The sequence below is a fragment of the Microtus pennsylvanicus genome, chromosome 7 (genome assembly GCF_037038515.1).
Source record: "Microtus pennsylvanicus isolate mMicPen1 chromosome 7, mMicPen1.hap1, whole genome shotgun sequence".
Lineage (NCBI taxonomy): Eukaryota > Metazoa > Chordata > Mammalia > Rodentia > Cricetidae > Microtus > Microtus pennsylvanicus.
Window position 1 is genome coordinate 97,536,524 of NC_134585.1, and position 144,179 is coordinate 97,680,702.

A 144,179-nucleotide genomic window follows, 5' to 3' on the forward strand; every position below is an offset into this window, starting at 1 on the left:
ATGTGAGCAACAACCTCTCCACTGTTCTGCTCCTTGAAACCTCCTGATTGTTCCCACTCTTTTGTGGAGCACACAACACACCTTAGCTCTCATGATTTGCTGGACAATGAGTGCAGGACCTTAACGGATGCCATCCACCCTACGAAAGAAATAGTGCTTTTCCTCAATGGTCTTAACCACATTCCCGAGACCACTAAGAACAAAATGAGAGAAAGTGCTCTCCCTGAGGAGTGTGGTGATGGGGGCATGCTAGTAATTAGGCCCCTGTTACATTTTTTTCTAGTTACCTATGACTGTTTAATACTAGACAATGCTTAGGATGTACACATACTAAAAAGTAATAATAGTCACCTTAAATTAAATTTAAATACTGACATATAACTAATAGGTAAGCTACTAAATAGCGTAGCTCTGAACTGAAAATCTCTCTGCTGTCCCTTCCTAGCCGAATGATTATGGTTAAGTGCATGAAACTTTGGTCTCAGGTCTCTTGCCTTTAAGACAAAGTAGAGTACCTAAGAATCCTCCAACCCTTAAAATCATTTCAAGCTGTCCGGTAGTTTTTGCTACAAGTTTAGTAAATTTTGTAGGAAGTTTGATATTTTGTAAGGCTGTCCAGATAGTATGAACGTTTCTATATTCTTTTTTAAAGTAACATTTATAGTAATTTTTTCTGACTTCTGAGTAGAGAGCACACTATATGTTGAATATACACCCCCACCCCCAGATTACTATGTTGATCTTAACTCCCAACATGATAGTAGTCAAAACTTTGGCCAGTGGTACGTTAGGAAGCCATGGTTACGAAGCCTTCGTAAATCACATTCTTACCTTTAGAGACTTGTGAGAGGCTTTCCTGGGTGTGCGTGCACATACACACACACACACAGACAGACAGAGACAGAGACAGAGAGACAGAGCTGGGAAAGACTGAGGGAGAGAGTCCATTTACTTCAGAAAGACAATCCATGACAAGCCAAGTTACAACCTGGTGAAACAATGAGTTTTTATGGGGGTTACTATCAGGAGTATGCGTGAGGACATACATGAGCATGTTATCATGATAGAGGAAGGTCATTGGTTAATTAAATAAAGAAACTGCTTGCCCTGATAGTTTAGAACATAGGTGGGTGGAGTAAACAGAACAGAATGCTGGGAGGAAGAGGAAGTGAGCTCAGAGACGCCATGCTCCCCTCTCCCGGCACACGCGATAGCTCTGCTCTCTGAGACACACGCGATGAAGCTCCAACCCAGGATGGACGTAGGCTAGAATCTCCCTGGTAAGCCACCTCGTGGGCTACACAGATTATTAGAAATGGGCTAGTCCAGGTGCGAGAGTTAGCCGAGAAGAGGCTAGATATAGTGGCCAAGCAGTATTTAAAAGAATACAATTTGTGTGTTGTTATTTCGGGTAAAGTTAGCCGGTGGCGGGAGCTGGGTGGCGGAATGCAGCCCTGCAGCTCCTACTACAGAGTTATCAGTTGTATAACTGAAAAGCCTACCTCAACAAGGGTTAGGACTCAGGAAAGCTACAACCCTGGAGCACCCTACACAGCTTTCAGACAGCTCCACAGGTCCAAGGATTTCCTCTCTGCTGGTTGGCTGGCCAGAATCCTCCCAATCAGTTGTTTACTCCCATTGACGCTCAGGAAGAGCTTAGAGAATCTTCCCAGTCTCTCCTTCCCCAAACATGTGATGTTTTGCTTCCTGCCTTCATTTCTGGAGTCTCCCTCACCATCCCAGCTGGAACTTTCCCTTACAGAACAAGCAGTTCTTCCAGAGAAATGTCAAGGTTCCTTTACCCTGCACCCGAGAGAAGACATGATTAGAGGGCACCATCCCGGAATCTGGAAGCAGGTTCTCACACACTGAATATAGCAATGCCTTGGTCTTCCAAGTAGACTGCTGCAGTTTCTCAGAACCTGAACCTGTAGTGTTTTGATACATAAACCTCGACTAGTTAACGTGGAACACAGGAGAGAGGTGATGATGTATGAAAGCAGAAAAACATGTAGGGAAGAGAAACTCATTTATAACTAGGATGGCCATATAATTTGGACAAACAGACAAAATCATGACGCTTTAGACAGGGAGGACACTAAGGATTATTCCAGCGGGATGGCATCTGGGAGTTAGAACTGTCCCAAACAAACTAGGGTGTGTAGTCACTCTGTGAATAACTCACCAAGGCATTTGAAAGTAAACCACCACCAGCACGCGAGAAGGTCAACATGACTTGGTTTGTAGACGGGTGCCATCCGATGTCACAGCCCAAGGATAGGTTTTGTAGCAAGCAAGGAAATAGACGAGATTGCTTTCAGCCAGTTCTTCAAAAATGCCTTTCCCCTGAGCCAGACCTTTGAAAGACACTGAATAACAATGCACTCAAGATTAGGTACTACGCAAACGCATCTCTTGAAAATTGCAGGTTGAAAACAGACCTGTGCATTTCGTCAGTCAAAGGAAAGGTCAGAACAGCGTCTCGTATTATTAAAATTAGCAGTGGCATATGGGAATGTTTACTATCACTTTAATTCTAGAAAAATGGAAAAAGTTCTTATTTCTGTGAATAATAATTTGCTTACACGTGAGAAGGTGATTGAACTGCGACTTATTACTGATGATGCTTTACAGTTTCATAGCGCTTGGAAAATAAGATAGATTTTTAAAAGATGGCACTATTATTTTAAGGTCTAGAGATAGGCTCAGGGGGAGAGTACCTGCTGAGCATGTGCAAGGCCCTTTCATTGAATCCTACATCACAAAATAACCAAATAAATAAAATACTATCATTTTGCTGCCAATTCAAACAGCTACATGCCCTTCTTCTACTTGCATTGTGTTTCAGCGGTGTTTCTAAGTGGATGTTGTGGAGTTGGTTCTGCTTTTCCTCCAGGAGCAGGATATGCCTGTCTCCATCCCTCCAGTGCTGGGGTCGCAGGCGTACACAGCAATGTACAGCTTTCACGTGGGTGCTAAATATTCAAAGTCCAGTCCTTGATGCTTGCAGAACCTGAGCTCTTATCCGCTGAGTTGTCACCCGATTATAATTTTTAATAGATTACTTTTAACACGTCTACATTCCAATATGCCCACCTAGCAACTTTTACAATTCAGGTAAATTTAAAATTCTAAACTCTGGAAGCGCCATGTTATTTAAAAAGCAAACCCAACTGTATATTGGATCTTATGTAATAAAATGGTAAAAGAAAATTACCTTCTTTTCACAGAGGTAGGTTTCCAATCCAGGGCTGCATGCATTCTAGGCAAAAGCTCTCCCACTAGAGGACATCATCAGGCCTGTAATAATGCTTTGTGTTTTCTGTTCCTGATCTCAGACTTGTTAATGCTTCATGATCTTTATGCTGCTTTTTTCTTTAAAAGTTTTGAGCCTATTATAATATCTAAAGTATCTGCTAAGCTCCATCATCTCAGGCTTGGGTTAAAGCTCAGCTGGGGCAGCGCTTGCCTGGCGTGCACAGAATTGTGGGTTCAGCAGCACACACCTGGTTGTGGTGGTGTAAGTCTGTAATTTCAGCACAAAGAGCTTGGAGGCAGGAGGATCAGAAGTTTAAGGTCATCCCTGGCTTCATAGTGAGTTTGAGGCCAGTTTGGACTATGAGATCCTGGTTCAAAAATAAACAAAAACCATCACCTCGATAATTTATGCATAATTTAGCTCTCTGATAGGAGACTCATTTTTTTCTGCTTGTTTGGATGGCTTTCAGTTTTATATTGTATTCTGGACACGGCAGTTTTTACATTGCATATGTTTGTATTCTTTCTCCCTCTCTCTTTCTCTTTCTTCCTCCTGTCCTCTTTTGTCAGTGCTGAGGGGTTAATCAAGAACCTCATCCATGTTAAGCACTTGCTCTACCACAGAGCCACACCCCCAGCTCTCGTGTTTTTGGTGGATGTTGACATTTGTTTGGCAGACATTTAAGGTCTTTTTGGATGAGACTGAAACTTTCAAGATTCTTTTTATAGCTTGGGTAGGGATGATCGTGAAGAATCTTAACACCAATTCAGGCTCATAGCTCATCTGTGGCCTTTCATGGATCTCTCCTGAATACCCAGGGGGACGGACTCCAGTTTGCAGGGATTCTAAGCTCTCTGCACCTTATGTGGCACTGGGGTGTCTCAGCTGACACCTCCTCAGTCACTCTTACTGCTCTCATTTCCTCTCTTTATTGAAAATACATTATTTTCTCATACCATGGATCTTGACTACAGTTTCCCCTCCCTCTATTTCCTTCCCATCTCCCATTCCAACTGGATCCACTCCCTTTCTGTCTCTCATTAGAAAAGAACAGGCTTCTAAGAGACAACAACACAATAACAAAATAAAACACAGTAAGATAAAACAAAACCACCACGTAGAAGTTGGACAAGGCAAACCAACAGAAGGAAAAGAGCCCAAGGGAAGACACAAGAATCAAAGACCCCCTTGTTCACACACTCAAGAGTCCCATACAAATACTAAGCTGAAAGTTATCATACATGTACAGAGGGCCTGGGGCAGACCTGTGTAGTTGCTTCCATCTCTGTTCTTTTGAGTCTCTTGAGTTCTTACGAGCTTTGCTCAGTTGATTCAGAGGGCCTTGTTCTCTTGGTATGCTTCATCCCCTCTGGCTTTTACACTCTTTCTGCCTTCTCTTCCGAGGGGTTCCCTGAGCTCTTAGGGGAGGGATTTGATGTGTGTTCCAACGTCTCTCTATATATAATGCCTGGTTGTGGGTCTCTGTACTTGTTCCCATCTACTGGTCTTGTAAAGGTGCAGCTCACTGAGCACCAGCAGAATTGGAAATCACTCTTTCTGATAGCTGGACCTTTCCTATGCTCCTTTAGCGTCCCATCCTCAGCACTTCATTCCTGAGGTGCCTTAGCTTTGCCCAGATCTGAATACCGCGATATTGTCTCTGCTTTGCCTGACTGTCACCTCGCGACAGCCCCATAACCGCTTTATGGTTCGAGCTGGAGGGTTCCCAGGGCTTGCCTCAATGTTTCCCTTTTCTCTCTTCTGCACTATTTGTCCAATATATGAAAACACTGTTCTTTGCATTTTACAAAGTTCCCCCACTGCTTCCGATTTTAAATCTTAAGGTGTGCTAAAGAATCAGCCATTATTCTCTAATGGAAAGAAAATCCTATTTTTTTAAAGAAGAAAAAATTCTTTGTGATATTCTTATATAAGAAGGGAACCATGTCTATCAGAGCTCCTCAGGGAAGTGCAGCATTATTCGAGAGCATTATTTCTTGGAGTTAATGCTAAAGGCTCCCAACACCATGTGTCACTGAAATGATACGTAAGAGATAGGTGGGCTTGAACATGAAAGGAGACCTAGCACTCAGAGTCACCAGCTCAGTGCCTTTTCTTTGTGGTCAATTTGTTTTATTCAGCAATGAATTTTCTATTTTCCATTCCAGCCACTGAAGCTGGGTTAGGGGGTTAGCTGAGAACCCAGATATTCTCATATGAAAATGTGTTCAGTTTGGGAGTCATAAACTGAAGACAGTGATCTTGGGTGGGGAGAAAGGGAAAGAGTACTGCTCCCTGCGGCCATCATCACTCTGGCTCACGAACCTTGTCCCCATTCCAATTAGGCCAAATGCCCAGACTGTGGTGAACCTTATTGCTACCAGAGATTCACGCAAGATCTTGGCCATTATTTCTTACCCAGCTGGTGCAATGTAATTAATATTTTAAAACTTTTAGTACTGTAAATACTTACATGCTATGTTATGTACTTACATTAAATGTTTTGAAATATTTCATAAAACATACTTATAGTGAGATAAACTTTGTAAATATAAAATTCATAATTTCCATTTTAACTTTTTTGAGTTGGCTGTTCCTATAAATACTTTGTTACCAAATAAACAACAAGCAAAGCAGACATAGGTTGGGGCAGGGGAGGTAACAATCTTCTTTCCAATGGATCATCAAATTTAAAGATAAGGTATACAGAGGAAATGATGAATTGTTTTGTGTAACTTGGTTAAATATATTCCAGCACTATAGTACAAGTAAAGGGATTGGTTTATCAAGGTGAATGCAATAAAGTTTCTACCCTTGAGATACTACAAAGTGTGTGTCAGTGAAGGACCTGAAACACAGACTTAGGGAGGTAATTAGAACATTGTCGATGAGAATGGATGGTGGAGAGCCAAGGGATACTACCATAGCCCAAAGGGAAAGGCTTTTGTGTAGAAGTGAAGCAGGCAGATATTAGTTAGGTGAAAGGTAGTGTAACATGATGTGGCATCGTTGATCATGGGAAAGCTACAAGATGTTAGATAAGGACACTGAAGCAAGAGATGGTGTGGATGATGCTAGTATCAGTGCCATAAAGTGGAAGGCTGGAGTACCTGGGAATGAGACTTACCTTTATGAAGGTTTCATCTTGTGCTAACAAGATTAGACTTCATCTCTAGTCAAAGAGAACCATCAAAGGATTCTAAAACACGTCGTCCTATAAAGAGTTCTAGATTTTACATAGAGTGGAATATGGAGCTAATTTAGATAATGATGACTTTAATGATCCAAAAGTTACTATAGCAAATAAAGAGGTGATCATGTCTGCCCCCCAACAAGGGGCAGTGTATAATGAGGGGTATTGATGGAAAGGAGAACACAGCACAGATGGGTACATCATCAAGGAACTGAAAGCTCTTCACCCTCAAGATGAGAGCTAAAGGCTTGTGTGCATTGATCAGCATGAGGTCTGCTAGCTGAGAAAGGTTCACCTCACAGTTATATATTCGATCTGAGTGGTCTGCGTGGGAGCAGATACATTACTAAGATGTAAGCAGGTTTAGCGGGGGGGGGCGGGCTCAGAGCAGATCAAAGGGTTAGTAGGAGAAACGATTACGACAAGTGTTATTATCTAGTTGAAGGTTTGGAAATATAATGTTCTGGTGGAGCAGCCCTAGGCTGGGATACTTTCCACTAGTGACATACACGTGTCTAAGCGTAGGAGGGAAGACTACCAGTAGAAGCCTGGTTGGGGTTTGTGCTGATCGAGGTGGGAGCACGGAGTTTCAGAGTTTCTGTGGGCAGCAGTCAAAGCTTCTTGAGGTTATCAAAATCAACATTTTTGTCATATCAAAAAATAAAAAGGAAAACTCTATTTTTTAAAAAAAAACTTGTCTGTAATATTACCATAATGTAAGGGAATGTTACCTATGAGAGGTCCTCACAAAAGAAGCAAGGTACAGTATTATTTGAAAGAATTATTTCTTGGAGTGGATTCTAAAAGCTCCCCAAACCATGTCTCACTAAAATGATTTGCAAGAGAAAGGTGAGAAATTCCATTTTGTTCAATTGGGAGAGGAGAGGGCGTACAAATCAGGAAGACAGAGGGGGAAAAAAGACTGCAGAAGTCAAACACTGCTCCAGAGACCTCTTCATTGTCATCTTTAAGAGTATGAGGCCAGGGTGTCGGGAAGAGACTTCAGTGGATAATAGTGCTTGCAGTGTAAGCAAGACCTGAGTTCAGATCCTTTGCATTCATATAACAACACAGTGTGTGGCTTGGCACCTCCAGCACTGAAGGAAAGATGCATAGATAATAGGACCACCAGGCGCGCACAGTCCAGCGAGCTGATTCATGAGCGGCACAGCTCCTCTGAGCCACCGTAACCCCCTGTGCACAGCGAGGACTTGCTGCATCACAAGAAGCTCAAGAGCGAGGCTTCACTAGGGCCCCTCAAGTGTATTCTCCCGCTGAAGACTACAAGACTGGGTCCCCACAGCTCAGACTTGGAAAACATTGAGCGTCGCCGCAACCACAACATGATGGAGAGCCAACGCCACGACAGTATGCGCTCCAGCTTCCTGATCCTCAGGGACCTTGTGCCTGAGCTGGTGCACAATGAGAAAATGGTCGTCCTGAAAAAGGCCACCGAGTACATTCACACGCTGCAGATGGATAAGTACAAGCTCCTGATAGAAAGGGAGAGACAGCAGTTGCTGAGGAAAATCAAACACTCTGAGATGTACTAAATGTTTCTTAAATGGACAGTCACCGCTACTTTGCACATGTTGACTTGAAAAAAAAAACTATTGTGTTGACAATTAAGAATGCTGGTATGCCTTCATATTAGTCCCTTGTCAAGTTTGGAGTTGGATAGGGGCAAGTCATGGAGTTCTAGTGGTGACTTCTTTCTTTCCAACCGCAGTGATGACCATGAAGGTTCAGGAGAGTTGGGAACCTTGGAAGGCGATTGAAGTCATGTTTACTCCAAGTTTCCAGAGTCACTTCTCCTTTTTACAGGAGTAATTACATTCTAATAGATGCCACCGAAAGGGAATCCTCTTTTGATCTCCCTGGGGGAATATTTCTGTAAATTCCATAGACTCGCCCACCAAAAGGTCCGTGTTACACTGGAAGTTCACACCTTAGTATCATAATAATACCTCGATGTTAGAGGAGCATGTTTCGTATACAGATATATTGTCAATCTCTGTTACATACTGTACTAATTCTTACACTGTCTGTGGTGTACTTTAGTCTGATGCTGATACGTAACTAAATTTGATATTTATGTTTACGTATGGAAATGAAGAGTGAAGGTTTTTAGTAGATACGACTTTATCACTTTTTTTTAAGGAAATTATATATGTACATGCATATTCCCTTTTCTCCAAGCCTATGTCTTTCTGTTAGTGTTCACGTGTGATGCGTACAAACGAGTAAATGCGAAGTTGTGTGCTCAATTTCTACAAAACATGTGCCCTTTGAAGTACCTCATGTTATTATGAAATAAATAGCAATGAAATGATTTTTGAAAGAAAAAAAAAAGACCATCAGGACTCGATGGCCAGCCAGCCTTGCTGAAATATCAGCAAGCTCCAGGATCAATGTCCTGTCTACAAAGGACAAAAGGAAGAGTGACAGATCATGACACCCCACATCCTTCTCCTCTGGTCTCTTTGGGTGTGCATGCAAGCACAGGCACCTGCACACACACACACACACACACACACACACACACACACACACACACACAAGACAGCCTCACAAATACCTAGAGAATATTGCTTCATTTGTGTAAATAGACAAGGGACTGAACTTCACTTGCACATCAGGACCAAGTGTAAAGATGCAGGAGACAGACACACGAACTGTAGCCAGGGCTGATCAGATGGAAAAGAGCCCCCAGGCCCAGGCAGTGATGCTTCACATACAGTGTACTTCAAAATTAGGATGATGCCCTGCCCCCTGCAGCTTTGTGTTGACACAATTCAAAGATTCCGCTCTGTGTCTCCTGACCTCCTTACATAGGCCTTATACCCCCCAAGGATGCTTACTTGATAGACACCATTTCGAGTCATCTTTCTCAAGGGCATCCGCTACCTTTTCTAAGAGCAGCTGAAGAGAAAGTGACTGGATCCCTGACCTTTTATTGCTTCTAAATAAACAACTTGAAGCACAGCTCAGTACTGTCATTTTCATATAACACGGCCATGACATTTTCAAACGGCAGAGCACTGTGAGTACATATGAGCACTTTCTGAGAGAGCTGTACGAGCAGAACTATTCATGCGTTCTGAGCCACTACAGACCGTTGGCACTGGACTAGGCGAGAAAGCCACACTCATAACGACCCTCTGTTCACAGATCCAGACATTAGCCCTTACAGACATAGGCTGGCTGTCAGGTCTCTGTTGGTGGGCCCAGGACATTGTCTGGAGAAGGCTCATCAAGTCTGTCGCTATTATAGCTAGGCTGGACTAACCTGGAATTAAGCTAAATGTGTGCTCAGGATGTCAACAAAGCAGGGCCACCATATTTTTCTCTTTTAAAGAAACAGTTCCAAACTGTGACTGAAGGAAAAATGTGTTGGGCATGGTTTAGAGTTTTGAGGATCTAGGAACCTATCAGAGGTTACAGAGGAACTCAGCTGTGCTTTTGTGAGCAATTATAACTTCAAGACTTATCACTTGTATCTGTGAATGGGTGTGATCAGCACACTTGGTGGCATTGGGTGATGAAAGAGTGGATTAACTGAACAGGTTAAGGTAACTGCAATGTGATTCAAATTTCTGCTACTCTGATAAGTACCCAAACTAAACAAATTAGGTGGAAGAAATGCTTGCGTTGATGCAGGATTGCTTGGTTCGGTAGCTTTGAGGCAATGGAAAGGCAAAACATGTAAGAGATATGTGGTGATACAAACATGTTTAGCTCGTGATGGCTAGAGAGGAGAGAAGGAAGAAAGGACCCCATTCTTCCTAGCCCATGAAGGGCACGCCCGATGACTTAATGACCTTGTCTGAGACCCTACTTTAATCACCTCCCAAGAGCTGCACCCTGAAGACCAAACTTCCAACCTTTCAGAGATACTCTGGATCCAAACTCCACCCATCATTGAGAAGAAAAAAGAAAAATGCCCGAGTGCATTTGACAAAGATAAAAGGCAGAAAATAGTTCATAATTTCAGCTTCATCAGTTAAGTCTTAAGTAACTTAAACTCTTATAGCTAACAAACAACATATTAATGAATACAAATTCTTAAGGGGATGATTTAATGGATAGATAATAATAATTCATAAATTAATCATAATTAGTATATCAATTGTATTTAAATTCCCTACTTGTGAAGTACTTGAAGTTGTTGAAAGTACTTAGAAACAGTTTCTGTTCTGCGCTGTTCTGAACACACTGTTTAGAAATACATTGTAATAACTGTAAGCAATGTGGCAAAAATTAAATTTTATTTAAGTTCAGTTCTGCCTCAGAAATCCTAAATTATTATAAAATCTAAATGTTGTGGAATTTTAAAGTAATTTGATTTTAACTTTTTTTTTTAAATGGGCATCATGATTTGAGTGTGAAATGTGTTTTAGCTCCTCTCTTCTAGTTGTGATAAAATATCCTGACCTAAGCAACTTAACAGAAAAGGGTTTATTTTGGCTCACAGTTCCTAGGCCTATGCCAAGCATGGATGGGAAGGCATGGATAAACAGGTAAAGAAAGCTTGGCAGGCGGCAGGAGCAGGAAGCTGGCTACTCACTCTACACCCACACTCAAAGAAGAGTCAGAAGGTGGAACTCAGCTTTAAAGCTTCAAAGCCTGGGGGCAGCAGCCCGCTTCTTCCGGTGAGACTCCACTTCCTGAGGGCAGCACCACTTACCATTCTAACTCCATGTGGTCTACCGAAGTGAAGTCAAGAAAACAGCCGCAACACAACCAGACTCATAGCCAGCAATCTTAAGTGATTAAAAGTCTCTGTAAAGACGATCTGAAGGCTGGATGGATTCACTACTGAATTCTAGCAAACTTTTAAGGAAAAATCAAATTTTGAAGGAGTAATGCCAATACTTCCTCCAACTGTTCTAACAAATAGAAAGGGATGAAACACTTACAAACTCATTCTGTAAAGCCAGCAATAGTCAGATAACAAAGCTGACGTAGACACAACAACAAAAAGCAAACAACGTACCAGTTCCCCCAGTGAACACAAATGAGAATGTTCTCAACAAAATTCTTGCAACTGAAGTTAAGAACACAGATGATCATGCAACATGACCTTGCGGGTATAACCCCAAGGATGCAAGTTTGCTTCAGCATACACAAATCATTAAATATTATACAACATATAAATAGGCTGAAGGACAGAAATCATATAGTCACTTCAATAGACTCAGACAGGCATTTGACCGAACTCAGAATCCCATCATGACAAATAGCCTAAAGAAGTTCGGGTTAGAAAGAACAAACCTCAACAGAATAAAGGCTACACACAACAAGCCATATAATAGGCAACACTATACTAAATGCAGGAAAACTAAGAGCATTTTTTTTCAAATTGAGAACAATATTTGGATGTCTCCTCTCTTCACTTTTAGTTGGCATAATGCCCAACGTCTTAGCTGAAATAATAAGAAAAGATAAACGAATTAAAGGAATACAAATAGGGACAGGAAAATATCCCTATGTAGATGACATAATTCTTTCTATACCTGAAAGGTCCTAATCACTCCATTATAAAACTCTAAATTCTTATAATGTCTACAAAACCAAAGTATAAGACAATAACTCTGCTACATATCAATATTGAACTTGTTACGAAATCAGAAAAAAGCACTGCATTAACAGTAGCTTTTAAAAAATACCTTGAAATAAGCCTAACTAACGTGCAAAGTGAAAGAATTCTATCATGACAATTTGAAGACAATGAAGAAATAAATTGATGAAGATACTAGAAAACAAAAAGGTCTCCCAAGCTCAGGGGTTGGAAAGATTAATATCATGGAAATGGCTATGTTATTGAAAGATGTGTACAGATTAAATGCAACCCCTCATACACACATTCCAATTAATTCCTCACAGAATTAGGAAAAAAGTGATAAAATTTGTGTGCAAACACACAGGACTCCAAATATCCAAAACAGGGCTAAGCAAAAAGAAGATTGCTAGAGCTATCATAATACTCCAGAGTTATAGTGACAAATACAGCATACTTTTGGAACAAACACAGATGAGTAGACCAATGGAATAGAATAGAGGAAATAAACCCACACAGCTACAGCCATCTATTTTGTGACCAAGGTGTCAAGAACACACATTAGAAACAAGTCAGCCTGTTTGATAAAGTAGAGCTGGGGAAATTGGATATACACACAGATGCACGTTTCTCAATGTGCACGAAAATCGATTCAAAGTGATTCAAAGACATTAATATAAGAACAGCAATGTTGAAATTGCTGGAGAAAAAAAAATTGCTAGGTAAAAAAATCTTTAAGATATAGGCATAGGCAAAAACTTCCTTTCAAGGGTAGAAATAACCTCAAATAGCAGTAAGTGGTATTACATTAAATCAGGTACTTAGCACAGGAAGCAAAAAAAAAAAAATCACCAGAGTGAAGAGTTTCATATCTTGTTGTTATGAGGACACAGCCTGACAGAAGCTTCTTAGTGGAGAAAGGGTTTATTTCGGCTCGCTGGTATGTGTTACTGTCCGCCAGAGTGGGAACTCACCATGGGCACAGCATGAAGGAGCTGATCACATTACACACATGATCAGAAAGAAAGAAGAAAGAATGCATATATGCGTAGTGATATTTCGTTTGTCATCTAACAAATAAAGCTTGTCTGAAGATCAGAGTGCGGAGCTAAGCCACTAGTTAGCCATAGAGTCCGGGCAGTGGTAACACACACCTTTAATCCCAGCACTCAGGAGACAGGGGCAGACAGGTCTCTGTGAGTTCAAGGCCAGGAGATTGATCCTGTCGGTGATAGCTGGTAGCTTTAGTTCTAGGATTAAAGTACTTGGGAACCACAACCTTTAATCCCAGCACTAGGGAGGTGGAGACAGGAGTGATGTGGCTGGGCGACGAGAGGAATATAAGGCAGGAGGAAAGAGGAGCTCAAAGCACTCAGTCTGAGGTTTCAGTCTGAGGAAGATTCGTGGAGACAGGGTATTGACCCCTTTGGGTCTGAGGATTCAGCAGAGGTAAAAAGTCTCTCTAGTGGCTGGATCCTTCATTTCCCTGATCTTTCACCCTGATGTCTGACTCTGGATTTTTTTTATTATTATTATTAAGACCAATTAGAATTCGCCATACATGCATGCTTGTACTGGGTTCACTTTTTTCTTTTTTGTTCAGAACAAGTCCCTACTTCAGTTCCAGGGAAGTAAATGTCCTCTTCTGGTCTCCATGGGCTCCTGCACGTATGTACAAATACTCTTACATGGACACGCATAAGAAAAAGTAAATAGATATTAAATCTTTCTTTAGAGACAGCTAGAAAGGGGACGATGGGCAGAAGAAAAACTCCTACGTGGGCGAGAGTGGGGATAAAATCCATGTGACTGGATGAGCTCAGAAGAGGGGCTGTGTGAGGGGGGAGAGGGATTAGCAGAAAGCAGTTAGGGAGGTCACAGAGAAGGGAGTGGGGAGGTGAACTAATGACGAGAAGGAAGCATACGTGAAAATGCCACGATGAAACCCATTACTTTGGACACTAATTGAGAAGTCCAGTTGTTTTGCTGACTGCGCCTCACTATGAAGCGCTGACAGTCTTGGAACTTGGAATGTCAATCAGGCTCACAGAGCCCCACCCAAGCGCTGAAGGTTAAAGACTCGAAATACCACAGGTGACTTAAAAAGTCTCTGATCCCTAACACCTGTTTTATCATAGCCACACCACTACTACCAGCACCTAAACCCGAAAAGACGAAAGGGCCGGGGAACAGGGAGGCCCAACAACAATGAACGAATGCCACCCCTCCGAGTGAGTAGGATGTAACAACTGCCTTAGGAAAAATGGGAGTGCATGGCACATTGGTGATATCCCAAAACATGTAATTGTAGGACTTTGCAATGGGCACACGGTGATGATGGGCAAGCCAGTGATACATTTTGAGAGATGTTATGCAACTTATTTTACAATTTATAGTCTCTCATTCCAATTAGTGCAGAGAAAGGACCATAGTTTTACTATTTGTATGTAAATGATGGAAGATTTTGTGGATTCAGTCAATTAAATACAAATGAGGAGAGGTGAAAATCAAAATAAAATGTTTATGGCTTAAGACTCTTACACTGTACCTAACAGAAGTAATTGGTTAGCTTTAAAAAAAAAAAATAGAAGGAGGTGAACAGGGAGCGAGAAAAATGCTGGGTGCAGAGAGGCAGGGAAGGAAGAAGAAAACAAAAACTCAAGGTACCAGTATTAGATGGGCCTTGGCAAGTCCCAGAATTAAGGTGTGACAATCCAGAGCCTAAGTATCTTCTGTCCCTCAAGTCCCTTCTACCGTGTTCTCATCTCTCTACACTGGCTTCATTCTTTTGCTTTTGAAGAAGTATCTGCCTCTCAGCATAAATTAGAAAATGGCTGTTCACTACTCCTGTGTTAGGATGCCTACAGCCAGATCACCGGAGTCTTTCTCTCTGAATTTGTAGGCTGTAATCTGTGACTAGACAAGCTGCCTGTTCATGATTGAATCAGCTATGGCCAAGAGGATTCTGCTCACAGAGTGCAAGCGCTGGAAGCCCCTCTGTGCGAAGAGGGTTTAGGATCTAGGAAGGATACGGCATAGAGAAGGTTTTGTTTATGGAGAGCCCACAGAGTCCACACTGAAACGCATTATGACACATAATAGAGTAGAAATCACCAGGTCCGGCCAAGGCTTTGCCCAGCGCAGGGGTGCCTTCTGCCCTCAATGACAGACACACTCAGCTCCTGCTTGTGCACCACGACAGCAGAGTTGACTAAAGCGGGAGGCAGTTCATTCCAGTGTGAGGCAGCTTCATTGTTAGAAGTTAGTTTTTATGCTGAGCTGAAATTTGCCTTTCTATAACTTTAATCCACTCTGCTCTGTCGAACAAAAGTTATGATATGCCTAATTCCCCCTTTTATATATGGCAGCCCTTTGTTTGTCTGAAGATAAGTGTGTTCTTCTCTGGTTTTCCCCAGGGTAAACATCTCTAACTCCTTCCAACCTTCTCCAGAGGTCATGGATGGTTCATTCTTCATTATTTTAATACAGAGTTGACTTTCAAATGTCTAAAAACATATTCTGACGCAAACACTTGAGGTGTAGAAGAATTACCTTGACTCCCACCAGATTCAGTGTTCAGAGGATACGTGAGCTAGCAGTGGCATTATTCCTTCGTGCCTCTCTCAAGGTGTAGGAAACAGCTACCGTTCACCAGGTGTCTTACATTCCTGGGGAGGGAGGCAGAAACCAAGCAATGGATATTTTTTAAAAAATTACTATATAGCATGCTCTAATATTAACATGCGCTTTGAGAAAGTCAATACTACAAGGGCAGTATATTTACAGATGGCTATTAGGTAGCTAATCAGATATTACAGGTTAAAAGGTCCATCGTCATTAGCAGCTGATAAAACCTGAAATTGAAATTGCAGGACTTTGATTACTAGTCAAAGAAGAGATTCTGAATAACATCTTACGTTTCTCAGAAACATGGCAAGTTCTAAATTGCCCCCAAAGAATATAAAATTGCTATCTAGCTCGATGCTTTCTGGTAATGAACAACAACAAAAAACCCATACCATTTGTCCCTCCCCTTAAGAGTTAATTCACAAGGTCCTGTCAATCACCTGGGCAGAAAAACAGTTTCAGGAAAGCTCTATGTGCGGGAGACTTGAGGAAAACGTTTAAAGCCTACCCTAAAAATGTAGGTTGATGCAATGGTCTCTTGGGCCTTTGCCCACTCTGATGCCCCACTTTACTAAAAATAACCTCTATATTTTACTCTATGCTCTGTGTCTCATCTGAATTCTTTTGATAGAAACATAAGGAGGACAAGGGAGTTGAACAAAGGCCAGCATGGGATCCTGATAACATGATTTGGGTAACCCTCTCAGATGGCAGGGGTTGGGGGGTGAATAAAGACTGAGAAATGAAGGCATTATCTGTCAGGGAGACAAGAAATACTGAAGAAGAACAGAGCAGCTTATACTAAAACCGTAAAAGGAGATGGGCTCTTGCATGCCAACCACATCAGGGACCGTAGAGGAGGCTGATGCTCTGGTCAGGAATGAACAAACAAGAGAGGAATGAGGTCAGAGAGAGGACAGCGGAGCGGTGCATACTGGCTTCTAAACCTCTGTTAGGATATTGGTTTCTACCCACAGGAGGGAAGGTTTCACCTCAGAGGAGTCTAAGCAGAGAACTGAGATGGCCATGCGTCCTAAAATGATCTCCTCAGTTCTTAGGAAGAACAGGTGGCTAAGGCATAGCACTGTTTTCTTTCTTTCTGCAGGCTTTATATTTAGGTAAGTTTCCGGTGTGCTCTGTGTGGTTACTGGTGTCCTCAGAGCCCAAGTTCCCAATGAATGCATTTGTGCCATCATCAAGCATAAATTTCAGGGTTACCGATTTACCTCTGAAGCTTAGTTTGACTTTGGGTCTTACTGGAGCTATCATGGTAGCTGGGAAACATTACCTTGATTAGCTTATCCCAGAGCTAGAAAAGAAGGTCAAATGCATTGAAATTGCTGGCTACTCCTTAAGGGAAGGAGAGAATGAAAGTAAATCTGCCCATCACAATACTTTCCACATTCATCTTTACATAAATAGTATTCGCTTTCTTAATGCTTATTCTAATTCAAGACAAACAGTCAACAAAATCTGAGTAGATGCCAATGGGACTATGGTGCCCTTAGTTGAGTACATTAATTTCATTAACAAGATCTAACACTTTAATTGCTTAAGGTCAGTGTCTCATGTTTTCTTTATGGGAATTGTTATAAAGGCACGAATCTCCTGGTATGTCAAGCACTTAACATAGCAGTTATTTTATTTTTTAATGAAATGTATTTATGTGTGTGTGTGTGTGTGTGTGTGTGTGTGTGTGCATGTGTGTATGTGTGTTTGTACACGTGTGAATGTGCATAGTATAGCACGTGTGTGGTTTCAGAGGACAACTCGAAGGAGTCAATTGTCTCCCTCCATTTTTTCGGGGCTGGGGATGAAAAGTTTACAATCTTCACCACTTATAGAATTTACCCTTTTTACTTTGTGCTTGCTGTTGAAGATGTGATCTCTCACCTTCCTGTTTCAACTGCCTGCTGTCTTGCCTCCCACACCATTATGGATGCCTCTCTGGAACTGGAAGGCAAAATAAACTTTCCCTATAATATCTAAAGTATCTCCTTTTGCTTGTGCTATTTTTATCACAGCAACAGAAAAGTAATGTATTAAGCGTGCTGACAAGCATCCTTTTCTCCTTTGCTGTCTTGCTGCCCTAATATTTTATGTAGTTCTGTTTTTACATGTATTTATTTATTTGGGGGATGTCACAGAACACATGTAGAAGTCAGAGACAACTTGTAGAAATCTATTCTCTTCTTCCATGATGTGTCTGGGGAATTTGTATCATGAACTCTAGTTGGTCTGAATAATAAAAACCCATATTCAGATATAGGGGTTAATGCAGAAGAACAGAGAAGCAGAGAGGCCAGCCACTAGAGAGTTCTTTTACCTCTACCAATGCTCAAACCAAAGGGGTGATCTTGTCTTCAGACTGCATCTCCAGACTCCATCTGACTCCACCAAACCTCAGGCTGTGCTGAGCTCCTGACTCCTCTGGCCTTATATTCCTCTCTCTGCCCAGCCACATCACTCCTGTCCCTACCTCCCTAGTGCTGGGATTAAAGGTGTGGGATCCCAAGTCCTGGGACCACCTTTGTGTGACCTCTGTTTTTCCTTTAGACAGAGTCAATCTTGTATAGCCCAGGGGGGTCTTGAACTAACAAAGATCACCCTGCCTCTGTCTCTTGAGTCTGGGATTAAAGGTGTGTGCCACCACTCCCTAGCCTCTAGTGGTTTAGCTCTGTACTTTGATCTTCAGGCAAGCTTTATTTGTTAAAACACAAACAAAATATCAGTACATGAATTGAAAACAGGTAACTGAAGTATTGTTTTAATCTAAATGAAAGGTTTTGTGTGCGTGCTTATGGTACGGTCCTTTCAATGTTCTGTGTCACTTATTTTACTTTTGTAGTATAAGTCATCTATCACTTGAAAATCCAGTAACAATTATTTATTGGGAATATTCAATAAGAACAAAATTGCATTCCCTTTCTTTTCTTAACTTTTTAAAATTCCTATAGTTAAAAATAGGCATGGGGTGAGAAAAACATAGACTGGAGGAACAGTGCTCCATCAGAGACATCTATTATGAATCAATTAAGGACAACCACATTGGAAATATTTTCAACCCTCATTTCTCATTTCATCCTTTCTATCACTAAAGAGTCAAACTACTTTGCAAGCTAGAAATAGTGAGAGATTTTGAAGAGGCCAACTACTTCTGTTTGCAATGTTCCTTTTTTGGGGTAATATTTGTTACTTAGTCTATGAAAATTTCTTCCATGTAGTCAAGATATTTTGATCCTATCCATCCTACACTACCTCCATCCAACTCCCACGAAGGTGCCATCTTGTGTTACTCCCAGTTTCATATCTTCCCTTGGTGTTGCTGTTATTAACAGCTTTCTGAATTCAATTAGTGATACCCATATGAGAATGAATGTGGGGGTCACGTCCCAAACAAAAGTGACTCTTAGCATCAGTCATCACCTTTCAATCATAGTTCCTCATTTCTAGAGTGGAATCCTGAGGGTCCTTTCCCAAGCCATGATGGAGTTCTGACTGCCTTGACCTAATATTGGTCTTATGTAGGTAATAACAACTGCTGTGAGTTGATATGTATAATAGCCTTGGTCGTAGTCAGAAATTTGGATTTCACAGCTCTCCTCATTTGTCAGCTCTTACATTCTTTCTCTCCTGTATTTTGTGATGCTCCCTGAGCCTTGGATAACCAGAGGTTGCTAGAGATGGTTTAATTATAGCTAAGCACACTCAGTTAAGTATTTTGACACTTTGACCAGTTATTAGCCTCGACAGTAACTGTTATCCATGACAAAAGGAAGGTTCTCTGAGCCAAGTTGAGAGTAACACAAATCTATGGGTATAAACTTAAATATTTAAAAGCTATTTGAGAGCACGACCAGTTAGCAAAACAATAGCAAGTTTCCTGTTAGAGCCCATAATCTTTCCCATAATGTTTGACCATGCTTACAGTCCTGGGAATGACATCCCTCTTGTGAAACAGGCTATAACCCATTAGAAAGTAGTTGGTAGCAACCACATCATTCATGACACTATGACACCCATAGGATCATCTTGTCATGCAGGTCAGCACGGTCTCATGCTGAGTCCAGTGCTGGGTGAAACCACTGATGTCTTTTTTTCCTCCAGAAGCCAGAATCATACAAAATAACATAGGCTACTGCCATTACTCTTGATTGCCTATTGTAGGGAGCCAGCTTGTTCGTCCCAGCCACCCAGCTAGCTTAGACCCGAAATAATGACACAGAAACTGTATTAATGAAATCACTGCTTGGCCCATTAGCTCTAGCTTCTTATTGGCTACTTCTTATATTAATTTAACTCATTTCTATTAATCTGTGTATCACCATGTGGCAGTGGCTTACCAGGAAAAATTCCCAGCATCTGTCTCTGGCGGATCCATAGTGTCTGACTCCGTCCTTTCAATCCTCCTTCATTCAGTTCATTCCTCCTTGCCTACCTAAGTTTTGCCTTATCAACAGGCCAAGGCAGTTTCTTTATTAACCAATGAAAGCAGCACATAGACAGAAGGACCTCTTACTAAGTGATAAAACTCTATTGCTGAAGACATCCTTTACTTTGGATGCAGGACATAAAAAAAAAAAAGCAAGCTCAACTAACCATGAAAACTTTAATGCTGGGTAGCTTACGTAGTGATGAAATATGGTTCCTTTCTTTGTAAAGTTATAAAAGAATTTAATGTGTAAGCCTTACTCTTTCCTGGTATGACCTAAAATCTGTATATTCACAAATCACTACACTTAGCTTCCATTTATGTGGGTGTTTGCACACAGCCACATATATTACGATATGGATTTCAGATTTCATTTGATGGCTTATAGTATTCCAAAGTGAGGTGATGTTGTTTCCTTTGTATCTCATTTCCCCATGTCTCTTTCACTTTTCTCCGTGTTCTTTATTTTCTGTCTCACCCTTAGGTTGAGTCTTTATGTGGTATCATTCTGAAAAATGCTGATCCAATCAAAGGTATTGTATGCTCTTCTAGGAATAATCTTTATCATGTGCACAATATGGGAAGGGCAACCATCTCTGCTGAACTTTCCTTCAGTAAACATGCTGAAAAGCAGTACTGCTGCTGAAAACAAAGAAGGCAGCAGTGCATTAAAACCATACGTTGCTCCCTATGACCTAATCCCTTTTCCTTTTTTTCTTTTTTCTAAAACTATTTATTTATTTATTTATTTATTTATTTATTTATTTATTTTATATGCATTGGTGTTTTGCCTGCGTGTATGTCTGTGTGAGCATGTCAGGTCCCCTGGAACTGGAGTTACAGACAGTCATGAGCTGCCATGTGGGTGCTAGGTATGGGACCCATGGCTACTGGAAGAGCAGTCAGGACCCTTAACCATGGAGCCATCTCTCCAGTCCCTACCCCAACCCTGTAGGCTTCTCTTTTTCAATCTAAAACTTAGTTTCTATCAAAGTAAAACATTCACATAGCTTTTAAAACAAATAGTTCTGCATGATCCATAAGGAGATGAACTGAACCCAAATTGCACTTTAGTGACTCAGGTAGGAGTGACCACTTTCAAGTTTTCCCATATTTCCCTGACCTAGTGACCTCCTATTCCTCAGCTCTGGTGTACTTGCATATCTGTCATTTCTCAGCTGTGGACTGTATACAAACTATCTGCTGATTTCCTGCTTCAGAAGAGGAAATATTTTAACCCCAACACGTTGGAGTTATACATGTGCACACACATGTATACACACGCATGCACACGTGCGCACACCCACACTTCTCTACTATTGTCTGCAAAATTGCTTCACAGTCTTAATTTTGAGTGTACTATGATGCTATTTCATTGCTTTTTAGTTATTCTGAAATTTTATGTTTTTAAAATCTGGTGTGGGGAAGATGGCTCATCCAGTAGAGGCACTTGTCCCTCAACCTGATGACCTGAGTGGATCCCTAGAACCTACATGGCGAATGTAGAGAACCTGCCTCTTAGAAGCTGCTGTGCACTTGCTCCCATGCTTGGACAGATGCAACACAGGATAAATACATCCATATTAAACTTTAAAAAAAAATTCCATGTATTTTTGCTTCTTTTCTTATGTCAAGAACCACAAGTCTCTTTTTAATGGATCTATATATTTAGTGCCTGTGAACTCCATGTCTTTCCTGGAGACGTTCCTGCAGCGTTTACTCTCTGTTCCTTCCACAGGAACATAGGGGCAGTTTATAGCTAGGGCCTGGGGCTTCTCTCGCCCACATCTGATGTCCTCTTGGGTCACATATGGATGTCAGCTTTTCTGGAAGCTGCATTTCCTTCTTTCCTGAGCACTGAAAGACCCATCACAACAAAAGAGTTTGGGTGTGTGGTTGTTAGTTCTGGTTTGTTTTACTTTAAGGCATTGAGAAGGAGTATTTTTTTTAAAAAAATTATTTTATTTTAATCTATGTGAATATGTGTGAGAATGTGCAGGTGAGTGCAGGTGCCCCTGGAGGCCAGAGGTGTCAGCTTCTCAGAAGCAGGAGTTACAGTCATTAGGAGCCATTGGACATGGTGCTGGGACCCAAACTGAGGTGCTGCAAAGGAGTGGTACAGGCTGGGCTTTTAACTGCTGGGCCATCTTTCCAGCCCTGAAGCAATTTCATTCTGTCTTCACATGTCGATGACGGCACAGAAGAGACTCTTCTTCCCCAGGATTCAGTTTTGTGTTTGTCTGTTTTGAGGGATTAAAACAAAGCAATCTAGTACAGTATTCAAAGGACTTGGTTAAGTAACGCCAAGGATATTGGTTCTCATTTCTGTGTAAACTTTAAATATCCTATTCAAGTGCTTTGCGCATTTTTCTGTTTGGTTGCTAGTTTAATTTGTTTACCTTTAGACTGCATTTTTATTTCTTTACTGTGTGTTTGGTATGTATGTATGTATGTATGTGGATGTAAACATGCCATGACCATCTGACAACCTGTAGGAATTGGTTCTCTCCTTCCTCGATATGGCCCTGCCACATATGTGGGCTCTCAGACTTGATGGCACACTCCTTTTTCCTGCTGAGACATCTCCTCTTGGCTTTTTTTTTAAATTTATTTATTTATTATGTATACAATAGTCTGTCTGTATGTCTGCAGCCCAGAAGAGGGCACCAGACCTCATTACAGATGGTTGTGAGCCACCATGTGGTTGCCGGGAATTGAACTCAGGACCTTTGGAAGAGCAGGCAATGCTCTTAACCACTGAGCCATCTCTCCAGCCCCCTCCTCTTGGCTTTTGACAATTACTTAATTACATTAGCAAATTCTAATCTTGCCCAAGGGTCTCAAGTCCCATGTAGGGCAATTTACTAGCGTCTTTCACAATTAAGAAAAAAAAAACAACCAACACTTCCCTTTTAGTTTTTATTTATGGTAGTCACCTAACAGTTAGATGTATTCAGGTATGAAAAGTGACTAAGGAACAATGGAATTAATTGTATTAATTATTGTATTAATATTGTTTACAAAAATGAATATAAAGGCCACCTAAGGCTTCATTGATGACTAGTTAAATAAAGAATCACTTACTTGCAGAATACATAGCTGTGCAGAAAGAACAAGATACTTCTAAACTCCATAATGTATTTTTATCTCTTAGAGCTCAAGGATACATATCTTTAATTTACAAAATAATACCAGACACATAATGATTATCACCTTTGAGTAAGAGAACAAATATTTTTGTCCTACTTTAGGTTCCGATTACTGTGATAACATAACCGACAGAAGCGACTTGAAGAGAGGAAGGGCCGTCTTCCTCTTACAGTTCAGGTGATACCGAGTCACTGTTCTATTGCTGTGAGAGACACCACGGCCGACTTATAAAAGAAAGCATTTAATTGTTGGCTGGTTTACAGTTTCAAGAGGACGAGTCCATAGCCATCCTGATGGGGAGGGTGAAGGCAGGCAGGCAGGTAGGCATAGCACTGGAGCAGTAGCTGATCCACAAACAGGAGGCAGAGAGTAAGACTGGACCCAAAGCCACCTCCAGGGACACCTTCTCCCACAAGTCCACACTTCCTAATCCCTATAGTTCTACCAGTTGAGGGACAGGTATTCAAATATGCGAGCCTGGGGGAGGGGGGTATTCTCATTCAGACCACTGCAGTCCATCGTTGGTGGGAAGTCAAGGCAACAGAAATTTGAAGCCGCTAGTTACATCCACAGTCAAAGCAGAGAGCGAAGGAAATCTCTCATCTTAAAGAGAAACTTTTTGCCTATTTACATCTATTTTACACCCCCATTCCCAGTGTGGAGTAACCTAGTATCTGCCTTCTGTTTCTAATTGTTTTCCATTTTCAGGGCGTTTGCATACATTTTTATAGCTTTTGAATTTCCTTTCCTCTGCTTTGAATTTATATTAGCTATTTAAAAATAAAACATTATCTAATCGGCATTATTATTCTTTCTCTTGTGAAACGTTAAATGATTCTCTTCTGAACTCTAAGCAGACCATAGTGGGGCTAAGAATCAAATTCTCATGTTGTGAATACGGTCCCATTTCCTATTTTTACTGCATCAATATTAGACCTCATTTTGGCTTAGCCTGTGCTGAAATTTAGATTTAATCATTGTTCACATAAGTGAAAATCTCTGTAAAAGGTCAAAACATTTACCATTCAGATGGGAAAGAACAAATCATTATACTGAAAGAAGATATGGGTATGAAAATAATACTGTCCAGACACTTCATCTTTTTATAGCCTTATTCTGTTCGAAGTCCATAAAATGAAGAGAATCTTGTCAGACATTACAAAGGTTGGCCATCCTCTACTGTTGAGATTAATAATCCAGGCCATAGTTAACCCATAAAAAACAAACAGATTGAGATTTGGGTGGGACTTTACAAATTCACCCGTGACATTTCCCTTAGTTTATGCATTTGCACACTAATTTTATTAGTGACACGTTTAACCTTTGTGAAGATTGTCCATACAGATATATCTATATAGACACGGGTTGATGCAAAAATTCTAAAAAGCCAAGTATATGGCCTGTTCCTTCTCCAGAGAATAGACCAGTAAGAACATTAAGAACAGTAATCAGGGTGACAGGAGCATTTACTGCAGCCAGTCAAACCCTTTGGGCTTCACAGCCCCTGAGGACGATGGCATCATCTTTACTATCATGTCCTCGAAAGAATTCTTCATCCCTGGGTTATAATGAACATGTCTAATGTCACATAGCTAATAAATGGGACATCTCAAATGTGAAGCCAGGCTCTCATGGGTATGTTCCTGCGGTATATATAGCACATAGTGAATATAATCTTATCCCACCACCAGGAGCCTATAATTGCAGCTGGCACCAAACTCGGCATCTGTTATTTCTTTCTGTACATCCATCTTCTTTACACAACTTATGATAAGTTAACTTCATGCTGCTAATAAATTAGACACAACCAGAGATTAACAATAACTAATAAAAGCAGAGGAATGTAAGAACACACCAATGAAAGCCAAGGGAATGTGGTTTTTTGAGGGTGTCTTAGAATATCTTGCTGCATTTCCACCTGCAAGGAAGCATTTCCCAACTTCTGGGCATCTGTGGACTGCCAGGATGACTAGCCTTGTGTTTTCAGACCACTGTTGAGTAAAATAAGAAGGTCTTGCACACATAAACCCTGAGGTACTAGGACAGTTAAACTGATGAGAGATTCCTGTCCACTGACTGACTAACTGGAAGATAGCATACACAGCCTTGATACACTGGACGTGGAGATGATTCAGGTCCCTACTGGACAGAGACGAGATTTCATTATGCTTTACTTGAATGGTGTATAATTTACAACTTCTAAATTGTTTCTTCCTAGAATTTGCACCGAATATTTCCAACCATGGTTTACCACTGAACAAATGGCTGAAACCGAAACCTCAGGCAGGTGTCCAGGGAGCCTACTGCTGTGTGTTGATGCATTACTATCATCTCCAACTTACAACATATTTAAAAAACACTCTTATTTCCTTTTCCCTTTCTGTTTTTGTTTGTTTGTTTGTTTTTTGGTTTTTCAAGACAGAGTTCCTCTGTTTAACAGTCCTAGCTGTCCTGGAATTCACTTTGTAGACCAGGCTGGCCTCAAACTCACTGAGATCCGCTTGCCTCTGCCTCCCAAGTGCTGGGATCAAAGGCACACACCACCATGGCCTGTCTACACTTTTATTTCTTTACTACACTTTAAAATCTAGTACTTGATGTATGTTAACTTGTGAACTACCTCAAATATTTTCTACGAAGTACTGATTTAAATAAGCTAGCACATTGATTATGTTGAATGTTTGCTCTCCTATACTTAACTAGGAAGAAAAACAAAGAATGTATTTCAACGAATACTTGACACTTGACAGAGAAATTCAGTCCCTCATGACACAGTCTGTCTTTCCCAAGATAAAGCAAGAACTAATTAATCAATATTGATTGAACCAATGTGAGATATATAGAGAATGAATGCCGTATTCCTCCCCCTCCTTGAGAGTATAGAAATTTAATTGTTGAGCGAAACCACGTGAACAAAGCCACAACACATGAAAAACTATTATTAATGGAAATTATGATGCGTCCTTTATGTATCATAAGTCAATAGTGTAGTCAAAACAAAGGCATTATAGGAAATTAGATTTGTAAAAACATTGTCAGTCCCTGAGGCAAATCAAGAATATTCGACCATGTGGTAACTTTGAAAAGTTATTATAGCAACAGTGTGTGTGTGTGTGTGTGTGTGTGTGTGTGTGTGTGTGTGTTGTTTTTGCTTTTGAAATAGGCTTTCACTAAGTCGCCTCATCCTCTGGAGTAGATGGGGCCTGGTTCTGAAGTATTATTTTAAAAAGTCTATCCACAACCTACCCTTTAGTGAAGTGAAATTCCAGCAGGTAAGGGTAAGCGGTTTTCCTGAAGGAGACGTGGGCAGATCTAGAGGGGTCACTGAGAACAATTGGAGAAACACGGTTGGTTGAGCGTTGAGAGGTTGAGCGTTGAGAGGTAGGTAGTGACGAATGAACGGAAGAGGGTGCTGGCATTAGTGTCATCCAGAGAGCATTTTCCAAAACCCAAACCTTGTTGATGCTATGCCACAGATACATTAAAGAAAAACGGAAAACTGCACTATACTATTAAATTTAAGGTCTTGAGTCCTATGGGAAAAAGAGAGACTTTGTCTAGGCCATTTTAACATTTTCACCCTCCCTTACCGATGCTAACTCAATTGTTTTCACCCCCATTCTCATTTTTTCCATATCCCCAAAAGTGCTGGAATGTACACCTCACTCAGCGGGCGACTATTCTCATTTAGGGAACTGGGAGATACGGTTTTTTTGTATTTATTGATTTTTAACAGATGCACAGTAATTACGAACCGAAATGAGGATCACGTTTTCATCCACTTGGCCGGATTGACTCCAGGTTTGGAAGCAAACGCCAATCTGATGAGCTCTCCTCGTTTAGAAGTATTTTTTTTTTTTTTTACCAAGCAGTGGTTCTTGTTCAGTAGGGTAAGACTTTGGAGGAAGGACAGTCTACACAAGCCATAGAGGATGCAATTGTTAAGTATTTTCCCTGGATCTGAGAGGGTGGAGAGGGTCACCAGGCTGGGGCTGGCTTTGACCTGTGTGGGTGGAAGGAACCCAGCTCGGGGTTGGAAGGGTAAAGTGGAGGCTGCCTGGGAGCAATCCTGCAGCCAGGACCAGCCTGAGGCATAAGGGTGCATGCAGGCTGGAGGCTGTCCTACTCAAACCGCCCACAGAAGGGAACCCAGGACGCCCAGCCAGCCACTGCAGCAGGTACGTCGCAGAGGGCGGGAGCAGGCGCGCGGGCAGGCGGAGGCAGCCAACGGCGGAGGCGCCCACTCCCCCCGGTCCCTGTGCCCCGCCGCTCGTCTCCCGCCGCCGGGCGCCCGAGCGCTCGGCTCTTTCCGCCGCCGCGCGCTGCCCCGTGCGCTCTGGCACCTTCGGCAATTTCCGTCGGGCCCTGGCCGCCATTTTCTCGCCGCTTGTGTGGCTCGCTGGCTGCGTGGCTCGTTTCTTGGGAGCGAAGCTTTGTCCGGTTCGGCAATGGACGGGTAGGTACCGGGGCCCGTGAGGAGATGGGGGAGGGAGACGAGGGTGTCCGGGCCGCGGCTGGGATCCCGGTCGGGTCTGGGAGCGGGGCTCGGGCGGCCCCTCCCAGGCCGCGCCGCCGTTACCCAACCCCCGCCCCATCACACACACCCCTCCCCGGGCTTCCCTCAGCGGCTCGGGCGGCGAGCGCGAACCGCAGCCGGGCCCGGGAGGCCGGGGAGGCCTCGGGGCTTCTGCGGGGACGCGGTGGGGGCCGGGCGGCGGGGGATGGGGCGGGAAGCCCGGCGCGGCCCTGCCCCCTCGGGAGCCATGTCGACGCCGCGGGGGGACCCGAACCCTGGGGTGGCGGCGGTGGCGGCGGCCGCGCGAGCGCTACTTGGGAACGCCGGGGAGGCCTGTGCGGAAGCCCGTAGCCCGAGGCCCGCCATCCCCGGCCTCGCCCGAACCACCGCGGCGGGAGAGCCGAATGGGAGCCGCGGGGAAAGGGAGGGCGCGTGGCGGCGGGAGGGAGGAGGGCACATGTCATACTCCTTTGTTTTCATCCGAGTCTGGGAGCGGGGGCGGGAGGCCATCGAGATGCCTTTACAACAGCAACAAAAAAAATGTGAAGGCTCGGCCCACAGGGCCCAGAAATTAAACCATAAACAAAACAAAACCCCGTGAAGTGTTTGAGGTAGCAGCAATCACATGGGCAAAGGCCACCGAGCCGTGGCGGAGACAAGAACAGATATTCCACACAGGGTTCTTTTTTTCCCCTTCTTCCCTTTAAAGCTACTTTGGTTAGTTTCTGGGGGGGAAAAACTTAAACGAAAACCCAGTCAAATATGGAAGAGTCGTGATGTATCTTTGCGAGCCTGGGCGTGAAGATAGGATGCAGAGTGAGGAGAGAGCTGTGAGAAAAGATGAGGACCAGAGTCGCGCCCCTGCTAACACCACATCTCTGAGGACTCAGTTCAACTCATTGTTAAGAGAAGAGGGCATAGGTTTGGGTAAAAATATGATACTACTCACGGCTCATTGAGGGGAAGGGGGTTTAAAAGAGACTCAGGTAACATGAATAGTTAGTAAAATGATTGTCAGGAACTGAAGAATCTAAAGTCAAATCTGAGTTTTTTAAGTTTGTTACCAGTTCTAGCGTTTTCTGATTTTTTTTTAAAAAAAGAGTTAATGAAAAGTAACAACAGAGAGTAGAAATCGTGTCACAGATTACCTTAATGGGATATTGTTTTCCACGTGAAATGAAGATTCAGACATGGTCTGAATTCCCTCCAAACAATTGGTGGCAAAACTTGAGCAGAAATCGTCTTTTCCAATTCCCAGCTTCTATCTAGATTACCAGAGAACTTGAGTTATGCTGCTTACATCCGTATTCAAGCACTGTAGGAATGGCGCAGTGTTCTGGATTTTTATCTTGCTGCTAAAGGTTCTGAAAAATTAGCCTAAACTGACTGAAACAGCTCATGTTTCAAGGTGTTTCTGAAACTCCAGGTAGATAATAGCTTTAAAACATATCACTGAGCATCTCTGTATTTGTTTTCTAACTTTCTTGCCAGTATCTGGAGGATTTCTGAAAGACCTTGAAAGTTTTAAAGTTAAGCAGTGGCCGTGAGAAGAATAAGAGGTTGACCCTGTTCTTTTTTCCTTTACAGAATTGTCACTGAGGTTGCTGTTGGTGTGAAGGTAGGAGATGGTGTTTGGAAGTGAAGTGGAAACTAGACATGTTGAATATACCATCGTTACAAAGAATTGAGAATTTCAGTTAGCTTTGACAACAAAACCCAGTTAAAATCGTTTCCTTTAATTTGTAAAGTCGGTCTATAGACAACTATGCAGTTGGATAGTGTAAATGACTGTAGGCTTTCTTAATAAGTGTTTTTTTTTTAACTCTTTCAGTAGTGTTAACTTTGTTAGTTTAAAATAGTTTGACTCTGATAAAAGTGAAGTGTGCATGTTAGGGATGAAGCCCATTGGAAATTGGTTGCCCTGACGCCAAAAAAGAAGAGTTGCACAGGTACTTTCAGCTGTCTTGTCTGTAGTAGGTTTGTACTTGCTTCTTGGGTAGGAAAAATGCTCAACCCTTACAGTTGACTCCATCTTGCCCTTCCTGGATGACAGAGATTTTGTCTGGGTGTATTACAGACTTGTTTGCAAGTCTGTCTGCCCTGTTAGGGCATATTCCTTGTCTTTTAGCTTTGGCCCAAGCCTGAAATAAGGACATTTCTCCTCCCCCTCAACCATATTATAAACATAAATATAAAACCCCTCATATATAAGTACCTGTAGGAAAATTGTTAATATTCCTGGTTTACTGAGGTTGATCCTCAATATTTTTCTTGGATCTTAAAAAAATTGAGTTTGTGATGGCTTAATTTTTATAACAGACTAGTAGATGTTACTGTGTTTTCTGTTTATTTCTTGAGTTCACGTTGTATAGAACATTTAGTTTTATTGTCATTTTCCAAGTTGAGATAGTTAAGAGCTTTGCAGTCAGTAATAGCTCAAGAATACAAAATGTGTTGATGTTGTAGTTTTTATCCAAATAGATGGCTTCTGTGAACTTCGTAAAAGAATAAATGATGCAAGGTATTTTGTACAAGTGACTATAAGTTTGTGGTCTGTTATTAGCAGTTAAGTTTACACACAAAACCTCATTAGTAGTCAGGAAAAAAGGGAGTAGATTTAGGCTAGACTGCCTGGATAGGATATGTTAGCTTTACCAGTTTTTAGTATTCGAGTTTAAGGAGAAACTATTAGAAACTTCAATAAATATACTACCCATTTAAAAGGTTGTTTTATATAAAAGATTGCAAAGTTAAAATTTTATGTACTTTTCTATAACATTGGTTAAATAAACATTTCATTATATGATCTAATTGCCTGTATTTAAAGTATACGATGTTTTGCTTATATAGACGTGTGAAGCCACCACTCCAATCGAGGTAGAAACTCGTGTTACTCCTAGAAATGCCATCCTGCCCCTGTGTAGTCCTCTCTACTCTCCCACAGAAGCCAGGGATCTGCTGGCATTACTGAGTCATTTGCATTTTTAGAACTTTAAACAAATGGGATCCAAAGGGGAAGTCTTCTGGCCTATTACACGGAACAGAAAATTTTAAGTTATTTACACGTGTGTATTGATTGTTCCTTCCCCCACTCCTTCCTTAGTAGTATTATACTACCTGGTAATTAAAAATTCTGGTGGGCATTTGTGTTTGGAGGTATTAAAAGGTTGCTGTGAACATTTCTGCACATTTTTGTGTAGACATACGCTTTTATTTCTCTTGGGGCCCATTGTTAAGAATGGCTGAATCATATGTTTGGCGTATGCTTAACTAATTGAGAAACTGCAGTCTTTTCCACAGTGGTTGTACCATCTTGCCATCAACAGGGTATGAAAATTTCAGTTCCTCCAGAGACTTCTCAATGCTTTTTAGTGTTTAGTGGGTGTGAAGTGATAATTTAATTGTGGTTTTAATTTGTACTTCTGTGTGGAATCTCTATGAGCATTTTCAGTGTGCCTTTTGCCAGCTGTTGTTGATTCCTCCTCTTCCTCCTCTTGGTTTTTCTAGATAAGGTTTTACTATGTGTACCAGGGTGGCCTTCCAACTAGACTAGAGATCTGCCTGACTCTGCTTCCTTGTCTCCTGAGTGCTGAGATTAAAAGACTTGCATTACCGTGACTGAAGTCTTGTAGTCAGGGTTCTAGTCTAGAGGAAAGAACTGATAGAATGAATCAGTCTCTGTTTTTCTTTCTCATCCGTGTGTGTGTACACAGACTCACACACATGTAATTTATTAGGATAGTTTATAGGTTGTTTTGGTGTTTCTATTGCTGTGGAGAGACACCATGACCATGGCAACTCTTACAAAAGAAAGTATTTAATTGGGGCTGGCTTACAGGTTAAGATGTTTAGTTCTTTATCATCAGGGTGGAACAGTGTGGCCTGCAGGCAGTCGTGGTGCTAGAGAAGGAACTGAGAGTTCTACATCTGGATTGGCAGGCATCAGAAAGAGAGAGACACACACTGGGCCTTGCTTGAGTGCCTGAAACCTTAAAGCCTGCCCCCAGTGGCACAGTCCTCCCATCAGGGCCAGTCCTTCTCCAACAAATAATGCCACTCATTATCAGCCTGTGGGGACAATTTTCATTCAAACTACCACAGTTGTGGTTCAGCTAATCTAACAGTGGCAGTGTCCCAGTGGAAAATCCAAGAAACCAATGGTTGTTGAGTTCACCAGGCTGGCTTTCCCAGCTGGTCTTGTGTAAATGTGTGAATCCTGAAGAAGCAGGCTCTAATATCAGTGAAGGAATGCCTCCAGGATATATGAACTTGCCATCGGGATTGAGGGCAAGCAGACAAAAAGCAAAAGCTGCTTTCCTCCATGTCCTTCAGATAGGCTGCCACCAGAAAGTGGTCTTTCACCTCCAATGAACTAACCAAGAAAAATCCCTTAGAGTGTGGCCAGCAGCTTGGGTGTTGGTTATTTTCAGGTGTAGTCAAGTTGACAACTAATAGCTATCACACCTGACTTGTATCTGTTTGAAGTTTTTGTTCATATTTTACTTTTGGATTTTGACAGGCTTCACTCTGGACATGTTCTTTATTAATAGCCTGTACAATTTTTTTCATCTTGTTGCAGTCTTTGCACAATGCTTTGAAAAGTAGTAGCTATGGTGAACTCCATTATAGTTCCCCAACTTTTTCATTTATGGATGATGCAGTTGTCCTATCTAAGCCTTTTATAACCTAAAGTAAAATGACTTCCTTGTTTTCTAAGAGTTCTCATTTTAGTTGAATACTTAAATCTTGGCTGCATTTAAGATGAAATTGTTGTTTTTAAGTGCCTTTCCATATTTGTTAGAATAAAAACAAAACAAAACCCTAGAAGAAAGTAGGGGAAAAGATGGTGAAGAAAATATAGACTACAACATGAGAATCAGGAAGAAGGGAGAAAAAGTCAAGAGCCCCACAAATCAGAAGTTAAAACTTTTTAAAAAGATACAAAGCATGGATTGAAAATTTAGATTTATATGTAGATCTGTTTTTCCAGCACATTTGCTAAAAATAATGTTTTCTTTATTAATTAACCTTGTTGCTTTGTCAGAAACAAGTTGTCTTACAAAAAGTTGCCTGTATGCTGGTATACGCCTTTAATCCCAGTACTTGGGAGGCGGAGGCAGGCGGATCTCACTGACTCTAAGGCCATCCTTGTCTGTAAAATGAGTTCCAGGACAGCCAGGACTGTTACCCAGAGAAACCCTGTCTTGAAAAACAAAACAACAGCAACAACAAAATATTTGCCTATATATGGTTTTATTTCTATACTCTTTCCTGTTGACCGGTTTTTATCTATCTAGTTGCCAAAAGCATACTGTTGTAATTACTAGTTACATACATACTGACTCTTAAAATCAAGTTGCCTTGATTTGCCAACTTTGTTCTTTTTCAAAGTTGTTCTTGCCCCTGACTCAAAGAAAGCATGCTAGAATTTTAACTTGAATGTGTTAAGTGATTTGAGGAAAACTGACAATTTAATACTGAATTTTCCTGTTAGTGACAAAATACAGTTTATTTTTTCATTCACAGGGGCCTTTAATTTTTTTGCATTGTTCTTTATTATTTCACTGTAAAGTTTTATACATTATTAATTTTGTGGGGGGGGGAATTAGATTCATCCCTAAGTATTCACAGCTTCTGTTGTTATAAATGATTGGTTCTAAATCTGTGGGCCATGACTCCAGGGGTCACCTAAGATTATTCGAAACAGATATTTATATTAGGATTCATGACAGCAAAATTATGAAGTAGCAATGAAAATAGTTTTAATAATTTAATCCACATTGTAAATCTGATGCGTTTGTTTTAGATTCTAACAGAATTTTTACGTTTACCTTTGTTGTACTTAGACAGTTTTCCCTCTTGGCTGTTTGGGTACCATTTTTTCTTTCCTTGCCTATGATAGCCAGTAAGTATTAAGTTGGTAAGAGTTGTCAGTTTTACCGTGTTCTTCCCAAATTATGAATTGTAAGTTGTACAGAACAAATAGTGGAAGGAAGTGCAAAGTGAAGCTCTGTAGGTCTCGGGTTTGTTTTCTCTATGAAGAAGTTTTAAGCTGCATAATTTAATAGAGTAGAGCTATTTAGGCTACCTATTTCTTCTTGAGTAACTGTTATAGTTTGATCTTCTGTAGACTTGGTGAATATGTTTGGATGGAGTTGTTCATTGAACTCCATTACACTTTATATTGTTTCCTTCTTTTTGAGGTAAGGTCTCACTGTTATTTTGGTTGGCCTAAAATCCTGTGTAGACCAGACCTGTCTTAAGGTTACAGAGCTGCCAGCTAATGAGGCTGGGTTAAAGTTGTGGTCCACTGTGCTCCAGTCCCTTTTGTACTTTGATAGTTTAGTACAGTGGTTCTCAGCCTGGGAGTTAGGGCCCCTTTGGGGAGTTTTCACAGAGGTCACCTAAGACCATTGGAAAACACAGATATTTACATTATGATTGATAAGTAGCAAAATTACTTATGAAGTAGCAATGAAATATTTTTATGGTTGGGGGGGTCACCACAATATGATGAAGTGTATTAAAGTGCATTAATAGGAAGGTTGAGAACCACTGGTTTAGAACCTGTAATCACTTGAATGAACTCTCTGGTTTCTAATACTCGTTATTCATGTTTTATTCTACTTTGTTTTGATTGTCAATTATTAATGTTCTCAAAGTGGTCAACTTCATGAAGTTTTCAGCACGTTTTTTTCTTTTTCATTGATTATTTTTTCCCTTCTGCCTTTGTCTCATATTAATTTACACTTTTCCTTCTTTTTTATTGTAAGAGGTTCTGTGTAGCCCTGGCTGTCTCAGAATTCACTATGTAGACCAGGCTGGCCTAGAACTCACAGTTATGCCCCCCCCCCTTTGTTCATCAAATCCTGGGATTAAAGGCATATGCTTTTTCTACCAGGTGGTTTTATTTGCTTGTTCATTTCTATGACTGAAAAAAGCATCTTGGGGATGTTTACAAGTTTTAATCTCTGCCAGGGCAGGAGCTCAAGACACGAACTGAAGCAGAGGCCATGCAGAAGTACTGCTTACTGTCTGGTTTTCCATTGCTTGCTCTGTCAGCTTTCTGTTACATTCTGTGACCACCTTTTTACATGTGCCACCACCTATAGTGGGCTGGGCCCTTCGATGTCAATCATCAAAGAAAAAGCCTCATTGATTTGCTCATAGGCCAGTCAGATAGAGCAGTTCCTCAGTTAAAGCTCCCCCTCCTTGGTGTCTCTGGTTTGTGTGTCAAATTGACAAAATCTTAGCACACACAAACCTTTTATGGTGTCCTCTTAAGTTTTCATTGTTGATTTTCATTGACTTGTCTTAAGTTTTTCATTTGTTTGTAGCTACTTAATACAGCAACTTTGAATGCAGACTTGTATGGCCAGATTCTTAGAAGTTGTTTTTTTAGTGAGTTAACTAAAAATCAAGATGTAATTATAACTGGAGTGCTAGTGCTGATAAAGTGTTGTTAAAAGTAGCTTAATTTTTTTAAATAAAATTGGATTTTTCTTTAAAAGTATTATAAATTACATATTCCTAACTCAAAAGTTTAGGTTCTACTGTGAGTATTGAACTCCTCATGATTGGCCTCTTTAATGAGTTATTAAATAATGCTAAGCATATATTTTTTGATAATAGTTGAATATAATTGATTTTTAATAAGGTATGTGTTTCAAAAAGTTGTTTGCTTATTTTTTAGATTTTGATTGTTCTTTTAATGTGTATACTTTGTACTAGAAATTTTTTCTTAAAATTTCAATTTATTGCATAATCTCTATTAAATGACAGCTCTGTTGAGTATAGGCTTTTAAAATAGTTTGATTGTTCTTCCATTATTAAGTGTGCATATTAAGTAGTAGATAACTTGGTTAATACTTAATGATTGTGGGAGTGTCTTGAGCTTTAATTTGTTTATAATCCATGAACGATTTAGCATTATAAAGATAAATACTAATTTTATTTCACTACATTCCTATTTGTAGGAGATCCAAAAGATTAGTCTTTAGATGGATCACATCTCCTGGGAAACTGTTGATGGTTTTAAGTAAGTGCCATACTGATAGGATCACAGTATGCTCCCAGGAAATCGTAAGCTGTTCCTTGTAGTAGATGGGTTGAGAGACAGGAAGAGCACAGCAGTACACATTGAAGCAGTGACAAATCCATGTGTCGATGGGCAGAAATTCAGTTTTAGCACTAAGTTTAATAGTTTTAGTGTTTTTTTTTTTTATTTTACTGTAAAAGTACTTACTGATCAATAGATGTTCCTCTCAGCCTAGGAAAACAAAGTGAATCAAAACATAAAGGAATATTCTTGGTGATAAGCATGCACACAAGTTAAATGCACCTTATTTTAATAGAAAAAAATCGTGGTACTTAGTCATCCCCCGACCCCCAAACTCTGTCAGTCTCTGTGTACACTACCACCCAGTTAACTGAAAGTGCAGAGAACAGAATACAGCAATTGAATGCAGGCTCTGTGCAGTCCTGTAAATTCTGTAAGTGCGCATCAGTTCTCTGTAGCAGATGAGATGTAATAATTAAAAAAGGATGGAGAACTGGGTAAAAAGATGTTTTAAGAGGTAATATCAACTTGGTCACTGTGACTTTTGTTACTTTCTGATTCTTCTTCCCACTTAATAAACCCTATGAAGTAGGATAACATTTAAGAAAAGTTACAAATTGTAACACAGATTTAACTTTGACAATACAAGGCAATTACAAACTTTTGGATGTCCCAAAAGGTTTTATAGCTATTGGTTGGTTTTTGAGAGTTCATGTTTTGAAAGGAAAACACTGAAACATTTTCTTAGGAAATATCATAAGTATATGGAAGTTGTCACAGTAACTGGGGGAAAGTTGGTTGTGCTGAGTCTTATACTGTAGTGATGGGTTGAAGATTCCTATAGTTTCTGATGTTATCATTAAAATATATGATCCCTATCATTTCTATCATCAACATTTATCAATAGGGTAAGGTGTTATATACTTGTTACAGAATGCTCCTATCATTTCACATTTAGTAATAATATATAATTTTATTGGTATAGTGAAAATAATATATTTTTCCTCTTCATTTATAAAATGTTGACTGAGGTTTCTGTCTCACCTAGTCCTGCAGCCATTAAGTCCCAAAGAATCACACAGAGGTCTACATTAATTATAAACTTATTGGCCTGTTAGCTTAGGCTTCTTATTAACTCTTTTAACTTATATTAGCCCATAATTCTTGTCTGTGCTAGCCACATGGCTTGGTACCTTTTTCAGTGAGGCAGTCACATCTTGCTTGCTCTGTGTCTGGCTTCCTCTGTGACTAGGTGACAATTACAGTCCAAAACTTCTCTCATCCCAGAATTCTCGTTGCCCTGCCTTTGCTTCCTGCCTGGCTGCTGTCCGTCAGTGTTTATTTAAAATATAAGTGACAGGGTACAGACCATTGTCTCACAGCAGTAAAAATTCCTTTAAGAACTTTGCCCATGAATTTTTAGCCACACACCATTTTAAAACTGGAAGTAGGCTGGATTGAATTCTTGGATAATCTCAGGGATGTATAAAATGCATCATAGTTGTTCTCATTCCCATTTTCTCATTCCCTCTTCCCTTCCCTCTTTTGCTGTAACCCTCCATTTATTTATTTATTTATTTATTTGTTTGTTTGTTTATTTATTTATTTATTTGTGTGTGTGTGTGTGTGTGTGTAACCCACTGGTTTACCTGGGATTTCTTGAATGAGCCTGGATGGGAGGTTATTTACTGGAGTATGGACAATTTTTCAGTGCCTATACCACTGTAGAACTGAGCCCTCTCCCAGCAACCATTAACTGCCAATACTCCCTTGAGGAAGGAGAGATTGGGTCTTATAAGCTTCTCCCCCATTCCAGTTTTCTGATGATTGACCTCCAGTATAGTTCGTGTGAGTTCCTTCTTTTTAATTGTTACTACCATTATGAAATCAGGCATTTTAATGTTAATCTTCTAGTCCATTGTGGCGACTATTTTTAAAATGCTATCGTAAATGGTGTGTTGGTGGCGTGTGCCTTTAATCCCAACACTCGGGAGGCAGAGGCAGGTGGATCTCTGGGAGTTTGAGGCCAGCCTGGTCTGCAAGAGCTAGCCAGGATAGCTAGGGACTGTTAACACAGAGAAACCCTGCCTCGAAAAATCAAAAAAAAAGAAAAAGAAAGAAAGAAAGAAAGAAAAATGCTATTGCATCTTGAGCAGGTGGAGCTTCAAATACCAGTAACTTTGATAATGTGGTTGAACATTTGTTTTAAAATTTGCCATGCTTTTAAAAAGTCTCTGTGTCCAAGATGTGGCAAATGTTCTTTAGAAACTGCAATAATGGGGGGACAAGGGGATATTTGCTCTAAGATTGTTACTTCTTCAGTGAACATTAGCACTTTTTGATAGAAATATATTATGATCTCTTATTTTCTCGTTTGTATTTAAAGTTATAGTTTTTTCTTGTTTGATTTTTTTTAGGTTTATTTATGCGTGTCAGTGTTTTTTAATCACATGTATTTCTGTGTAACGTGTGCACGCATCCTCCAACTGGAATTATGGACAGTTGTGATCTGACCCTTGTGCTGGAAATCAAACCCCAGACCTCTACCAAAAAATGTGTTCTTAAACACTGTGCCATTACTCCAGCCCTCTGATTTAGGGTTGTATCTCTTGTCCCTGAAAGAGAAACCCTGTCTCAAAAAATCCAAAAAAACCAACCCAAAACAAAACAAAAAACAATAGCTTTTTAAAATACTTTTTTTAAAAGCAGTATTATATTGTACTACACATTTAATATAATTTATTTTTGTAGTCATGTTTTGTCTCTATGATACAAAAAAGCATAGTATAATCATTGAATTTTAAAGTTTATTGAAATTACTCTTTGTTCTACCACTAAATTAATGGTAGATTTGTTTTTATTTGTAAAAAATTTTAAATTTTCTCTGAAACAAGCTGTAAAGAAATGACCTCTGCAGCAACCTACATTCAGAGAAGGTTAGCTAGCCTACTGTGTTGTATTCCTTCTTACATATATTTTCATTAATTGATTGTTTTATTCAACTCATCCATTATATTTGAGGTTATACATTCATTTTCCTTCCCACAATATGTAGAAAGTAGCACAGTGTGCATAATGTTTATATCTTGACATTTTACTAAATGATGTACATATCTCATATATCTCCTTAGAGGACATGTCTAATAAAGAAACATTCTCATTGCCTTCTGTAGTCTTTCACTGTTTCTACAATTGCTAGTATAAAAAATTGCTGTATTTCTTTAGCTCCTAAACAAGAATTGTTTGATCAATGTGTAATACAAATACAGTTTTACTAGATATTCCTAAATGTTTTTGTCTGGGGGTTTGTTTACTATCCAGAAATATGAATGCCAGTGTCTCATAGCAAGAAAAGATCTTATAGTCTGTGCCTGTAGCTTCAAGTGGGTGGTTGGGGAGGCAGTAGGATCCCAAGGGCTTGCTTGCTGGTTAACCCAAGTGGAATATAGGTGAACCCCAGGTCCCAGTCTCAGGAAAGAAGAAGTTAGAAGTATTGCTATTCTCGTGGGTGAGAAAGTATTCAAATACAGAATTAATTTGGATTTGTTTTACTGTGAGGAAGATTAAACAGATTTTCATCTTGTGATTCCTACTTCCTATGCCAAAAACTTCCAAGTTTTTAAGTTTGTGTTTGAAGTTTAGATTTCCTTTATGATTCATTTAAAATCTATTTCAAAGTTTTATCTGGTTAAACCAGTTGAACTTGACTGCATTTTTCTTTTTCACTATGCTTTTCATTAAAAATATCTTACTGTGTTTGGCTAAATGGGATGTATTTTAGAATTCATATTACAGTGGATTTCATGGGCATTTATCAGTATTAGGATGATGTCGAAGGAATGAAACAGGTTTTCAGTCTACTGTTTTGAAGTTTTCCTTTGGCCAGAAAGAGTATGGTCTCATGTTTTCCTCCTTTGCATATTCCTGTTTTAAAAATATTGTGTATATATTGTCTTTAGAAAACAAATCTTAGACCTGGATTGATGAAGTTAAGAACACTTGCTTCTCTTCAGAGTACTCAAGTCTACTTCCCAAGACTCTTATCAGGCTATAACTCCAGCTCCAGGGATGTGTCCTGCTAGTATTACTTTAGGATGCCTATAGTTATCCTAAAAGAGGGAACCTTAATTGAGATAAATGCCTCTATAAGATTCAGTTGTAGGACATTTTTTTAGTTACCGATGGGGGAAAGGACTTACTGATGGGGGAGGACTCACTCAGCCCATGGCAGTGGTTCCAAACCTGAGCTTTCTGTCTTGGGCTCTAAGAAAGCAGGCAGAGCAAGCCATGATGAGTAAGCCAGTAAGCAGCACCCCTCCATGGCCATCCATCACCTTCTGCCTGCAGGTTCTTCCTCCCGTTTGAGGAACTAAGACAAGATTCAACATTGTTTTTCTATAACCCATGGGCACCTGTGTACTTATGTGCTATAAATGCATGTAGACACCCATAAAATAGTAAAAATGTATTTATAAATAAGTCTTACTTGGTGGGTATGAGAAATGACCAGAGGCAAATTTTATGTAGTGTCAAGTTGTATCTGTTGCTTATGAAATAATTTTGTGACAGCTTTAAAAATAATTATTTATTTATGGGGGGCACATATATCAGGTTGTGCACGTGGAGTTCAGTGGACAGATTCTGGGAATTTCTTACCTTCCACTTTGTTGAAGCAGTGTCTCTCTTATTTCTATTTTATTTCAGCCTAACTGGCCTGGGAGTTTGAGGATCACTTCAGTCTAGAGCTTCCGTCTTGCTGTAGTAGCATTGGGATTATGGGTTCTGGGGATCTGAACTCTGGTCATCAGGCTTGTGCTATTAGCCATTTTACCTGTGATCCCTGTACCTGGCCTTATATGATATGATGTCTTAATCTATAGTATTGGTTGTAGTTTGTTCTGATTTTTTTCCTCATTTGATTATTTCACAGAAGTGACTTGTTGGGGTTATTAAAATGCATTGTTTTTATTCATTGTTTTCTTCCTGGAACCTTTAATATAATTAATTTGTGAGAATATAATTAGACCCTTATCTGCCACTTAAAAATATGAATGTTACCATATAGGTGTGTATGCCTGTATCAGCTTTTATTTCCCTCTGTATCTTAACATAGATGTGCTGTGAAGATTTTTTTTTACTCTTTCCAATTTGATGTTTGTCATGTAAATGCGAAAGGTTAACATGGTCTTCCATGTTCATTGGCTTACGTTCTGCCTGCAGGTAACCTTGGATTGAAAATACTACCTCCAAATTGTTTATGTGAAGACTTAAATGTAAACAATGCATTATCTTAATGTAAACAGTGCTGTTGACATTGTCTTATGTATTTTTATTTATATTACATATTTTAAGTATTTTAGAGACTTAATGTATATCTGGAGATGTGTACAGGCTATGAGCATTCACCTGTTTGAGCCCCTCTAAGGATCCAAAAGCTAATTCTCCCAGATACTTACGATCTTAGGACCACAAGTGCACAAATGCAATCATTTTATGAAAAAAATGTGCCCATATGTTTTCTATAATTTGTCTTTTTTTCGGGGGTGGGGAGCAGGGTCTTACTCTGTAGTCTAGGCTGGCTTAGAAGTCACTATGTAGACCAGGTTGGCCCCCAACCTGTGGCTGTCCTTCTGCAACAGCCCCTGGTGCTGAGATTCCTAATATGAGCCATTACACCTGACTGTGGCTGTGACTTCTGTTTTCATTCAGTGATGATTTCAGTAATTAGCTAAATTATATGTGCAGTTGCATAATACTGTGGAGAGCTCTTCTGTGAAAATGTTCAAATTATCTCATTTGATAGATATTTGGGAAGTTGAACAGTGCTGGTATATGTATGATCGTTTTTTGAAAAGTGTGCACTGAGACTTGAGTATGTTAACTTTGCCCAGTAGTAGTAGACTATTTCCAGTGTTTCATTCTGATTTATGTCTCAGATTAACACAGAAGAGTTACATATCAAGTTCTTACTGGTACTTTAAGTATGTAGTTTGTTAATTTCTGCTAGTCTGGTGTGTTGTGATTTTTTTGTTTGTTGCTGTGTTCTCCTAATTAATGGAGTGTACATTGTTTTTGGTTTTTATTTTTAATGTGGAGCTTCACATTAACTTTTCACTTTCAGTGTCAAATATATTTTCATACACTTACCTGCTACTAAGAACAAAAAAATCATGACAGAATTAGAACTAGAAATACAATTGTTTTATATTTATCTTCTTTCATAACTCATATTTCATTGACTGCCTTCAGGCCTGTTTAGCCTTTCTTCTCTATAGCATGTTACTTTAACCACATGTACATTTATTTACACATAAGCATGTATTAACTACATTTCACATATGGGAGAGAACATGCAGGTTTTTTTTCCCCTACTGAGATTGTGTGATCCTAATTAATACTGTACATTTCAGGTCCACTTTTTTTCTACAGATTTTTTTTAGTTTTTTTCTTTATAACAGTATTTTATTTTACTTGTAAATATTTGTTTTCATTATCCATTCGTCTGTTGATAGGTAGCTAGCTTAATCCCTATTTGTTATAGTGAACAAAGCAGCAGTAACCAGAGGGTACAGATTCTCTGGGTATATGATGAGAAGTGAAAGAGTTGGGTCATGTGGTAGTTCTTTGTTAACTGTTGGAGAAATCTCCAAACTGTTTTCCACACAATGGCTGTATTAGTTTGCACCCCTACCAAAAGTGAAAGGGAAAAGAGATTTGGTGATGGTGGTCTTTTTTACTGGTGTGAGGTGGTATTCAAAGTAATTATTATTTGTGTTTCTTTGGTTGCTAGCGATATTGAATATTGATGTTTATTTTTAACACTGTTTATTCTTTGTTATTTGTTGATTGGTTGTTTTTTATTTTATTGGTATATAATTTCTGCACTTTGTAAATCTATATATAGACACTTGTTTGATGTATAGTTGGTAAAGATTTTCTCCTATTTTGTGGGCTGCTAGTTCTGTATGCAAAAGCAATAATCAAGTCTTCAAGTTTTTCTCCATTTTGGTATGCCTTTCAGAAGCCCCTGGTTGTGTGCCATTGCTTGGAATGTGTAGTTTCCACAGTTATCTTCTTGTGTTCACTTAATTTACTAAAGAAAAGGACTTAAAGCTTTATTAATGGTAAGGTGAAGAGGTGCTCAAGGTGAGGGAGAAGGGCTATAGAGCTTTTTAGGTTTCCTGTGTCTGGGATTCTCTACATGCTAACCTTGGAAACCAGACTAGTCCTTTTAGTGTTTTCTGGAGGCTTCATTACATAGGCATGTTTGATCAAACCATTGACTGTTGGTGATCAACTTAACCTTTACCTCCTCCTCTTTTCATCCTTGGTCTTCCTCCAGTGACCAGCTGCTATCCTGAACCTGCCTTGAGCCTTGCAGCCATCAGTAATCTCATTAGTATTATTTTTATAAGGACTTTTCAGAGTTTTATGCCTGAAAATGAAAATAAAGACCATATATGTATATGATGTGCATATACATGTATTTGCAATTTTATATGGACTTTAATCATTTTTAATTTCTTTAATAGTTTTTCCTACCGGGGATTTTGTGACTACATAGTTCTAGTCTTTACTAGTGTTTCCTTTCAGATTTAATTCCTTTGTAGGGATTCTTGAAATAAAAATAATTGTTTAAATAAGTTTCTGATGGTGTAAGAAAATGATTTCAACAAGCCAGATTTCTTCCATCTTGCATTTATGATCCCTATGCTTTTTGTTCTTGGCTAATTGGTCTGATACTGTGTAACTGCTAATTTTTCTTTTTTCTTGCTATTATTCCTGTAGGTTTATCTGTATTGTTAATAGTTCTTCACATGTAACTTTTGGTTGTGATAGTTCTGTTTGGTGTGTCATTATTCTGTGTATTTCTATGGGTAGTGTGATGTGCTTTTCCAGCATTTAATGAGAGGTTAATACTCATACCTGTTCAGCTTTTTCTGTCAAGGATAAGTAACATCATTTTCTGAAAGTCTAGTTTTTCTCTGGAACTTGATATTTTTTAATTTTTGTGGGTCATGATTTCTTAGGCTGGCATCCTTAGAATAGAAAGTGCTTGGCTAGAGGTCAGTCTTCTACCTAGCAGGGTCCATGAACTTCCCAACTTCCTCAGCTTCTGCTTGTTACAATTGGCAGCCCTCAGAACTCTCTGCAGGAAGCAGTAGATGGTAGTTAGGTTCAATTATGATAAGCAGAAGACGATTTAATAACAGAAGAAAAACCTATTCATACCTTTTAAATTAATGACAAATGACTTGCATTTTTTAAAAAAAAATCATATTCATTCCTCTGACAGAAACTTTCTTAATTCAATAAAATAATTTTTTGAAACGATCATTTGTACTATAATAGATGTCTTAGTTTTTCTAATCATACTTATTTACCAAGAGACATTCAAACTCATTTTGATATGTAAATTTTTTAGTGGAGTGTAAAACAGGTTGACATTTTAGATGTTTTGTAGTTTTGGAGATTACAGATTACATATTAGGATAGGTTTTGATTCTGAATTTAAATATTACAAGTTTGATTTGTTTTTAGCAGGTACTACAATGAAACAGCCATCACTTATTATCATTGTGTGATTTTTTTTTATAGTATCAAAGTTAAATGACTAGGTTGCATAAGAGTTCATGTAAAATTCTATTAGTTAATGTAGTAAATTTAACATCAATATTGTAGAAAAGTTTCCACCATATAAAAAATTTTAAAAACTCAACTTTACCATACGTTGTGAAGGTTTGTGGTAGGGAGAAGGAAGTGAGCCAGTTAGGGATTTGCGTTAACTTAGAACAGGGATTTCCTACCCATCACTTTGTAGTAAGTTACCATCTCATAGAGTGGAAAGAAAGGATACAGTGATACCACACATCTGAAAGGATGTTGTGTTTTCTTTTGGAAACTAGGGTATTTATTTGTAAGGATGGTGGTGAATGCTTAGACATTACACTCTGACCCTTCTAAAGGGTTGTATGGCTTCTTTGGCTAAGTAAAGCACTAAGACTTGCCCCTTTTATTTCCTCCCGCCTTTTACTTTTAGAATCAAATATGGAATGATTTAGATAAGAGCTGATTTTATTCACTGTAGGAAACCCCCATCCTATAGTTGGAAGCCAACTTTGTGTATATAATAATTTGATTTTGTCTTTTTATATTTTGTAATATAAAATTATTTTATACTTCATCTTGATTATTTTTGTTCAACTTATTCTGATAAATTCTTTAAGTCAATCACTATTATTTAGTTATCTTAAATATTAATGTCCATCTAGTAAATACATACATTTTAAAAATAGACAAAACAGTTGATTTATTTTTAATATTAGTCTAGTAAAGTATATTTTTATAAAAATCCAGATATTTTCAAATACCTAAAACATTGAGTAATTTGAACATACAAAGCATAACCTTTCCCTAAAGAATTTAAAGATGAGTCAATTTCTTTTATTTTGTGCAGTGAACTTTCTCATTCTTTAGATGTTGCTTTTGTCTTCAGTGTTCTCGTTGATGATATTTATACTTATTTTTTTTCTTTTTTTTTGGATTATGGTAACTAATAGCTCCCCATTTTGAATTTTGAATTTCCTAAAGACCTGATTTATCTGATTGTGTAAAATTAGTAGAATGAAAGATTCAAATAATGCTTTTGAGAAAGGCTATCTCCTCTGTCCTATTCTTTCCTTTTTGGCAAGCAGTTGAGGTGTAGCCTTTGAAAAAATTCTGAAACTTTAACTTTTCCTTTCTTGAATTTTGGGTATAAAGAAGGAAATGAACACTTTCTTTTGATACAGGTGGGAAAGGAAAATAAGAAAAAGGATGAAGTTATCCTTTGTTTTAGGGCATCAGTTCGAATCTGTGGGTCACAATCTTGACAGGGGTCACATATCAGATAGCCTGTATATTAGGTATTTATATTATGATCCATAATAGTAGCAATATTAGGTATGAAGTAGCAGTGAAATAATTTTATGGTTGATGATCACCACATCATGAGTAACTGTAAAGGACTGCAGCATCAGGAAGGTTGAGAACCATTGTCTTAGGGATTTGTCATGTTCAGTAGTTGAAAAGTCAGAAATAAAAGATAAGCTTTTGTATTGTTTTTTTAGTGCAGTCTCTTATGGTAATATGGTTTGTTTGTTTGTTTTTTTTATAGAGAGGATCTGACGAGCTACTCTCAGGCAGTGTTCTCAGTAGTCCCAACTCTAATATGAGCGGCATGGTAGTTACAGGTAAGTGTTGCTGTCTTAGCAGCCCTCATTTACTGTTTTCCAGGGCAGAACGTTAAAACTTGGGTCAGAACAGCTTTTGTTTTGAAACTGAAGTTGATAATTTTCTGAGGAAGCAGAGTTTAAATCTGATTCAATTTATTTGTTATTGTGATGCTAGGGACTGAATCAAGCATTTGTAGGTGGACTTTTCTGTCCCGTCAGCCACTCCCCAAATAACCACGGCCAATAGCTTAGACTTGTTTTTAGCTAGCTCTTCTAACTTAAATGAACCCATTTCTATTAACCTGTGTGCTGCCCCAAGACTCCTTTACCTTATATCCTTACTTCCCATCCTGCTCACTTTGCAGCTCATGGTGTCTTCTCAGACTCCTCCTTCTCCTTCCCAACATTTTCTTAGTCTGATTCTTCCACCTAACCTTATTCTGTCTAGCTGTTGACCAGTCAGTTCTTCAGTAACCAATGAGAATAATATATCTTTACAGTGCACAAAGAATGTTTCACAAGTGCTTACACCTGCCAGGGAAATACTCTACCACTGGGTCATACCCAGTCTTGAAACTTTCCCGTTATCATACTGTTGTTAAAGATTTATTTTTGTTAAGTGACACAGATTCTATGTATTTGTTTACAGTTTAACATTAAACACATACACTATAATGATCAAATCTGGTGGTAGACAATATTTTCTTTATTATTTTATACTCAAAACCTTGTTGCCTATACTGTAAATAAAAAACCAAAATTGACCAACACAATTATTTTCTGTGTAGTTTCATCTTCTTTGCGCTAATAATATTTTAATGAATTTCCATTTTGTTGTCTACTTATAAATCTAAGAGGATTTATTTAATCTGCACAGAACTCTTCTTTGATAAATCTGAAATAATATTTTAATATCTTTATCATTATTGTTATTGTAGGCGGAGGCTGTTTGTTTCCAGGCCATCCAGACTCGAAATAATCACACAGAAACTGTTAATTACCATACTGTTTGGCCTTTTAGCTTATGCATATTTTTAGTTGGCTCTTACATTTTAATTAACCCATTTCTATTAATCTGTGCATCATCATGAAGTTGTGGCCTGCTAAAGTTCCCGCAAGCGCAAGAGTCCTTCTCCTTCAGCAGCTACATGACTTCTCTTTCACTCCTCCTACTCTCTCCTCCTCTGTCTGCTTGGAATTTCTGTCTTGCCCTATTCTGCGCTGAAGGCTCAAAGCAGGTTCTTTATTAACCAATGGTATCCACAGCATACAGAGGGGACTCCCACATCATATTATTTGATTAATTTACCTTAAAACTCTACATTTTACACCTATTTTCCTGAAGCCAGTTTTCCTTTTTCTATAAACAAAAAGGATAAAATAAACAATTATCTTTCAGTTAATTGTTTCTGTTTTGATACACTTTGATGTACACATAAACAATCCTATTGTTTCAATTAACTAAAAATGGTAAGATTATATTTGCTAACTGCAGTATGCTGATGTAAAGATGAATTTCTAGTGTATATTAATATTTTTCTGTATAGCAGTTATGAAACTATCGTAGTGCCATATTCTGAGAATGAACACACAAGTTCACATATCTGCAGTTCTGCTTTCAGTTTTTTTATTTATAATAGTAATTGGTACTAGGAATATTTTAAAAATTAAAATCTACAGCTATACAGGAGTAACTGTAGTAGCCGTGACCCCTTTTCCAGTCATCTTCCAAATCAAAGTTGGTTGTTGGAGTTGATGAACAGAAAGTATAAGCTTAACTGAATGGAAACCCCTGCAGTGAGCCTCCTACTCCTTCTACTTCTCTGCAAAAAAGCTTTCCTGAACCAAGAAACTCATTGGAATTATAAACATGTGGGACTTGGGGGCATGGGTCCTGAAGAAAAGGAAATTGTACAAATTTAGGTAGACAGAATTGGTGTAGGGGTCATAATCAGAATTTTGATACTAGCTAGGTTACATTTGTATTATAGGCTTTATTATGTAGATGAGATTATGACAACAGCCCAAAAATAAAAACAAATGGGATTACTTTTGACAAAGTTCTTAATATTTTACATTAAGTAATATAATGTTGACTTTAACATAAAATATTCTGAAATTGAGCTTATATACTAAAATCTTAGTGATACCTCTAAGAAAAGATAAAAATGTAGCTAGTACATAATGGTGAAAAAGCTGGAAGATTGTTTGATTTTGATAATGACTAAACAAGGTATGCATCTCTGATGGGTTGACCACTAAGTATACTCTAAACTCTTACTATATAATTCTGCGGTACGTAGCATACTGTTTTGGGTTAAAGATAAATGGGTTGGTCAGTTGACCACAATAGAGAGAATTCAAAAGTAAGTCCTCAGATTTATGGGCAGTAGGTTTATGGGAGATACAAAGTCATGTGAGGAGAAAAGAGATTTAAAGGAATACTATGTAGCATTTTGCCTTCCTATCCCATTGCAAGTGATTTTTGGATTTATGTCTTCCAATATAGGTGGAAATGAACTCTGTGTTGTAAATGTAAATCTGAAAGTTTTAAAATTTTTAGAAGAAAACAAATTTTGTAGATAGTGACTCAAAAGTCATTGAAAAAAAGAATTAACTATGTCTGCCCTTCAGAGACAAAGGCAAGCCATGTGTAGCCAAATATTTTTTTTACAAAGAGTATAGCTATAAAAAGTAATATTAAAAGCTGGGAGGTGGTGGCACATGCCTCCTAGAACTTGGAAGGGGGAGGGAGGTGGCTCTTAGTGAGTTTGAGGCCTTGCTGGTCTACAAAGGGAGTTCCAGGACTTTTTTGTAGAGAAACCCTGTGTCTAAAAACCAAAACAAAAAACTAATAACAAGATTGTATATAAACTTATAAATGGGCAAACTCATGTTAACAGTAAGATTATAGATTATGAACAACCCAGTTTTAGAAATTGATCAAAATACTTGAACAGATATTAGGCAAAGAAGATAATCACATAAAGTATTGGAAAGAGTTTTGATAATTTTACTGTTGTAATGTAAAATTCTAAAACTACTTTAGAAATTTGGCAGTTTCTCTTTCAAATATATTTAGTTTACTCATAAAGTCCATATATATATTATATGTTGATTATATCTATCCACCATTACCTCCCTCCTGTTTATTGCCCGTTATCCTGTCCTCTTCCAGCTTAGTGAATTCCTTTTGTTATTGTTACCAATAACTCCTTTAGTTAGCTTGACTGTGTGGCCATCTTCTGGGACACTGGTAATTTGCCAGCAGACATGTCTCCAAAAGAGACCTTCATTAGCCATTCATCATCAGCATGAGCAGTTTGTGGCTCCTCCACATGCCATGTTGGAATTTTGCTTGGCTTAATCTTACATAGGTAACCATAGCTGCTATGAATTAATGTGTCCAACAGCCTTGGTCATATCCAGAAATCTGTATTTCACAACTTTCACCCCTTTTCATCTTCTGCCCGTGTTTCTACATATACTGAGCCTTGGATAGGGGAAGGTTAATAAGATGATTTATCCACAAGCAGATGAGGGAGGGGGACTTGATCGGGGGAGGGGGAGGGAAATGGGAGGCGGGGGAGGGAAATGGGAGGCGGTGGCGGGGAGGAGGCAGAAATCCTTAATAAATAACCCCCCCCACACACAATAAATAAATAAATAAATAAATAAATAAATAAATAAATGGCTACAATAGAGAATTAGAACAATGGCTCTGTCACTTTGGTTTGACCCATATTTGTAAAACTATATTGTGTAACTACAGAACAACATGTATTTATATATATATATATATATATATATATATATATATATATATATATATTTAAATTTCAAGTGATTGAAAGAGATCCAGTAAGGGAAGGTTAATAGTCCTCAGTTTGGCTCAAGGAGAATGGATCTCCTGGATGGAGGCGGGTAGTGATGGGAACACAAGGGATCCAGTGGAGGGTTGAATAGAGAAGGAGAGTACTGAAAGAGACGACTAGAAATTTCAGGGTCAGGTAGAAATCTGGTGCAAGGGGAAACTTCCACAAATCTCAAAGGATGACCCTAGCTAAGTCTCCTAGCAATAGTGGATACATATCCTGAACTGGCTATCTCCTGTGATCAGATTGCTGACTGATCTGTTTGTTGTCAGTCATCTCTGAAGACCACCCCAGTTGTCATGAGAGAGTCTTCATCCAGGAGCTGGTGGAGACAGATGCAGAGACCCACAGCCAAACATTAGGCTCAGCTCAGAATCCTGCTGAAGAGAGCCAGAGGGGTCAAGTACATCACAAGAAAATCCACAGAAATAACTAACCTGGCTCATAGAAACACACAGAGTCTGAACCAACAACCAGGGAGCCTGCCTGGGACTGACATAGGCCCTCTACATATAGTGAAAGTTGTGTAGCTTGGTCTACTTGCGGAACTCCTAATGATGGGAGGAGGGGCTATCCTTAATGCCTTGGTTGGCTTTTGAAATATATTCTTCATACTGGGTGCCTTGCCCAGCCTAACAACAAGGGGAGTTGTTTTAGTCTTATTACAACTTGATACTGTCATGCTTTGTTGATACTCATGGGAGGCCTGCCCCTTTCTGAACAGAAACAGAGATTGGGGTGGGAGGCGGGGGTGGGGTGGGAGAAGAGGAGTGAGGGGAAACTGTAGTCAGGATATAAAATAAATTAATTAAATAAAAGAGAAATAGTCCTCAGTCAGTGATGGTCCTTAAAGGCTGGTCCAGAAAAGTGATAGACTTAAAGATGAATGTGCGTGCTTATTTCACTTTTTTAACATTGTTTTTAACCAGAGTACTATCGTAATGCAAAGGTAGTTTGTAATGAATTATAGGAGATCTTAAGAATATTTTGAACAAACAACAATATAAGATAGGCAGTTGTGAGGAAGATAATTAGAAAAGAAGCCAGAGCAACATGATTCTTTCACAGGGTCCAGTATGAGATTGCTCTCTTTACTCATTAAGACGTTGATATTAGGGGCTGGGGAGATGGCTCAGCGGTTAAGAGCACTGCCTGCTCTTCCAAAGGTCCTGAGTTCAATTCCCAGCAACCACTTGGTGGCTCACGACCATCTGTAATGAGATCTGGTGCCCTTTTCTGTCTTCTAGCCTGCAGGCATACATGCAGACAGAATACTGAGAATACTGTACACATAATAAATAAATAAATAATTCTAAAAAAAAGGACGTTGATATTAGATTGAAATAGGAAACAGGATTTGACTTAAGAGTAGAAATAGTTTTTAAAGTTTCATTTGTTTGGATTTTAAGAGTAGAAACTGTCCTTAAAGTGTTTCAGAACTGAGTACTATATGATAAATGGTACGCTTAGAGGCTTCCGTGCTCCTGGAAGCCTCAGCAGGCATTGGCTGCCAACCTTAGTAACCTACAGGTGATTCCTGGGGCCCACCTGGAGCAGAGCAGTGACTGATGCAAGTTGTCCCCTGACTTCATGTGTACACTGTGGCATCATAAAGTATTTAAATTTTATTTTAAAAAGTATGTGTGAATATATTAGCATGTATAAGAATTTTTCATGTCAAGAGTCGTCTTAGAAATACACTTAAGTATTTAGTAAATTACGACCAACTGATTAGATATAGAGATGCCTTACACACAGTTCCATATGAAATATTATCGAATCTATAGGCATCTGTCATTACAGAGAGTTTTTCTTTTTTTGGTGAAACTTTATAATGAATGCAGATTTGTTTATTGAAATGGATACTGCCAGTACTTTAATGATTCAAAAGTATGTACTTTTACTTCATTATGTTGTTGTTTCATTCTGTTTTATTATTTGTTCTTAGTAACTCTTACTGTGCCCAATGTAAATTAAACCTTGCCAAATGCTTGGAACATAGAAAAACCATCTGTAGAGCTTTCCCTAGCTGTTCATAGATATAGAATGGGGCTTTGCAATGTATCTCTTTGGGTTAAGGGAGTTCGCTGTTATCTGTTAGTCTGTAAAACAAATTAAATGGTGATATACTTATGTAGTTGGACAGTTTTTATATGAAATTGAATCTTAGCCAGGCAATAGTGGCTCACGCCTTTAATCCCAGCACTCTGGAGGCAGAGGCTGGGGTAATCTAAGTTCAAGGCCATCCTGGTCCGCAAGAGCTAGTTCCAGGACAAGCTGCAAAGCTTCAGTGAAACCCTGTCTTGAAAAAAAAAAAAGAAATTGAATTTTAATTTTTTTGCTGATTACTTATTCTTTCTACATAGACTGTGCACATGGCTAAAATTTCTCCATTCTTTTAAAAGCCTAATTTTAGTTTTTCAAAAATTCATACTTACTCACCTATGTTCTAAGATTATTTTTGGCTTTTCATAAAAATAAGGAAAATCTGTGTACTTTTGTCTTACTAAAATATAAAGAGTGTTTTTGAATATCTTTCAGCCAACGGTAATGATAATAAGAAGTTTAAAGGAGAAGATAAAATGGATGGGGCGCCCTCTCGTGTACTTCATATTCGAAAATTACCTGGTGAAGTGACTGAAACGGAAGTCATTGCTTTAGGTTTACCTTTTGGTAAGGTGACTAACATCCTTATGCTGAAAGGAAAAAACCAGGTACAGTTCTTCAAACATTGCTAACATACTAAACCTGACACAGAATGAGAATTGTCTGTTACCTCATTAAAAAGAAGTCTTCTTTTTGTTTTGTAAATAGCAGAGACGAGGGACACTAGTAGCACCTCTTGCTTATTGGTAGCATTAGTAGAAATCAGTCTTAAATTTTAGATACTCGTTCAGTAAATGTAACAGTAGCAGTACGGTCCAGATATATTAAACATGAAATTTTGTTTAAAAATACTTAGTGATTCTATTTAGAAGAATTTATGAAACTTAACATTCTCTAAAATATAGCTAATGTTAAAATTATGGCGACCATTTAAAATTTTTCCCTTTATATTTTTTAAATTAGACCTCTAGGGTAGTAATAGTAAAATTCTGGTACTAGAAAATGTTTCATTTTTTTTCTAGTTTTTGTTAGAAAGAAACGGATTTATGGGGTAGAGAATATCATGTAAGTCATAGATGGAACACAGACGTAGTTTGTTCTCAAAGGGTATTGCTTGAATTAGCTCTATAATTGTATATTTAAAATTAAAATATTTCTAAGATGTATTATTTTCAAACTATTTATGTGTGTGGGTATATGCATGTGAGTGGAAGTACCTAAAGAAGCCAAAGAGAATTGTAGTTTAAGGCACTTGTGAGGCACTATATACATGGATGTTGGGATGTAAACTTGAGTCCAAAGCAACAAGCTCTTAAAACCCACCTCTTCCAGTCCTTCAATAAGATACTAAATTCTCTTCATTAAAATGTTGTTGTAAATTGAGGGTTGTTGTCTAGGCAATGTTTAATTAGCAAACTAGATTACACAGATACTTGAGTTTGGGTTAAAATTTGTAATTCTTATTTAAAGATTTAATTCATAGTTTTTTGGTTTTTGTGCTTTTTTTTTTTTAAACTCATTTTCAGGCATTTTTGGAACTGGCAACAGAGGAAGCAGCTATTACTATGGTTAATTACTATTCTGCTGTGACACCTCATCTTCGTAACCAACCAATTTACATCCAGTACTCCAATCACAAAGAACTAAAGACAGATAATACACTAAACCAAGTGAGTGTATATAGGTACCTAAATAATAGAGCTGATAGCATCTGACGAATCTCATAAATAGTATATATGAATAGAAAATAAATTGCTTCTATATGCATTTTCTTGTTATCTTTAGAATATTTTAGTTTATATATGTACATATTGAGTATTTATAAAAATATGTGACTTTCTGATACTCATTTTCATGGTCTAAATTAATATTAGATTAGTTTTACTATTTAAGTACTTTGTCAGAAATTTCTATTTGTTACATTTTAAAGTTTTTAATATGGGAACTAAAACTGAGAGTTGGTTGAGCATGTTTGAGGTCCTGGGTTTATTTAGTTCCTAGTACCAAACAGCAAAACGAACAAACACTGACAGTATCTGTAGTCACAGCTGGAGCTAGAGTTAGATGTAGGAGGGGAAGCCGGAGAGGTTGGAGAGACCGTTGATGAGATTGAACTTGTTACTATAAATTGTACTATTCTGTTGCTTAAACTTAAGTTAGGAAATGCAGTGTCTGCGATTGATTCTTAGTATTCTTTTCATTATCAAAGTTTTTTGCTTTTATTTTTTTACCCTAAAGATATATTTTCTTGGAAAAAACTAATCAAGATTGTATGAATTTGTTTTTTGAAAATATAGTACAAAAGATATTTTAAATTAATGTTAAAATAGATAAGAATATTTTTAGACCCAAACATGTTGAATTGCCATAATGGTCTAAGAACTTTCATTTTCTTTAATTTAGTGCTTTTAATGCTTACTATATGTATTTGCTTCAGTAAGATAGGGATGTATCTGGCTATTTGTTATATCAAAAACTTCATTTCTTGTAGATTTTCCTCACTTTGTGAAAAGTGACTTGAAATTATTTTTAATAACATACAAAAAAATAAGCTGTAAAACTTTCTTAAGGGATAGGGTTAACATGCCATGTGCTTTTATTGTTTTAATTTGTAATAATGATTTCATTCACTTTGAATCGAAGAAGTCAGAAAGTATGCCAAAAGAAGTTATCTGTTCTGTACCTCTTATTCATGTTTTTTTTGCATTTATTTAATACCTATTGGCAAATCGTGAATGTACGTATTTAAGGAGTACAGTGTGATATTTTTATATTTGTCCTTTGTGGGTAATCAGATATTAGCTTCTCTACTACCTGAAATACCTAATTTCTCAATGGTGAGAATGTTTAAAATATTTTGAAATTTACAAGTAGCTGTAATTTTCATGATTTGTCATAGACCACTTAGACCTATCCTGATCAAAGATCATCCTTCAAGGGTCCTTTTTGTCCTTGAAGCCAGTCTTCTTGCTACTTTTATGACCTTGATTATGTGAGGTTCTTGATGTGAGGTCATGTACAGCATGACCTCTATATGCATTTTATTACACTTAGTAAACTGTCTCCTTAAGAAACTTATCCCAGTTTTATTTATTGTTTTAATTTTTGATATTTTGAACACATCATTCTGTGTATTATTATGGATAAATTAAATCCAATGTCTTGAACCTGGTAGTTGAATACTCTCACTGGGCTGTGCCTTCCATCATCAGTTGAGAAGATTGAAAAGAAAGAAATATACAAGAAAGGGAACAATAATAGGGAATCCCCAGATAGATAATTTTAAATAGTAAATGCTACTTAAAGCTCCAAATAGAGGGGACTTTAGCATAATGAAGTTCAAAGTGATTAGGGAATAAATCACTTATCTAGTCTATTTGATTACATAAAGAAGGAATGTTCAAATTAAGTCAAGTTTTTAATTTTCAAAAGCCCTTTAGTGTTTTTGTTTGTTTTGTGTGTTTTTACATTGTGGTTGAGCACAGAGAATACATTTCAGTTCTTTGAAGAGTCTAAGTACAGTTTATTTTTAAAATAGTTTTCCAGAGTTTGAGTGGTATCTTCTTCAGTTTTACCTTTTAGTTTATCTTGTTCTTATTTTCCTTTCTTGCTCTTCATTTTTATTCAAGTTAGAATGCAAAATTAGAATTTTCTGAGACTATATGATTTTCTCCAGACTAAAGTAATGAGGAATTGGATGTCATGGTAGAGCCGTTCTGCCCCACCATCCCTGTCACAGAGCCATTTATTTTGAACTAGCAAACATGCCTTTTAGGACCTTTGATTCTTTTGAGGGATATTTTGTTGTTTTTAGTGTTGAGGTGATGAGTCAGAAGCAAGAATTGTGTTGCTTCTTCATCTTCTAGACTTTCTATTAATCTGTGTTTTTGCTCCCTATCTTGTCATCCTGCCAGTTGTTGCTCTGATACCTTTCTTTTGTTGTTGTTGCCAGTTCAATTCCCAGCTTGCTGTGTGTTCACTGTTTTCTTAGTCTGTTTCCATTCATTTTCTTTGTTCTGGAAATTTGATAAAAATCATTCTCAGCCTGTTGTTAGTATTTGATGCATTGTATTCACTTATAGGCATTTTGATATTTCTTAATAGAAGAGAGGCAAGTAAATATGTGTTACCATAAAGTACTCTAAAAATATCCTTCAGAGTATATCTGGAAATTTTTTCAACAGTTATACTAGAAACCACCTTAATTTATTTTTACTTTTAATTTTTAAATTCATCTATTTTTTTTATATCTGAGCTTTAGCCTCTCCCCATCCCCCCAGTCTTTTTCCACCACCTCCCCTTCTCTCCCCCATTCCCTAGTCCCCTCCTCTTCAGTCTGCATCCAGGAAAGGGCTGTTCTCCCATGAGTATCAATAAAACATGGCTTATCAAGTTGCTAAGCACCTCCCCATTTATTAAGGCTGGATAATAGGATCCCAAAGCCAATAAAAGAGTTGGGGGCAGCCCCTGTTGTAGCTGTTAGGAGTCCTACAAGAAGACCAAGCTACACAACTGTAACATATATGCAGAGTGTAGGTTAGTCCCAGGCTTCCTAGTTGTCCGTTCAGTCTCTATAAGCTCAGGTTGGTTGGTTATGTGACCCTTCGTGTGGTGTTCTTGTCCCTTGTCTCCTCTGGTTCCTACACTCCATTCTCCTCCTCTGGATTCTGAACTCTGCTGCCTGTTTGGCTGTGGTTCTGTGCATCTACCTCCATCAGTTGCTAGATGGTGCCTTTTTGATGACAGTTGGGCTAGGCTCCAGTCTGGTCACAGGAGATGGCCAATTCAGGCTACTGCTATTGCAAGGTGTCTAAGCTGGAGTTCTCCACTTAAGTCTCCTGGGATATTCCTGTGCCAGACTTCTACCTGACTCTGAAATGCCCCCAACAGTCTCCCCCCCCCAGCACTCTCCCTCTCCGCTCATTCCCCTCCATCCTGATCACTCATGTTCATGTTCTCATCCCCACTTACCCTCAGTCCACTCATGAAATCTCTTTTATTTCCCTTCCTAGGGAGATCTGGGTCGTCCTCCTTTCCTAGTCTCTCTGGCTCTGTGAACTGTAGTATAGTTAGCCTTTATTTTACAGCTAATATCCACTTGATGAGTGATTACGTACCATGTTTGTCTCTATCGGTCTGGGTTACCTCTCTCAGGATAATTTTTTCTAGTTCTGTCCATTTGCTCTTTTCCTGGTGTCTTTAAAACCATTCCTAGATTGAGGAAAATCTAGATTATTTTCAGGTTCTGGCTATTACAAATAAAGCTGCTATGAACATACTTGAGCAGTTGTCCTTGTGGTATGAATGAGCATCTTTTGGGTTTATGCCCAAGAGTGATGGAGCCAGGTCTTGAGGTAGGTTGATTCCCAGTTTTCTGAGAAACCACAACACTGACTTCCAAAGTGACTGTACCAGTTTGCACTTCAACCAGCAATGGAGGGGTGTTCCCTTACTCCACATCCTCTCTAGCATGAGCTGTTGCTTGTGTTTTTGATCTTAGCCATTCTGACAGTGTAAGGTGGTTTCTCAGATTCATGTTGATTTGCACTTTTTTGATGGCTAAGGATGTTGTACTTCTCAAGTGTTTCTTGACCATTTGAGATTCTTCAGTTGAGAATTCTGTTTAGATTAATATCCTATTTTATAGTCAGATTATTTGGTTTATTGATACCTAGTTTCTTGAGTTTATTATCTATTTTGGAAATCAGTCTTCTGTCAGATGTGAGATTGGTGAAGATCTTTTCTCATTCTGTAGCCTGTCATTTTTGTCCTATTGACAGTATCTTTTGCCTTACAGAAACTCCAATTTCATGAGGTCCCATTTATTAATTGTCAATCTTAGTGCCTTTGCTCTTGGTGTTCTGTTCAGAAAGCTGTCTCCTGTGCCAATATGTTGGGGATTATTTCCCACTTTTGTATTGGTTTCAGTGTAACTGGATTTATGTTGAGGTCTTTGATCCACTTAGTTTTGTGTGGGATGATGAACATGGTTCGATTTGAATGCTTCAGCATGCTGATATCCAGTTAGATCAGCACCATCTGTTTAAGATGTTTTCTTTTTTTCTATTGTACAATTTTGGCTTCCTTGTGTAAAATCAGGTGTCCATTAGGTGTGTGGATTTATGTCAGGGTCTTTGATTCAGTTCCATTGATTTGCCTGTCTTTTTATGCCAATACCATGTGGTTTTTATTACTATTAATACTATAATAACTATGGATGGCAATACTTCCTGAAGTTCTTCTATTGCACAGGATTATTTTATCTATCCTGGACTTTTATTTTTTTTTTTTTTTTTGAAATTGAGTGTTGTTCTTCCAAGGTCTGTGAGAATTGTGTTGAGATATTATGATTGGATTGAATTTGTTGATTGTTTTTGGTAAGTAGCCATTTTTTCTACGTTAATCCTATGATCCAAGAGCATGGGAGATCTTTCCATCTTCTGATACTTCCTTTAATTTTTTTCTCCAAAGTATTGAAATTCACGTCATAAATTCACTTGCTTGGTTAGAATTAATCTTTTATCCAGCTATTTGACTAAAGGTGTTTTATTGAGTATTTCTGTATTTAATGTTCCCGAGTGAAATTGGTCTGTAATTCTCTTTCTTTGTTAAGTCTTTTTGTGGTTTGGGTATCAGGGTGACTAGGTCCTCATTGAAATAATTTTGCATATTATATACTTGTTTTTAGTCCAGTGTCCAGTTGCTAAGATTGCATTAGAAATAATGTTAATGGTAATTTTAGTGAAAGACCACTTATAGTCCCTTCCTGCAGTATACCTGTTTCATCAAGTGAATAATATGAAGTTAAGGTTTTGTAATTCAGTGAGTTTCTCTTTGAATGGTTTCTGGGTGTAAATATCTGCCCAGGTACATTTTTTGTTTGTTTGTTTGTTTGTTTGTTTTTAAATAAATGTCATTGCCTATCTGTGTCAGCATCGGTACCATAGTACTTAGGTAACTGTTTTGAAACAAATATAGTAGAATATTTGAACTATAAAGAGACAGTAGTATAATATGCAACAAAATGTAAGTGTAAATAATGGCTGAACTACTAAGCTTCTTGTCTTGTCAAATTTCAGCGTGCTCAAGCAGTTCTTCAAGCTGTGACAGCTGTCCAGACAGCAAATACACCTCTTAGTGGCACCACAGTCAGTGAGAGTGCAGTGACTCCAGCCCAGAGTCCAGTACTTAGAATAATTATTGACAATATGTACTACCCTGTAACACTTGATGTCCTTCACCAAGTAAGTGTAATGTAATTTGCATACTTGTTTATAACTTGAAGAAATAATATAGTAGGTAATAATGCCTTGATTTAAATGTTTTCACAGATATTTTCTAAGTTTGGTGCTGTATTGAAGATAATCACATTTACAAAAAATAACCAGTTTCAGGCTTTGCTCCAGTATGGTGATCCAGTAAATGCTCAACAAGCAAAACTAGTAAGTTTGAGCCTCTTGGGATAGTAATGTGTTTTTCATTGACTTCTGGTATTAATTTAATGTAGAGTTTATTTTTAGAAATAACTGTAGCTGTTATGGTAATTTGTAACATAGGCTTGTGTTATAAATTTGTTCATTTGGTACAAAACTTTCTGATCTTGGTAAGATGGTGGGATTGCATTGTATGTGCAAACAGTTTTATGTAGTTTTTGATAGGTGTTTGAGAGTAACTTTTCAAGGTAATTTGGTTCAGATACTTCAATATATAGTGCAGATATTCTGATCAGCTGTAGTTACATTGTTTCTTAAGCGGTTTTAAAAGAATCCTTAAGAGTTTATTTTTAGATTCTTAGTCTGTGTTATAGTCATATCATTTTTTTTATTTTTAGATATGGAAGGTTAGACTGTAGAGAAATAAAATTACCACTTGTAATGATGTCATTGGAAACTCAGATTCTTTCTGAATGCCTAAATCTTTCTGTGTAATTTATTCAATGATGTTTTTACTGTTTAACTTCTTTTGTCATACCATCTCATTTAATTATTAAACCCTTAAAAATTCATATTAACGGAAATGTTTTGAAACTATTAAGTCAGCTCTTTATCTAGTCTCAACCTAATTTTTTTTACTTTTTATTTTATTTTTGTACTAATCATGTTCTTTACTACTTCATTGATTTCTTCAGATCAAAATTATCCATATGAAAGTAGGACCAATTTTTTCTTGTTTTCATTTGCTTTCACTTACAGTGTCGTATTTGGCTAGTAAAAAATGCTTCAGATGGCAAAAGGCCATAGTAACAATGGCATAATTGTAATATAGCACTTTTCACTTTCTTAATATAAAACAGTATTAAGATTTAAAGAGCTTTATTATTTTTAAACTTTTCAGGGATTTCAGTCTTAAACTGCTTGTTCTCAGGTTATATAATCTTATTTCACTATGCTTTTCTTTTCAGATACCGGTTAACTATTAAAATTCTTTCTTGCCCAAAATAATTATTCTTCACATGCCTTGCCTCCCAACTATGGACAGTTTTTATATTTATCGAGTTGCCAAAATTAATGTGGTATGAATTTATACTATTGGAAATGACTAGACACTGTGAGTTTATAGCATTTTCCACAATGTCAGACATATTTGTAAATCGTATACATTTTCTTGATATGTATTATATATTTGTTTGTTTGTGTCTGTGTATCTCTTATCTGCCTAATTCAGAGGAAAATACTGACAGAGGATCAGTAAACCAGAGTGATTAGAATTTATGCTACATTTGTTGCAGAGAAAATAGCTTTTCTGTGTATCTTGTCTGAAATAATCTATAGTTAACGTTGGTAAAGAACCAGAATTGTTATATATATTCTTTTGTACAGATAATCATCCAACCATACACATTTGTGATTATTTATATATACTCACTAACATTCTTTATGATAGAAGTCTAGAAAAGTGATAATTTTAAGAGTAATAACACTTTTGCGGAGACAGGGTGTCTCTGTGTAGCCCTAGATACCGTGGAACTCACTCCGTAGAGCAGACTCACCTTGAACTCACAGATATCCACCTGCCTCTGCCTCCCAAGTGCTGAGATTAAAGATGTGCACCACCACCACACAGCTCAGTAATACACTTTCTTAAGTACACATTCTGGCAGCTTAGCTTATTACAGAAGCAAAGGGGTGTTTACTTTCCACACTTAACTTGCCCTTTTTTTTTGCCATATAAATGATATGGGAAACCCTTTCATGATTATTACATACAATAATATTATCTGGTACTTAAAATGCTTTCTGTTGTTAGTGTGGTAAGAAAGTATTCGTTCTTGGGGCAATCTTTGCACAATCTTTTAGTCGGTAGCACTATTATACACAGTGCCAGATTACACTTTGCTGTGTCTCTCCTCACTTTTAATTTGTCTGATTTTTAAAACATCTGATGGGAATTCTAGTAGTTTCTAGCAAAATCTGATACTTATACCTGACTTCCTAATAAAAGGCATATTTCATCACCTGTTTAAAATCAGTAAAGAACAGACTCATAGACCTCATTCTTTACTGCCTTGGGCTCTGTTAGTAATAATTGTCTCATCTACTTCGATTTTTATCTTCCACTTTCAACTGCTTATCTCCAGGATCTCAAATATGCTCAGCTCTAGTGAATTTACTTCAGATCTTGCTGATTCTACTGCCCTACATGTTTCTCAATCCCCCATCCTTTCTTCGTTTTTATTTATAATCAGACTTCTTAAGCTGTTTGCTGCTCATCTTTTATATCCTCCTCATTTCTCTGTCTACTGTAATTTGGTTTTATTCATGTTTACCAAAACTCCCCTTCAACTGTTAGCCGTGGTCATTAGAGTAGTTCTGTTTAATTAGTAGTTTCCAGTCTTTATCTTGCTTAATCTGTAGATAATATTTGACACTGAGAATCCCACATCTATTGATTGATTGATCTTTCAAGACAGGGTTTCGCTGTAGTTTTAGAGTCTGTCCTGGAACTAGCTCTTGTAAACCAGGCTGACCTCAAACTCACAGAGAGATCTACCAGCTTCTGCCTCCTGAGTGCTGGGATTAAAGGCGTGTGCCACCACTGCCCAGTTTGAGAATCCCACTTTTTTGTTTTGTTTTTTGTTTTTGCCTTGTTTTTTCCCTTCTGGTCTCTCACACTTTTTACCTAGACTTCTCCTTCCTCTGCAGTGGTTCTTTTTCCCTTCCACAGCCTGCTTCTGTTGGGTAGACTTCTATTCATACAGCTTAGTTAGAATAGTGCTTACGCTAACTTGTCTCGCTCAGAACTTTACTAAAAGACCCAGACTAGGATTCTAGGCAATCATTGTACACTTTCAAACATAGAATGTTCACTGCAACTTCTGGTTTCTCGTTTTTCCCTATCTCAGCACAAGATTGTTCTCATTAACAAGCCAGAAAACATGGAGCTATTATTCTTTCTTGCCATCCTATTTCAAGATACTCATTCTGATTCCTGAATTCCTATCTTTCTGATTCCTGAATTCCTATTTGTGTGTTCCTCAACACTGTTTTCATCCTAGTTTGAACAGGTGTTGCTCAAAATGCTTTCTTCTTTTTTTTAATTTTAAACTTATGCCAGTGTGCAAAATCACATATTTGTAGCTGTAGTTTACTTAGTGCTTATGCTGATAGAACTTTGAGTGTTTAAAAACAAGTAATGCTGTATATTTTGTCTTGTTTTAATAATGTATATAACCTTTATTATAACATGCATACCTATATAGAATATATTTTAATCAAACTCACCTATTATTACCTTTTTTGTTCTCCTACCATTCCTATTGATCTCTTTCCTCTTCCATACTAGTTCCCGTTCTATTTCATGTCAACTGCTTGTGTGCATGTCTGTGTGTACACTTACGCACCATGTATGAGTATCATTAGGATCACTTACAGGAGTGTGTGTGTCAAGGATTATGTACAGGAACAGGGGTCTTAGTTGCGTTTCTGTTGTGAACAGACACCGTGACCAGGGCAACTTAGAGAAGACTTTATTGAAGACTTAGAATTCCAGTGGATTAGAATAGAGTCCATGACTATCATCATGGCAGGGAGCATGCAACAAAGAAGGCAGGCATGGTCCTGGGGCAGTAGCTGAAGTTTCCGTTTGATTCATAAACACAAAGCAGAGACAGTTAACTGGGAATGACTTATGCTTTTGAAAGAAACCCTACTCCCAGTGACACACCCCCTAATCCTTTTTTACACTTTCCATCAACTAGGAACCAAGTATTCAAACATGAGCCTATGAGGGTCATTCTCACTCAAATCACCACCAGGAACAACTTAACATTGCCTACACTGCTGAAGAAAATGCCTGTTCCTAGTAATCATAAATGCCTGCAGATTCTCACCGCCTTCTTTTCTCTCTGATAGGATACTGGAAGATGCAGTCTTACACACATCTTGTACAAATAATGGCAGATGCTGAGGGCTCAATAATGCAAGTCCATGTCATGCCCAGAAGACAGTTTTCATAAAACTCCACCCCTTCAACTAGCTCTTATATTCTGTGCCTTCGAGGGAATGATACAGTTTTGTTATTTAGTGCTGAGCACTTGTGTGTGCAGTAACTGCTACTTACTGCCAAAATAAGCTTCTCTAAGCCATAGGTAACAATAATACTTATATGGTCATTAAAAAAATACCTAAAAGGCAGTTAGAGAATATCAAAATTTTTGATACAAAGTCATTTTATGCAGAATGACCTGAGCTGCTGGTCCCTGACCAAAAGTGTGAGTAGCATTGGTCTAAGTCATCAAGACATCATCCTTTTGCAAATCTCTGCTTTAGCGTCTGTGGTATTCTTTTGAAATCCACCAGTTCAAGATCTTGGCATTCCCAATATTTTTCCACAGTTTCTCATGAATGTCTTCCTTATAGATACTAGATGTTGATGCTGCATCTTCTAGAGTCTTTTGCATACTTGTGGGTTATTCTTCAGCTTTTATTAAGAGAGCAACAGTAAAACTGAGATGGTTGTAGCACTAAGATCATGTCCCTCAGTCCTTCTTACAAAGAACTCACAATTTTATGCAAGATGTTTTTGAGAGACATGAGACCATGCTCTAGTGTAGAGTTTTGTTGCAGTTAGTTGATTTGAACTACTTTATTACTGTTAAAAGCCCTATTTTATATTTTTGATGAGTATTTTTTTTTCTCACTTGGCTAACTACTGGACAGGATAGTAAGATTTTCAGAGAACTTGGACTTAACTTACAGCTCCCTAAAACATCAGCTAAATCTTATGCCCAACAGTCTCTCAATATAACAATCACATACAATTAGTGCATATGGGAGTATCTGCAGATTTCACTGTACACTTATTATTCTATACTCTGTTTTAACATTTTAACTATTTTGGTATATAAATATTAATTTTTTGTGGCTAATTTTTCCAGTTATTTTTGCTTAGTGTCTAAACTTTTATTGAAAGTAGGAACATTTGAGAAGTCTGCTTGCTACACATTATCTTGAGCTTTAATTGCCAGAAATCTTTGTTCAAGTCAGATCATTGCATTGCTAATGGTTCCACCACAGGACGGGTTTGTGTATCACTTCCTCTTTAGAGTTACAAGCACAGCTTGAAATGAAGCTTGCATAAATTTTTTTAGGCATTAATTTTCCTTCTCCCTTTCTTCAGAATCCTTTTGAAAAATGTCTGGATTTCTGCTTTGCTCTCCTTTGTTCCACCTGATTATAATTTCAATTTCGTCTCCGTGTTTCTCCAGCTCGTACCAGTCTGTGTGTAACTGTGTATCTTTCATCTGCATGCAGATATTTTCTGAAAGTTAAAATTGAAAATATCAAAGGGGATTGTAACAATTGCTACATTGACTGTGGATAATTTGGAACTCTACCTTTCTATTGCTTTAATTTAAAATAATGCTTTCAGAAATCTGTTGTAGGTTGGGTAATTTCTGTCAGTACTGTTAGCATTAACCTAGGGATGGTGATCCAAGCCATTTCTTCTCAGATGTTATTTTCTCTTTAATAATAATCAAATAATTAGTATGCTCCCAGATAATATTTAAATGTTTACCTAGGAGTAAAAATTGTCTACTCACCCACTGGTAGACATTTGCAACACTGATACTAACAGTGCCATTCAGACTGCATAGAAATTGCAGATTCTGTTTCCTGACTCGCATTCTCCCTACAGTAATGCCTTTACTTATTGTAAAGAGACACCTATTTTTGGTGCGTTATTTGCCTCCATAGGAGGATGTTGGATTATCTTACCTTAAATTGTTGATGAAGTTGATTTATTTGGTGACTACTATTACATGATAGATTATTTTATGTGATGATTTGCTTGAACCAAATGTCATTTGTCATAATGTGTATAAAATGCCTTTAGTTTTCACCATCCCTGTCATCTTCTGATTATGAATTTTTTCCTGCTCTTTAGTAAATAGTCCTAACATTTTTGTAGATCGAGGGGAAAGGATTATTGTTCCAGAGAGTACGAATATTTTAATGTTTTGAATGAATTCCAAACTTTATGTACCTAACCAACTATAGAAGTTTACCTTTTTATTAATAGACATTTTCTCTCTTCTAATTAAAATTAACTCATTATTCCCATTTATAGTTTGTTTCTATAGTATATCTTGGTAGACTAGAAATGATTGATATACAACAGCAGCAAGTCATGATAATAGTAACATAGTAAATAATTCATGATAAACTTTCACATGTGGCATCCTTAATTTATTCTTAACAATAGCCCTGTAAGGAAACTTAGTGGCCCTTACCATTTTTATTTTCTATATTACTATATTGATACTTAGGGTTAAATAGTGGTTTAAGTCTAGGTTTTTAACTCTAGACTTGACGCTCTTTTATTCCAGAATTTCCTGGAATGACATTGATCTTTCTAATTTCATCAGGATATTCTGATTCAGGTCAAACAATTCATCTTAAATGTTTGTTTTTATTTCATTTCATGAGATTTGTTACAAATCTTGGGGCTGCCTTTATTTGGTATGAGGCAACTTCATACGGTGTGGCATCCGGTAGTAGTCATATCAACTCATATTAGTGTTACCCTTAATAAAATGTGTGTAAATATATTGTTCAAATGAATAAATGTTATTAGGGCTGACTGTATGTGTAACTATTATGTGGTTTTTTTTTAAGCTCTTAGCACTGTTAGCATCGATAATGAAATGTATTTTAGAGTTACATAGCATTTCCTATTTAATGAAGGCAGTAAATGGTAAAAACTAACACACTTAGAGTGGAAGTAGCCTGGCTTGATGTATGAAATTGTAATCCCTTTCCTGTTTTTGCTGATTTTCAAATTTAAAATGGCTGATTCATTTTATTCACTTTCACAGGCCCTAGATGGTCAAAATATTTATAATGCTTGCTGTACCCTAAGGATTGATTTTTCCAAACTTGTGAATTTGAATGTAAAATACAACAATGATAAAAGTAGGGATTATACACGACCCGATCTTCCATCTGGAGATGGCCAGCCTGCATTAGACCCAGCTATTGCTGCAGCATTTGCCAAGGAGACATCCCTTTTAGGTATGATTTTTACTGTCTCTACCACCTTTCTTCCATTGTTCGGTGGAAAAGTACCTGTTAAACTCCTGTAAGTATGATTAATTTTACATATTAAACCTTAAAAAATTATGTTCATATTTTATGAGTTTTTGTTTTGTCTGTTCAGAAGAGTATATGAATTCCATTATAAGGAAAGCTTTAGCTTGCTAAGTATAATTAAAAGTATATTCATTTATCCCCTTTTTGTCACCTCATTTTGTCCTTAGAAAAATTGGAATGAAAAAGAATGTTAAGTTTATCCAAATATGTATGCTTCACATTTGATATTTAAGCCTAAGGCCTTTATGCCTACTTCTTAGGGTTAATCTGATTGCTTTAGCAGTGTGCAGAAATAACAAAAGTATTAACACAGTTAAAAATAAGAGTGTGGGTAAATGGAGTATTTAAAAGTATAATGTACCATAAATCTTGAAAATTTATCATTGAAGATTTTTTCATAAAATGTGTATTGCTCTTCCTTTGGACTCTTACCTTGCCCTGCAGTGCATTTGTGCTAATTATGTAAAATGCAGTGTAAAATAAGCAACTGACTGTTGATGGACTGAAGATTGGAGAAAAATTTGTTAGAATAAGCAACCTGATTTATAGTGTCAGAATTAATAGTTTTCATGAATTTAATGTGTTCTGGGAATTTTTATTTTGGTATTTGTAGTATTTTCGTTTTTATTTATGTGTGTTTTCTCTGTATATATGTCTTATACCATGTGTGTGCAATGCCTATATAAAGGGAATCAAATCCTGCGGAACTGGAGTTTACAGGCTGTTATTAGCTGCCATGTGAACTCCAGATTCTAAACCCAGGTCCTCTGCAAGAGCAACAGGTGCTCTTAACCACTGGACAGTCTCCATCCCCAACTAATGCTACTTTTAATTTCAGATTATTATCTAAACAGAATTCAAGATTTATGGTTGAGAAAGAAGAAAGTAGCTCTTAAAATTTTAGTTTAAGTTTATGCCCATCATTTTAAAAACCAGACAGATGTTGAAAATACAGTAAATATGTAACTATCACATCTACTTGCAAATAGGTAAAATGGTTGGTATATGTATGTGATAATGAGTTTAATGTTCGTTGTTATTTGAAGTCTGTTCTAATGAACACAAAAACTGACCCCTTATAGTAGTATTTGCTATCTCTAGTACAACCACTACTACTTCTTATTGTGACTGAAATAGTACATGTTTTAGGTTACTAGGAGTGTTCTTGACAGAACCTTATTTGCTATGGGTCTTGTTGAAGCCTTATGAATTCATAGTTTAATGACAAAGTCAAGATTGAGGCCATAACAAGTGATAGCTTTTGCTTTTAATTCTTGTCAGAACTTGTACAAAAGAAGAATAAAGATTTGTAATTGAGTAGCTTGTGGGTCTTAGGCATTCTCTAAATACTTGATAGGTATATTAGTGAAACTGAAATAGCCAAATAAAGTAGGCAGTGGCATGAAGATATTACAATCATGTACCATTTCTTTAAAAAAAAAGAGGGTAAAATACAAAAAAATCCATTAAAACATTGTTTATATATAACATAGGATTCTAAGTAGCTATGTATGTGCTTAGATCCTGAGTAGAGACCGATTTTGAAGTCATTTGGACTTTGCTGGGGAATGTGTAGCTTGTATATATTTTTGTGGTGATTTCAAGGCTTTGGTGAAAAACATTTTTTACACACACAAATCTTTCATAAATTGAATCTAGGAGATGACTCAGTTGGTAAAGTGCTTTCTCTGTTGGCGTGAGTTCCTACGTTTGAGTCCCAAATAGCCTTATAAGAAGCACAACGATGGCCATTTTTAACTAGGTGTAGGGTAAGGGCAGGAGGAGATGGAGATTCCTGATGCTTATTAGTAGGCATTATTAGTGAGCTCCAGGTTAAATGTAGGGACTTGCACTTGCTTTCCTAAATTCTGTCATCTTTTACTTGTTTTAATTGTTCTACATCTGTAAGTGGGCTTTTTACTTTAACCATCCTCAAACGGTTTTAAAAGTAGATGAGTTTAACTTTCAAAACTCCACTAATTCTGTAAGTTGTGGTATTCATAAGAGATAACATTCGTATGTTTTTGTTCTGTCTCTCTTCTATTAGTACATTTTGGTACGAAATTAAAACCATTTTTAGATTTTGAATTTTACTGTAGTTGCCATTTAACTAAGAACTTTTAAATAAAAATGATAATTTTGGTAGTTTATTATACTGGATATATATCGTCATTACTTTTTTTTTTTTACTGCTGCAATACATTAAATCTTTGAAAGTGGACATTAAAGTATTTAATCAGGTGACTTCAGAATATAACCAAAGTAATAGTGACAAGATTCCTTTCTTAGTCTTTCTGAGCGCTTCCAAAACAATTGCTACAGTACTCCGAACTATTCCATCATTTTTTGGGGGTGTTTGCTTTTTACTTTCATTTTTACATTTAGTTGCTTCAATGAATGTCATTACTTTTTAAAATCTGTATTAGAAGTTTCATTTTAAGCAGTAATTACTTCTAAACTATTGCTTATACCTGGTCTCCCTGCATCTTTTTCTAGGAATCAGACTGTTTTGGAAATTAGTTTATTCAGAGAAGGGAGACACACAGTGCTTTGTAGTTGGAAATGTAACATCTGAATGCATTCTTATTAGCTTGCCACTCCATTTATTTACTCACATACTCTTTTTCTGAGGAGGAGGTGGTAAAAAATTACTGATTATAAATTAAGACATAATCATTTTTGTCAAGGTAAATGTTAGTGTATTAAGAGGTGGACAGCTTTAGAAAATTGCTAGAGTTAATTTTTCATGATCATGTTGCCACTTAAAAATATTAGAGCAACTAATTCATTAAAAGAATAGAACTTTTTGATATGTTTCAAGATGAATAAAATAACATCCATTCTTAGAATAACAGTTATCAGAGGCGGAATAAACAGTTGATTTTTATGAAGAGATTAAACATTTTTATAGAGTTAATTTGTATTTCTTGTGTGCTGACGCTTTCCAAACTTGTTAGCTGTTCAAATCCCCTCTGAAAATCAGTGGGAGTGGGTTCAAGGCATTCATAGAATTTTTAATATCCCAAAATATTGTAATAAAGCAAGAGTTGAAAATTAACTGCTATTGGAATTTTTATACACTAAATTTTGGGATTTTAGTATTTATGAATGATATTCTCATGACATGCTTCATAACCATTGCACAGTATTTTAATATTTTTTTATTTGTCATAATTTACCTTGGCACAATTCTGATATTACTTTATTGTTAAAATTGACTTACTGTGTTTCTTCTTTTGTATGCCTAACCTTAAAATACTCAAGTAAGCTTATTTCAAAACTCTAAAGCTTTTATCTGTTGCTTTTTAATGGGTCATTCACATTTTAATGCTTTACAGTTTGCATTTATATTTCAATCACTGTCTGTCTTAGAATGAATCCTGCATTTTTGTAACCACATTAGTAATGATAGCCATGGGTTTACTTGGGGTTTTGAAGCAAAGCATTGATCCCATGTGTTACTTCTCAACTATCACCACAGTATTCCCAGATTTTCTTTCCAAAACCTAATATATCTCTACCACATCAAGAAACATCTGGTTAGTTTAATAGAAACAGGGGTCTCACTGTGTCTACAGTTTGGCCTTTTAAATCTTAGTAGTACAGACTGCCCTCAGTCTTAAAATGTTTTGTTTGTCAGCCTCCTGCATGCTTACATAACCCAGACAGGCAGTGGATTTTTGTTCTTTTTTAAATTATTTTTTCATTTATTGAAAATCGATTTGTTTTTATTACATAATATATCTTGATTATGGTTTCCCCTCCTTCTACTTATTTCAGTTCCTCTCCCCCAATCTGGATCCATTCCCTTTCCGTCTCTCGTAGAATGTACACAGGTTTAAAGAGTAATAATAAAATAAAGGAGACGACAAAGCAAACAAAGACCCCCCCCTCCAAAAAGGCATAAATAACAGAAGCACAGAAACTCACTTGTTCACACACTCAGAAATCCCATGAAAACACAAAACTGGAAGCCACAACAGAACATGTGGTGTTATAAAAGACAAAAATAAGAGGAAAACAAAAGGCCTTGAAGTGATATTATAAAACAAAGAACCTATAGAGATACTGTGGAGTTCATTTTGGCCATCTACTGCTGAGCACGAGGCCTACCCTTATGAGCAGTTTGTTTCCCCAGTAAGGCTCCCTAGGAGAAAATTTAATTTTCATTTGCAAGAAGGTATCTGTTGAGATTGCTTCTGGGTTAGGGATAGGGACATGTACAGGGCATGTGTCCACTTTGACTTTTAGTTCTAGGACCCCATCTGGTGCAGACACATGGTGACACCGTGCTTGCTGCCTTTTACCATGTGTGCTGATCCTCTTTATTTAGAAGGCCTTGTTTCCTTGGTACCTCCTTTCCCCTCCAGCTCTTAAATTCTTTGTACCTGTCTTCTGCTGAGTTTCCTGACCCCTGAGTGGGGTGGGATTTGATTGGAACACACCTTTTATGATCGAATGTTCCAAGGTCTCTCACTCTGCATATTGTCTCTGTTACATCTGCCAGGCAGCAGTTTTGTAATATGACCAAATGTCTAGCCTGCATTAAATTTTATTTTTTTTTTAAAAAGTATTTATGTTTGATATTTTAGGCAGAGTTTTATGTAGCTCAGGCTGAATTGCTCTGCCAGTCCCTGCATTTAAAAAAAATGTTTTTTTTTTAAAAGGTAGCTTTGTGTAGAGCAGGATCCTAAAAGATCTTGGTGTTGGTTGTTGCTGTCTCCCTAATTCCTTTTCATCATGTGACAGTCCCTTCTCCCCTTTGCCCCAACATCACTTTCTTTGGCTTGATAAGCATTAAACTTTAAGATGTTGCTAGTTTTAGGTTGCTCTGATTATTTCCTTGTGTATCATAATTTGTTCCTCTGTTCTCTGCATTTGGGCTTATCTTGGAAAAAGACCTGTAACATCTTCCATGTTTACTAACTTAGTTATGCTGGAGATTGATTGTAGCTCCATGTGTTAACGTGAATCCTTCATTCTCTTCTTCAGCTAATGGGTTTAGTAAGGAGTCCTGCCTTAGTGTCTTTCATAAGAGTGAGCAAGCAGTTATAAAGACTGCCTCCCTTCACATACTTTTTTTCCTTTAGTTAGTAAAATCTAGATTTTTTTCCTTAATAAACTAGACCTATATTTTATATAATAAAGTGTGTGCAGAACAATTCTGGTTTTCCTTTCACTGACTTTCAAGGCTGAAGGTGGTACTGGAAATTAAACCCAAGACCTCAGTCATTTTTATTTATTTTTTAATATTTATTTATTTATTTGTACAGTATACAATATTCTGTCTGTGTGTGTGTCTGCAGACCAGAAGAGGGCACCAGACCTCATTACAGATGGTTGTGAGCCACCATGTGGTTGCCGGGAATTGAACTCATGACCTTTGGAAGAGCAGGCAATGCTCTTAACCACTGAGCCATCTCTCCAGCCCCCTCAGTTCTTTTTAGAGATATGCTGCATCTCTCAGCTGTATCCCTAGATGTCTATAGAGCAATAAATTCCTCACTCTCTTTGCTAAAGAAAATAGTTGCTGGACATAGCATTTGCTGTAAATAATTGTATTTTTACAATAATTTATGAATGGATGGGTACACGTATTAATTCTTGCCAAGTTTATGTATTGGTTTTTAATAAATAGCAGAGGAATTTATATCACATCTCTTTTACCATGAATTGTGGGAACAAAATACACAGATGTGACTGTGAGCTAGTAAAATGATAAAAGTTTGTAATGTCATTTAATTATAGTTGATTTGACCCTCTATTTTCCTTGTTTGCCCCTCCCTCGTTCCCCTTTCACTTCCCATTCCTACTTTCACGTCTCTTTTTAGAGTCTAAGTCCATATATGACAGAACATTTGGGCTGGGCCTTTTCATTTTCCACAGAATCTTTCATAGAGCATGTTAATCGTTTTGATGAAGTCTTAATTTACTGGCTTTTGTCTCATTGACTTGTGCTAGATTGTGAAGGTGTTCTTCAGTTACATAGTTTAATTTCATTATCCATTTTGAATTATTTTTGTATGAGGAATGAGGCTTGGGACAGTTTGTTGTTTTTTGTGTTGTTTTTAAACTAGAAGATTCTCCTAGACCAACCAAGACTAAATGTTTGTTGAATTACATTTTTACTTTTTCAAATAATAATTAGAAATATGGTTTGGATTTAGTTTTGGTTGTATGTTTGTGCATGTGTGTATGATCAATTCATGCTTCCATGTTTTTGTCAGTACCAGATTGCTTTGGCTATTTTAGCTCCATATTAAGTATTAATATAAAAAGGTTTCCATCATTTTGTCATTTTCATTTTCAGGATTACTTTGGATGTGTTAGTGCCTTACTGTCAGTTTTCTCTTTTTTACAAAGCATTTCCTGAAATTACATTTGCCTACTGGCCTGCTTTTTTGTTATTCTGTGACATACACAGAAAAGCTTAAACAACTTTTATGAGACATTATATGTGTTATATTTATTTTATAACAGTCACAGGAGAAAAACTGCAAATGCAGACAGTAGCAAATGGGCACTGGAGCAGTGAGGAATAGCACTGGTCTCATTGTTTCAAGTATTTGTACTAGTACCTGTGCTTTCCACTTATGTGAGTTAGAAAAACAAAGATTGTTATTTTTAGATATTAATTTTTTTCTAATTTGTTCAGGGTTTCAGAAGTGAAATCACTCCAAAGTGATTGCTATTTCTAAAGTGTCTTACTGAACCATTAGTAGAACTGTTGCTTAGAAATACACAAATGCTGCTTGTTAGTTTTGTGAGTAAGCAAGGCTCCTTCCTATCAATTAATTAAGACAATGGTGGAATTAAGTACCTTTCTAAAAAGAAGTGCCAATGAAAACAGTGGTAGGCACATGAATCTTAGATACAAGGATTATCTCTTTCTCTCTCTCTCTTTCTCTCTCTCTCCTCTCATCTCTCATCTCATTGCTATTTAAAGTTTTGGCCCCACTGTTAAATACCTAGACAGATCCTTTCGGGAATAGTTTTTACCTGCAGAATGACTAGAAAAATACCAGTTTAAAAATAATGATTTAAGATTCCACCTCTATTTAAATTTCTTCATGTTATGTGTTGTGACAGAAACATGAAATAGAACCACTGAGTGTTTCCTTCAGCAATGGGCTCATCTCATGAGCATGTTCCTGTAAGATTATTATGTAGCTAAGAAATTCTACTGTCTACTAATATTATATCGCAGTGCGTTATAAAACAGTTGTGCTGCCCAATGTATAATGTGCAGTGCATATAGTAAATGTACAGTACGCAATACTTGATAATGTTCTTCAGTGACTTGCTGTCTTATATAGTTACCATACCTTTTAAATATTATTTTAGGAACACCAGTTACTTCTAAAACTTATTATAAGTTAATATGCCATGTTATTTCAGCAGCAATCTTAATGCATCTCCTGTTTGTGAGTGTGATATTTGAACAAAGATGATCTTAGACAGTGATGTAGAGTGTTGATTTATTAACCAGTCTTCTATTTTACTGTAGTTGAGTTTTAAGTTGGGGAACAACTGGTGACTCAAGTCTATAATCCCAGTACTCAAAAGAGTTAGTATTTTAAAGACTGAGTAGTAGCCTGAATTCCATGACAGTGCACTCTAAGGTTAGAACAGATTTGTTAAGATGAAACCCACCATAGTCATAAACACATGCAGTCTTTTATCTGGAGGCTGAGGCAAGAGTGTTGGGGTCTTCAAGAACTATCGGGACCACCTAGTGAGACCTTATCTCCCCAGAATAATAAAACAGAAATTTGTAGTTTTAAAAGTAGATAGCTACAGATAATAATGAGTAAATAGAGAAATGTTTCTAAAGATGTGCATGCTCTCTATACAGTTGAAGATGACATGGTATAAAGTCTGTTTGTGGCTTGAGGTGAAGATTATGCAGGAGAGTTTCACAAACTAGAAATCAGAAGATGCAACAGAACATTCCAATTAGATTCTTGATTTTTAAGCATATTTTTTTCTTAATGTTATTGTGAAGGTTTCTGATCTCACAGATTTTGTATTCAAATGGAAAGAGGTTAACAAGACTGGTTGTAATTGAAGGTAAACAAATACACATATTGTGGTTTTGAGTACAGTGAAATGAGTGATCTTCCTTTGGGAGATAAACAAATACACTATAAAGCTTCTGTTGTATTTTATGAGAGGCAAATATTTTGAATGGCATATGTAATAACTGGGAAAATATGAATGAAATGGTGCCACAGAAATTTTTACAGAGGAAGATCTTAGAAATGATGTTATCTGTGAAATAAGAATTTCATATTGGAATTATTAGCCTCTTAGCATCAAAAGAGATAAGTTTACAAGTATTCTGTAACTATCTCATTAAGATAAGATACAGTTAATCAAAATAATTGGTTAAGAACCTTTCTGTGAAGGAAGGATCTGTTAGTAGTCAGAGCGATTGAATAAGGATGATTATTTAGGTTTAAACTGGTTGCTGGGTATATTTGGGAGCTAAAAACAAGAGTACTAAAGACTTTTAATAGAGTAAAATAGTAGCATGAGATGAAGAAATGTGGGAAAATAAGTGCTAAAGTATTATATCTTAATGATGATTACTTACAAGAATGAAATATGAAGATCTTTATCAGACAATAGGATATTTAGTGTAGAATTTTATTTTGAAGCAGGGTCTCACTGTGTTACCCTGGCTGATTTAGAACTTACTATATAGACCAGGCTGGCTTCCAATGTACAAAAATCCATCTACCTCTGTCTTCTAGTGCTGGGATTACCACCATGCCTAGTTTAATGTAGAATTTTGAGTTTTAGTGTAAATTTTGGCAAGGTTTGTGAGTTTAGAAGCCAGAGATTAATACAAAAACTCCACCTTAAAATTTTCCAAATATAGGAGAACAAAATAAATGTTGAAATCAAATTTTGGAAATATACATCATATTGTGTATCAAAATAAGATTGAGGCTGGGAAAATAGTGGTAAAATTTCTTCCTTACCAAGTTCAAGGCCGTGGTTTCAATTTCCAGTACTCAAAATGAAATTGAGGCTGTAATAGTTAGGATTAAAATTAAAAGTAGCTCTTCAATGCAGTATGTGCCATAAGATTATTCACAAAAAATTAAATGTGTATTAGGAAGAAGTAGATGATATTAAAAGACAATAATAAATTAATACCCAGAAGATGTGTGTCAAAGCAAGGAGAAATGGCCTAATAAAGTAAAGCATAACCCAAGGGAGAATATTTGCAGTGTGGCAGAATTCACTTGGGAGTTGAACTCCAGCATTCCTACATTGAAAATCTGACTTAGCTTTACTGTCTGGCTTACACATTTGCAATGGACATAATGGCTATAATCCATAATTAAATACAGTGATGCATATGAAGGGTTTTACTCAGTGTTTAGCATGTAGCAGATGTCTGTTACATGTTGGCAGGTATTTGTTTTCCAGGTTAAAATGGTAGGTACTTGTTTTTTCAGGCTAAAATTAACAGAATTGATTGTATATTGGATCAAGAAATAATGAAGATATTAAGGCTTAGAAAATACACCTTTTAGATAGGACCATTATGAGACCTAGAAGGAATTTTTATCATGTTCGTACTGAAAGTTAGGGTCAAAACAATAGCTAATGATAGTTTAGATACTGTTTCTACAAAGGTTTGTGGTTTAGAGACTTGATCAAAGCCTTTGTGGCAGTATTAAGAGGTGATGACACTTTTAAGTGGAATCTGGTAGGAGATTCTTGGGGGATGTCCTGTAAAAGAATTGTTTTAGTTGTTCTCTTGAGATAAGGTTTCTGAAAAACAATGGGACAGGCCCCTCTCTCATACCTCCCCTTGCCATCTCTTTTCACAGATACTTCTTTCCTAACACCAGTACCTAAAGGCGCTCATACCATATGTGACTGCCTAAAAGCCAAATAAACTTTTCACAGTACCTGGTTTCAAGTAGCTTATTAGAGTAATGGAAGATATGTTAATGTATTTAGCTTAAGAGTTTCTAAATCATTAAAATTATAGTTTATCCTCCTAAATTGTAAATCTTATGTGTTTAAGTTTTACAAAGGAGCAGTTATCTTGTAAAATAATTCAGTTGGCATTTATATAGAAGTTGCAATTTTATTGGTAAAAATAATGCACTGTGAAACATTTTTTAAGTTTTCTTATAGCCACAAGTACGTAGGTAAAATCTAAAAAATGTCTGTGTTGATCAAAGATAATTTCCCAGAGAAAATTATTTGGGAAGAAAAGCTGAAGTTTGTCCACAGAGGCTTTAATGTTTGATAAGTGCTTAAGCTATGCCTATGGTTTGGAAGTGGAGGTAGTTTTCCTGTTGCCAACCTAGGGGAAGAAACTATAGAAGAGAAAAGCGTAACATGTTATTAAGAAAAGGTAGTAGTTGCCACAGGTCTTAAACCACTAGGTCCATACAACAGGTTGCGTATGACGTAACTGTCCACATCCTTTGATATAATTTGATTAACCTACTTTGTAGCTTGATAACCAAGGAGTAGTGATAATAAATAGATAGTGAATTATCATTTAAATAGATAAAAATAGTGTTGTGGTCTTCAAAACTTAAATTTTACATTTTGGTAATATTTTTATTATCTCCTTTCTTACTAAGAGGGAGGTAAGTTGCTTCTGTTTTGAACTCAAACTTTTCTTTCATGTAAGCTTTCTTTTTATTAAAGCGTATGTATTGAAATCAGCTGAGACTGTTTAAACTGTCTCTTGAGTCTATAACAATTAACACTTGCCTTGTAATTCTCAATTATTTTAGGTTCATTTAGATAGTTTTTTTAGTTTTATGGCATTTCTTGTTCTAAAGCTTTATCTAAATATTTTACCATTAAGTTTGCTTCCTTATAAAACCCAAAAATGCAAATTTAAAAGCCTGAAGTATTTTTTAAAACTACTATGCTTAAGTAGTTAGAGGTTTGAATAAATTTTAATTAGTTTTAAATTTTTGATAATTTTGTTAGATTATTGAATCTCTGTCATGGTAGAAATGTATCTTAAAAGAAGTTTTTTTTTTCTTTCTGCCAAAAGTAAAGTAGGAAATCTATTCAGAAAATTTAAATAGATTTTGTTTATATTTTAAGAATAATTTTTTTGAGAACTCAACAGGTAAATGAGTAAGAAATGATTTAGAACTGTCTTAGTAGTAATTTTAACCATATACCCTGGTATTCTTTTGCAGATGTCACTACAGCGTTTTCTTATCTTTGCAATGAGTTATTTGTCTTTTAAATTCCTTTGTATATTTTATAAAAAGCATAATGTTTACAAAGTGTTACTGAAGATTGTGGGCAGTCTCCTAATGTTTGTTGGGGTCCACAAAGTCAAAATTTCTGACATTAATACTAAAATAAGTTTTGCCTTTTTGACTTTGATTTTCTTACTGGTGTATTTAGGGGTTTTGTTTTCTATATCACCCTTAAGTCTAATAGAGTGCATAATTGTATGTTATTTTTAATTTTATTGTAGTAAATGTCAGTAGATATAATTCAGGTAAATACTTTAGGTAAACAAAAGCTTGCTTTTCTCAGTAATTTTTAAGTGTAAAGGGGGACACGAAACCAAAAGGTTTCAAAATTTCTTTAGCTTAGGTATAAAGCTCAGGAAAACTCTAGTATGTAAACAGAAGATGCTAAGTTAAGAGGCCAGATGTACAGAGAAAATACTAGGGGGTTGGGGATTCTTGATGTTATTTTATTTTTGTGTTATGGTTGGTTTTTCAGGGAAAATTTTTCTGGGTTAATGGCTTTGAGAGCTTTTCCTTGCTTGTTAGAATTGAAAGTAGCCTATAAATGAAGTTGACTTTATGTATTATTGTGGGAAAGAACTTATCAAACAATTGTTTTTGAATTTTGAAATCCTTGTATTAAAATGTGATGCTTAACATGGAGCACTTGTTTTTCTATTGCACTCAGTATATTGCAGTTGGTGGCTTTGTTTTTGTTTGTTTAATTTTGCCACGACTAATTTTGAGTCTCATAAAGACCATGGAATTTAACAGCATTTTAAATTAGCTTTTCTTCCAAGAGGTAGTCAATTAAAGCCACTAAAACAAAGAAATGATTTGACAATATAATTACTACATCTGGTATTTCCACTATTATTAAATAATTGTATTGTCAACCTAAGTTGAATGCTTTGTACATTCAGCCAAACTGCCTGAAAATACTGGGTGTTTTCCTAACGTTGTTACTTTTTTTCCCAATCACGCAAAGGTCACTTAGCACAAGAATGTAAGAAAAAAACAAGTATCTGTAGTTAATAAGTGTATATACATACCTTGACAAAAAATACAATTATATTTTGTTAAATGGACATAACCTGTGAGATGTCATGAGAAGTATATTTAGTAAGTCAGGGACAAGGAGATGGCTTAGTGGGTAAAGTGCCTGCCACGTCAAGCCCAAAGAACAGAACCCTCAGAAAAAGCCTGGAGTGGCAGTACTCCTGTAACCCTAGTGCTAGGGGTCAGGCAGGGGCTGTGGAAGCTTATCTGCCAGCCAGCTTAGCTAGCTGAGGTAGTGAGCTTCAGGTTCCGAGAGAAACTAGCTTAAAACATGAAGCCTAAGAGCAACACAAAACATTGGGGCCACACACTTCCATTATCAAGTCCACATACCACATACAAGAATGAATAAAATGGCTTAGTAGCCAGTAAAATGTTGGGCCGGGATTACTGGACACATAGGATGGTACTTCGTGGTTTGTTACTTTATTCTTATTTTTCTTTAAGCTGGAACATTCTGAAATAAGACGTAACAACCAAGGAAAGTGGGCAAAAGCTGCAAAATACCCCCACCCAGAACAACTTCATAAATGAGAATCTTCATTCTAGTGATCGAGTACTCACAGGAAACGAGGAAAAGCTGAATGAATTGGAGGAGGTGACCATGTCAGAAACTTAGGAATTTTGTCCTTAACTCTAGAGACTTTCAGTGGAAGGTCAGAGCAGTCTTTGTAAAGCCCACCTCAACCTTGCTAAGAAAGTATAAGTCTCTGGCCCTGAAGGTAGCTGCAGCCTCACAGGAGCACATAAGAACCCTGCAAAGAGAGAAAAGAAAGAATTTGCACAGCCACAGCAAAGGGCTCTTTCTAAGCAAGTATGTTATGAGATCTGTGCCATTTTCATGGGAAAGTGTAAATTCTGTGTTGTTAGCATTGTACTTAACGAGAAATAGGTGAATAAGAATTTAAGAGTTGAAGTAGATGGGCTTCATTGTGTGTTTACTTGAGTAGAAATTAAGGCAAATTGTCCTATGATTTTCTTTAGGATTTCTGTGTGAATTGTGTAAGAGGATTTGTCTGCAGTAGCTGAATTTTATAGGAAAACAATTATTTATAGGAACTGAAGTACATATTTGTTAAGTGCAGAATGGTTTTAAAATTAGGTTCTAAAAGAGACAACACTTGTAGAAATGGGATGATGAGTACCCTTGTCTTGAAGGTTTTCTTATATTTACCTCTCAATGGAAATCATGGAAGTGAAAATTGACTCTTCATACTTTGTTAGTTTTTCCATAGGGAAGATACAGAACTATCATGTCTGTAATATGCTAACATTTTACAGGTATGTACCTTAGTTCAAATAATAAATGACTTTGAAATCAGTTATTTTTCTATAACTGCTCCACACCAACAAAACATTTTTCTAAACATCTTAAAAATTAACTTACAGGAACCATTTGGACCGGCCAACCATAAGCCGTGCAGCCATCGTGCTTAAATTGGTTTTGTAAACGACTTGTGTGTGTTTCGTAAAATATGCTTTATTTTAAAATTAGGGCTTCCTGTTGCAGCTGTTCCAGGAGCTCTCAGTCCTTTGGCTATTCCAAATGCTGCTGCAGCAGCTGCTGCAGCTGCCGCTGGCCGAGTGGGTATGCCTGGAGTCTCAGCTGGTGGCAATACAGTCCTGTTGGTTAGCAATTTAAATGAAGAGGTTAGTGAAATAATTTTTAATGCCTTTTCATCTCCATTTCATTTGTGAAAGTTTTCATATTTATTTCATTTTGCACTTGCTTTTCCTTTTATGTATATTCATTAGCCAAAATATCTTTTGTATTTCTGCTTCTGAATAAAATTTACATATTTGTTTAGGTAGTACTGTTTTTTTAGACAGTCATATATCTTTATATATGTTTATATATTTTAATATAGCTACCTATTTTTCCTAAGAAAAATATGGTGAAGTACCGTAGTTTGGCTTTTTATTTTTCTGTTGTTCTCAAAGGCAAATGTGATCTAATTTTGGAAATGTAACTCGAAAACAATTTTTGCCCTTTGCCTTTTCTAATGATTTGCTTGTTCATTTCATGCTTATGTGTCATTGCATTTTTTTTAATCTTATTTTGTGTGAACTACTCTAATACATTTTTCTTTGAAGGTTCTTCCAAAGATCTTGACGAGGCACTCTTCCAGTCTTTCTTAGTAATTTTTTCTTTGCAGTTTTTAGTCATTGTCTTCTACAATATATTTCAACTTTACCCTGCTCCCTTCTTGTTAAATAAAGTTGCTGTTATTTTCTTCAGTTGTACATTTTATGTCTGGTATATTTTATTTTGATTGCTATGAAAGCTGGTATGAAATGTGGGACCCTCAAATGTATCAGTTTATGGTGTCTAATTTGAGTATTTGTCTCATTTATGATTGGCCTCTGTTAATAATGGATATAACTAATTTTATCATTTAATACTGTTACTATTCACAGTTCTGCATGCTAAAGTGTTTGAATCAGAGTGCCTTTGTTTTAAGACTTTTGCCTGCATTTCATAACCAGCCATGCTTATGCAGTTAAAGTTCAAAGTTTAAAATTCCTATGCATGCATTCCTTCCCTATGTTGAGATGAAATGCTGTAATTTACTCTTTGATATAGATGTACTTTACCCATATTTGTCTTGGATGACTACATTTTGCTCAGTTTTTCTTGTACAGTACATAAACCAACCATTTTCTGACCAAATTCCTGCATTTCCTATGTACTGACCTATATTTTATTTTTTTTTTTGTTCCCCGATTCCTTATTTTTTTCTTCTGCATTGCTGTTTCCCTTCCCCATTTCATCCTTTTCCCTGTGTGTTCACCTCCCCTTTCCTTGTCTTTCCCCAAATGCCCATTCCCTTCCCTGTCTTATCCTTTATTTTCCTTGTCCTTGTCTTCATTCCCTGTCTCCATTCCCTATGTTCATGCTTCTGTGCTTGAACAAATGTTCCTCGGACCAACTTGCCCCAATTAACCGCCTTGAACCATGATCCATGACCACCTCACCATTCTGCGGGAACCACCCTTCGTTATGGATGATCTGTTCATCTCCGCTCTTCCTCGACTCTTCTCTCTTCTTGTCTTACGCTGCTTGCTCTTCTCTCCTTCTAAAGATGGTTACGCCCCAAAGTCTGTTTACCCTCTTCGGTATGTTATTGTTAGCACTATACTTTTATTATTGATTTGATTTTTTTGTTTCACCTTAATTCTTATTTGTAGCTAGCACTTTGGCTTAAAGTTGAATAGTAAATCTTTTGCTATTTTTCTTTGCTATTTAAAACTCTCCATAGACACAAAGTTTGTTTTAATGCATGCTGATTTATTTTGCATGGTTTTTAATTTAATATCATTCACATAGCTTTGAGGGTTTATCAAAATTATTCTTTTCAAAATTCACTGTTCAAAATCTTGTCCTTCTTTATTCATTTGTGCAAATGGTGAGATTGAGTGAGTGATCATGTTGATGTCTGAGTGTTTCATTGATGTGTCAGGTAATCTTTAGCTGGCTTGCATATAAAATTAATTCCATTTCTGGATTACCTCTTTGTGGCTCCACAAAAAGGTGTTTATGGAGATGTGCAGCGCGTGAAGATTTTGTACAATAAGAAAGACAGTGCTCTGATACAGATGGCTGATGGGAACCAGTCACAGCTTGGTAAGAGGAATATTCTGAATTCATTTTAAGATTTCTATTCCTTGTTCAGATAGGTCATAAAACCCTGGTTAATATCCTTGTATTCCAAGATCATTTATAAATATCGATTCAACTTAGCAATGAAAAGGAAAATTCCTTAGAGATGCTAAGTTTTACAAAATGAAAAACCTTTGCCAGTGGTTAATGGTAAAATGTAGTCAGTCAAGTTACATATATATTGTTGTTTTCTACATGCTTCAATTTAGAATACACCTGTATACTTTATCACATAATAATCTGTAATCTGTATTTGCATCACCAAGCTAATTAAATTAATTAACAATTTAATTCATTAAGATTTAAGTGATGCTACCTTATTCTGCTTGTATTCACATTTTTTAAAACTTTGAAATTTACTTTTTTAATGGAATTAATGTGTTTTGATGTTATAACTATCTGAAACTGTTAACTTAGCTCAGTTAAAATAGAAAACTATCTGAGTTTCTGATTTAAAATGACAATACCCATGTTAAATGTGCTATCTTTTAGCATAGGTGTTTGGACTACTGCTTTCTCCTTGGTTTGTGTGCGCATCTCTTTTTGAGGTGACTCATTGACATTATTTTGTTATCACTGAGTAGTTTTTGTGTTTTTTGGTTCTGGAAATCAAGAAATCCAGAGATCTTGCATATACTAGGCAGGTCCTCTGAGCTATAGATCCGTCTCACTGTTGTTTTTGTACAGTAGCTTTTGGGGGGACGGGTTCAGAACAGGGTTTCTCTGTGAAACAGTCCTGGCTGTCCTGGAACTCATTCTGTAGACCAGTCTGACCTCAAACTGAGAGATCCACCTTCCTTTGCCTTCCAAGTGCTGGGATTAAAGGCATATGCCAGCACTGCCCAGCTACAGTAACTACTAAGACTTACTTTAAACAAGTGATATTTAGTTTTTATTGTGCTTGGTTGCCATAACACAGTGCTTAAAGTATGAATGATTGAGTTCTAGACCAAGGTGCTAACATACATGGAAGGCTGTCTTGTTGAGTTTGGATAGAGCCACCCTTACTTGTAGTATTAATGTTTTTACCCATCATGAGCATATTGAATATATCCACTTCTTTCTTTGCGTCAACAGAATATCTGACCAGAGAAACTTAAGGGGAGATAGGGTTTATTTTGGTTTACAGTTTAAAGGTACTTATTTATCACGGTGAGGTACTTAAATCAGTAAGAGCTTGAGGCAGCTGGCAACATTGAATTCTTAGCCAGGAAGCAGAGAATGGTGAATTCAGAATGGAGTTCAGCTTGCTTTATATAACCTTGTCTAGTCCAGGATGCAAGCCCATGTTGCTGTCCATAGTTACTGTGGGTCTTCCCATCTGAGTTCATCTTGATCAATGTTATGACCCTTTAATACACTTCATGTCTTGGGGACTCCCACCATAAAATTCTTTTTGTTGCTACTTTATAACTTAATTTGCTACCTTTATGAGTCATAAAGTAAATAGCTGATATGTATGTTATCTGTTAGGTGGCCCCTGTGAAGTGGTCATTTGACTCCTAAAAAGGGTCACAACCTACAGGTTGAGAACCCCTGATCTAGATAATCCTTCAGAAGCTTGTCCCCTAGATATTATAGCTCCTGTCATGTTTACTATCAGTATTAACTATTGTGTTGTTTACAAATGAAGAAACCTACTAAAAACAACCCCACTTCTAATATTAGGCAAGTTCTCTTCTTTGAATGACAACCTGACAGGTACATCAAGAAGCCCTGTGATGTCCTATTTTATCACTACTGTGTAGGCACAATTGTTTTGTCTTTATGTGTATCACAAATTGAAGGGAGAAAATAATGATTTTAATAAATTTTGGTGAATTTAAAGCTATAGGATATCTATAAAGGATATTTAGTGAGATCTGAACTTTTACAACATATGATTTAAAAAGCCTTTTTGTAGAAGGGACTTTTAAAAAATGATATGATAAAAATCTCAGAATGCTTTCTAAGTAGAGAGCATATAATATTATTGTAGTCCAGGACCAGCCCGTACCATAAATTATTTCTCTGACCAAAGTGGAGGCGTGGGAAGAAGTACACAACTCACATGACTTTATCGGGAGGGGGTTTTTAGGGAAACCCTCAAGAAATCCTGAGTTCGCATCCTGAAAATTTCACCAGTTGTTTATTCTCCAGACAGCTTTTATACCCAAATGCAAACTGAGGGCGAAATTCATTAGCCTTCTGTTTCCTAGGTAGCCAGGAGATTGACTGTGGCCATGTCCACACCTATCTATGCCCATTTTTGTCATGTCTTCCTACCCATGCCTGCTCTGTCATGGACTGAATTAATGCCTCTTTCCCATATGGACCTCCCAAATTACAAAGAAGGAGCAGAGCAACATTAGCCTATCCTGGCCCTTTGTTTAGAATGGCATCAGTTTGTCTAGAAACACTAGGTGACCACCTCCAGTGTGACAGTCTCAAACTGTGGCCTGAAATTTTGGCTGTCATACCATGTAGAAATATGGGCCTGTATAATATGGCCCTACATAATATAAGAAATACAGTCCGAGATGCCACTGCATAGTGGCTTGGATCGTGTCTTAACTACTTCACTGCTTCCCAGCACTGATACAGTAGTTGGTATTACATAACATCAATAAATATCTGCAAAGAAGCCAGAAAGTAAATAAGGCTCAGACTGGAAGTATAACTATGTTAAAAAGTAAGTTTAGATATTGTTCCTAGGTATTTGTACTAAGTATTAACAAGATCAGGTTCATAACCTGTGAAAGTCTTTTACTGCTCTGTGTATACAATGGGTGGGTGGGGTGGATAGAAGATGATTCAACAGAAAGGCAGATAAAGAATTGAGTTATCCAGATCTTTTAAAAAAAATGCCAGTGGCCAATGAGAAATAGAGGGAACATAAATTTGATAGGGAACTGAGAGGAATCATTGCAAAACCCTGCTGACCAGGAGATAGAACACAGTAGGAAGTGAGCGACAGAAGGATGGGAGCATTAGCAGTGACCTAGCCCAGTTTTCATTAGTGTTATCGCAGAAGACCGGTTTGTAGAGTTTCTTCTTTTGTGAAAGAAGCTCTTTGCTACAGTACCTTGTCTAGTAGAAATTGAAAATGAAATTTAAGTTTTAACTACCAGTTCTTATGTAAAATTCATGATTTATTTTTAAATTGTAAGGAAATTCAAAATTTTCAAATTAGAAATATTACTTTCATATTTTAATAGATAGTCTTTATTTTCTAGCCATGAATCATCTTAATGGGCAGAAAATGTATGGAAAAATTATTCGTGTTACTCTCTCTAAACATCAGACTGTGCAGCTACCTCGAGAGGGACTTGATGATCAAGGGCTAACAAAAGATTTTGGTAATTCCCCATTGCACCGTTTTAAAAAACCTGGATCCAAAAACTTTCAAAACATTTTTCCTCCTTCTGCCACCCTCCACCTGTCTAATATCCCGTGAGTATTTCAACTGCTTACTGAGGATACTCATCTTGTTTAGCAAAGCATGATTCTTATTATTAGATTCTATTAATTTTTGCTCTTTCTGCCTATCTTTTTTAGTCCTTCTGTAGCAGAAGAGGATCTGCGGACTCTGTTTGCTAACACCGGGGGCACTGTGAAAGCATTTAAGTTTTTTCAGTAAGCATGCTTCTTTGTCTTTAAATTCATGACTTGATAGAAATTAAAATTTTCTTCAAACATTTTTGTAGTCTTTGTTTAACCTCAGATGAGTAAAAATCAAATGTTTAAACTCTTATGAAGTATCTAATTTCATAATTTTGTTTCAGAAGAGATCACAAAATGGCTCTTCTTCAGATGGCAACAGTGGAGGAAGCTATTCAGGCTTTGATCGACCTTCATAATTATAACCTTGGTGAAAACCATCATCTGAGAGTGTCTTTCTCCAAGTCAACAATTTAAGGAAGGGAAGCTGAAGATTGTGGGCAAATCACATTGTTTGGTGTCATCACCTATTGACTGTTCAGAAAAGTGGGGACCAGAGTTTGTTTTTGTTTTTTTTTCATGCTGTTACCATTCCTTGGTTATAAAATGAAATGGCGTATGTAAAGGCAGAGTTACTAACTGCTGTGTTTCATCTGTTCTATAGGGAAGCCATTTTTCTTGTCTGTTTAAATTTTTAGTTTAAGTTTGCTTTTTTTTCTTTTTTTCTACTTAGTTGACATACGTGCCTTACAAAGGAAAACTAGTGTTGCTGTTGTGCATTTACTAGGAAAGAAGAATTGGTTGTTTAGGGCACATCGTTATATGGGAATTAAAATATGTTTAGGCAGGGGTGTGTCAAAAGGTTAAGTTTTTGTTTCTCCTGCTTGGAACTTATTTTGAATTATTGGCTTATCACATTTCTTTCTATTTACTCTAATAAGATACTTGATACTGAAAAAATAAAGCAGCATTTTTAGTTTCTACTATCTTAGGCTTTATTGCTTTTGAAAACATTGGCCTTTTGTATCTCACAAATCTGGTCTAGATTCAGTTATGAATGTAGGCATTAGTTAAAATTAACAAGATGCAGAGTATTAATTTCTTAAGACAGCAAGTGATTTCTGTAAGTTTGAGCCCTATGTGGAAAGCGTTGTGGAACCTTAACCTTTTTGTACACACTCTTGTGGGACGTATCATATAAATGTCAGCACTAAGTAATGTCTTGTTTGTGGCTGAATATTTTTCGTAGATGTTTTTGAAGTTGACATGACTTATGTGCATTTAAATATATATTGCCATCCTTAGTTTGTAATTAAGATTTGGAAAATGGTTGTGGATTTCTGAGCATGTGCAGACTGGTCTAGCTAGTTCAGGAACTGGTGCATGTATTTTTCAAAGACAAAGAAAGTGTACTGCGAAAACTTGCAGGAAGATTAATTTTGTGGCAGTTTTCTAAAACTGACAACCAGGTGGGACCAAAGTTTATGTGCCTTTAGTCTTAATTTACCTTGCATTGTAATATTCAGTTTTAATAAATCTTCAAAATATTTTGTATTTAGGAATAGATCTGACTTTAATAAAAACATGGCTCAGAATCTACAGGTCAAATTTATTTGAACAGTTCGTCAATCTGAATTGTTGATTCTGTTAAATGACCAATACTTTTTGAAATTGATGTACTTAGTTTCAAGATTCATAGATTCTGTTATCTATGTAGACAGAATGGTCATGTATATTTTCTATTAGTTGAGTTTTTACATCCTTAGAAATGTAAAATTCAGTATAGTTTGAAAGCGGCACAATTAAAAATTAATTTTCTAACAAAGTTGGGAGGTTTGATGGTTGTTTAATTTCATTTTGTGTGTACTCTGCTTACCTCTGTAGCATGCTCAATAAATACTTCTGTAGCTCTGTATTCACCTTTCTGTCTTTCTCTGCTGCCTTTTCTCTCTCTTCTTTGTTTTCACTCCACTGTGCTTCTGAATTCATGTTTACTCTCTGCCAGGGTGGGAAAGGAGTAATAATATTACAATCCTATGGCTTTATACCATAAATAAATCTAGATGCTGTGAAAATGCACCAGCTGTTCCTTTTTTTAATGCAAAAGACGGTAACTGCTTTTTCAGGAGGACACATATTAAACATTTCCCACCCTGTTTATAATCTGCTTTAAAGACATAACTTCTATTGTAGCTCGTTAATTCTCTCTATCTCTTTTGTTGTTGTTGTTGTTTTCCTGTAGATTTATGCACTAATAGATCTTCTGGATTTGCCATGCTCTCTTGCTGCAGTTTCATCTTTCATCTTTGTGTCTGCTCAAGATTTCCTACTAATTTTAGACTACCTTCTGAGCTACAACAAAGGGCTCTGGTGTGACTGGAAAGAAAGGAGTGTGTCACCTGCCTTTAGCTGGGTGGGGGATACATACATTTAGGTTATTTGGGCAGACGGTATTTAAGTGCTGGCACAGCAGTGTTCACTCTTTCTACTGATGCTGTCGGGTGCTAGTTAAATTATTTCTTTGGTTACCTTTTATATACAAATATTGGGATTGACTCACTTGGGAGTTACACATGTATACCTCAAAGTCACACAATGTAGACATTAAGATGATTTTTTAAAATGAAGAGCATGTTTAAAAGTACTGTTCTAATGCAAGAGTTCACTCAGCCCCAAGAAATAAATAACAGTAAGTAAAAAATGATTCTGTTTTAGAGTTAAGAATTTGAGTGTTGCTTGGAAGCCGTGAGTGATCATTCATGTTTTTTCCTAAAGTGGTGTGGCAATACAGTGACATGGTATGGGAGATCACCCGTGCCTTAATTCTGTTATTTTACAACCAGTGTTTTCCTCAGTATTGCATGATGGTTCCAGGACTCAAAAGGGGTTTTTACCTCCATTCCAGTTGATGACCTTGAAGAATTTGCTGATCTTTTAAAGAGGATAACCCGAGACCAAGTTTTCCCACTCAAGGATGTGATGACTAGTTTTTACCCTTTTTTAATAGTTCTGCTAACACAGTCTTATTTTAAAAGTATCAAGACACTGAAGTGGGAATTTTGATACTCTAGAATTCTTTAAGTTCAGTGCATTAGATTAAAATAGCCCACTTTGTCAAGAAAATTTTAAATAAAAGTACTATCAATTTTATATTATCACTGCCTCAACCTTCCCTTTTCCAGTAGCTAACGTTAAAATAATGTTAGGGATAACTGTTCTGTTAGAAGATTTACCTTGGGAATTTAGAAACAAATAACTTGACTTTTTAAATAAGTAGTTGAGAAAAACTGTTTCTTTTCATATTAGATGAGATTTCATTTGAAAATGTGTTTCAAATCACCTCCTCAAGTAGGGGGTTCATATTGCTTACATTCAGTGTTGGAAACCTAGTTTTGTGTGTGAAAACAGCTAAAGACTTTTGCCAGGAAGATTGTAACAAACATCTGTAAATTATTAAAAGTTATACTAATAGTAACGGTATTGAAGATTTAAGGTTAGAGTAGAAAAGTATTAATTAACTTAATTAGTTCATGTAGATCTATTTGGACCACCAGGTATATAGTTTTCAAGAGAAGAATAATTTTCCTAAGCCTGTAAGTAAAATTGAGTCTGTACATTCGTTGCTTCCTTCCATCAGTTTTTGTGAAGTTCAGGTAGGATATGTGCCGACATGCTATGCTTTTGGTCAATTCTTAAGTTTATTTTATAAGGTTACATCCTAGCACTCAGGAGGCTGAAACAAAGGATTGCTAGCCCGGGATAAGTGAGACACTGTCTCTAAAACAAACAAAAATATTAAAATTCCCAGCCTGCCAGGTTTGCCTGAAGTAAACCTGGTTACCATCAATCCGCATCATCCCAGTGTCTTTCTTACTATTGTAAAGAAATGTTTGTTAATGTTTTAATCGTTTAAGTGTTACTTTTTAAGGAAAGGGTATAGCATGCATTTACAGAATACATTTCACTGCCCAAGAAAAGGACTCTTTGGATATAGCTTCAGATTTCCATTTCTACTATTTGATAGTTGAGTAATAAAATATAGCTATTTCTCATTACAAGACTACCCCAAAAAAAAAGGAGATTGTTTATAAACCTTTAAAATTTGCCATGAAACTTGAAGGTAATGCTAACATTACTTAATAAAGGTTTTTCAGTGTAAGATGGAAGAAACAGCGTATTTTTGTGAGTAACCCAGGAGATTTAACGGGAGCATCAGTCTTCATTTAGAAGATGAGAATATAGAATTATTTGATGAAATTGAGCACATGTAGGGTTCTATTTTAACTGAACACTCGTTTCTAGAAAGTCTGAAAAGAAATGAGAAAAATTATTAAACTGGTATTAGAATATTTATTAGTTGTCAGTCTTCATTACATAATCATTTCAGAATCTTGAATAGTTAACACTGATTTTATTTCCCTTAAATTATCTTCTTAGTTTGGTTTTATAAGTAATATATATTTTATAGATTATCAATTACTCAGAGTGAAAACAAGTCTGTAAAGATGAAGAGAAAAAACATAATGGATAGAATCCTGTCCACTCAGCTCTGTTGAACCTTGCAGACTGCCTTGCCTGCTCTTTTATGTACCTCTTTTCTTAGTACCTACCTCATTTTGCCACTGAAGACAATCATTCCCATGAATTGAATATTTTATTTAATAGTTTTTTTGAAGAGTTTGTTCCATATTCTGTCATTGTGTATGAGCCTTTCCTTCTTAGTAAACACAAGTACTGTAACAGCCAAGCTATTCGGTGTAATCTCTTTGTGCTTCACAGTTCATAATTGTGATGATTGCAATATTAAGACACTGATACTTTTCTAAGGAAGTTTTATTCTTTTCAGTGAATAATAGTTTTCTTGACTCTCAAGTGTTTCTGAAGATACATGTATATATCTGAAAATAAATAAGTGGTCATGACTAATGAAGAACTGCTATATTTAAAGTCTGCATATAAACTTACCAATCAGCTGCACAAAGGTATCTTGCAACCTCATTCCTTTAGGACACTGCTTTTTCTCTTTCTCCTTTTCTGTTTCAGCTTGTCCCCGTTATCTGGTATTAGTGTTGTATAGCATTTGTGTTCTTAAATCAAGAAAATTAAAATTTTTTATTAAAAGAAATTGAAAGAAATACAGCAGCCTTATATAACCTTGGTTTTACTTCCCCCAGCCTTCCTCCATTTTAATGCATAGCCCAAGAACCTTTTTCAAGACTGTACTTCACAGTATTTTCTCCCTTGTTTCAGATGTCTCTCCTTTTATATCTAAACTCATTTAACTTGGCAGCCTTGCATTTCTCCCTTGCTACCTAACATAAAACCAAGGACAGTTAGTGCCTGTTATCATAAGGAACCTCTCACCAGCTGAGAGACAGCATGTGAGCAGGATTTCTGGACATAAAAACATGAGGTACACTGTAAAACAGGAGTGGATATGGTTTTGTTTCTGGTTTTCTTCCCTTAGGATATTTTACATTTCATAGGAATTTTAAGTTAGAATAGACAATTCTGGTGAGACGAGAAGAATAAATAGCAAGCCACATATGTTAGTAATGACTTAATTGTAATGAAAATTCAGGTTCTGGGCTTTTAGTCCACATTTGACTTGCATTGTACCGATTAAAGGAAATGCAGAGTTGCTGTTAGTATTAATAAACAGTATTTGAGTTGATAGGTCAGTATGATTGAAATCGTTGTGTATTTAATACTTATTTAAATCTGTATTTAATACTTAAGTGTTAGCATAGAAGGGAGGGAAATTTCCACTAGAACTGACTTAAATATTAGTGTAAATTAACTCTAGCCCTAGCTTGGTCAGTGTATTAAGAGGGAAGGCAGCCTTGGGTCTTTTTAATAATTAATCATTTTCTTTTCACTTTGCACCTTTTAAATGCCCCCTTCACTTCCCTTGGAAGCACAGATAGCTAAGGCCTTAGCTGGTGAGTACTGTGCCAGCAGGGGCCGCTCCCCCACACCTACATACAGCAGGTGTCTGTTCTGTCCTGCTTTGCCATTGCCTGTTAACCTTCCTCATTGCTGTGTCAGCCTGGTACTGCTTCAGCCGCCCATCCCTGCCCTCTTATTTTTCCGTTTGTGTCACCATCCTCTTTGAAGTGAACTTTTTTCTTGCTTCTCTGGTTTATAATTTAAAACTGTAATCAATTAGATTATAAAAAGTTTCTAACAAGTGACAATGCATTGTATATTTGTAATAAGGTGTTTTACTTTGTCTTGTTTGACTCAATAGTTTTCTTGTGTACAGACACACACACACAAGATGGCGATGGTTCACGCCTCTTGAAACTTTAAATTTCAAGGTGTTTTGTCCCTAATGTATTCAGTCTTAATGGGGAGAAGTTGGTCAAGTTGGCTAAAGAAGTCACAGCTCTATGAAGCCTCAAGTTTGTAACATCAGTAGAAGTTGCCTCAGGGAGAATATATAATACTGATGTGGTTTTAGCCCCTTTCTAAATCTGGAATGTTCTAATGCGAAAGTATACTTAATTATAGTGGCATCTTCTAAAGTATAAGCACTGATGACACTAAATGTTACTGCCACTGCGGGACCTTGATGAGCCTGAGTTTTCTTAATCTGCAACATAGAGATAACCACTGGTTGCCTGTGAAGGTTATGTAAAATAGTTACATTTCATTGTCAGTTTTATTTTTCCCATGTTACGGACTTTTGACATTCCATTTAGGAAGGAGGCCCTGCTCCACCTCAACTGATTTTTGGCTTATCTTAAATCTTCAAGAGATACTTGATGTATGTTCTCAATTGTCGGGAATACAAAGACAAAAAAAAGTCCCAGTATAATGAGTTTCTTAGGACGTCTTGAAAATAAAAATGTTTGACCTATCTGGGAACAGCTTAAATAGATGTGAATTTCATGTTTGCTTATATGTGAGTCTTGAGATGCTATGAATGGAAACAGGAAGCCACCCAGTTGAACTAAGCTGGGTAGGAATATAAAGATGCCATGTATACTTTATCATGTTTGGGCAGCTTCTGAATTCTGCATGGGTTAAGATGCACTCGTCTTTGGTGCTAACTTCTTATTTCAGGCAATCCTCCTTCCAACACTTCACATCAGGCTACAGCCCTCCTGTGCCCTCTCCATCAAATACATCCCTAGGCCTTTTCAGAATAGAGTGTCAATAGCAGTAAACATTTCTTAGGCCACTTAACATGGAAAATTATGCTGGTGTTTAAGTCTTTGTATCATTGAAGATTTTGAGTGTTTTATTGCAACCTTACCATTTTTCCTTATGTTGTATTTTTGCCTGTTGTGATAAGAAGTAGGGATACTGTTTTTTTTTTTTTAAAGTGACCAAGGTGTTGCAGCATATAGCAAAAAGCTGTTAAGTTGGATGTTGGAAAACAAGATTGAATGTTTCCAGTGTAGCTTGGACCAAACAGGTCCCCCACCCAAGCCCCTTCCTCATCAATGAGATGAAGCTGATGCTAATCTGTCTTTAATAGGTGAAGTTTTTAAAGGGAAGCCTTAGTAAATCCACTATAAATTATCAAGTGCTGTGGAAATAAAAGTTGAGTAATGTTTTTTGCACTAACTTTTAGATGATATTACAGTTTTCTAAGTGAGCAGATTTTCATCAAAACACCTGCTATTTTCTTTCTATATTGTAGATGAATAACTGTTAATTGCAAGAGAGCAGAAGAGGCAAAATTTAGCCTTAAGGATTGTATGTCATGTAATCCGGTGGTATGTTTTCAAGTCAAATAGCCCCTTTTAAAAATTAGAATTTCTGCTACCACAAACATCATAGTGTTTTGTTTCGGTGAGAGAGCGGGTACACACGTGCATGCACATGCCCAAACAGGTGTCCATGTTTGAATTCGTGTGAACCTGAGGCTATTGACCTATACACTAGTTTGCTTAGCTAGCTTGCTCTGGAAATTCCATCTCTGCATCCCTTCTGCTGAGATCACAGGCATAATTGCCACGAATACCTGACTTCTGTACGGGTACTCTTCCTGTCTCCCATTTTAAAAATAGTAGAAATCCTTTGCTAACATGTTTTAGCCACTTGATGATTATCCCTTCAACATTACTACCTAGGAACATGTCAGCATAGACAACTGGTGGTGGATGGACACAGATACATTGTTGTCCTATAATGGGGCCTTCAGCCCAGTGTAAAGTAGTATAGCTTAGTAACAATTTGTGGAGAAAGAACTAGACTTTGCTGGCATATGCTCAGCTTTCAGAAATTAGGATTCTTGGAGTGAATTATCCAGGTTTTGGAAATGGGCACAAATGTAGATAGACCAGTTAAGGAAAAAAATAAAACAAGATAGTGACATCTTTTAGAAACTAAAAATTTATCCCAACAAAATTGGATAATTATTTAAACTAACATTCAAAGTATTAGAATCGTGGCATTTCCCAGCGGTGTTTTACCCAGTGGCTCTGCCGACTAAAATCCCCAGCCAGTCTGTCTTTATATCCCGTAAGTCATTTCGCACCACCACCCTCACCCTCCCTCTATAGTTTCTCAGTCTCTTCTCTCATGGTCTCTTGTAGTTTTTTAGACTTTTCCACACTCAGCACCTGCATATAGTACATTATATGCAAAAATTGCAGACTTGAATCTGCATATTCAATAATGGGTTTTGCTCGGTTTGGATCACCTGCTCAATAATGCTTTCCAGATCCATTCATAATTTCCTAATTTCCATTTTTATAAAAGATGTAATATGTGGTGGGAGTGGGGGTGTGTGAATGATTGCAGGTTCCTCCTGGGAGCAGAAAACCGTATGGTCTCCTTGGACCTGAAGTTAATTAGTTGAAACTGAAACCAAGCTACACAAGAACTGTGCATGTAATTTGCCACTGAACCATTCCTGGTTCACATAGTTTTATTGTCTTTACAGCAAAGTGCCATGGTGTATCTGTGCCACATTTCCTTTTCTGTCATAGACAGATGGAAGTTTAGGCTGGTTCCATGTTCTTGCTATGATAAAGACCAAAAAAGTGAACAGAAATAGGTTTACATGAGACAAAATGAAGAGAGACGGAATGGTCAGGTTATGGGCACTACTGAAATGCTTACTGTTCTAAGACCAGTGATCATACTAGAGATTTTAACATAAAACTGCTGCTTTAAATTCTTGCCTCTGAGCACGTGTGTTGTTCATCTAGTTAAAGTTTTTGACTTGGCTTTCCTCTTTTATATTTTATTTTAATTTTTTGAAGCAGAGTGTGTGTAGCCCAAACTGGTCTTGAACTTAACCCTGATTATGTAGCTGAGGATGACCTATGTCCAAGCCAGGGAGTGTTTGCTTTGTTCATAGACAAAGTCTTGATAATTGGCTCAAACTCAGTAGTGTTCTGCTTTTTTGTTGTTACTTCGAGGCAGGGTTTCTCTCTACCTCTGACTGTCCTGGAACTTGGCTTTGTCGACCAGGCTGGCCTTGAACTCACAGAGATCCATCCACCTAACTCTACCTCTGGCGTGCTGGTATTAAGGCATGCAACACCACCACCTGGCCTTATATACTTCTTTGGTTATTCAAGATAGGGTTTCTGTGTGTAACAGCCCTGGCTATCCTGAAACTGATATGACTGTATGATGCACAGTCAACTAGGGACCTTTGAAACTGAGGGAAGCAAGCCCATGGAGCATAACTGTTGTCCATATCACCGGCCCACAGGACAGCTGGAAGGGAGCCTAATTAGTTTACCCTGTGGGTCATCTGTGGCCCTCATAGGAATAGGGAAGGAAGTTGGCTCACTGGCTGAGAAGAGTCCAGCGAGCTACCACAGGGGGAAAAGGCTCGGTAATCTGGAAGGTTTGGTTGGACAAGAGCCCAGGAGTAAAATGCTCAGAGATCAATCTGATTGGACTTAGGTAGGACCTCTCTTCCTAGACCTCTACCTATTTAGGAATTAACTATCTCCCTCCTCCCCTCAATACTGACATTTCTTCTGTCCTTTGTATATAAATCCTGTACATTTTATTCATGGGTAGGTATACAGTATACATATGGATTATACAACCAGTATATAACTGAATATTTTTGAGTAAAAGTCAAAGACTTTTTTTCTCAGCTGTCTCCTATCTGTGTTACAGAATCAAATAGGAAAAATATCAATATTCCCTTTTTAATAAAGCTACAGGAAATAACATGTTGAAGCAGTGACAACAGGAAAAATACTTGATGTCCAGTAGCTGTGGATTGATCTATCTGTTCTGTGACATGTTTAATAGGAGAAATAGATGGTGTACTTTTATTATCACAGGCTGCCCTCTATCTGCATTAGCTCACTTGAAACCTGTGACAAGTGTGAGGGACATCTTGGGGCAGAATGAGGCTCAGTAAACAGCAAATGGCAAAGCCTGGCTATGTTTTTAACAAGATTTCCTCCATCACCCTAACCCAGACCTTTAATGGTAATACTTTGTCATGTTTATAGAAATACCTTTTGACACCTTTTTGAAAACCTAGTTTTATTTCAGGGTTTACCTGATGCTCCGGTGTTCAGAGTCAGGCAATAGGACAAATAACTGTGCCAGGCTCACTTCCTAGTGAATCTGAGTTTCAATTACTGTTGAACCTACAAGTTGGGTAAATACATCAAAAGTGCAACCTTGCTGTCTAGTAGGGATGTGCTGTGTGCACAAACTAATCATGGTCCACTTCAGACTAGTTGCTATCTCTGTGCATTTTTTTCTTTTGAGTTCCATTTTTCTCTCTCCAAAGCTTGCTTTCTCTAGCTTACATCCTTTCAGTACCAACTGTAGCCTTTCCAAAATCTTCTCTGATGTCTAACCACATACTTTTCTCTTCATAGTATTTATTTGATCGTCTCCTTCATTCAAAATAGACCTTTTATTGCACATGTCTAATTGCCAGGAATGCATCTACATTCAGATGTATCCTTGTGGTACTCTTCATTGTAGCCTCCCTAGGACAGCATTAGCTCTACCGTCTGTTCAATGACTAAGAATCCCAAAGGATTCAGGATCTGTTTTTTGTTTTGTTTTGTTTTTCTTACCAAGCTCTCTAGATGTCTGATGACAAGTAATGTTCAAGTTAAATTGGCCTAAACACCACTACCCCAGCATCCATATCTATGCAGGCTGCCAGACCTGCTCACTTGCTGTGTTCTGATTTTTAAGGACTTCAGGACGGGGAGGCCTCCATTCATTCCAAGTTTCTTAATGCCCTAGTTGCCATTTTCATAGGAACCTACCCTTAAAAAAACTATATAAAGTAATGTTTTATTAGAATTCTGAGATGACAGCAAATTTGTCCAAATGTAATAACTATGAGGAAAGAGAGTGTTGAAAACCTTGCTACAGAGTCATGGCTTTTATTTTTTGTCTTTAATTTTCCTTTACATATTCTGATAAAAATTGAGGAAATTCCATTAAGTCTTGCTGTTCAGAGTAAGAAAATAACCACTCGTGTCAGCGAAACAGCACAGATGGACTAATTCCATCCCGACTGCTTCCCAAACCAATTCTTTGAGTTCCAAAAGTTCTGTCACCTACTCACCCCTGTGTTGACGGAAATTTTTCTCACAATTACCTCAATGATATTTTTAATTCCACATTCTATAATTAATACATTCTTTTTAACTTTTTTAACAAAATATGGTATAAAATATAAACTATCACATCACATCAAAGTTGGACAAGGGAAACCAACAGGAGGAATAGAATCTTAAGAGGAGACAAGAATTAGAGACCCACTTGTTCACACACTCAAGAGTCCCATAAAAGTACTAAGCTGGAGCTGGAGAGGTGGCTCAGTGATTAAGAGCACTGACTGCCCTTCCAGAGATCCTGAGTTCAATTCCCAGCAACCACACAGTGTCTCACACCCATCTGTAATGAGATCTGGTTCCCTCTTCTGGCCTGCAGGTATACATGCAGGCAGAACACTGTATACATAATAATTAAGTCTTTAAAAAAAATACTAAGCTGAAAGCTATCGTATATATGCAGGAAACCTGTTGCCGACCTGTGTAAGCCCCGTGCTTGCTATTTCAGTCTCTGTGAGTTCATATGAGCTTTGCTTAGTTGATTTAGAGGCCCTTATTCTGGTGTCCTCCATGCCCTCTGGCTCCCATGCTCTCCATTTACTCTTCTGAGGGTTTCCCTGAGATCTCATTTAGAGTTGTGTGTTCCAATGTGTAATATCTGGCTGTGGGTCTCTGTTTTGGGGGGAATCTATTCTTAGTACTAACTTCCATGAGTACGCATCAGACTTCTGTTTTCCCTTGAACCTCAGCTTATTAATACTAGATATTATTTAGGAATTCCTGTGTACTAACTGGACACAGAATACTTGTAGTGTTTCCCAAGTCTAGGTAAAGCTGCAGTTTTACCTTCAGAAGAACCTGCCCTCATCTGCAGTATTGAGACCCTTAAAACTTGCAAGTCAGCTAGCTCATTCTTAGACTGCTGTTCACAGGGCTAGCTCACGCCCTTAACATCACTTTACTCTTATTGCTGTATGCCATTGTGCTTCTGTGAGCCAACTCTCTACTGCCATTTTCTCCATGGTTCTGTAGCTCCCTTGCTCCATAAACAGATCCCTGAATGACCATAGTGTGCTCTACTGGCTTTCCCACCCCAGTAACACCACCACCCAGGAGTTCTCATTTCATATACATTCTAAAGGTGAGCCCCCTTTTCTCTTCATGGATTCCATAAAAGCCTCTACTTTTGGAAAAACAGAACAACAAAACCAAAACAATGGCTACAGTGAAGTATTTACTAAATCTGGCCACATCCTAACCATGCCCCCTTTTCTACCATTATCATTTCATCAACCTTGTTAATTCCTTTGTATGCACTGAAGCCATTTGCACCGGTTTTTTTTCCTAGCCAACTCTTGCCATCCCATTAACTTCTTTCATCTTTTTGATTTGTAAACAGTCGATTTTAGCCTTGGAGTTTCTTGTTCTCCTTAACTCAGAGGATTCGGATCCCCACTACAGTTTTCCTCTCTTCTCATGACAGTGTAAGTAAGATCATGTATTTCCAAAACTGCTTTACTTCTAGAAAGATGAATTTCATCTTGTCATTTTCCCCTATCCACTGAATCTTCAGAACGTAAAGGTTATTTGACCCATGGAAGTTGTTTTCTACGTACTGCATCCATGAATTGAAACATACAGTATCTCAATTCTAGTAGATCTGCCTTTTGAAAATGGTTTATTTTCCTGGCCCTACGTAATCTGGAACCAAAAGAGCCACTTAACCCACACTCAATAAAATCTTCACTTCTGTTTCCCTATGTAGCATATTTCCAACTTTACTTCTAGTAGATGCTTTGACATCACAGAAGCGAGCACCTGTCATTCTGCCTGGAATGCTCCCTTGTTTCCAGCTGTCTCATTTGCACTTTTCTCCAGGATTGATTAGTGAAGTTGTTTCCTTTTTTTTATTTTTCCCCATCCTTGGTGGCCCACCATCCTGCTATCCAATAGATACATGGAGACATACAGAGACTTATTCTTACTTACGAATGCCCGGCCTTAACTTGGTTGGTTTCTAGCTAGTTTTTCTAATTTAAATTAACCCATTTTTCTTTTTTGCCTCTGGGCTTTTTAACCTTTCTTTATTCTATATGTCTTTCTTCCCTTCTTGCTCTGTGGCTGGTTATGTGGTTGGGTAGTTGGCCCCTGGCATCCTCTTCTCCTTTTCTTCCCCCTTGCTCTTCACTCTTCTTCAAGCCTAGATTTCTTTTCCTATTTATTCACTCTGCCCAGCAGCCTCGCCTGTTCCTCTCTCCTGCCTAGCTATTGGCCGTTCTGCTCTTTATAGGTGTTTTAGGCAGATAAAGTAACACAGCTTTACAGAGTTAAACAAATGCAACATAAAAGAATGTAGCAATCTTTGCATCATTAAGCAAAATTCTACAGCATAAATAAATACAACATATTTAAAACTAATATTCCACAGCAGAATTGTATCATGGCATGCATCAATAAGCAGAAATTGTAAAGATAATAATAATAATGAATTAAATAAAAGTATTCCATAGCAAGGTTGAACAAAGTTAAAAAAAATTCATATTGCACATGGTCACAACACATACACACACTGATGCATGCACTATATGCGTGTGTATGAGTTATTAGAACAGACAAGAAGATAACTCATAAGAGGAAGTGATATTAACTTTTGAAGAGTCACAAGACATTTACCAGGAGGAGAAGACAGCCAGGAGAATGCCATCTTGGGTACAGTGAAAGATTCTTGAAGTAAGCAGTTGAATCTAACAGGTGAAACATGGCAGAGGAAAGACTGCAAAAGTGGGTCATCTCATCTATATGCAGACAGAAGAGTTTGCCTTCCCTATAGATAGGAATAGCAGATATTTAGACAGGGGTTCTGTATGGTCACATTTCCAAAAGTTATAAGAAAGGTGACTGATGGAGATGAGGATGGATTGCAGTGACTTAATTAACTGAAAAATGGAGAAGTTTATGGACCATTGCAAAGCAAAGATGATGCTATAAGCTACGGCAATGTCGTTTTGAGGAAAATATCACAGATGAGCTGGGGATGGGCTGAGAAGATGTGAAGAGGAAAGAGTTGGCCAGAGGGTTAAGCTGCTATCTGTGTTAGGAAAAGTAGCTCTTGCTGTATGGTACAAAAGAGGAGATGATAACTACATGTTAGTTTGAGGACTTTTGTTAGAACATCTCCTTTAGAAAAGTATACATGAATCACAGAAAGGAGGCAGGAGCAGAGTTCAATACCTGCAGGGTCTTTGGACTCCACCATAGGAATAATCACTTTAATAGAATGGAGAAGACTGCTATAGAAAGGAATAGATGGTGGCATATTTATCTGATTACTTTATTATCAATGCTTTCTGCTGAAATTAGATTGAGTTCACCAAGGGCTGATGAACTCAACCATACAGCCTATCCCACTAAAAATTGAACATCACAGAATGATACTTCCCAATGAAAGGTATCTGGTTAAGCAATATGCTCTTTTGTGTTGTCTTGTTCTTTGCTTCTGCACCCTGCTCAATTCAACACAGGGTAATTTAGAAAGTAGTTTCTGGTGAAGTGTACAGTGTAAAGAAATAACCACCCTAGGAAAGGACTTGGGTACTCTATAGACTCACTACGTAACTGTCGACAACTTTTCAAGAACATGGAAAAGTTTTTGTTGCTGTTGTTTGGCAAAATGATGTTGACATTATATCTTAACTTGTAGTTTAACTTTGAAGTTTAAGTTTGATGCTAATCTGGAAAGCTACAACATACAAATCAGTTTGAGTACTGAGTGCCTTTTACCACATATATGAAAATATACATCGGTTACTGTTTATTCTGTGACAAAAATTGTGGAGATACTATTAGCAAATAGGCTGAATCTAACATTAAATTTTTTGCTTTTTTCTTTATATTTTCCTCTATTTTGGTTAGATGAGTGTTCTCCCTTGCTCTCATTCTCTTTTTCTCTCTCCACACTCACACTCTCCTTGTTCCATTAAGACCCGAGTTAAATAAGCAATTTCCCGAGATGTCCTTGTCAAGCGACATTATGGAAATTATTTGAATATCATTGCTAAGCCAGGTGAGCCATTTAAAAATGTAAATAGCTTGCAATACCATGAATCCAGCTGATGAAGAACAACCTTAATGCTGATTGATTTATTAGAATCTTTTCCTGATTAGTAATTGCTTCAAAATCTCTTTTCTGTGGTTCAGTTTCTCATTCTAGTGTCAGCTCTTAATATATAACTGTGTAACTATCAAGTCTGCAATAAGCCTTTTCCAGTGTTAGTTCTCCCTGCATTTCCAGCCAGTGGTCGAGGTCAGAAACTGTCCCTTCTAACTATTGACTGCACACCCTTAGTGCCCGGCTGGTCATATTAATGATCTGATTTATAAATATGTAAGAACCCTGCACTGGTCCTCCTCAGCACTGTTTTTTTTTTCCAGACTTGTCTACTTTTAAAGTTACTATGGCAGCGAAAGGACATTCAGGTTATGAATGAACTTTTGGATTTTCACTTATTCCTCAAAATTACTCTAAAAGAGAAAAAAAGTATAATCATGACCTTGAGACATTTGAACTTGAGCCTCGCTGAAAATTCACAAACTTGATTATGATTTTATGCAGCAGTGTCTTAGAGTTGCCTTAGTTCTGTGATGAAGCTGCCAGGAGTTTTCATTTATTCTCAAGTTAAATCTAAGGAAAGCTATCTCATCACAGAAAATCAGCCAGAGCTAAAATACTGCTTTGACTCTGGAGTTCAAATTTATTTGTAGAACTCCTGAGAAATGTCTATCAGTCAATCACAGGTATTTTATTGCCTATCATATTTATTTTTAATATAAATTTCAATTTAGCATTCTCTGATGGTAAGTACTCTGTGTATTGCTACTTTATCATGGGTGTATCGCCCTTCATTTAACTATAGGTATGTTGGGAAGTTTGCCAAAGTCTTCATGTCATTGACTTTGGTGGTATTGTGAGAGCTGGACTGAGTGAAATACATGTTCATTTTAAATTCTATGATTATGACAAATTTTCTGTGTTCTAGTTAAAGGAAATAAAAGACAGTGCACACCTTTACTTGGGCTGGCAAGATGGCTAAGCAGATAAAGGCATTTGCCACTAACCTGGTGACCTTAGTTTTAGCTCTATGACCTCCACAGATACACATCCAAATAAATAAATAAATAAATAAATAAATAAATAATATAGCTTTTAAAAAGTTGTGGTGAGTAGTGCACATGCCTTATAATCCCAGGGCTTAGGAGCCCGAGGCAAGAAGAATGGCAGGTTTGAGTCCAGCCTGGTATACATGAAGACCCTATCTCAAAGACAAACAACCGCAGTACATGGGTGGCAAGTGGAGAGAGAGAGAGAGAGAGAGAGAGAGAGAGAGAGAGAGAGAGAGAGAGAGAGAGAGAGAGAGAGAGAGACTAGACTATAAGAATGACAGTTTGGAATGAAGATTGTTGTGAAGTTGTTTTGATGGCTGTGATGATCATAAAAGTCAAAATAAACCTAAGGCACATCTACATTTATTATATCCCTGAAAATGAGGACAAATCATTTACTATCATAAAGGCAAGTTTATACCTCTTTTATTTGTTCACCAGTACTCAAATACTTAATATACTAGCACTGTTTTTTCCAAAAATATTCTCCTATGAAAAACGTAAATCTTGTAGCTAAAGAGATGGTTCACGGGCTAAGGACATTTGTTCTTGCAGAGGACACAGTTTCAGCTCCCAACACAGATACAGGGCAGTTGGCACCCACCTGCAGCTCCAGTTCCAGAGGTATAAATGGCGTACATACGTGCATACACACGTGCGTACATACGTGCGTACATACGCTGCTCACTCATGCTCTTCTTGTGGTTTTCTATTGGTTTGATAAACATCATGACAGAATGCAACTAGGAGAGGAAATGGTTAGTTTATTCAATCTTACAGCATACACTCTATCATGAAGAGAAGGCAGGAACCTGGAGGGAGGAGCTGATACAGAACCCATGGAGGGGTGCTTTTATGGGCTTCCTCTCCATATCTTGCTCACTCTGCTTTCTTAAATCACCCAGGACTTCCTTCACAGGAGTAGCACCACCCACAGTAAGATGGACCCTTCCATTTTAATAATTCATTATTCAAGAAAATGCCCTACAAACCTGCCCACGGGGCAATCTGATAGAGGCATTTTCTCTATTGAAGTTCTTCTCCCTACACAATTCTAGTTTATCCCAAGTTGACAAAAAAACAGCCAGGATATTGTTTACTGCTCTAGAGGTGGTGGGACCTGGGTGGCAGAATGGAACTCTTAAATGAGGTAGGTAGACTGAAGTCTTAAACAATAGTCAACTTTATTCAGAGATTAGACAATTTGTACTTGCAGGGTTAAGAGGAGCCAAATGAGTACAGTGCACAGTCACAGGGGCAAGCCCACATAGTGGACAAACCACACACGGCAAAAGCATGTTTTTCCATAGAGGCACATAAATGAATAACAGCAGCCAATTTTAATGAATAATTTAAAGTAAACTCTATCTGCTTATCTGCTATACTTTGGAGGGGCACAGAAGCATAATCCAAAAATAATTCCATGTTTTTGAAGAAACTGAAGTCATTAGTCACTCATAAGCACTCAGAAATCTCCTCACATGCCATTCTTGAACCATGCTCTAACAGGACGCAAATTCTCAAATTTTATTAAAAAGAATTAAAAGCAACAGTTATATAAATGATGGGCCAGTATTTATTACTTTACAGTGCTTATTATTAATGCAAGTAAGGCAATGTTTCAAAGATCATAAAACTGTGGTCTACAAATAAAATATCATTTCTCTTTGTGTGTTCATCTAAATGTTAACTAATTTGGGCAGCTGGGATATCTATGTGTTTCATAAGTTCTATGCCTTTTTCTTATGAAATATAGGCCAATTCAATTCTTTTTATGTTTGGATAGTCAGGAATTTGTGAGGGGTAAATAGGCCACTTGTTAGAAGCCATATACTGCTAGAATTTACAAGAACCATACTATTTATGACGTTAGTGGATGACTGACAAGCTAGAAGGAGCCTAGCAAAGACCTTAGTGTAAGATCTGAACTAGAAATCACTACAAGAAAATACAGGGAAAAGCCTATAAGAAGATAAAAGTATGGATAGGGGCTTCAGGACTCCAGTCTAGGACAAGTAATAAAGAATAATAATAATATTAATAATAATAATAATGTAATTAAAAATGACACTGCAGGAAATGGAAAAGTTTCTGCATAGCAAAAGTAGCAATAGAGTGAAGAGACAGCTCACAGAATGGAAGAAAAGTTTTTGCAAAGCTATTCATCTGATGGTATTAATATCCAGAATTTACAAAAAGCTCCTGATCAGTAGATGGGGAAATGAATTGAACTGACAGTTCCCTAAGTGAGAAGTAGAAATAGAAATGGCCAATAAATATACAAGGAAATGTTCACTATCCTTAACGAAGGATATGCAAATCAAAACTACCTCGAGATCCCATCTTACCTCAACCAGAATGGCCATCCTCCAGAAAGCAAACAACAGGTGGTTAGTATACAAAAGACAAAGGAACAGCACAGGCAAGTAATGCTTGTGCGAATGTCAGTGTAGCCTCTAAAAAAAAAAATCAATGTGTAATTTTCTCAAAAACCAAGAATAGAACTCTACAATCTAGGGATAATGCTTCTGGCTGTAAACCCAAAGAATCAACACATGCAACAGAGATATCTGGATTTCTGTATTTATTGCTGCACTAGTCACAAGAACAAAGTTATGAAATGAGTCTAGATGTCTAACAAGTGAATATGTAAAATATGCTTGCACACATGTGCTTATAGGCATATAATGAAATTTTATTGAATCATTTAATAGAATGCAATTAGATCATTTTGAAGAAAATGAAAGTATCTGGAGATCATCATGTTAGGCAAGTAAGACTCAGGAAGACAAATACTGCATGCATGCATCCTTTTGTACAGAATTCTCTCTCTCTCTCTCTCTCTCTCTCTCTCTTCTTCTTCTTCTTCTTCTCTCCCTCTCTCTCTCTCTCTCATTATGTGTGTGTGTGTGCGCGCGCACACGCATGTGTGTGCATGTAGAGCACAAAACATTATCTAAGATAAAAAGAGGGAGGGATCAGTATAAGGGGAAAGGGTGACAAGATAGAATAATGGCATATGATCAAAGTGTATGATATATTTGTGTGAAAATAAAATATATAATCTCTTGGTTTTAATGTCATCTTTGATTGCAAAGAATGGCCCCTATAGGCTCATGTATTTGAATCAGATAATGTCACTATTTGAAAAGATTATAAGGATTAGGTATTATAAGGAGGTATGGTCTTGTTGGGGTTTCAAAAGTGCATGTCAGGCTCAATCTCCCTCTTAACCTGCAGATTTGGATATAACTATCAACTCTTTTATCAGCACCATACTTGCTATTCCTGTTGCCATGCTGTCTGCCATTGTGATCATGAACTAAGCCTCTGAAACTGTAAAAAAAGAAAAAAAAGCCCCCAATTAAATTTTATAAGAGTTTCCGTGGTCATGGTGTCTCTTCACAGTAATAGAATAGTGACTAAGACGTGTCAAAATGAAACCTATTATTTTATAACATTTATGTATGCAAATAACAAAAGATTCCTGGACCATTGAGATGGCTCCTCAGGTAAAGATACTTGCTACCAAGCTGACATCTGAGTTTGATCTATGGAGCCCATGTGGTGGAAGGAGAGAACTGTATCCTAGAAGTTGTCCTCATACATCCGTACTTAAGATGTGCATGCTTTTGTATACACATAAAACACATATACAAATTAGCAAAAACTTTAAAAAGTTAACATATTTATAGTGCATTTATTTCCCAGCTAATTTTATTAAATATTTCTTTTTCTTCCCCAAACAAGAGATAGTTCAAAATACTTAGTTGAAATTTTAAGTATTAAAAAATAAAATACTTGTTTGTAATGTGGTGAAGCCCACTTGTAGAACCTAGAACCTGATAACATCAGATTATACATATATTTAGTTCAATTATATCTTTTAATCTGGAAAATTTGTATTCTAGCATGAATTTTTTTTTACAATTAAAACAATATATAAAAAAACACATTAAAAACTCTGAGAGAGTGATCCAGTCTTGGCTCTGATTGATTTAAATCTGACCTTAAATAAATCATTTATCCATTTAGTAGATACTTTTTTTCATAAATAGATTTAATTTGATTAATGATTGCAATTTCAGAGAAACTAAAGTATCTTTCCATCTAGAAAAAATACATTTCCACCTATCCATTTTCATAAGTCATGGTGCCATTTTGAAAGTGCTGAGGAAGGATACTCCCCACTGCAAAGTGATTGGAGACTTGATCTCTAGGAAGACAAATCATTAAACAAATTCAGTACAGGGAGCAAAACATGGATCTAGGGCTGGAGAGATGGCTCAGCAGTTAAGAGCACTGGCTGCTCTTCCAAAAGGTCCTGAGTTCAATTCCCAGCAACCATATGGTGGCTCACAACCATCTGGAATGAGATCTGGCGCCCTCTTCTGGCGTGCGGGCATACATGGAGGCAGAATGTTGTATACATAATAAATAAATCTTTTAAAAAAAACTATGGATCTAGATTATAAGAACTGGATCCCTAGACTAGCTCTGACTTAGTCCCTTATTGGGGCGATCCTGTCAGGTCTCTGTGGGACTGATGTTTGCAGTCTGCTGAGGAGCCATAATCATATCGGGGAACTACAGGAGGAACATGCCATCCGTTGGTCTTGTCTCCTTTCTTGGTTCAGAGTTGAGGATAATATAATGGTATGATAGTAGAAGGAAGAAAACGGATGCATCTTCCACATCTGCACTTCACTTTCTCTCACCAGTTTTCTTTTTGGTTGTGTCTCCCTGGGAACCTTTCAAATAAGGATTTGTGGAACAGGTAGTATGCCTTAACTGATAAAAGGGAAGAAGGCTACTGTGATCCCAGGCAGGTTGTCATGAATGGAGTTTTAAAAATGCTGTGGAAGCTGACGATATGGAGGTTGATTTTTTTTTAAGGCCACGTGCTCACCACCCTTAAAATGTCTTGGCCTACTGCAGCTATTCCCAGCCATATTTGCACCTCATCACTCTAGTTAAACCCCTTATAGACTAATGGACTGGCTTCACAGTTTGTCCTTCCTCTTTCACAGAGCTGCAAGGGATTCAGAAAACTCATGGAATTCACCCACAGGTGGCTGTTAGAGTGACTTTGATAGACATAACCTTTACCCAGAATTCTATAGGTTCTTAGGACTCTATCTATCTATCTATCTATCTATCTATCTATCTATCTATCTATCATCTATCATTCTTTCTATCTGTCTATCTCTATGTGTTATGTCTTGTAAGAGCAGAAAGTTAATTGCCCTTTAGTAGAAGACAGATTCTGTTTTGGTGCATGTCCTAAAGTCATTAGTCAAAGTCAGAATTTCTTGGACCCAAGATTTTATCTAGAAAGAAATAAATGATTGCAGAAAAAGTAAAGATTAGAATGTTGGAATGATTGAGGAGAGGTTATATATTCTGTGCTCATATTGGGCTATGTCTTGAGAATTGAACTTCGATAAATTTGTGGAGCCAAGAACAGAGAATTCTGTATTTTATTACCAGGGAAAAACCACGGGAGAATACAAACCTTGGCTTGTCCATAGGCTAGATGCCTGCTCTCTGAAATCCATGCCCACTGTTAGGTCACAATGGCAATAGTTCATGCAGTTGGGACAAGCACCTTGTGACCTTCAGAAGCCCATACAGAAAAAACTGTTAAGCCTTAGCCCAAGATGCTGGCAAATTCTAGTACCCTAAGCTTATCATTGTGTGGGAGTAGGAGAAATGGCTATTACACTTGAAATAAGCATAGCACATGAAGGACAAAGATTCCAATGCACTCAACATGACAAGATAGAGACACTAAGACTGTCTGGGGAGTTTTCAGTAGTGCTGTGGGCATGGAGTCAGCAGAATGGTAAGTGTGCAAGTATGAGCAAGAAAGCCAACAGCTACTGCAGACGCCAGCACAGATAACAAAAAAGGCATGATCAACATGGTCAGCATTCTATGATCCAATGGCCACAGCACCAAAATATGACAGATAGTAGATACCAGACAGGTATCATCTATCTATCTATCTATCTATCTATCTATCTATCTATCTATCTATCTATCTATCTATCTATCTATCTATCTATGGTAGTTTGAATGTAATTGCCCCCATACGCTCATAGGCAGTGGCATTATTAGGAGATATGGCTTTGTTGGAGCAGGTATGACTTTTTGGAAGAAGTTTGTCACTGCGGAGGTGGGCTTTGAGGTCTCATATATGATCAGGTTACACCCAGTGTTTCAGTTCATTTCCTGTTGCCTGCCAATCAAGACTCTCATCTACAGCACCATGTCTGCTTGCATGCCTCCATGTTCAACCATGATGGTAATGGACTAAACCTCTGAAACTCTAAGCCGCCACCTCAATTAAATGTTTTCTTTCTAAGATTTGTTATGATCATGGTGTCTCTCACAGCAATAGAAACCTTAACTACCATCTATCATCAATCAGTCCGTCCATCTATCCATCCATTCATCCATCCATCCTATCTATCTACTATCTTCTATCTATCTATCTATCTATCTATCTATCTATCTATCTATCTATCTATCTATCATCTATCTATTCATCTATCTATCTATCTATCTATCTATTCATCCATCTATCCATCTCTCTATCATCTTTAACCACCTGTCATCCATCCTATCTATCTACTATCTTCTATGTATCTATGTATCTATGTATCTATGTATCTATGTATCTATGTATCTATCTATCTATCTATCTATCTATCTATCTATCTATCATCTATTCATCCATCCATCTATCTCTCTATCATCTTTAACCACCTGTCATTCATCCTATCTATCTATCTATCTATCTATCTATCTATCTATCTATCTATCTATCTTCTATGTATCTATCTATCTATCCATCCATCCATCCATCCATCCATCCATCCATCTATCTCTCTATCATCTTTAACCACCTTGTCATCCATCATCTCACATGGCAACAGATGCTATGGAGAAAAACAAGCAAGCTAAACAAGGAAGAAGTAGATTAGAATGGAGGGGTATGCTTAAAGAATGCGATTAGGAAAGCTTTATTGATTGAGAGACATTTGAGTGTCCTGCAGGGTGTGTAAGAGATCTTCAAAGAGTGATCTCAGAACAGCCCGAGGGGCCCTCCACCACTTTAAAAATTAGGGATCTGTAATTAGTTCAGTCTGAGAAAAATGGAGTCCCTTTTCTTTCTCACCTGAGACTGAAATTTATTACCTGTGCACTAATAAAATAGGCAGCCGCCACTTTTCTCTCTCCTTGTCCTTCCTGCTTCAGTCTCCATTGCCCTGTGTCATCTGTTGATAATTTCCAGGTGCCTGTTAAACCTCCCAGATGTCTGTCCTGGGACAACAGCTTTGTCCCAAAGTTCTCCTGGCTCACCACACCCAATTGTCTTCTTTCTGCATATTCTATGGGCTTTGTGGATCAGACAATGCACATAGACATGCACACAGACAGACAGACAGACAGACAGACACACACATCAGTGTGTAGGAAACAGAACATTCTGGGCACCAACTAAGGAAGCCGGAGAAGCCAGAGTACTCTTGAAACTTTTACTGGGAGTAAGCTGAGGCATAGATTGTGAAAGGATTTCCCTAGCAGACAGCACTGGAGATGTAAGTGGCTTGGTGCTCTCCTGATTCCTTGCTCTGATTTGCTGACCAAGTCCAGTTCTCTCATGCACTGCATAGAATGTGCTGCCTGCATCTGGAAGGAGTGTGCTAGTTTTTACCTTAGCTGGCATAGCTCAGACTCTCAGAAGCAAACTTATTTAACATACTTATCCTCCATGCTACACTTACCCAACATTTGCTTCCATGTCTCTACGTTCATTGACTATTGACATTAAGTTCTCTAATGTATTCTAAGCAGCCCACAATGACAATGACAGTAACTTACCTTTACCACACCCTATCTATGGGTCCCTATCAGTTCTAGAAGATTTCTATACATTAGCATTTCACTATCACAAAATCTCATGGGATTTCTGGTCTTCCTCTACTGGCTAGGGGAGGATAACAGTCATTTAATGTTAATCTCGATAGGGAATATTCAGGCCTCAGGATTGATCTACCCCTTTCTTCCCCCCATAAGCTAAGTAATGAGTACTTGGTCGTAGGCTAACATACGAACTGAAATTCTCTTGAGAAAAGCATTTTTCATGAAGTCTTATTATATACTCAACATGAACAGCCATGTTCCCTTCCTCAGACTGTTTATTCCATGATAACGGATGGGTGGGTGGGGTGGGGGCTCAGAGTGCCTGCTATGCATGCATGAGGACCTGAGTTCAGATTTGCAGCTGCTGTAAGACAGCCAGGTTTGACAGCGTACTTCTGTAACCCCAGCACTGGAGGGTCTGGCATGAGAAACAAAGGCAGTGAGGTTTCTGGAGCTTCTTGGCCATCCAACAAAGACATGAACTCCAGGAACAATGGAAGGCCAGGTCTAAAAATTGAGATGGAATCTAGGAAAATACACAAAACCAGCCTCTGACCTCCACATGCCTGCATACCTAACTACAGATACACTTGCACAACCCACACGAACACGTATACACCCCCGGCCACCACACACACACACATCCAGCAGACAATACCAACAAACCCTAACATCCTGACTTGAACGCAGTGGCTGCTCTAAGTTAATGCCGAGGATGATCCAGACTGGAGATGGGAAAGAGATTCTTCTGGGAATCAGCTGCAGCTCAAGAGAGATAAGCAGCTGCTTGGAATCGTTAGAGTATTCCAGTTTGTTCCCATAAACACCATGCTGCTTGCCACAGTCTCTTGCGTGTGTATATGTCATAGGCAGCACCTCCTCAGTGAAACAGAACGGATGCAAAGTATACAGAAAGGTTTCCAATGCTGCTCTACGCCTCTTCTTGTTCCCAATCTGTTGAGTCCCACAGCACACATTTTCTATCATCCTTGACCATTTTCATCTGCAGAAAAAAAATTTTGGTTGTTGTTGCTTTGTTTTGTTTTTCTTTTTACCAACGGTTGGTCTGTTAGTCAGCTTTCTGTCACTTTGATAGTGTACTTGGGCTATTTCAGAGGGAATCAAGGAGGACAGTTAAGGAAGCAAGGCTTGTTTTGGCTCAGGGTTTCAGAGGTGCCTATCCCGGTCAGGCTGACTGTATTGTTTGGGAGCCTGGGGTGGGGCAGAGCATCGTGATGGAGAGCAGGAAGTACCTGATACCTGGAAAGGGAACAAGGCAGAGGGAGGGGGAGGAGAAACAGCAACAGAGAGAGTGATGGATGGATAGCTAGGGAGAACCTGAGACAGATGAGCGATGGGCCAGGCTTTCAATATCTCTTGAAAAGCCACACCCCCAGCTTTAAAAATTTCCTTCCTTTAGGTCCCACCTTTTAAAGGTCCACAACCTCCCTCAAAAGCAGGACAGACTGAGCCTTTGACACCCTGGCCTTTGTTCGACACCCAATCCAGATATCTGGCGATTCCTTCTTTGCAGCCCTCTCTGGAACATCATCATCTGTCTCCTAGAAATGCAGAAGCTGAGGTAGAAAAGTCAGGAAGTTAAGAGATTTCCAAAGAGCTAAGGAGGTATTTTGCAAAAGCTGAGATTAAGATGAAGCCAGATCTTTGCCTGAGGTTCTGCGCTCACAGACTTCCCTTGCTCCATGAAAAATACATGCCATTTAAATATTTACATTTTGCTAACAGTAGCAGATATAATGCCAACAAATGTTAATTAAGCAGGCAGAAGCCGATGCTCACACTGGCACCGGCCTCCCCAGCAAGTGTAAATCTATTAACATTTCCTATTGACTCAGATGTCTCACTGTGATGTCTCCATGAGCTGAAACAAAACCAGTTTTTTTTTTTTTGATCAAAGAGATTTTTCTCAGGGGGGAATAAACTTCGAAAAGCTGTGCTAGCACATGGCTGGTGGGGAGTGGGTGTTTATCTGAGGGCGGCTGGAAATGGCAGCCTGCCCCTTAACAAGGATTTGTCATTAAAAAGAGTTACTTTCTGGGGGCCAGGCTTGAACCAACACTACCCAGCGCCTGCTGTTACTGGCTTTAGCCATTTCTTTAACAAAAGGATGTCCCTGCTTATTACTCTGACACAAGAGGTTCTGACAGCTGCAAGGAGAGTCCTCTCTCACCCCAGGTACTGTAAGCCTGGAGAGCGTGTGTGTCAGGAAGCATGCTTGTCTCCTCATCTAGAGAACTCTTTCCTTACTAAATCGGGGGCTGGTACACACACACACACACTTTTAAGTTTTACTTCTTTCTTTTCCTTTTTTTCTTTACAATTAGCGCCCCCTCTTCTTTACCTAGTTTCTGCCACTCCAGACAGACAACCTCCAGTATCCATTCCAAGACTTACCTCACATGTTGTAAGCATCATGCCTGAGCTTTGACCCTACCACTGAGCTCTACTCTCACCTCGGGTTTCTTTTGAGTGCCTTCCTAGGTAGAATGCTGGCCCCTGTGACGGGAGTGCAGCGATGGGTTAGGACTGTCAGAGAAGACATGCATGTTTTGGGTCTTTTCTTTGAGCTGCTTGCAGCCCGACCAAGTGAAGATGGCATTCTACTTTCTCTTGTTTCACAGTGTCATCTGTAGGCACAAACCAAACAAATGTTTTGTCAGACCCTAGTAGAGCAAGTCCCAACTAGCAAGGAGTCACCATTTTTTAAACAGCAGAAACCTTTTGTAAGTTCTTTATGGATACATAGACTTAGGACCAGAAGCTCCCTTAGAGGACAGAACTGGCTGTGTGGTATTTTTTTGTTTGTTTGTTTTTTGTTTTTTTTTAAGACAAGGTTTCTCTGTAGCTTTTTGGTGCCTGTCCTGGAACTAGCTCTTGTAGACCAGGCTGTCCTCGAACTCCCAGAGATCCGCCTGCCTCTGCCTCCCAAGTGCTGGGATTAAAGGCGTGCCCCACCACCGCCCGGCAGAACTGGCTGTGTGTTGAACACCGGTCTAACCATTACCACGAGCCGTGGACATCAATGGAAGAAATGTATTGCTGTTGGCTGTTGCAAGGAGGATGAATGACCCAAGGAGTTCTCTTATCTCACACAGAACCATGGGGAATGAGGAAGCCCTTCTCTGCAACGTACTAAGCCTACGTTGTTTGGCGTGAAGAAGAAACCTGAAAATAGGTATGCACTGAACCATGTTGCAGTTAGATAACCTCATCCAAGCAAAAGAGATTCTTCTTTCCATACAGAACTCTTGAGTCACAGGTCCTCCAAAAACCTAGAACAAGATTTGTCTGACAGAGAGTTGGAGTCAGAATCTGAATGACAAGATCATTCTACCTTGCTATTTCCCCCCTCACACTTCATGTTATAAAGCAGGATAATCTAATATTTGTTGAATTTTATAATGCGTTGCTGAGAACCATGAACTGGAGACAGAAAGAAGAGTTAAGATGTGAACTCCATCTTCAGACTGTGCAAACCGGCAAAATAAACACATTTGTAAATGAAGCATTGCAACATTAGTTCTGTGAGCGAGTGTGAGTGTTATGGGTCTGGAGCTGCAAAGATAGCCTGACTTATCGGGAAACCAGGCTATACCTAGAGCCACAGTGGGACAGCTCTTGAGGGCAGAGAGAAGCTGGAGCTGCAGTAGGTCAGCTCAGCCCGGGACGGAGAGGTGTTCTGACTTGTCGGGAAGCCAGAATACCTGAAGCTGGGGTGTGGTGAGGGATGGTCTCCCCGCAGGACACAGGATCCTGCTCTTCTTCTTGAGAAAGCCTCTACAGCTGAGCTCTGCTCTGTTCCCCTAAAGGAATGTCCTAGCAGAGCTATCTGCTTCTTCTGCAGTCCAAGATGCTACTTCTTCTGCGATGCTCTGCTAAAGGAAAAGCCCCTGCAGAAGTGTAGCAATCTCCCCTGCCTCTGCTGAAAAGTTGTTACTTTTTCTGCTCAGCCTTGCTCCGCCCTCCTAAGGGGATATCTCAGCATGTTTTTTCTGCTCAGTCCCATAAGGGATGCCTCAGCAGGGTTCTTCTATTCTAAACTGGTGAATGAAGATCTTCACCCAAGACTGGTTTAAGAAAGAGATTTCTTTGGGAAGGAGGAGTCAAGGAGAGTGACTGCCTCTGCCATGGTGGTGAAGGACAGACCCCCAACTGAACAGGCAAAGGGCCTTATATAGGGCTTCTTAGGGGTTGAGTTTTCTTGGGGAGGAATTTCTGCTCAGGGATTGGTTAGTTTTCCTGATCAGAGATTGGTTACTTTAGTTGGTCAGGAGTAGAGATGGCTCTGATTTCAGGGCCAAACTGGTTTTTTTTTTTCCTACTAGTCCTTTTTAGCCTTTTGGCTCTAATCTTAGGGCCAGGGCATATTTCTTTCACTGGTTCTGATTCTAGGGACAAAGTGTGTTTCCTTGGCACTGGTTTCAGAGTCAGGGCATGTTTCTTTGGTTCTGGGTTTAGGAATAAAGTGTTTCTCTCCCTGGGCTCAGGTCTCAGATCCAGGGTGTGTTTTTTTCACTAGCCTTGGCTCAGGGTCGGGGTGCTAGATTTCGTGCTCAGGGATTGGTTGGTTTCTTTGGCTGTCCTTTTTAACCGACCAGTTCTTCACTTGTTCTTTTGACAATTTTTTTTTTTCGCAAAAATTTAGGTAAGATTGATATAGATTGGCAAGGTGAAGGAACTTCTGATAGCTGAAGGACCTGAGTTAGACCCTTGCAGCTCACAAGTTGTCCTCTGACATTTCACCTGCTCCTCGACACACACACACAATCACACACACACAATCACACACACACAATCACACACACACAATCACACAACACACAATCACACACACACAATCACACACACAATCACATACACACACAATCACACACACACAATCACACACACACAATCACACACACAATCACACACACAATCACACACACAATCACACACACAATCACACACACAATCACACACACACAATCACACACACAATCACACACACAATCACACACACAATCACATACACACAATCACACACACACAATCACACACACAATCACACACACAATCACACACACAATCACACACACACACACAATCACACACACAATCACACACACACAATCACACACACACAATCACACACACAATCACACACACAACCACACACACAATCACATACACACACAATCACACACACAATCACACAACACAATCACACACACACGCAATCACACACACACAATCACACACACACGCAATCACACACACAATCACACACACTCAATCACACACACGCAATCACACACACACGCAATCACACAACACAATCACACAACACAATCACACACAATCACACACACACGCAATAACACACACACAATCACACACACACGCAATCACACAACACAATCACACAACACAATCACACACAATCACACACACACGCAATAACACACACACAATCACACACACACGCAATCACACACACACGCAATCACACACACACGCAATCACACACACACGCAATCACACACACAATCACACACACACAATCACACACACACACGTACACTTGCATGCATGCATGCCAGATATGTAAAGTAAACTAAAAAAAAAGTGCTGAAAAGATGGCTCAGCAGTAAAGAGCACTTGCTGCTCTGCTCATGCACAGAAGACTGGGGTTTGTCTACGAAGAGTGGTTCACACCAGTTCTAACTGCAATTCCAGCGAATCTGATGCTCTCTTCTGGCTTCTGAGAGCACCCACACCTGTGATATTCTCTCTCTCTCTCTCTCTCTCTCTCTCTCTCTCTCTCTCTCTCTCTCTCTTTCTCTCTCTCTCTCTCTCTCTCTCTTTCTCTCTCTCTCTCTCTCTCTCTCTCTCTCTCTCTCTCTCTCTCCCTCCCCTTCTCTCTAAAATTAATATTTCTTTAAAAAATTTAAATCTTTTAAAAAAAACCCAACATGTTTAAGAAAGCAGCAAGAGAGGCCAAACTTGGACTCTGTTGTGCTTCGAAGGTGAAATGCCCCACATAGACACTGCTGAGATACTTCAGTGCAGTGAAGGGGCCTGAAAATACAGCTGACATTATGTATTCAAATTATTTGGGTAGAACACATGTGGTTTGAGGGCCGTGGTTTCAAAGGCATTGTGAGAACATTAAAAATTCTCCGAATTCAGCCATTCCCATGTACTTTGATGTGTGTTTGCCTCGTCCGGCTGTCCCATCCGCTGAGAGCCTTCACCCAGTCCAGGAGGCGACTAAAGAGAACGCGACACTTGGATTTTAGTTCTTTACTCAGTTCATCTCATGCTACCCCCTTCTCAACTCCTTAACCGTCCCATTAATCTGTTAGCCTCTCTTTAGATGTTGTTTGCTTTAGGTTGCTTTTCTCTACCCTGGGACTTGATTAAGGAAACTATCTATACCATTCATCAAAGCCAGGGGAAAAGGCAAGCAGTCTCTCCTTTCAAGTTGAATGCAATTTTTGCTTCACCCCCATATTTACTGATTAGGTCAAAAAGCCGACATGGGTCCCTGAAGGTCTCTGATTGACCTTGACGTAGGGCCTGCTGCTTTGAGGAAACAACAGTGGACGTGACTGTCGATTGTTCCCGATCTTGCAGGTGTTAGATCCAGTTTCTCGGGTTTATTTCTGCCGCAGCTCCTATTACGGACGATGCTCATAAGTGCAGCACAGTTCACAGTTACACCCAGGTTAGAGAGTGTGCCTAAGATTGTACTGAGCTCAGTTTAGAAGCAATTTCTGGTGGCCTGGCTCTAAGTCCCTTTTCCATTTTTACTGAGGAGCACATGCTGAACTGTGAGTAAGATTCCTGTCATCACAGTGGCCTCATCTGGATTTTGGTCCAGTGTTTACAGAAAGCTGTGTGTCGCCATAGTCTGGCATTTCGAGCAGGTGACAAGTTACTTACAGCATTTCATAACCGAAGGGAGAGTCAGTGGATTGAAATGTCCATACCAGGATCTAGACTGGATGAGACAGATGAGCTGAAGTCTTGACCCTTCAGCACTGATTATTAGCTTGAAGAAAACTATTGTGTGGAAAGCTCTCTGTGTTTCTAAAAACTGAGAAATTTCCAGATAGGTCAGTCTTTGTTTTCCATGTTGCAGCTAGTTATTTATCAGTTTAAAACACACATACGTGTGCACGTGTGCGCGCACACACACACACTCGAATACACATGCACACTCTAACATGCAAGCATACACATGCACACAGAAATGGTCTTTGGCTAGACTTTGCCTACTTTGAGCATCCAATGTTGTGGCTCTCTTTCTCTTTTATCATGAGACTGCCATGCTACCTAAATCCTTAAGGAGACCTTTCCTTTTTTTCCTATCAAAATCTACAGTAATTGATAGATCTGGAATCAATCTTTAGTCCTATAGTCATGTTTAAGTTCACGTACCTTGCGTGTCCATGGGAGGTATGTCATTTGCATTGTTTTTGGTCTGATTTCAGCTGTCGAATAGGAAGTGTTTGTAGCTATGGATGTGATTTTTAAGAACCTGCTTTAGAACCAGACAGTTTGACAGTGAAACCTGGTGGTAGAGCAATACTCTCGACAGGGAGGCCGTGTGGGCTCCAGTAGATTGCCTTGGCGGGTTACTTAGTCTAGGGTTAGTAACCCGCCTGGCAGTTCAGTTATTCCAGGGTCCCGGAGAGGCACTATCTGGAAGATATGAGCTGAGAGAGAGGAAGGAGGCCATGCTAGGTTTGTCAGAGCCTCCGTTTATTAGAGATGGGGTACAGCTTATATAGGGTAAGGAGTTGGGGGATGGGCACAGGGGCCTGGGCTTTTGCTGCGTGGTTCACGTTGGTCACATGGTCCAGGAGGTTACCTTCGGTCAGGTCACCTAGGCCAGGAAGTCACGAGTTGACACACCTAGTTCTCTAGATAGTTTGGAATGTGGGGTGGGTTCCGCTAACAGATAGCTCTCCATTAACAGCCAATTTGGGTGTGGGGTAGGCTCTGTCAATAGAACCATTCCTAACACAATTAGGGGTGTGGGGTTCTCTGCAGACTCCCCAGGGTGATGGTTCCTGCAATGATTTTAGGAGGAAATTGGCTCCTGACAGGCTCCCTGCCTCCTCTGCTGGGAGCTGGAAGAGTTTGCAAGCTGACATCAGCAACTCCTTGCCCTTCTGGAGCAGGAAGAGACCAATTTCACCAAGCTTCAGAATTGTCCTTCTTCCTAAAAATCATTGGATATAGTTCATTTTCACAGGTTATTTTTGTAGATACAAGCTCTAGATTTCTGATAAGAGTTTTATAAATTGGAAAATGTAACCAAATGTCAAAAAGAAAAAAAAAATCAAGGCTCGGAAAGCATCACGGAAGAGAGGGCAGAAAGAGCGTACCAGCTGGAGAGTAAGGAGGACTGCTGTGAAATGCTGTCTTCTGGACGTGCCATGGCATTCATGGCCCTCTACAAGATTAAGCCTATTAGCATTCCATCACTGACGAGGGAGGGGCGCACTCCCCCCCCCCCCCACTGCCAGTAGCAAAGTAGCCACTGGTGCTTAATGGCTACCTCAGAAGGGGGTTATTCACTTCTGTAGTGTAGTCATTAGCTAGTTGACTATACTTCAGTAAATAATCACATGCCTATGCGCAAGCAACACTAACTAACCTCAAAAGACTGGGTAAGAGAGATGTGGGGCTAAAAAGGTTGCTGGGCTCAATGAGGACTACTGAGAACTCAAGAACAATGGCAATGGGTTTCTGATCCTACTGCATGTACTGGCTTTGTGGGAGCCTAGGCAGTTTGGATGCTCACCTTACTAGACCTGGATGGAGGTGGGGGTTCCTTGGACTTCCCACAGGGCAGGGAACCCTGATTGCTCTTTGGGATGACGAGGGAGGGGGACTTGATTGGGGGAGGGGGAGAAAAATGGGAGGCGTTGGAGGGGAAGAGACAGAAATCTTTAATAAATAAATAAATTCATAAAAAATAAAATAAAAAGGTTGCTGGGTGGTTAAGAAAGCTCGCTCTTCTTGCAGAGGATTAGAGTTTGATTTCCAGCATCCACGCATCGCTCACAATGACTGCAACTCCAGCTCCGCTTCAGGGGAACCAATACCTCCTTCTGGGTGCGCGCGTGCGCGCGCGCACACACACACACACACACACACACACACACACACAAATGCATTATTTAAAATAGTAACAAACCTGTAAAAGCAGTTTTAAAATCGCACATTAAAAAAGGAAGAAGACTCATTGGGAAGGAAAGGGGGGGCAGAGGGTGTGGGCAGTCGATAAGACTGAATAGTTAGGGATGATTATAATCAAAATACATCATATACATGTAATAAAATTATAAAATAAAATATATTTAAAAATATATTTAAAAAAATAACATAATGGCTTTACAACCACCATAAGCACCACACAGTCATATTATTATTCCTTAGAAATTTATTTATAATTCTGTCTACACCCTTTCCGAGTTACTTAGGTACACATGATAGGCAACTAATCAGGGTTTTGTTTTTTAATTAAAAATTAGGATTCAATACTGGTGGAAAATTCCATTGACTAATCTAAGTGCTAGGCATTTAAATTCAGTTTAAAGCAAACCATACCCCTGATTAGGTATTTGCTACATTTCAATTTCTTTAATTGGAAAGGTCAAATTGCAATAATAAGTACTATTTAAAATAAAAGAGTCTAAAGTATACCGCAAATGTTAGCGAACAAGGCAAACATCCATGGAGTTCCAGGGAGTGTGTACCACAGGTCCTCTTCTGGCCTGTGATCACAGACAGGGCCTTCTGACATTTCAGAAGTAAGTTAAAGTAAGAAATTGTCCCCTTTGAGTCCTGACCTGCAAGTTCCCTGTCTTTAAGTGTCTTCACAGAGCACCTCTGTGTTTCAGATCTGTGACTTTGGAGAGTTCCATCGAGCCTGCTGGCGGTGTGGATCCTGCCATCGAGCCTGCTGGCAGTGTGGATTTTGCCTTCGAGCCGTCTGGTGGTGTGGATCCTACCATCGAGCCTGCTGGTAGTATGTGCTTCTTACAGCATAGATACTCAATGCCCCTGTTCTGGTCAGTTCTGATGATAAAAACAATAGCACAAATGAAGAGTCTTCCATCGAGACAGGTTAATTCTAGGAATCCAGAGGACGGAGTAGAAAATATGTTGGGGTCCAGCCCCAACATAAATTAGTTCACGAATCCAAGTGGAGGTGTGGGAATAAAGATTCAACTCACGTGACTTTTTTGGGAGGGAGTTTTCAGGGACCCTTCAAAAAGTCCTGAATTCACATCCTGAAAAATCACCACATTTATTTTCTTGCTGTGGGAGCACATTCTGCTCCTTTAGCCAATAGCCTTTAAGATACCAGCCCACTAGGGAGTGGTCTCTTTTGCTTTAAAAAGCAGCAGTAGCTGTGTGCTTGCTCTCTTGCTTCTGGCTCCCAGTTGCTAGACTCTGTTCCTGGTCACTCAAGGGCTGTTGTCTAGGGCAGTGATCTGTAAGTTTTTCCCCTTAAACAAATAACCCTTTTATTACCCATAATTCCAAACTGGTGTGGGATTGTTTGGTGACTTATAACTTCATTCTCCAGACAGCTTTTATGCTAAAACATAAACTGAGGGGGGAAATTCATTAACATTCTGTTTCCTAAGTAACTGGGAGAATGACTTTGGTGACATCCACACCTCTCTATGCCCATTTTGTCACATCTTCCTGTCTATGCCTACTCTATATGCCTGTTTTGTCACATTGAAAGACACCTCTTTCCTAGGCGACCTCATAAATTACAATAGAAGGAGCAGAAAAACATTATCATATCCAGACACTTGTCTCACTATCAAAGGGCTAGGCAACCACCTTCGGTATGGCAGGTGCAAATTGTGCCTTGAAGGTCGCCCAGAATTCTGGCCACGATACAATGTAGAAATACGGGCCTGGATAATATGGCCCCTATATTAATCTAGAGGCTGCCAGCATGGCAAGGGCTCATCAATGCTGCTTCTTGGTTTGTAGGTGGCCACTTGTCCTTTGTGTCCTCTGTAGCATAGACAGCTCATCTCCTCTTCCCAGCATAGCCTCACGTCCACGACTTCCTGTAGCCCTAATGGCTTCCCAGAGCGCTCCCTCCATAGACCATCACATTCAGTGTGAGAATGCTGAACCAGTGACAACCTCATCGTGGGAGCCTTTCAAATTCTCCCATGTTGGGAAAGCTTTCGTTACACTCCTTTCCACCTCTGATACTTCACCCTTCTGTTCTAAACCATGTATCCTGTGTTTTCTGATAGCTTAAGAACAGATTATTTTGGAGATCAGGGTGCACCCACACACTGAGACAATGGGGATGTTCTATCGGGAACTCACCAAAGCCAGCTGGCCTGGGTCTGAAAAAGCCTGGGATAAATCTGGACTCTCTGAACATAGCGGACAATGAGGACTACTGAGAACTCAAGAACAATGGCAATGGGTTTTTGATCCTACTGCACATACTGGCTTTGTAGGAGCCTAGGCAGTTTGGATGCTCACCTTACTAGACCTGGATGGAGGTGGGTGGTCCTTGGACTTCCCACAGGGCAGGGAACCCTGATTGCTCTTTGGGCTGACGAGGGAGGGGGGGACTTGATTGGGGGAGGGGGAGGGAAATGGGAGGCGGTGGCGGGGAAGAAACAGAAATCTTTAATAAATAAATAAATAAATAAAAGAACAGATTATTTTAATCATGTCTATGATCTCTGTGTGTGTTTGTATGGAGTATGTGCACGTGAGTGCTGGTGCCCACGGAAGACAGAAGAGGGAGTGAGAGTCCCTGAAACTGGAATTGTGTGCAGCTGTGAGCCACTAGATAGCGATGTTAGGTCCTAAATCAGGGACCTCTGCAAGAACAGCTCAGCTCTCAAATGCAGAGAGATGTTCTTCCAGTATCATCTGATGAGTTTTAAACACATCACAGCCCACTGTTGTTGAATCCCTTCCTTAACTTGTCTTCCTGAATAATTTTCACTCTCTTCACCAGAGCCAACAAAGCCTCCTGCCTCCTCCCAATCTGCCCTACCAGCTTCTCTGCATCCAGCCAATGAGGGCTTTTGTTCTCTTATTTAATTTCTCAAGAAAAGACAGAAAGCAAATGGTGAAGAAGTCCATCCCTGATGTTTGATTTGAGAAGCTTTTCATTCTCAGGGAAAGACAGACTGCAGACCAGAGAAAATAATGAGCCAGAGAATAGTTTTTCCTCCATCCACAGATGCAAGGCACAAAGATGAGCTCTACCTGTGAGGAGAGGAGGTGCTGGGGGGAGAGGCTGAAGAACGCTAGTGGTAGGTGGTGTGTGGCCAGACTGGCAGGGAGAGGTACCCTGGAGAGTCATAGGATGCCTGAGCCCTGGAGGCTGCCCCTGCCCCTAGGAGTCCCCAAGGAGAGCTGTCTGGTGACTTCTCTATGCAGCAGCCTCTGGAACTGAGTCCTGGGTTTAGGGGGCTGAACACATCCTAGAATGCTCTTCAGAGGGAAGAAGCGTGATATGATTATTAGGTTTGTGTTCCACAATGGGCGGCCAACGAAGGAAGTCCTCTTGTCTCGCCTTTGGCTCATATGAGGAATGATGGCGAGGGCACGTTAGGGACCTTCCTGAGGAGTGGGTGGAGTGATTGATGTGGTTGTAGATGATAGTGGAGGTAGGGAAACCGTGGCAGGGATGTAATGTTTGAGAGAAGAATAAATTTTAAAAAGTTTAATACATCGTTTATCCAGATTTTTAGACTATTTGATTCCACTTAGTCCTGATTTATCTTAGACATCATTGCAACCTTACCCCCCTTGTGAAAGTGAGGGGTGCCTTTATTTTAATAGGGAGGAAAAAAAACTTTCTTCATAAGTTTAATAGGAACATCAGTGATAGTGTTTTTATAAAAGGTGCAGCGCTGTGCCTGGCTTGCAGAAAGTCCTCAAAAAGTTGTGGCTTTTATTCAAGTTGTCTTGCTCACTACAGTTTGCATGGCAGACACTTAACATGCACTTACTGCACCAAATCTTGACCTGCAGTGTAGTTAGTTAAAGGGAAATAAGAAAACCCAATAAAACTTGGGGATTTATTCATGATTCACCATGCTCTCTGTATGGGGAGAGTAATACCCATCTACCAAAGCATTCATACAATGGTAGGGAAGAAGTGGTCCCTTCCATTAATAGTCTAGCTCCCTAAAACATGACCTGTAGGGAGAGGGGAAGTTTGCTTGACAAAGAAATTAGATGTCTCCATGGAGAAGGTGAGATCATCTTCTGTTCCCTGGACCACTGCAGAGGTTGGCTGTGCATCCGACTTGAAGGATGCTGAACACCCATCCCTAACTCGTCGTAGCATTTGGTTCAATTTGAAAACAGTATTAGAGAGGACATTAAGTGAGCCACGAGAGACTGCAGCACCATGGGACCTGCCAGAGGCTATGACAAGGTGACAGGAAGCAAAAGTTGTAAGGGAAGAGAAGACCGGGGCTCACGGAGGAGGAAGCAGGCAGCACAGTTCTTGGCTCAGAGCCCCGGGATGCCCATCTCAGTCACAGTGCAGGTGCTGGGCGTCTTGCTGAGTGTCTGCACCTTGGCAACATTAAGGAAGTCGAGACTGGCATTGCTAATCAGACACCTGGTAAGTGTCTTAATCTGCACGAGGTAGAAAATTAATTGGAGAACAGACCTACCATGAAGGTGTGAGACACCAGGAGAGTGACTTGATAGAGTGCCATGCTTGCCTGGATGGAAAGAAAGTCTGTAAATTAGTGGCCAGGTAAGAACAAAATAAAGTGTTGTGTGAGCTCCAGTGGCCCCATTCTTCTTTCTGTCCTCACCCACACTTCCCCTCCCCCCTTTGTTGTCCTCATACCCTCTTCCACCTCTCACCAGGTCAGTGATTGTCAACCTTCCTAAAGCTGTGATCCCTTAATGCAATTCCTCATGTTGTGGTGACCCCCCCGCCCCCAACCATAAAATTATTTTTATTGCCATTTCACAACTGTGATACTGCTGTTTTGAATTGTAATAACCTGGTATTTCTGATGGTCTTAGGTGACTCCCTTGAAAGGGTCATTGGACACAAAGGGGTCATGGCCCACAGGTTGAGAACCACTATGCCAGGCATTCATTGGAGAAATAGCCTTAGGGCAACCACAGTGAAGAGATCATTCCGCCCCTCCCGACAAACACTCACAAGGAATATATAAAAACCCCAGAACTTCAAAGGCACCCAGAAGGAGGGAAAACAACGTAGCTATTTTTGTAAGAACTTCTATACTAAGAGAAATGGAAACGGAATGAAGCTCTGTTGTTGAAGAATGAAGCTCTGTGGTTGAATGAATGAAGCTCTGTGGTTGAATGAATGAAGCTCTGTGGTTGAATGAATGAAGCTCTGTGGTTGGGCAGGTTGAGCATATGTAGAAGGCAGCTTGTGTGTTCTCTCACTGAGGAGTTCACAGGCCAAGTAGCACAGGGATGATAACCAAGCACTGGGCGAGTACTTACGCTTATGGAGAGGTGCTGAGACTGACAGAGCTCAGGTGCTTGAGTCAGTTGACTTAATGGGCTCCCTCCACCCCACCCACTGCCCGCCTCTCTGTGTGTGCCTGTGTGTATATGTATGTGAAGTTAAAGCAACTTTTCTCATCAGTGGCTTCGGTGACATTTGGGACTGAGGGCTGAGGCAGTCTTGTTGCAGAATCCATGACCTCTGTCCAAGAGTCCCGTGGCATACAGACTCCCAAGCTGGGATAACCGTAAGGTTTCCGGACACACAGTCGCTGCCGACTGAGGCAGTGCTGCAGCGAGCAGATGACTCCATAATGTTCGCTGGTGTTTGTAATGTCTGATGTAGAGCGAAAGCCCTCTCCACAGTGAATTGATGATTCCAAGCTGATCCAAGTTCGTGAATGAAGGGAACCATGTATGACAAGCATACCGATTACTATTCTCCTTGGGAATGAGTTTCTATCGAAAACACTTAAAAGCCTCAGGGCGAGGCTGTGGAGATGATGTAGGTGGATATTAAAGAGAGTCTAAAGCTAGAAATCAAGAGCACTTTATAGCCACTGTCCTTGAGAGAGGGTCTCTCTATGTATTCCTGGCCGCCTTCAAGCTTGCTGTGTAAACTACACCGGCCTTAACTCACAGAGCCCTGTCTTCCTCTGCCTCGCTCCTGAGTGCTGGGATTAAAGGCATATGCCACCACACCCAGCTGTCTTTTTCTATTTTTAAAGCTTTATTTTTACTTTATGTGTATTAGTGTTTTTCCTGGATGTAAGGGAGCTCACCATGCATGTGCCTGGTGTCCTCAGAAGCCAGAAGAAGGTGTTCGATACCCCGAAACCGTAAGTACACGCCACTGTGCGGCATCATGTGAGTCCTGGGAGTTGAACCTGCGTTCTCAGCAGGGTCAGCATGAGCTCTGGACTGCTTAGCCAACTCTCCAGCCGTGTTGTCCAAAATTTAAACTTAACCCACAGAGGTAAAACACAACTACCAAAAGCTCTAGGAAATCTACCGAAATAACACTTTACAGAAAACACCTTCATGAAATACTGGAAGAACAAGGAGGAGGAATTAAGTGGGCTACATTAATACCTGGTTATTACCCCTTATCTTCATTCAACCAGACAGTTGTCCAGGACCCCTGCTCGGCTTCCCACGCAAGGAATTCAGACTTGCAGCTTAACTGCTGGGAAGGAGTTAAATGCGGCCTTCCCTGAAGTTCACACACGCAGGGTAAGCTTATTCGAAGTGGTTTGAAAAATCTTAACAAACATTTGTAGTATGCCTTTGGCAAAGAGATGATCTAGACAGATGTGCAGGCACATCTGGGGAGTGGCACACAGACAAGGCTTCGGCTGTAAGATGTTTCCATGAAGGGCTCTAAGAAGGAAACGTACAAACACTGGGTTAAAAAAGCAGAGAGCTGGGCCACCCAACACACAAAGAGCCCCAGGCTTTTAACTACGAGTGTGTGTTCTTCTAATACCTGCATTTGAGAGGTTAAGCAAGTTTGGACATTATATTCTACTTTGTCCTTTTCTACCCCGGTGCTTACAATAATCCTGCCTCTTTTCTGCTTTTCCCAGGGGACTTGACCCTTGGTCGGACACAACTCACCGAGAGATTAGAGGTGCATTGTCCAGAGAATAATGAGAGTTGGGGAATAAACCAGGATAGCTAACAAAAAAGGATTCAAAAAATGGTTCTCATGGGTGTAGCACAGGCCTGGGCTGTGGGTCTTGTGAGCACCATCAGTGTTGGGCCTCAATCACTACTCCTATCTCTAAGCGCTTTCACCTTGAAAAGAAGGTTAATGCGATATTGACCAAATTTGCAAATAGCATGAAGCTTGTAGGTAAGGGAGATAAAGAAGATGACATATTACAATCCCAGCAGGATGTAGATAATTCAGGGCACCGGTTGAACAAAAAAGTGAGATGAGGTTTAATATAAAGACACGCAAGATAATATATGCACCTGAAAGAAAATAACTCTCCACACCGATTCAAATTATGGGGGTATTACTCAGGCAGCTGTCGTGCTGAGTGAGATTTGGGGAGGTTGGTGGATAACAAATTGAATAGGAGTTCACAGTGCAATGCCACAGCCAAGAAGACAGCGCTATTTTGAGCTGTATGGACAGTATAAAGTGATCTTTGAAAACACAGGAGAGGCTGCAGCGCTGCCGGGCACCGTGTGGGCGACATCTCACCTTGAACTCCCTGGTGCCCCGACTTTAACAAAGACGCAATGAGATGGAAGATTTAGCAAAGAGTCATTTGAATGCTATTCAACATGATGCACAGGTCTCCCTAGGAGACACATGATTGTGTCCCTATGCCAGGCAGGCATATCTATATATGTGTATAAAGTTTTCTCATGACAAGGCCCTCTTGCTATTACATTTCCTTTAATGCCTTTTTGACTTTCAGGAAGGAGAAATAATTGCGTAGACGGAAGAAAAAGACAGGGAAAAGGAGACAACCATATAAATTCTTTCAGGGAACAAAAAAAAGATCATTGATATATTCAGCAATATTTATAGGCTCTAAATTCCTGCCCACTAAAAATCTTTGATTATAATGAGAGAAGAGGGGGTAAAATTATCATACAAGGACAAGCATAGCAAGAAGAAAGCTGGTTTCTGGAGAACCAAGACTATAAAATTTCAAAGAGATTTTGTCATGTGTACTGGTCAGGGGATTGTAAGCACTGTTTCCCACTTATGTGTGTGTGTGTGTGTGTGTGTGTGTGTGTGTGTGTGTGTGTGTATGCATGCCAATGTCAATGTGTGTCTAGTGCCAGTGGAAGTCAGAAGAGGGTGTTGGATCTCCTGGAACTAGAGATACAGGCATTTGAAAACAACCCAGCGTAGGAATAGAATAGAACCGTGGCCCTCTGCAAGAGCAGCAAATGTTCTTAATGGTGGAGCCCTCTCTCTATCTCTTCCCATTTACAACATTCAAAGAGCAGCAAGGTGAGACTGGGCAGATGAGCTAATGGGGGACCTGAGAGCCACATGGTGTGAGACTTCCTGCTCTGTGTAGGACCCTGGACGGGGTTGAGAAAGGCTAGGGAAGTTTGGGTGAAGAAAAAAATCGTCACTTCCAATGCTTTAGAATCAGTTGCTATGTTTTGGTTCAACCTTAGAAATTGTAGCTATGTGAGTATGGTTCATTTAATCTGCCCAAAAGTAAGTTTTTAGTTTTTCATCAGTTAACTACTTTTCAATATTTCTTTGAGAACTGAAAATCACATGTATGAAACACTTATAAGTTCAGGCTCTTGGTAGATTTGCTTGGTCACTGATTAGCCATTGACACCCAGGAGAAAAAGAGTAAAAAGCTACAAGCTTCATCCCAGCAATGAATTTGGAACCATTTTAGAGACACAGAGATGGGTGAAGAGTCATCATCTCAGCAAGGTGTTTGAACTGAATTTTATCCACGCTGAGTCTGAGGAAAAGTGAAACATTTTGGTTTTTCATTTTCATTCTCCTTCTCCAAATGACAGTATTTAATATGGTAAGAATGAAGGCATTACTAGTGGTCAGGGTCTTGGATGGGAGGGTTCCAGGTTCTTGATATAGTATTCAAGAATGAAATACAGGAGCACAGAGGTGGTAGAGTAAGCAAAATACTTTATCCAAAGTAAGTAAAACACTGACTAGAAAGGAATGCACTGTCCAGATTAATCCTGGTCAAGGTACCCAAGTTCTAATTACTGCAATGATATGGGAGTCCCCTCTGTATGCTGTGATTATCATTGATTAATAAAGAAACTGCTTTGGACCTATAGCAGGATAGAATAGAGGTAGGAGGGGAAAACTAAACTGAATGCTGGGAGGAAGAAGGCGGAGTCAGGAAAAGCCATGAAACCGCCACCAGAGACAGACATGCCGAAATTTTGCCAGTAATCCACAGCCTTGTGACAGTACACAGATTAATAGAAATGGGTTAAATTAAGATGTAAGAGTTAGCCAATAAGAATCTAAAGCTACTGGGCCAAGCAGTGATTTAAATAATATAGTTTTTGTGTGATTGTTTTGGGGATTCTGGGCAGCCAGGAAATAAACAAGTGGCTTCCTACTATACTGTTGGAGGATTCCTTTTAAGTTTAGGTTTGAGAAGAGGGATTTTATTGTTAAGGGGCATATTTTGGGTGGTTGTCTGTTTTGGTTGACGTTCTTAACTGATGTAATTTTCCTCTACTATCCAGATCCATGTCCACTCCTTCAATGTACCTTTTTTTTGTTATATGCATGTCTATAAGAATAAAGTGACAGATGGGAGTATCCCTAAGAGTCCACTTTGAATCAGAGTGAGATTGGCTACTTTTGTGCCACAAATGGACCATGTCAGAATCTAAGTCTGATGATTGTTAAGGGGAGGAGATACTTAGTTCATTGTTTAGACTGAGATGAGCATGTAGTTCTAAGCAGGTATGGGTTCTAGGCTGTAATAAGTTGTGTACTATTTGGGAGGGAAAGAGAGAGAGAGAGCATTTGTAACCAGTATGTGCGAATAAGAGTCTCAGACTGCCAAGTAAATTATTAGGAAAGGAATGTGTGCATAGCCCCACACAAGTGAGGTAGCAGATTGCTAAACTATTCCCTGTGCTTGTCTGCTTCACAGTCACTTCAATAGAGTAGTGTTATAAGAATTGTAAGCCCAGCTTTGAGAGTTTCAGCCAACACATTTTTATCAGATCTGCCCACCATTGTTTGTCTCCCAAGACCCACCCGTCTCCACTCCAATCTCCAGGTCCTCTGCACTCCTTCTGTAGACACAGTGGTCCTCTGGCTCTCTCTGGCTTTCCAATCTCTCTTCCTTGACTTTTCCTGCCATACTCTAACATTCGTAAGTAGGGGGCAGTAAACGTTTTTCTGGAAAGGACCAGATAGTATCTTGTGCTTTTGGTTCCACAAGTAAAAGCAAAGTTATTCGCAGGTACCTATACACAAGCTAGAAAACAAACGTCTATAATTTGAGAATGTGCACATTTGTCTCTCTCTGTGGGTCCGTGTGTGTGTGTGTGTGTGTGTGTGTGTGTGTGTGCACGCACACACGCAAAACACAGAAATAGAGGTGAGTGTCTTCCTTGTTCACTCTCCACAGTCTCTCGCTGAACCTAGAGTTTACTCTAGATTCAACTAGACTGGCTGGTTATAGAGTCCCAGGAATATCCTGTCTCTGCCTCCCTAACTCTGGGTGCACACAACTGTACAGATGCATACAATTGTACTGTGCCAAGAAATTTACTGACTGAATCTGCTCCCCAGCCCCAAATTTCAAGTTATTATAATTATTAATCAGTATAAACCATATATGAGATTAATTTTGTAATAGAAGTCTACTACTGAGAAAAGCAGGCTTATTTGGGGGAAGGATGATTTGATTTCCTTGAGGTCTATCATTGTGATTGATGAGCCCTCACTTTCCGACAGACCCATCGCTTGCTTCTCTGAAATGCAGCCTTGTGTTTCCAGGGAACACACAGGTGTGTGTTGTGGCCAACTTTTGGCCTTTCTGTACAACCCTTCCACTGCAGGTTCCTTTTCAGTGGGGAGGAGGGTTAAGAGCCCCGGACCTGGGCTAATCTGCCTGGAAGAATTCCAGCAGAACGGTCCTCCAGAAGTTGTGTGAGCTGGACTCTCACTTCAGGTTTTTCATCCATGAAATGAATAAGGACTGCAAAGGCCATTGCAAATATCAGATAAATCACACAGTATAAATTATAGTCTTCATTTCATTTTTAATACAGCAATGTAAAACTATCCTTAGCTCATGCTTGGTACGTGAGTAGATGATGGGCTGGATATGGGTCATGGACGAGAGTTTACTAAAATTTCCTTTTCCGTTTGAATGGTCCTTACCAGCACTTCAGGGACAGCATGGGCCCCCAGCTATCTCTGTTTTGTGGACACTATTTCAAGTAATTATCTTGCCCGGGCGGTGGTGGCCCACGCCTTTAATTCCAGCACTCAGGAGGCAGAGGCAGGTGGATCTCTGTGAGTTTGAGGTCAGCCTGGTCTACAGAGCTAGTTCCAGGACAGGCTCCAAAGCCACAGAGAAACCCTGTCTCAAAAAACAAACAAAAAACCAAACCCAAACAAACAAACAAATAATTATTTTGGATTTATTTATCTTGTGTTACATACATGAGATTTTGTTAGAATGTATATATATATGCACTATCTATGTACCTGGTAGCCACCGAAGTTAGAAAATGATGTCAAATTCCCTGAAACTGGAGTTACAGACAGTTATAAGCTCCCATATAGGTGTTGGAAATTGAACTCAGGTCTTCTGGAAAAGCAGCAAATGCTCTTAACCTCTGAGCCACCTCTTCCCAAACTTTCTTTTTTTCTTTCTTCTTCTCTCTCTTTTTTTTTAAATCTTAAAAGTTTTAAAGACAAATATGTGCATTTCTTTGGAATGCTGTTTTGTGATACATAATGTTCTTTCTCTGTGTTAAGAAAACATAGTCATAGATTATAAAAAAAATAACTACAAAATTGTGAACTATGCCTGTTACAAGTTTTGGGACATTGATTATAGTCAAATATTCAAAAAGACTTTTAAAGAAAGAAAATAGGGAGATGAGTATGTTTGAAAAGAACCTTAGGTATCTCTAAAAGTCAACATTTACAAAGTTATTTTGAGTAGCAGATCTTGATGGTACAGTATCACTTTTTAAAACACAAAGTCATGGTTCTTGTGCAATTCCAATTTGTGAGATCTTGGTTAATAACCAGTCTCTGGAGTTATTTCAATCGCCTACTTTAAACAACGTATCTATAAAATTCATTATGTTTCCTCAAACACCAAACTACTAGATGAACTAACTGTTAGGGTTACAATTTTACAGATGGTTTAAAACTATGCAGATTTTATGTCCTTTTTTTTTAAAAAAAATGAAAAAAACCCAAAATAATTTGATTAACTGAAAGAAAATTCCTGAAATAGCGCTCTTTCAGTTAGAACTCCAAACAAAGAGCAGAACAGAGGATGAATGAATAAGGATTTTTCAGTTACCAGCAATGGACAGGCTCTAAGATGAGAAGCAGACCTTTCCCTGTTTCCTGTGTCTGCAAAGCTTGCAGGCAGCATTAGGACCTTAGGACCCAGAGCCCTGGAGTAATGCGGCACAGGTGTTCTATGATTTCTTTGAATGGTTTCCTTTTCATTGGCTTCACCCCCCATCCCCACTCCGCATCTCTAGTATGCACTCTGGAGAACAACCACTAGACAGAATAATGATAACTAACATCGCAAAACCTTTCCAGAAACTGTTTCATAGCTAGTATTTAGTGACTATTTAAAAATAATTCCCCAAATATCGGTTCACTCTTGGGAACTGGAAGTTTTCTCACAGCACAACTGAGGAGGCCGTCACATGGCTGTCAGGCAAGTCCTGTGTTTATTCAGCAGCTACACTACCCCAGCACTCTTTCACCCCACAAAACCACAGTATCCAGTGTCTTTCCCAAAACACCTCAAAGATGCTCTTCACTCTACAACCTTGGGAATTGTTTTTCCTTATCAGGTCTTCATTGTTCTTTTCCTACCAACTTCGCAAACCCCATCCAGTGAGTGGCATTTGATGGCTTGCTAAACAAAACAAGCTCACGGATGTTGCAGTTATAGAGTATTTCATTCTTTTCTTCATCTTGCAGATGAGGAACTCAGGTTCAGAGAGATGAACTTTCTTATTGAAGGCTCTCAGCTTGGGAGGAGGAGGCGGACATGGGGCTATACGCAGAGCCTTGTTTGTTTGTTTTTTTCTCTGTGTGGGAATGCCTTGAACTTCAGTATTAGAATACATTCTTCCACAGAGGATGGAACTGTTCCCTGGGACATTATGGTTGAAAGAGGTGATGCTGAGTGAATGTCACTGAAACTCAGAATCTAAAGGAGCTTTGTACAGAAGGTGATTCAGTCAGCCCCTTATTTTTATATTCTTCCCCTGGGAACCTAGTGCTGACTTTAGGTCCCCCTTGGGAAGCCTTTAAGCTCTCCCCATCCTCTGGGAGCACCAACTCCCTTCCCTTTCGTTCCCACTGAGTATTATTTTACACAGATTATTCTCTGTCTTAGAAGCCAGAGTTAAATAAGCAAAAGGAAAACAGAATAAAAAACAAACAAACAAAAAAAACCCCGAAAAACCTCTTATCCTCTTCTTGACCCGAGACCAGGCAAACAATTCCCCCCAATCACATAGCCTATAACAGAATGGAAGTAGTCAGGCCACAACCTCTGCCCTCCTAAGTTCTATCCCAGGGCTCTTCCACCTTTCCATGATAAATGCTGCCTTCCTGAAGGGAAAAGTCATTTAAAGGCCCATTACAGAAATGACAAACTGGGAGCCAGAAACAAAATCTTAAGGCAAAGAGGAGATTGGCAGCTGCAGTGGGGCCGAGGAGGCCCTTTTATCAGCCAGGGCACTGACTCGATGTTAGACCTCGGCATGATTTGAGCTTTCTTTTGCCTCACATCCAGGTACAACTCTTTATTTGGTAAAACTCACTGTGGACAATTATCTGCTCGGGGGAAATAAACGAGACTTTACAAAGAATAGCACTTCTTTCTCTATCGTGCAGAAAGACAGTTTGGAATGATCCCCCGAACAACTTCACAAGACATAAAAATATGTTTTAACCTTCACACATAGCCCTAAAGAAGTGAACCCTAAACCACACACAATGTAGGTATGGAAAAAATGATCAATTTTTTTCAAAGGTGATCCAATAGAACACCTAATTTATGAGCACTTCAGTAATGGAATGGACATACACACACAATTCTTCACTGAACTGTAACAACAAAAAGGAATTATTTCAACCCTCAGCAATGCTTATGTGCAATTTTTTTCCGTATTAAAAATAACTATAATATTCTTAATGTGGATTTTTTGGTCATTTCAAATATTACAGTGCTTTTGGGCAAACACTCTGAGTATGCATTCCTATAGAATTCTGTAATATGAAAGAAACTGGATTTAACGAAGCTGCACAACTAAAGACCTTTTAAGAGTCTTACTTTTTTTCTTAAAAGATTTATTTTATTTTATTTTTTTTTTATTGATAAAAGAAGAATAAAGAAAAAAAAAACAAATTTCCACCTCCTCCCAGCCTCCCCTTTCCCTCCCCCTCCTCACACTCTTCTCCCTCTCCTCCCACTCTTCTCCCCCTCCTCCCACCCCTCTCCCCTTCCCCCCACTCCTCTCCCCCTCTCTCTCCAGTCCAAAGAGCAGTCAGGGTTCCCTGCCCTGTGGTAAGTCCTAGGTCCTCCCCCCTCCGTCCATATCTAGGAAGGTGAACATCCAAACTGGCTAGGCTCCCACCAAGCCAGCAGATTGCTTAGGATCAAAACTGCGTGCCATTGTCCTTGGCGTCTCATCAGCCCTCATTGTTCGTCATGATCAGAGAGTTCAGTTTTATCCCATGCTTTTTTTGGTAATAGTCCAGCTGGCCTTGGTGAGCTCCCAGTAGATCAGCTCCACTGTCTCAGTGGGTGGGTGCACCCCTCGTGGTCCCGACTTCTTTGCTCATGTTCTCCCTCCTTCTGCTCCTCATTGGGACCTTGGGAGCTCAGTCCAGTGCTCCAGTGTGGGTCTCTGTCTCTATCTCCATCCCTCGCCAGATGAAAGTTCTAAGATGATATGCAAGATATTCGTCAGTATTGCGCTAGGATGGGGTCATTTCCGGTTCCCTATCCTCAGCTGCCCAAGGAACTAACTGGGGACCTCAGCTTGGGCACCTGGGAGCCCCTCTAGGGTCAATTCTCCTGCCCACCCTAAAGTGGGTCCCTTAACTAAGGATTGTGGTTCCGTGCTCCCCTATCCAACCTTCCTTTATCCCGATCCTCCTATTTCCCCAAGTCCCCCCTCCTTCCCTTCTACCTTTTCTCTCCCCATCTCCCCTTACCCCCTTCCCACCCCACTCCCAAGATCCCACTTTTCTCCCCGGCAATTTTGTCTACTTCCCTTATCCAAGAGGATAACGATATGTTTTTCCTTGTGTTCACCTTCTTACTTAGCTTCTTTAGGTTCGCCAATTGTAGATTCTGTGACCCCTATTTATGGCTAGAAACCAATTATGAGTGAGTACATCCCATGCTCTTCTTTTTGGGTCTGGGATACCTCACTCAGGATAGTGTTTTCTATTTCCATCCATTTGCATGCAAAATTCGAGAAGTCATTGTTTTTTACCGCAGCGTAGTACTCTAGTGTGTATATATTCCATACTTTCTTCATCCATTCTTCCATTGAAGGGCATCTAGGTTGTTTCCAGGTTCTGGCTATTACAAACAATGCTGCTATGAACATAGTTGAACAAATGCTTTTGACATGTGATAGAGCATCTCTTGGGTAAATTCCCAAGAGTGGTATTGCTGGGTCGAGGGGTAGGTTGATCCCGAATTTCCTGAGAAACCGAAACACTGACTTCCACAGTGGTTGCACAAGATTGCATTCCCACCAGCAATGGATGAGGGTACCCCTTCCTCCACAGCCTCTCCAGCAAAGGCTATCCTTGTTGTTGTTGACTTTAGCCATTCTGACAGGTGTAAGATGGTATCTCAAAGTTGTTTTGATTTGCATTTCCCTGATTGCTAAGGAAATTGAGCACGACCTTAATGACCACAATAACTCAGGCATCTAGAGACCCTTCATCAACACAAACCAAAGAAGGGATACAAACAAACTCTACGACTAAAAAAAATGACCGGAGTTAACAACCACTGGTCATTAATATCACTTAATGTCAATGGTCTCAACTCACCTATAAAAAGGCACAGGCTAAGAGATTGGATAAGAAAACAGGATCCAACATTCTGCTGTTTACAAGAAACACACCTCAACCACAAAGACAGGCACCTACTCAGAGTAAAGGGTTGGGAAAAGGCCTATCAAGCAAATGGACCTAAGAAACAAGCAGGTGTGGCCATACTAATCTCTAACAAAGTTGACTTCAAACTTAAATCAATCAGAAGAGATGGAGAGGGGCATTTTATATTCATAACAGGAACAGTTCATCAGGATGAAGTCTCACTCCTGAACATCTATGCCCCTAATATAAAAGCACCCACGTACATAAAAGAAACATTGCTAAAATTCAAGGCAGCCATCAAACCGCACACACTAATAGTAGGAGACTTCAACACTCCTCTCTCACCAATGGACAGGTCAATCAGACAGAAACCTAGCAGAGAAATAAGACAATTAATGGAGGTAATGAAACAAATGGACTTAACAGACATCTATAGAACATTCCACCCAAATAGGAAAGAATACACCTTCTTCTCTGCAGCTCATGGAACCTTCTCGAAAATCGACCACATAGTCGGTAACAAAGCAAACATCCACAGTTACAAAAAAGATTTATTTTATGTGTGTGTGTGTGTGTGTACGTCTGAAAGGGAGGGTGGGGTGGAGAGAGAGAGTACCCACAGAAGCCAGCAGGGGGCCCTGGATACCTTGGAGCTGGAGTTTTATGCATTTATGAGTTAACCCCATGTAGGTGCTCAGATCCAAACGCTGGTCCTCTGATAAAACAGTACTATTAACTGTTAAATCATTTCCCTATCTTTCAAACTCTCAAATCTTCTTAAATTTTCAATTGTTTCTGTGGCTGGAAACGACAGAATAATTGGCACTTAGATGGTTCCACCTCACACATCACAGCGGACAGCTAGGACTCGGGATAAACTATTGAATGACTTCGTTCATTAGTTGATGGCTGGCAGAGCATAACTATGAACCACAAGAAAAGGAAGATAAATGAAACTAGCCTTGTGTCATACTAGAATTTGTCTAGAGGCACTTTTCCAAACGGTGGCCAAAAGACAGTCAACCTGGGTCACAGCAGCATCACAGACCATGGGGTCGGAGGTGAGAGTTCATGGAGACAGAGTTCAAGCAGCTGGAATTTTGGGCATCCGGGTGCTAGAGAGGGAAGGGTCCCAGGATTTTGCATAGAAGCCAACCGCGCCTTTGAATAGCAGCCAGAAAGCACAGGTGACAGCATGAGAGTCCAATAGGGAAGGTGCTCTTTTCAGATTTCAGACAGGGCTGAGAAAGGTTGTGCTGTCGATCATCTCAGAGCAACCATTGTCCACCTGAAGCGTTCAGTAGAGAACGCAGAAGAGTGAGTCTAGTGGAAAGACCGTATTAGTGGCAGCTGAACCAGACCAACGGTAGTGCTGGGCTAGACCAGCCCCTACCAGAACCCAAACAGAAAGTTCTAGAGTTGATTGATGTTACTGAACTGCCTATGTCATGATGTTAATTCAACACTCTATGAGATAGCCAAATCCAGTCATTTGACAAAACCATTTATGATGTTCAGCATCAATCACAGCTTCCAGTCAAAGAACCTAAAAAACCCCAACTCTAAACTAGAAGTAATATATCGAAGGGCATTGAAATAGAATCAAAAGTGAGAAAGATGCTGCAGTTAGGGAACGAGGAGTTGTAAGTCACTCTTATTGGTATCCTCACAGAATTAAGGGGGACAGAATATAAACATAAAGGAAAGAGAAATGCAAAATTGGAGAAAAACATTGTGTTTATTAGCAAAAAGTCTGCTGGAAACTTCAGCACTATAGAGTTCAATCAGAACATAAAGACCACAATGACGTATGTATAGCGAAAAAGGCATTGAAAAGGTTTGAGTGGAGTCTAGTGAGTCCCGGCATAACGCCTAGGTATCAACAAGGAAAGTATTCCAGAAACAACCTGGTGTCTGTAAAAAGAAGTGAATGACCCCAAAGCTTATGAATATGATAAAAGTCATGTTCACAGACCCAAAAGGTTCCAGTGAGTCTCCAATATAATAATTGCAAAGAAGCACATAGCAAGATATTCAGTAAAGATTATGAAAAATTAGTGGTGTACATATCCACTAAAACAGAAAAAAGATTGCATATTCCAATATTACTTCTCAGATTTTATTAAAAATAATGAAAGCCAGAAGACGATGAACATCTTTAATAAAGTTCAGATAGAGAAAACTGGGCCATCGAGAAGTAAAAATAGCCTAGAGTAAAAATAGCCATCATAAATGAAGGTGAAAAGTATCTCAAACGGAAGGCTGGAGAGGGCTCAGTGGTTAGAACATTGGTTACTTTCCCAGAGGTCCTGAGTTCAATTCCCAGCAACCATATGGTGGTTCATAACCATCTGCAATGAGATCTTGTGCCTCTTCTGGCATGCAGGCATACATGCAGGCAGAACACTGTATATATAATAAATAAATTTTAAAAAGTATCTCAGTTAAAATCTCAAAGTTGGGTATGGTGACTCACGCCAACAATCCCAGCACCTGGGAGGTGGAGATAGGAGAATCGACCGTTCAAGTCAGCCTGAGTTGTAGACTGAGTTCAAGGCCAGCCTAAACTACCTGAGAGTCTGTCTCAAAAAATAACAAAAATTAAGTATACATCAATACATAGAAGATGTAGAGTATAGTGAGATGGGAAAAGAGAGCTTTTTCAAGGTCTTGCTTTTCTCAGAGAGACTGAGACATGGGACCCTCTTGTAGAAAAGGGAACTTTATAAAAGTATATATTGAAGACATGAAAGAATTGTCTGGGTTTGAATATTGTTGCCTATTACTTTTTAACTTTGTAAACGGAAGTAGCTGCCAGCTGACGTAAGTGCTACAAGAGCAGGAATTGTCTGGCTCGATATTTAGTTAAGCCCGAAAAATTTCTGAACTCTATGTCTAGAATAAGGTTATGCAGGTTTGGGAAGATGTATTTGGGGAAGCATAAAGGGGAACAATTGGGGGCTTTCATAATGATCACTATATATTTTTTAATCTATGATGCATTTCTTAAAGTCAAAAATAGAAGCCAATTATAAAGCTGTTCATGTAAAAATATTTTCTATTTGCTATATTACACAAATATATTGCTGCACATATATAATAAATATATTGATGGATATGTAATTGTTGAGTTTAAAATTTAAATATAATTATATAGTTATAAATTATATTACATATGATTATAAACAATATATAATTTATGTGCAATAATTTATAATTATATATTATATAAAATTCATAATTACAAATATAAAGTAGTTTATATTTATATATAAGAAACTAAATGTTTATATAAGAAACAAAATATTTTTAACATACCCAGACATGGTGGTACTTGCCTATAATTCAGGCTGAGGTAAGAGAAGCTCTACAAGTTCAAAGCCAGCCAAGCTAGAAGGAAATTGTATAGGTTGACATGTTAATGTTTTCCAAAATGGAATTTGGAGTCCTAGACCTGTAGACTCTTTGAAGAAAGAAAGATTACTTCTGTTTTCTTGTTAATTAAAAAAGTAATTGACCAGATAGAGCAAGACTGATTGCACGTTGTATGTTTATAGCATGTGTAAAAGCAAAATGCGTGGCACTAACACAAAGACCCAGAGCTCACGTGCATCGCAGAGCTGGTGGGGAAATGGCACAGCTGCTTTGGTCGTCCAGTTTAATATGTATTTCTCACATGGACTTAGGAGTTGTACTCATTCTCAGTCAAGTTTCATGAAAGCCTATCCCTTACGAAACTTCAGCACGTTGTTCATAGATGCCTTCACGTTTACATTTTCTTCATTCTTCATGATTTCATATCTATACTTTATTTTCCCCTACCCATGCCTTCCCTCGGATCCCCCAACATGTCTCTTTCAAAAATCCATTTCTTTGTTTTCGATAACTCACTAAGTCCAGTTAGTCATGCCTGTATGAGCTTGGAAGCTTGGATGTAGGGTCATCCATTGGAACGCGGGAAACGTACCTGTGGTCACATCCTCCAAACAAACGACTCTCTCCCCTCCAGCAACGACCAATAGCTTCTCAGTAAGTGGGTGGGCCTAAAGACCACTGTTCCCATCTATACAGCTGCTCTGTGAGTGCGATAGTCGTGTCATGCCCAGAAGAGAGCATTTCACTGTTCTCCCCACCCTCTGGCTCTTGTATGCTTCCTGTCCTCTTTTCCTTGATGTCCTTTAAACCTTGGTGATGGTGGTAGTAGGGTTGATATCAGTGGCTTATTTAGGGCTGAAAACTGTCTTTATTCTCAGCACCTTGACAATTTATGCTTCTCTCCATTGACTGCTGTTCAAAGTGAAAAGAAGCTGATGCAATAGTGGTGTGTTGAAATAAGAGCGGCGGGCTGCGTCCCCGCACCCGGCTGCCCACACGGCTAGCTTTACCCAAAATAATTACACGGAAACTGTATTCTTTTAAACACTGCTTGGCCCATTATATCTAGCGTTTTCTCGGCTAACACTCGCACCTGGACTAGCCCATTTCTAATAATTTGTTTAGCCCACAAGCTGGCTTACCAGGAATGATCTTAACCTGCTTCTGCCTGGAGTGGGGGAATCATGGCGACTCACTGACTCAGCTTCTTTCTCCCAGCCTTCCATTCTGTTTACTCCACCCACCTAAGGGTGGGCCTATCAAATGGGCCTAGCAGTTTCTTTATTGCTTAACCAATGAAATCAACAGATTGATATATGACACTCCCACATCAGTGGTGTGATAGCAATCAGGAGAGTGATGTTTTTCTGACTGTATTTGAGGTCTGCCCTTCAGAAGGCGTTTTGTGCCTGCCATTGCAATGTTAGTCAAAAGTTTTGGAGGTCATAGGCCCTAGGTTACAACATGCCGTTTTTATTTTGCTAAATGGTCATGTTGTCAAATCCCCTTCTAAATATTTAGGTTATACCCATAAACATGAGCTGCTGTTACCCTTGGACAAATTCTTTCTTTATTCAGGACAAAAGCTCATCACAGGCCTACACTGGAGATAAATCAAATGCACATCAAATGGTGAGTGATAAACAAATTTTCATCATCCATACAGTGAGATACCATGCTACTTGGTCAACAAAATGAACTATGGGAACATGAAAGAATCTGAGAGAATATCCCAGTACTATTCTGAGAAAATAAAATAAGCTAGACACAGAAATAAGAATACTATAATTCCAGCTTTATTATCTACTGGGCCATAAAATTAACACGTTTGTATGTATATGTATGTGTGCACTCATATGTTCGTATGATGGTGTGTGTGTGTGTGTGTGTGCGCGCGCGCAATGGCATGTTTATAGAGGTCAGAGGATAATGTTCTGGGTTGGTCCTATCCTTCCACTTCACTTTTGAAAGTTCACTTTGCATAACTCGGCTGGCTGTGCTGAGAGCTTCTGTGGATTCCCTTGTCTCAGCCTTCCATTTCTCCAAGCGGGATGCACTACAATTACAAAAACTATTGCTTATGGCTTTGAGTGGCTTCTGGGGATTCAAACTCAGGTTGTCAGGCATTTGTAGCAAGTGCTTTATCAGTTGAGCCAGCTTCCCAGTCCTAATTAATAAATGTTGACTGAATGTCGATAGGTATTAATCTGGTCAGAATTAATAGATTAATTACAAAAGAGGCAGGGAAGAATTTTTGGAGTGCTGGTAGTATTATACAGTTTGATTGTTATAAACATAAATACTTGTCAAACTTATCAAATTACTACTTCAAGGCCATTTTCTTAGGAACAAATATAAGACTTATAAAACTATAAAGCTAAGATGTATTCTTTTTATAGCATATGAATTATGACCAATAAATCCATCTAAGAAGAAAACTAATAAGGGAACAGAACAATGAGACATTCTTGTGACATTTAGTGAGCAAACTTCTTTACAGAAAGTTGATATATAAAATAATTGATACAGAAGGTTTATATCCAGTCTAAGGGAAAAATATGGTTCCTTTTCTTGTGTTTTCATTAACAAATTTAATGTATAAAATGACTCATTCATATCAGGTTGAATACCTTTTCTTTTTCAATTGATTATGATTTTCTGATTTCTGAAAGAATATCAAGTGAAAAGAAAGTAGAAAATAAATTCAATTGTTCCATTTTCTCTTGGTTAATGATGCTAATTTTACTCATTCACTTTGAATATTTGAATAATACAGCACAATACATGCTTTGAGTCATCTCCAATGCTGCCCAGTTGCTAATTTTGGGAACTCGTGGGCCTTTAATCTTACGTACATATACCTTTGGTTCTACAGCATTCAATAAACGTGCGGGGGAGGGGGTTGGTAGGTCATAAAATCATAAAATGGTTGAGCTGTGGAAATAGCTCAGTAGATAAGAAGTGCTCATTCTGGAAGCGTGGACCTGGTGTAGAATCCCCAACACCCAGTTAAAAAGTCCAGCATAGTTGTATGTGCCTGGAATCCAGAATTAGGCAACAGAGACTGGCAGATTCTCAGAACTTACTCCCTAGCTAGCCTACCTTCCGGTTCAGAAGAGACCCCTGTCTCAAGAAAATAAGACCAAGGGTGACAGAAAAACATACCTGTCATCCTATCTTCAAGAAGGGAGGGAAGAGAAATGGAAAGATAAATAAATAGAAGCACCCAGTGACATGCAGTGGCTATTGGCAGATTGGAGGAACGGATGTGGGCAGTTGAGATCCAGCGTGTTTTTGTACTAAAACTATTGGAGAGGTATCCAAGAAGACACTCAAGTTAAACTGAAGCTAAAGAACAAGTAAGAATACACCTAGCTGACAAGTAAAAGAGTCATTTTGGGTAAAGGAAACCCAAGTAAAATGAGGCATAACATAGATTACAAGGAACAAAATATTTGAAAACTGGGCATGGGACTTGGAAGTGACTACTTAGCTGTGGGTTTGAGGATGTGACCCCAAAGCAGCAATCCAGAAGTCAGGAAGGTGCTGCTGTCTCATCTCCTTAACTCTCTCCTACCCTGAGTCCAAGACTGGTACAATGGCTGCCACCACAACCACGTGATTCTCAGGAAGCTCGGCATTCCCACAACTGCAGTGTGTCAGAACCAGCTAACAGGAAGTTCAGTTACATTAACTCTCTTCTGCCTTCCTTACCTTTGAGATAGTGTAGGGACAGGACCCCATGCTCTCACACTGACAGGGGCTGGGAAGCAGCCCAGGCCAGTTCTTTGTGTATGTGGTTTGAGATCATCAAGTTTCAACTATCACTGGTTCTAATCATCGCTGTGAGCTATCCCACTTATTAGGTTGAATATCATTAAGATTGGACCACTCTATCTGAGAATATTGAAGTTTTTCATTCTCTCTAGTTTACATATCTATATCTATATAAAATTGGAAAATTGATTAATGATATCTCACTGTACATGAGTCCTAAGAATAGAATATTCTGCTGAAATGAATTGTTTTCACATTGATAAAACTGCAGTCTGTTTTAGCACTCTTATTAGGTTCACAGGGCATATTCAGTTTTTCTCTTAAAATAGGATCAAGGATGTCACAATGAATCAGTTGCAATTTCTTTTTACAATATTTCTAAATCTTTGATTAGTTATCTGTTATCTATTTACATCTCTGTATCATTTTTCACTTTTTCAAAGTTCAAAGCCTGTTCCATACAGGGCAATGTTAGGACAATGAGAGGGACGACCGGGGGCACAGGTAATGTCACTAGTGGAGTGTTAGACTGGCATCGGCATAGCTCTGGGTCCAATCTCCATCAGGGACCCCACCCCTTTACAAAAGTCACAAGCTAGGAGAAATATTTCCAAAACATGCAACTGATAAAGGGCTAGGGGACTATTACACAAAAGGTTAAATTCAACACTTTGTAAACAAATAATTTAATTTAAAATGCGCTAGGGGACTGGAGAGTTGGCTCTGTGTGCTCCTCCAGAGGACTCAGGTTTGATCCCTGGCACCCACATCGCATCGTGACTCAGAGCCATCTGTAACTCCAGGCCCAGGAGATCTGATGTCACTGGTCATGTACATGGTGCATAGACATATATTCAGGCACAACACTGGCATGCATATATAAATAAACTTGAAGATTTTATTTTATTTATAATCTCAAAGATCTCTCTCGAAGATCTTACTAGATACCTCACTGAAGATAAGGCACTGAAGATGAAGCATAAGGAACTTCCCATTTTAGATGCCATCAGAAAAATGCCAATTAAAACTAGAATGAGGCTCCATTCTGCACTAATAACATTGCCCAAGTCTAGAACACTGACAGCTTCAGATGC

At 38.7% G+C, this 144,179-nt stretch overlaps 1 protein-coding gene across 4 annotated transcripts; it reads left to right on the top strand.

Moving 5' to 3' along the window:
• Positions 1 to 27,475: 27,475 nt before the first annotated feature.
• On the top strand, positions 27,476 to 88,041 carry Ptbp2 (polypyrimidine tract binding protein 2). 4 transcript variants are annotated; one of them, XM_075981503.1, is made up of 14 exons: positions 27,476 to 27,677; positions 29,325 to 29,355; positions 45,953 to 46,028; positions 52,427 to 52,599; positions 53,518 to 53,661; positions 59,071 to 59,235; positions 59,323 to 59,433; positions 66,309 to 66,504; positions 80,377 to 80,531; positions 81,965 to 81,998; positions 82,414 to 82,506; positions 85,758 to 85,974; positions 86,080 to 86,157; positions 86,307 to 88,041. In XM_075981503.1, exons 1-14 carry the CDS (start codon positions 27,670 to 27,672, stop codon positions 86,437 to 86,439), a joined length of 1,614 nt encoding a protein of 537 aa, XP_075837618.1. In that variant the 5' UTR covers positions 27,476 to 27,669; the 3' UTR covers positions 86,440 to 88,041. The 4 variants fall into 4 exon arrangements, with proteins under 4 accessions (XP_075837618.1, XP_075837617.1, XP_075837615.1 ...); XM_075981502.1 differs by having other exon boundaries at positions 27,500 to 27,677; positions 80,392 to 80,531; positions 86,310 to 88,041; XM_075981500.1 differs by having other exon boundaries at positions 27,548 to 27,677; positions 86,310 to 88,041.
• The last annotated feature ends 56,138 nt before the right edge of the window (positions 88,042 to 144,179 follow it).

Excerpts from the sequence above, each read along its gene's own strand:
- Ptbp2 (XM_075981503.1), top strand. Across the intron at positions 46,029-52,426 it reads GAGCGGCATGGTAGTTACAG|CCAACGGTAATGATAATAAG; the intron begins GTAAGTGTTGCT and ends AATATCTTTCAG. Across the intron at positions 52,600-53,517 it reads TGCTGAAAGGAAAAAACCAG|GCATTTTTGGAACTGGCAAC; the intron begins GTACAGTTCTTC and ends ACTCATTTTCAG.